Source organism: Stomoxys calcitrans, chromosome 5 (genome assembly GCF_963082655.1).
Source record: "Stomoxys calcitrans chromosome 5, idStoCalc2.1, whole genome shotgun sequence".
NCBI lineage: Eukaryota > Metazoa > Arthropoda > Insecta > Diptera > Muscidae > Stomoxys > Stomoxys calcitrans.
Window position 1 is genome coordinate 5,695,470 of NC_081556.1, and position 144,179 is coordinate 5,839,648.

General features: G+C 37.2%; 1 protein-coding gene across 1 annotated transcript; it reads right to left on the bottom strand.

Annotated features, from left to right (window-relative positions):
• Nucleotides 1-10,411: 10,411 nt before the first annotated feature.
• Nucleotides 10,412-89,248, bottom strand: LOC106094766 (neuropeptide CCHamide-2 receptor). The gene is made up of 7 exons (XM_013262007.2): nucleotides 89,229-89,248; nucleotides 29,911-30,851; nucleotides 22,086-22,305; nucleotides 21,833-22,011; nucleotides 16,573-16,766; nucleotides 15,946-16,066; nucleotides 10,412-11,677 (listed from the first exon to the last, which is right to left on the bottom strand). The coding sequence occupies exons 2-7, from the start codon at nucleotides 30,285-30,287 to the stop codon at nucleotides 11,251-11,253; spliced, it is 1,518 nt and encodes a 505-aa protein (XP_013117461.2). The 5' UTR covers nucleotides 30,288-30,851; nucleotides 89,229-89,248; the 3' UTR covers nucleotides 10,412-11,250.
• Between the last annotated feature and the right edge of the window lie 54,931 nt (nucleotides 89,249-144,179).

Below are 144,179 nucleotides of genomic sequence, written 5' to 3' on the forward strand. Positions count from 1 at the left end.
TCAGGTTATGAACCGATTTGAACCTTATTTGATACAGTTGTTGAAAGTAAGAATAAAATACGCCATGCTAAACTTCAGCCAAATCGCATAGGAATTGTGCCCTCTAGAAGCTCAAGAAGTCAAGTCCCCAGATCTGTTTATATGACAGCTATATCAGGTTATGAAGCGATTTGAACCATACTTGGCACAGTTGTTGGATATCATAACAAAATACTTCGTGCAAAAATTCATTCAAATCGGATAAGAATTGCGCCCTCTAGGGGCTCAAGAAGTCAAGACCCAAGATCGGTTTATATGGCAGCTATATCAGGTTATGTACCGATTTGAACCATACTTGGCACAGTTGTTGGATATCATAACAAATCACGTCGTGCAAAATTTCATTCCAATCGCATAAGAATTGCGCACTCTAGAGGCTCAAGAAGTCAAGACCCAAGATCGGTTTATACGGCAGCTATGTCAGGTTATGGATCGATTTGAACCATACTTGGCACAGTTGTTGGATATCATAACAAATCACGTCGTGCAAAATTTCATTCCAATCGGATAAGAATTGCGCACTCTAGAGGCTCAAGAAGTCAAGACCCAAGATCGGTTTATACGGCAGCTATATCAGGTTATGGATCGATTTGAACCATACTTGGCACAGTTGTTGGATATCATAACAAATCACGTCGTGCAAAATTTCATTCCAATCGGATAAGAATTGCACACTCTAGAGGCTCAAGAAGTCAAGACCCAAGATCGGTTTATATGGCAGCTATATCAAAACATGGACCGATATGGCCCATTTACAATAGCAACCGACCTACACTAATAAAAAGTATTTGTGCAAAATTTCATGCGGCTAGCTTTACTCCTTCGAAAGTAAGCGTGCTTTCGACAGACAGCCGGACGGACGGGCGGACGGACAGACGGACGGACATGGCTAGATCGACATAAAATGTCGCGACGATCAAGAATATATATACTTTATGGGGTCTCAGACGAACATTTCGAGTAGTTACAAACAGAATGACGAAATTAGTATACCCCTATCCTATGGTGGAGGGTATAAAAAGATAGATAAACATACCACACAGTCAGCAATAAGTATGGAAAAACGAAATTAAGCGAGCCCAAGAATAATTATAGGGTTAAGAGCCTGTGGGGAATCCAAGCTCGGAGGTATTCACCCATTATCCTTTGTCTTCTATCCGCAATTGCTGTGTAGTGCCAAACCATGTGCTCGACCGTCTCCAATGCTTTTTTGTCATCACACATCTTGCAGAAGTTTGCCTCTTCCTGCACCCAGCGCGACGTCAAAGACCTGATGTTGCAATGATTAGTCCGGACTCCTATTAGCAGTCCTAAGTCATGCTTTCTCAGCCCCTAGGATAAGAGACACCCTATAATCTACAGCACTAGTCTATACCTTGCTCACGCAGTCATCGTAGAAGGGGTCCACTCTACCAAGAAGCTTCCACAGTGGAGGTTTCACTGATTTGGTAGCAAGATCTGCAGCAATCAATGACTCATTATTGGCTTGCTCGTCAGCCGCTTCGTTTCCCGCTACACCTTGATGGCCTGGGGTCCAGCATAGCCTGATAGCCTTTCTCATGGTTTGAAGAAGCTCTTTGCATCTTCTAACCAGTTTCGAACTCATGCGGCACGACGCCAGAGCCTTCAGCTTGTCCACGTATATCGTGCGGTCTGATCGGGTCGCCTCTCCCGCAGCAACATCATCGCCAGTGCCTTCAGCATTGCGAAGACCTCCACCTAAAAGACGCTGTATCCATCCAGAAGTCTATAAAAATCCCTTATTTCAAAGAGTTTAATAAAGACTACTGCTCCAGTGCCCCCATCTAATTAAGACCCCATCCTTGTATACAGAGGGTCCCCAATCCAGAGATTCCTTTTTGCGCAAAACTACTTTCAAGCCATCATCAAGAAAGGACTCGCCTGGTATATCATCAGTCGCGCCGCATATAGTATGGCGCCACGCGGCAACACTATCCTCACACCGAACAGAAGATTGCTCTTAGTTAAACGATTGCCATATACCTGATTCCCTCAGCCTTCTCCGGCTTTAGGCCCCTACTGCTTCCTATCGAGTTGCGACAGGAGTATAGAGCGTTCAGTCCCCGTTGACCGTTTTTTCGACGTTTCTTCTCCAACTCAGTTTCTGGTCAAGAATAACGCCCAAGTACTTGGCCTCCGAAGAGAGCGATAGCTTCACCCCATTCAGGACAGGTCCCTTAAAAACACTCAGCTTCCTGCTCCTGTTGAAAAGGACCAGTTCAGTCTTTCTGGGATTTATGCCATTGTCCATTGACTCTCGCCCATCCGGACACCTACCTCAAGGCTTCCTGAACGAGGTCCGTAATAGTATAGGGGAACGACCACCCACCATGATGGAGCACTTCGCCTTGCCCCACAGATTGGCACTGCCGCGGTACCCTGTACCTTCTCGATCATCCTGCAAAGGACACAACTGGCCAGAGCTTTGAGCCACATCATACAACCATAGGTGAGAATTGGCCGAACGACTGCCATAAACATTCAGTGCACCGTCCACGGCTTCAGGGCCCAATTCCCTTCTATCGAGTTGCGACAGGAGTTGAGTGCATTCCGTCCTATTTTGACCCTTCTTCTCCAACTCAGTTTCTGGTGAAGTATAACGCCCAAGTACTTGGCCTCCGAGGAGAGCGATAGCTCCACCCCATCCAGGACAGTTCTCTTAAAAACACCCAGGTTCCTGCTACTGGTGAAAAGGACCAGTTAAGTCTTTCCAGAATTTATGCATAGCCCATCGGCCCTCGCCCATCCGAACACCTTCCTCAGAGCTCCCTGAACGAGGTCCTTAATAATGAAGGGGAAACAGCCACCCACCATGATGACGACGTCGGAATCCCATTGACTACCAAAAGCCACAATAGTGGAGATAAAACTCCTCCTTGTGGAGTTCCAGAGTTTAATACGAATACTGCATGTCTGCGATTGCCATCAGCCTCATCCAATCTACCAATCCTCCAAAGGGAGGTTGAAAGACTAGTTTTACATTTCCATAGCCTTCCCAGTATCCCCAGAGTCAGAATCTGAATGGCTGGATGGTATCCATGTGTGTGACATTGGTCGAGAAGGAAAATTTTTCTTCTTGACTTAATCTAGTGCTGCACCTAGTCAGATCTCACCAATCTATTTTAGGGCGTAACGATACATTTCAGTTGCACGTTGATCTCCGAAAGCTATTAGTCTGAATAGACTTCGACACCAGTCTGATTCGTCACAAAATTGAGGAGGCTCAGACAATTCCGCAAGGACATTGGAGTAGAGAGATGAGAGTCCATTAACCAACCCACTCCAATTTTTCCTAGGTATGCAGCCTTTCAAGCTTTTCTTAGCGCCATTACCCAAAGTTCTTGGACCCATATTACTATTGTTCGCCTTAGTTCTTTTAGGGATGGGATGCCCTCCAGGTGACCGCAGCCCTTGGCTGACTGCTGTGCCATTTCCGTATCTAGACGTGTATCCTTTAGGGTAGCTTCCTCCCACTCCTCTGGAAACAAACGCACATCTTTAACCGTCTAGTGCATAAAATTGTAGAAGCTTGAGTGACTTAAAATTGTTTCCTAAAATTAGTACCTGTTTTAAGTTTTAGAATATTCTTGTGGAGCTAAAGAACAAAACGTTATACGTCACTTCTTATGATGGTTCTTATGGTATATTTAAACCGGAAAATTTGCTGCACTTTCCTAGAGCCCATTCTAATACACCAGAAATAAATCTGAGTTGAAGACAATATCCCCAGGATACCAGACATTCATGATTTTATGTACATACTTATATTTGTCGTATGGCAATAAATACATCTATCTACTGACAAGCCTCTGCAATGTGTTGCGTATAGCCTTGATGTAGTTGCGTCTGTTGCACATGTGTACATATCAATCATGGTTTCCTTAAATTAACAATTATGTGTAATTAAAAGCCTGTTCAAGACAGACGGTTGACATTCGGAAGAGAAGTTGTGCATTTTTATGGCACCTTGCGGTTGTACCCGGCATCACAATAACTCAAGTTATGGAGATGAAGCGTGTCTTATGGGTTGATGTGTGTCTGTTGCTGTTGCTGCATTATTACATGACTAATTATGAATAATCTGTGAACAGGATGGCTTTTATACAATGGGAAGTAAGTGACGAAAATCAGCATTTATTGACTATGTGATGAATATGTTTGTGTATGAAGGATTGCTCAAATGAAATAAAGGTTTGTGGTATAGAGAGAAATATGTCCCAAAGCCCAAAAATTGTCAATGTATTAGTTTTTCGGGGTTCATTTTTGGGGTAGTATACACAAAAATGTTGAATTTTTAAATAAATTTTATTGCAATGTATTCATGATGGGTACTCACCTCAAAGTTGAAGTTTATCTGTTTTAACGTCTTAGAATACTGCAACTTTAGTTTACACCTGCTAGCCCGGTGCGCTTCGCTTTACCCTAAAACGCATTTTTGAACATCGATTTTTCTTTAAGCATTTTGAAGATGGTGATCAAGACATTTAGGGTTGTGTGTGTCACGAAAAATTCTATCCAGATTTAGATATAGCCCCCATATACATATCTTGGAGCGTCAGGAGGTACCTTTTCGCTTGAATCTGATTTTTAATAACATATTTGTAATTCACTTCCAAAATGCCCATTTGAGGGGATTTTGGGGTCGACCTAGTTAGGTTAGATTTGAGTGGCAGTGCCTTTACAGACACACCAAGACAATTTTAAGTTCATTGTAATACCACAGTAGCGGCAGACCAAGGCCTCTCACGGGAATCGAACCCACAATCCCCCCACTGGCAATCCGAGCACGCTACTAACTCGGTTACTGGGTCGTTCTCTAATCTCGTACTCTAATCTCGAATACCATTCATTTGAGTCCCATATTGTCCCTATCGAACCATTTTTATTTTTCAGCGGTTTTAGGCTTGGGGCGACGCCTTAGGTACTTGGATCTATTTTTTACATCATATTCGTATTCTACTCCTAAATACCTTTCAGTTGAGTCCCATATTGTCCCCATCGGTCCACTTTGATTTCTGGCGGTAGTTTTGGGCTTGGGACGGCTCTCTAGGTTTTTGAGTCATATTTGGATTATCATATTCACAATCTTCTCCCAAATACATTTTAGTCCCATAAAGTCTGGATCGATTCACTTTTGATTTTTGGCGGTGCTGTTAGAATAAGGGGGAGGGTCCGCTCCCCTTCCAAAATGAAAATATATTATATATCATAGTCTTCCTATTAGTGTGAGTCGGTTGGGCTTGTAAATGGGCTATACCGGTTTACGTTTTGATATAGCCGCCATATAAACCGATACTGGATCTTGACTTCTTGAGCCTATAGAGGGCGCAATTATTACCCGATTTGGCTGAAATTTCGCACAAAATTTTTTTTTGTGACTTCCAACAACTATGTCAAGTTTGGTCTACATCGGTTCATAACCCGATATAGCTGCCATATAAACCTATCTTGGATCTTGACTTCTATAGCCTCTAGAGGGCCCAATTACCGCCCGATTTGGCTGAAATTTTGCACAACTGTGTATGCTAGAAATCGGTCGATAACCTGATATATCTCCCGTATAAACCAATATCAGCGCAATCCTTTTCCGATTTGGCTGAAATTTTGCACAGTGAATTCCACTTTGGTCTCCAACAGCCAAACCAAGTATGGCCCCAATCGGTTTATAACTTGGTATAGCCCAAATAGCATGGCAATTCTTATCCGTTATCTTTTGTTTGCCTAAAATAGATATCGGCCAAAGAAATTGACGAATGCGATCTACGTTGGTGGGTTTATAAGATTCGGCCTGGTCGAACTTAGCACGCCTTTATATGTTATAAAGGGTGATTGATTAAGAGCTGTAGGAAAGTTTTATAACATTCGGCCCGGCACGTTTTCTCTTGTTATAAAGGGTGATTTATTAAGAGCTATGGGATAGTTTTTTAAAAACAAACACATAAAATTCAGAAAAATTCATGAAATCTCTATTTAAATTAAATTGAATTAAATTTGAAGATTATTTCATGCAAATCTTGACCGTGGCTGCGCCTTAAACGGTCCCAGCCCCGAATTTTACGCGTGCTGTGTGGCATGTGGCACCGTCTTGTTGAAACCTCATGTCAAGCAAGTCAAGGAGGCCACCGTAGCGCAGAGGTTAACATATCCACCTATGACGCTAACGCCTGGGTTTGAATCCTGGCTAGATCATCAGAAAAAAATTTGGAAGGTGGTTTTCTCCTCCTAATGCTGGCAACATTTGTGGTGGTGGTGTCTCACAGCGCCACGCCGTTCGAACTCGGCTATAAAACGGAGGCCTCTTATCATTGAGCTTAAAATTGAATCGGACTGCACTCATTGATATGTTCCTTAGTGGAATGTTCGTGGGCAAAAATGCAATTTTGCATGCAAGTCAAGCTATTGCGGTTCTTGGACAAAAAAAGATAGATATCGTCTCACCGTAGCGCTCATCATTCACAGTTACGATTATGATCATCTTTAAAGAAGTTCGTCCCAATGATGTCACTAGCCCATAAACCGCACCAAACTATGGCTTTTTCTGGATGCATTAGTAGCTCTCGCAATGCTTCTGGCTGGTCTTCGCTCCAAAATCGACAATTCTGCTTATTTGCGTACCCATTGAACTAAAAATGAGCTTCTTCGTTCAGTGGAAGAAGCGCGAGATTTCTTAACAGAGCATATATTTTGATAATAAAATTCAATAATTTGCAAGCGTTGTTCGTTTGTAAGACGATTCATGGTTGAATTATAGACCAAACTGAAAATGTTTGACAATGAAACAAAATACGAAACGTGCGTAAATTCGAAACCAGTGTTGCCAAAAAGATAATAGCTAAAAAATCACCCTTTATATAAGATAAAAAAAAAATATTGTTGAAATTTTTATAATATATATTTTTTTTTATTTCAGCATGAACGCTATGTTTTCATCAATGTAAGTATCCATGCTTAACAATTGTTTCTCATTTAGATTAGATTTTTATAAATTCTATAACCTCCCTCCTTTTTGTTTAATCAACTTGCCTGCTTAGTTCGTTACCCCCAAAGTAATTTCTTTCGTTTAAAAAAGCCTACGTAAACCGATTACCCTTATTTGGTGTCTTTTGGTTTTTTTTTTTTTGGTTTTATATCCTCCAAGGCCCCAATAAAGTTCCTTATGGTAGTCAATATGAATTAAGCGCCCCCCCCCCCCCCCAAATCAAATTATTCAAATTGAAAAGTTGTTGTCAAGGATTTAAGTACCACCACCATTGCAAGTTTTCTGCTTTGGTGTAATGCTTAACCTTTTGGTTTAATTGCCGCATTAACTATTTGATTGCCCCCCCATATTAAAAGCATGCGAATAAGGTGCTTTTATGATCTCCCGATATGCATGCATACCACCAAGCCAAGCATACACATGTGGCTAATCAATCAAGCGTAAAGAGGAAGCAATTAAATTTGTTATTTATAAGTGTTACGAATAGGGGCGAACGTGTCCGCAATAAAGCAGCTTGACGCCAAACACCCCATCTTCTTGCAGCCAAACACTGTTAGGTGTTACAATCATTTCAAATCACAACCGTTATGTGGAGAATTGCCCTCACCAACCGCCACCACCAGGAGAGAAATAAATTAAATCCCTCGTTTGGCCATATGCTACACAAAAAACGGCATGGTATGGCAATACTTGCCTGCTTCAATGTTCGATAGTGCTATGCTTATGGCAGTGTGTGTGTGGGGGATGTGTGTTTGTTGTTGGCAAATATGTGGAATTGCGTAAAAAATCTTTGAGCACTAGGGAGCATTACAGAGAGAAAGAGAGAGAGAGAGAGTGTTGAACCCCTCATTTGGTTGTCATCAATCATTCGGCTAGGCAGTATTGGTGTATTAGCAAATAAGCTTGCGAGTGTATGAGACAACAGAGAATCACAGATGTTTTCCATGTATGAATGGTTGTCATTAATAAATGCATGTGACTTTCACTTTTTAGGCAAATTAAATGTAAGGGCAAAGAAGCAGAAAAGCAAAAAAAAAATCAATTAAAATAAAAACAAATAAAATAGCATCAGGTTCGGCTGGGGCGAATAAACACCATAAAATATAAATTTCCAAACTTACATATGGCCGGGGAGATTCACAATATTGGAAGGGAAGGGAAGAGATTTCCGATCGGATACCTGAGGCAACACTTGAGATCGAATGCGAGGCACTGTTGCTATCGGCACAGTCATGGATGGACGGAACCCTAGTATTGCCATCCCGCAGGCACTGCGGCTATGAGGCTTAAGGCGATGGGAGAATGGATTGAGGATGGGAGCAGCTCATACCATCGCGGTATAATTGAGGCCACGATATGGAAACCTGGAAGGAAGGGTAGAGGTTTCCGATCGGATAACTGAGATGAACCTTGAAGTAGAGTGCGAGGCACTGCCATCTGCAAAGTCTTGGATTGACCCTTGTATTGCCATCTAGAAAATCATGTTATACAAATGGATCAAAACTAGAGGACAGAGTGGGCCTGAGGATCTACATTAAGAACCCAGGGACTGAGATCTGTTTTAGACAAAAAATTGCAAACTTCTCACATATAAATGAGTGCAGTCCGATTCAAGTTTAAGCTCAATGATAAGGGGCCTCCTTTTTATAGCCAAGTCCGAATGGCGTGCCACATTGCGACACCTCTTTGGAGAGAAGTTTTTACATGGCATAGTACCTCAGAAATGTTGCCAGCATTAGGAAGGGAAAACCACTGCTGAAAATTTTTTCTGATGGCCTCGCCAGGCTTCGAACCCAGGCGTTCAGCGTCATAGGCGATCATGCTAACCTCTGCGCTACGGTTTTAGACTGCCTGACCATAAAACAGTCCTGCGGGCGGATATCCGGGCGATCATGGAATGCGTGATGTAGTGCGGTGCTAACGCGAGTACGTCGAGTGTGAACATCTTTACCGACGTTAAAATGGCCATAAGGGCAATAACAACCAAGACGGTAAGGTCCCGAAAAGTCTTGCAGTGTAAGAAGAAGATTAACGCCTTCTCTGAGGATGGCAAAATCCGCATCGTTTGGGCGCCAGGCCATAACGGAGTAAGGGCGAATGAAAGGGCAGACGATTTGGCGGTGAAGGCCAGAGGACTGCTGTCAATAAACTTGGTTAAACCGAAGCCTTTCGGGTCGACGCAGTCCTAGTTAAGGGAGTGGGCAATAACAACCAGGTCCAGGTAGGGTCACGAACAGTCTTGCAGTGTAAGAAGGAGATTAACGGCTTCTCAGAGGATGGCAAAATCCGCATCGTTTGGATGCCGGGCCATAACGGAGTAAGGGCGAATGAAATGGGCAGACGATTTGGCGGTGAAGGCCAGAGGACTGCCTTCAATAAACTTGGTTAAACCGAAGCCTTTTGGGTCGACGCATTCCAAGTTAAGGGAGTGGGCGACGAATGTTCATGCAACATTGTGGAACAGCGAAACGGTCGGTAGGACAGCGAAAATCCTATGGGGGGATCCAGATTGTGAGAAGATGAGGCTATTACTAAAAGGAAGTAAGAAGGAGGTCAGTATAGTTATTGGTATCATAAAGGGACACATAGGACTACGAGCTCACTTATGTAAAATCGGTGCGGCAAGTGATAGCATGTGTAGGGCATGCGGGGAAGATAATGTATTTGGCCGGCTAACAGACACCGGTACTTAGGTGGAAACATAATACCAGACATGAACCAACTTAAGGCGTGGTATGGACAACAATTAGGGGTTTTGAAAGTAGCATGGAATTTCTGAACTAAATTTTCTTTTCGAGATTACTTTTTTAGTATTTAGAGCGCACAACAAACCGATTACTGGCTTAAGTGTATGTCCATATTGGCAAGGGGCGGATTAATATCTGCACCCTCTTTTCAACCTAACCTTTCCTAACCTACATATGTACATAATAAAAAATGTTCAACTTTATTTACATATGACCTGGGGTTGTCATTAAGGCACTCTTAAACCCTTAAGCTTGAAAATCTAGTAATGCTACTCCTTATACCATACAAATATTCCTATGTGAAACAAAGGCAATGACAACAGTAGTGAAATAAACCATCCATTTTACATTCTGGCGGTTGGGGTTACCACACTATACTTACGACTTATTGGCAGCATATATTCTGCCTGTAGTACTCAACATGTGTGTAGTGGAAGACACTGTCATACAATGGGATAATGTGATATTGATAATGAGAGTGACTGATAGAGGCAATATTTATGATACTCGTATACAGCAGGGGTTATTAATGACCGACCACCACATACGTAGAGTAAGATGTAAATGGAGAAGAATAAGAAATTCTCAATTTGTATGTTTCAATTTAGTTTATTTTATCATCTTGTTTGTTTTTTTTATTGCACACGGAATATGAGAATACAAGACAAAGTTTAAACTAAGAAATATCTTGAAAATGTTTTTTTTTTTGGTTTTTTTTCACTTTATACTTGTTTTCTTGCTCATTACATCTGGAATCTTTTTCTTTTTTGCTTAGGACTAAAGTACATACATATAAATGTGTGTGTTTTTTTTTACATTCTTTAAATTTTCTCTCTTTTTTTTTTGGCTATAACAAAACAACTTTTTACAACAAAGTGTTTGAGACATAGAAAGAACAGAACAGAGAAATAGACAAAAACCTATTTAGAAAAAAAAAGAAAACGACAAGACATGAAAAGGACATCATTGTCATTATTTACACCTGAAGCTGGTCAGCCTCCGCTCCGCTGTATGGTCAGTGTGACAGGGGAAAGTTGAGTTGGCTTCATTTATTGTACAATTGTTTGTTACATGGAATTACTAAAAATTGTTCCAACACAACAAAAGAAAAGTTACAAATACATTTACATTTAATACTGTCTGCTGTTAGGGGGGGATGTGGTGATCTCCTCCATGGACGTACAGCACCATTCACAATGGGTAATCTTTGTTGCGTTTCTTTAATTTTTATTTTCATGACTTTCATTTTCAGTTGTTTGTGTGCTATTTTTATTTTGTACAAAAGACATACACCGCAACACTTAGTGTTCGTGTGGTGCCCGCTGTTTATAAATAGCTTGGCCTTCATCTGGGCTTGTTATAGGACATTGTTGACAATTTGTGTGTGTTTTTGCGTGTGTGTGTGAGTGTGTTTGAAACATTTTAGAGCTCGGTATCGGTCTGTAAGACCACAGTCATGGTGCCTCACCTTTTGTCTTGACTCAATACAACTCCACTTTGCACCATGGCCGGCGAGGATGCGGTACGTCCTTCGTCTTTTTTCTGCAGCTGCTGTTGCTGCTGCTGCTGATGATGATGATGGCCATGCTGTAATTGCATCGATGACTGGCGACGATAACCACTCGGTAGGCGGCCAGCACTGCCATTTGTCCCATTGCCAGCCGTGCATGAGTTGGCATTATTCAAATGCACCGAAGCTCGATTATAGTTGTTGGTGGAGCGCATCGACATATTAACTATGCTGGTGTCCATCATGCCGGTGGCGGTGGAATGTTGTCGTATACGTGTCTGCCTCTTGACACACCAACAGCACAGGTATTGGTTGAAATGAGCGCGAAAGGCACCGGAGACACAGTACAAGGCCACCGGATTGACACAGGAATTGAGAAAGCTGCAAAGTAAAAATGGCCATACAATGCCAGCGCAATTAGAAAAGACCAACAACAGCAACCAATGAATGGCAGCAACACTTAAGAAGAAAAATAGGAGAAGTGGTATGTGGACTTGGCAACACTTGAGATTTGACAGTCATTGAAAACTTAATTGACAAAAAAAAAATAGTACTACCTTGGGGATGCTAAGGAAGTTAAATTGGCAGACTAACTGAATGCTAGACTAACAGAAGGAAGGATTAGCAAACTGGCGGACAGACTGAAGGAAGGACTAGCTAACTGGCAGATAGACTGTCTAACAAGTTGAAAGAATGACAGATTGCCAAACTGACTGAGCGATCGACAGACTGATAGATTGAAAGATTGTCTGAGTGACTTGAAGACAAACAGATTTATTGACATACAGACTGACTGTCTGACTGAGTGATAGACGAGTTGGCCAACTGTCTGAGGGATTAACAGACTGTCTGAGTGACTGATAGACTAACAGTTTGATAGGCTTATCGAGTGACACTAACAGAAGAATAGACTAACAGACTGGCTGCCAAATCATTGGCACACAGACCGATTGATTGGCTGACTCAATTAAATAAAGATTCACTGACAGTCTGAGTGACTGACAGACTTAAAGATTGACTGACTGAGAGATTAACACACACGCAGAATGAGTGACTGCTTGACTTACTGTAGACTGACTGATTGACGCACAGACAGACAAACATGCAGACAAATTGTCAGAAAAAATAGCACTAAGTTAAGGATTGAAAGAAGATTAAATTGACAGACTAACTGAATGACAGACTAACAGAAGGAAAGACTGGCAGACAGACTGAAGGCAAGACTAACGAACTGACAGACAGACTGATAGACAAATTGAAAGAAAGACAGATTAGCAAACTGACTGAGTGACAGACAGACTGTCTAAGTGACAGACTGTCTGAGTGACTGGACAAACAAACTGACTGACAAACAGAGAGACCGAGTGACAAACAAATTCACCCGCTGTTTGAGTGATTGACAGACTGAGTAACTGATAGACTAGCAGAAGGAAGGACTAACAAACTAGCAGACATACTGAAGGAAGACTTACGGACGGGCAGATAGACTGACTTATAAATTGAAAGAATGCCATATTGGCAAACTGACTGAGTGACAGGCAAACTGGTACATTGACAGACTGGAAGACTAACAAATTGACTGAAAAACCGAAAGACTGAGTGACAGACAATTTAACCTACTGTCTGTCAATCACTAAGATTGATAAACTGAGTGACTGATAGACTAACAGATTGACGGCCTAACTGAGTGAGACTAACAGAAGGAGAGACTAACAAGCTGGCTGCCAGTCATTAGCAGACGGACGGATTGAGTAGCTGACTCACTTGAATAGAGATTAACTGACTGTCTGAGTGACAGACAGACTTAGAGGTTCAGTGACTGACAAAATAACTGACACAGTGAATGAGTGACTGCAGACTGACTAATTGACATATTGACAGACAAACGGGCAGACAGGCAAACTAATTGAGTGACTGACTGCTTGACTGATAGATTGACATACTGACCATCAGTCAGACAGACCGACACACTGACTTACTGGTAGACTCAAAAACTGACAGACTCACAGATGACGGATTGATGTATTACCAAACTGGTTTACTGACTGGTAAGTTTGTCATGCCAACAGATTGACAGAACGTCAGACTGACAGGTTGTCAGAATGAAAGGTTGTCAGATAGGCAGATTGTCAGTGTGACAAATTGTCTGTGTGACAGATTATCAGGCTGACCGATTGACAGACTGGCAGTTTGTCAGTGTGATAGATTATCAGACTGACAGATTGTCAGACTGATAGATTGTCAGACTGATAGATTGTCAGACTGACAGATTGTCAGGCTGTCAGAGAGATTGTCAGACTGACAGATTATCAGGCTGTCAGAGAGATTGCCAGACTGACACATAGTCAAATTGACAGATTGTCATACTGACAGATTGTCAGAGTGACAGATTGTTAGAGTGACAGATTGTCAGAGTGACAGATTGTCAGAGTGACAGATTGTCAGAGTGACAGATTGTCAGAGCGACAGATTGTCAGACTGACAGATTGTCAGAGCGACAGATTGTCAGACTGACAGATTGTCAAACTGACACATAGTCAAATTGACAGATTATCAGACTGACAGATTGTCAGATTGACAGATTGTCAGATTGACAGATTGTTAGAGTGACAGATTGTCAGACTGACAGATTGTCAGACTGACAGATTGTCAGACTGACAGATTGTCAGACTGACAGATTGTCAGACTGACAGATTGTCAGACTGACAGATTGTCAGACTGACAGATTGTCAGACTGACAGATTGTCAGACTGACAGATTGTCAGACTGACAGATTGTCAGACTGACAGATTGTCAGACTGACAGATTGTCCGACTGACAGATTGTCAGACTGACAGATTGTCAGACTGACAGATTGTCAGACTGACAGATTGTCAGACTGACAGATTGTCAGACTGACAGATTGTCAGACTGACAGATTGTCAGACTGACAGATTGTCAGACTGACAGATTGTCAGACTGACAGATTGTCAGACTGACAGATTGTCAGACTGACAGATTGTCAGACTGACAGATTGTCAGACTGACAGATTGTCAGACTGACAGATTGTCAGACTGACAGATTGTCAGACTGACAGATTGTCAGACTGACAGATTGTCGGACTGACAGATTTTCAGACTGACAAATTGGTAGACTGACAGGTTGTCAGACTGACAAATTGTTAGACTGACAGGTTGTCAGACTGACAGATTGTCAGACTGACAGATTTTTAGACTGATAGATTTTTAGAATGAAAGATTGTAAGACTGGCAGATTGTTTGACTCACAGATTGGCATATTGTTAGACTTTTAGATTGTCACACTGACAGACTGTCACACAGATAGATTGTCAAATTGGGTGACTAACACATCGTCAGACTGACAGATTGTCAGACCTGCTGACTGTAGGACTGACAAATTTTCAGACAGAAATTGTTAGACTGACAGGTTGTCAGACTGACAGATTGTCAGACTGACAGATTGTCAGACTGACAGATTTTTAGACTGATAGATTTTTAGAATGAAAGATTGTCAGACTGGCAGTTTGTTTGACTCACAGATTGGCATATTGTTAGACTTTTAGATTGTCACACTGACAGACTGTCACACAGATAGATTGTCAGATTGGGTGACTAACACATCGCCAGACTGACAGATTGTCAGACCTGCCGACTGTAGGACTGACAAATTTTCAGACTGCCAGATTATCGGACTGACAAATTGTCAGACTGAATAGATCCCTCAGTCAGTTAATTAACTGAATGACCGCCTGACTTCCAGACAGACAGGCAGTTGACGGATGGCCGGTCAGATAGACATATGAAAAGACGTATAAACAGGCTTTAAGACTGACTGAGCGACAGATTAGCAGATTAAAAATTGAAAACGGGCTATATTGGCTCAAATTAGGATAATTAATTTAAATTGGGGTTTGTATCCCTTGAAACTTAAATTATTGACCGATTAGACTGAAATTTGGTGTATGAGCAGCACTATATCAATTCATTTAATTGATCCTCCTTTACTACACCTACGACAAATATGAACCAAATGGGTCCATAGGTAGATATAGCCATCATATCATTCAAACATCCGATTTGAGTCTGAACTTTTCTGTACTTCACGAAATAGGTACACAAGTTCATATATCGGACTTCTGGAGACCTGAAAACTTTGCTCATTCGATCACAGGTTTTACTCAAAATAGTCCAAATGTAGACTAAGCTAATCTGGGTAAATTATTCCCACAGTCTATGGTAATCCCAATCTCCTAGTTTCCCTCAATTATCATAGCCACTGCCATAAGCAAATCCTCAACTTCAAAGTAATCCCTAAATATACCCCCGAAAATAAGTTCCCTATAATTTTTCGCTAATGGTGAGGCTGGTTCATGGTTTGTGGCCAGGTAAACGATTGACTGTAATGTTCTCAATTATTAGGGAGTGTCTGTCGACGATAACATGCTAAGCTATTGTTGGGTCGTTAGGTTATTTTTCGTTTTTTTTTTTTTTATTGCTATTGTTGTTGATTTTGGAAATGCTCCAACACCCAAGCTGTCATCGTTGTCATCGCCAACGCCATCACCATGGCACTGGGTTTTGGTTGAATTGGTTTAGTAATAATGGTGGTGATACTTAATTAACGACCACTACTGTTGGACAATACTTACTATGTGCAAAAGCCAGTGATGCGTATGGCATGCCAGAAATCATCGAAGTCATCCTTGGACGTAGGATTCAAATGGAACCACAATTCGAACAAGTGATAGGGAAAGAAACAAACAAAGAACACTGCAAATAGAAACAAGAATTAGGGAGGGGAGGCGAGGTGAGGGAGAGGAATGGCAATTGTCATGGCCATAAGGAAAAAAAAAACAACAAAAAATTAAATTCTATTTATTTGCTCTAGATCCAGGACAGGATATCAATGGAAATTGTGCTAAGGTAGATAAACAGTATTGATGAGTTAGGATTGATGAGTTGGGAAAACAGAGTAAGGTAAGCATTTTTGTTGGGCTTACTGTTGTTGTTGTTGTTGTTGTAGTTAGTCTGCCATCATTCATCTGTGGTGTGCTAGGGTCAACAATATCTAATGGCAGTGTTTTTTTATGTTACCTTCCTGACAGACCCAGACAGACATTAAGGCTCATCAGCCGTACGAATGGTGACTGCTGATGAGACACTTTCACTCAACACCATCACCTACAACGCCATCACCATCATCATCATCGTCATCAACATCATCACTGTCATCAACTTTAACACCTTGGTACTGGGGTTTTTTTCGCAACACTTACCCACAACGAATGCCACCACCATGCGAGCCACATAGCGCCGTGCACGCACTTGCGAACGGCTCTGCATACTCAACGTCTCACCCGGCATATCACGGGCGCTGACATGCAAACGCTGCGCCATCATCAGATACAAAACTCCAATTATAAACAGCGGTAGGATGTAGTAGACAAAGGCCTTTGTCACCACCACATATCTGGAAAAAAATATATGAAAAAACAAACACACACACACACACACACACACAAAAGAGTCAAACCATAATCGCATTTGTTAGCAGTGAACCAAAAAATACGGAAGGAAATGTTATATTTGCAACATAAGATTGGGTCAGAGCTATAATAAAAGGTAGTCAGGAAAGGCAAAAGTCGGGCAGTGCCGTCTGCATAATACCCTGCAATAGAGATATTGAGCTGAAACTTTGCACAGATTCTTGTTTTTTTTTTTTTTGTTCATAAGCAGGTTAAGTTCGAAGATGGGCTATATCGGACTATATCTTGACATAGCCCTCGATTCGCCGATATAAGGTCTTGGGCCCATAAAAGACAGACATTTATTATCCGATTTTGTTGAAATTTGGGACAGTGAGTTGTGTTATGCCCTTCGATAGCCTTCTTCAATTTGGCCCAGATCGGTCCAGATTTGGATAAAGCTGCCATATAGACCGATCCGCCGATTTAAGGTCTTTGTCCCATAAATGGCGCATTTATTATCCGATTTTGCCAAAATTTGGGATAATGAGATATGTAAGGCCCATCGACATCTTTCTGCAATTTGGCCCAGATCGGTTCAGATTTGGATACAGTTGCCATATAGACCACCGATCTCTTGATTTAGGTTCATTGGCCCAAAAAAAGGCGCATTTATTATCCGAGTTCGCTGAAATTTGGGACAGTGAGATGTGTTAGGACCCTCGACATCTTTCTGCAATTTGGCCCAGATCGGTTCAGATTTGAATATAGGTGTGCCATATAGACCGATCTCTCGATGTAAGGTTTTGGAGCCTTAAAAAGAGCATTGATTGTCAAATTTCTCCGAAATTTGGGACAGTGAGTTGTGTAAGGCTTTTCGACATGGTTCTGTAATTTGGCCTGGATCAGCTCAGATTTAGATATAGCTGCTATATTGACCGATCTCTCGATTTAAGGTTTTGGAGCCTTAAAAGGAGCATTTATTGTCCAATTTCTCGGAAATTTGGGACAGTGAGTTATGTTAGGCTTTTCGACATGGTTCTGTAATTTGGCCTAGATCAGCTCAGATTTAGATATAGCTGCCATATTGAACGATCTCTGAATTTATGGTTTTGGGCCAATAAAAGAGCGCATTTATTGTCCGATGTCCGATGTCGTGAGTTGTGTTAGGCTTTTCGACATCCTTTTGCAGTGTGACCCAGATAGGTCCAGATTTGAATATAGCTGCCACATAGACCGATCTCTCGATTTTAGATTTTGTACCCATAAAAGGCGCATTTATAATTCGATTTCGCTGAAATTTGACACAGTGACTTATGTTAGGCTTTTCAACATTCGTGTCGTATATGGTTTAGATCGGTCTATATTTGGATAAAGCTACCAAAAACACCAATATTAGACCTCTCAATGTCCGCGCCGAATTTGGACAAAATCGGATCATATTTGGATAAAGCTGCTATAGGGGCAAACATTATGCATTTTTTCATTATATTGAAGGTGGTGGGTATCCAAAGTTCGGCCAGGCCGAACTTAACACTGTGTTACTTGTTTTATTTATGAAATCTTGAAAAGATGTAGGTCCCTAGGGGATTGCAAATGGGCCATATCGATTCAGATTTAGATATAGCTCCCATATAAACCGATCTCCCGATTTGACTTCTTGAGTCACTGGAAGCCCCAATTTTTATCTGATTTCGCTGAAATTTTGCATGTAGTGTTTTATTATGACTTCCAACAGCTGTACAAAGTACGGTTCAAATCGGTCTATAACATGACCTAGCTTCCATATAAACCGATCTCCCGATTTGACTTCTTGAGTCACTGGAAGCCGCAATTTTTGTTTGATACGGCTGAAATTTCGCAGATAGTGTTTTATTATGACTTCCAATAACTGTACCAAGTACGGCCCAAATCGGTCTATAACATGACCTAGCTTCCATATAAACCGATCTCCCGATTTGACTTCTTGAGCCCCTGGAAGCCCCAATTTTTGTCTGATTTGGCTGAAATTTTGCATGTAGTGTTCTGTTATGACTTCCAACAACTGTGTCAAGTACGGTCCAAATCGGTCTATAACCTGATATAGCTCCCATATAAACCGTGTCCCGATTTGACTTCTTGAGCCCCTGGAAGCCCCAATTTTTGTCTGATTTGGCTGGAATTTTGCACAAAGTGTTCTGTTATGACTTTCAACAACTATGCCAAGTACGGTCCAAATCAGTGTATAGCCTGACATAGCTCCCATATATACTGATCTCCCGATTTGACTTCTTGAGCCCCTGGCAGCCCCAATTTTTGTTTGATTTAGCTGAAATTTTGCACAAAGTGTTCTGTATTGACTTCCAACAACTGTGCCAAGTCCGGTCCGAATCGGTCTATAACCTGATATAGCTCCTTGTGAACCGGTTGTTTTTGTTCTTGTTGTTGTAGCAGTTTGTTGTTTTCTATCTTTCATCTGCTTTATTCTGTTGAGTGTCAAGACCCAGGAACTCTGCAACAAAGATGGGGTGCGTCCACAGGGATCTGAGTATGAGTCTTCTGGGTGAAACAGGTGACGTGTATTGTGCGGTCCCTGGTTACAATCGGGACATACATCTTGCACGTCGGCATCAATTCTTACTCTGTAGGAATTGAGGCGGCTGCACCTGCCGGAACGTAATTCAGCCAGAACTACTCTGGTTTGCCGGGGAAGGTCAATTTCTTCAAGTGCAATGGGAGGCGGTCGTTCGCCAAGGACTACATTCACCCGGTAGCCATTTACCTCATCTGCTACCGTGTCTGCATGAATGTTGTCTTGACCTGCTTTATATGCCGCTTGATATAAAGGTTCTCTCTTACAGCTCTAAACCTCACGCTCTAGATCATGTAGGTCTACCTTAAGGCTCCTGGGCGGTGGATATCTATTCACAAGATGATGATTTGGATGGTCTCTGCGATAACAGCCCAAAAGGTATTGCTTAGACAGCATGTGGTTATGTCTTTGCACTGCTACGATCTTTGTCTCTTGATGGAGGTGGCCCACATGAGAACTGAGGAGACAGCCCGTCGCAGTTCTGACAGATGTGAATATTTTTCCACTGCATGTCACTAAGCTGACAAGACCACACTGTCGCTGCATAACTTACCGCAGATCGGCCAACAGTTTTGTACGTGGTCAACAACAACCACCAAGTGGTACCAGCAAGTGGCTTGAGGACCTTGTTTCTACTTTTGACTTTATCGCAAATTGCTGTGGGATGTGGAAGATATTGTAAGAGCCATCAAATATGACGCCAAGTATTTTGAGACACTTGATGGGCGGAATCATTTCTCCATCGACCATCACAGTCAGCTCATTATTCACCCCACCCGTATTTGTAGTGAACAATGTGGCTGAAGATTTGGTGGCAGATATCTTCAGATTTCTTGCAGCGAAATATGAGGCAAGTTGGTTGAGGTAGACGTTCAACCAACCGCAAATGTCAACAATAGGTGGGGGCCCTGATGCCATGATCGTACAATCGTCCGCATATGATACGATCTCTATGCCGTCAGGAGGGGGTGGAATGGAGGATAGGTAGAGGTTGAACAATGCCGGAGATATCACCCGGCATTGGGGAACATTGGGAGGCCACCGTAGCGCAGAGGTTAGCATGTCCGCCAATCCTATCCTGGCGAGACCATCAGAAAAATTTTCAGCGGTGGTTTTCCCCTCTTAATGCTGGCAACATTTGTGAGGTACTATGCCATGTTAAACTTCTCTCCAAAGAGGTGTCGCACTGCGGCACGCCATTCGGACTCGGCTATAATAAGGAGGCCCCTTATCATTGAGCTTAAACTTGAATCGGACTGCACTCATTGATATCTGAGATGTTTGCCCCTGTTCCTTAATGGAATGTTCATGGGCAAAATTTGCATTGGGGAACTCTCGGTTCCACTCTATGGTGCTTCGACTTCTTAACCGTAAATTCCACAAATGACGGCCAACACACAGGTAATTCGCGACCCAGCGTTTCAGGCCTGGCTGGAGGGACATGTTGGCGATATCCTTAAATAGTTTGGCATGACTGACCGTGTCGAATGCCATCGATAGGTCCAGTGCCACGAGGACAGTCCTATCACATGGCTTGGGCTGATTGATGCCACGGCAAATGTGTGCGGTGATGGCATGGAAAGCAGTTGTTGTGCTATGCAGTCTTCGAAATCCTTGTTGATACTCGGCGAATGGAAATTCTTCGATGATCATATAAAATCATTTAATTTTGTATGATTTTATTTTTTTTTATTTTTTGCCTTTTATTTAATTTATTTTTAATATATTGGGTTGCCCAAAAAGTAATTGCGGATTTTTTAAAAGAAAGTAAATGCATTTTTAATAAAACTTAGAATAAACTTTAATCAAATATACTTTTTTTACACTTTTTTTCTAAAGCAAGCTAAAAATAACAGCTGATAACTGACAGAAGAAAGAATGCAATTATAGAGTCACAAGCTGTGAAAAAATTTGTCAACGCCGACTATATGAAAAATCCGCAATTACTTTTTGGGCAACACAATATTTTATTTTTTGACCCAATCTTATGTACAACTGCAGCTATATCTATGCCAGTGCATGTCCATATAATTGGTATGATGTTTCAGACTCAGAAAATGGATACTGATTAGGCTCATTTGTATAGGAAAAGTTTCGTTGTCATAAAAATGGCAATTTGCATAAAATATTTTTTTTTTTTTGATTAAGGCCTTCAAGGGTCTTTGTTATGACGAAAAACTATATTTGAAATGCAAATGAATAGCATTGATTTATGCAAGGAAACATTTATTTGAATGCTTGTATTTGTGCAAAAATTAAAAGGCAAAATTCTACAGGCAATAAGAGAAAAGTAATGAAAATGGAATATTTGAAATTAAATTTAAATCACCAATAAAATAAAATCCGCTTAAAATAGTTTATTGCCAAAATCCCTTAATTGCTTAAAAATGAAAATGCCAAACAAATGTTCTTAAGCCTGTTTAAAACTTTTTTTGTTGGTTTCATTAAGGCCGAATTTCCTTTAAAATAAAAGTTTTTTTTTTTTTTTTTAATACCCACCTTGAGTAAGTATCCAAATTGGGACGCACTTCACCAAATGGTGAGCATACGATAATTGTGAAATTTTGTTCGCTGTTAATTTCGATGTACTGCAAATTGGACATTATCAGCGAGGGAGTGGCCAATATGATGCTCAACAGCCATATCATGGAGGCTGTAATCACCGTCAGAGGCTTGGTCTGCATGGCAAGAAAAATCATAGGAGTGTTGGTTTCATTTCATTTCCCTGGTGGCTAACCCCCTTTTAACTTACCTGCAGTTTACGCAAGGGGTTGACTATGGCACAATACCGCTCCCCAGACAAAGCGGTCAGCGTAAACACAGACACTCCGATAGAGACATCTTTGAAGAATTCTGTTATTTGACACATGCTCTTGCCAAATGTCCAACTATCTTGGGTATAGACCAGCATGGCCAAGGGGACGCACACAATTATGACTAGGAGATCAGCAAGGGCCAAAGAGAGTATATAACTGTAAGAAACACACAAGAGAGCGAATGGGGGAAAAGCCCAATTTATGACAAGCAAATATTTTATGATAACGATGCATGCATGTATGTTAAAAATACATCCGTTTCCTTTCTCAGCCTGACATCATGTGGCATAAGTTTTACAGTTTTCTTTCCAGTCCTCCCCCCTCCCCTAAACAACTTTACAATCAAGTATATGTCAATCATATACCATTTATTATATTTCCCATTTCCACCTTCCTTCTCTGAAGTGAAAAATGCCATGAAATGAAATACGTCATTGACAATTTCTAAAAAAAAAAAACTGAAAGGTGACACTTCAATTGAATTTCCTTGGTAAAAATGTTTGTGCCAAAGGACTTTAGATTAATTTTCTGCAAGTTTTTCAACGGAATTTTTTTTTTATTGTATATAAATTTTTCGTTAGGGTGGTCAACAATTTTTCCCAAGAATATATTATTTGCTAAATTGCTTATTTCCGCTCAAGTGCTTTTCTGTTGGCTTAGAATAGGGTTTAAGTTTTGAAGTGGTTTCCTTTCGTCAATTGTGGAATTTGTTTGGGTTAAGTGTTATGAATGGGAAAATAGGGAAGCATTTCAATGAGTTTCTGAGAAAGTTTGAAATATTGGCAATATTTCCATTTGCTTAATGCTTTCTTAAAATTGTGTGGAACCTGTCAATTCATTAATAAAGGATTTGCCACAGCATTTATCATAAAATATTGGGTTGCCCAAAAAATAATTGCGGATTTTTTAAAAGAAAGTAAATGCATTTTTAATAAAACTTAGAATGAACTTTAATCAAATATACTTTTTTTACACTAACTAACAGCTGATAACTGACAGAAGAAAGAATGCAATTACAGAGTCACAAGCTGTGAAAAAATTTGTCAACTTGTCAACCGACTATATGAAAAATCCGCAATTACTTTTTGGGCAACCCAATACTTTGGCCTCTCAATGCAGAGTCATGAAAATCATATAACAGCCAGTGTGACGTATAATTTATTTTATTTTTGGCCTATAATCAAAGGATAAATTTAGCAAAAGATACATCTATGGCAAAATATTCCAAAGAAATTCAAAATTTTAAAAAAAATTGACAAGAAATTAAATGTTGATAATATTTGTGGCTACATTTTTCCTAGAAATAAAATGTGGGCGATAATTTCTTGTGAAATAAAATGTTGGCAATTTTTTCTAAAGAAATACAAGTTTGGCGAAAATTGCTATAGAAATAAAGTTTTGATAGAAATTATCTTAGAAATCGCAATGAAGTTCAGTCAAACATATCCAGCGTAGCGCAGATGACTGACGCTGAACGCCTGGGTTCGAATCCTGGCGAGACCATCAGAAAAAATTTTCAGCGATGGTTTTCCCCTCCTAATGCTGGCAACATTTGTGGGGTACTATGCCATGTAAAACTTCTCTCCAAAGAGGTGTCGCACTGCGGCACGCCGTTCGGACTCGGCTGTAAAAAGGAGGCCCCTTATTGAGCTTAAAAGCTTGAATCGGACTGTACTCATTGATATGTGAGAAGTTTGCCCCTGTTCCTTAGTGGAATGTTTGCAAACATATCTTTAAGATCAAAACTTGGGCTAAAAATTTTTTAAAAATAAATTTTAGGTAAAATTTTCCTTTTGTTTTTTGTTTGGGGGGTGCCGGGGACTCCTGAAAGTGGATATGAATTTCGTGTTCTACTCTCAAATATCTCTCATTTGAGCTCCATATTGTCATAATCGGTAAATATTGGGTTGCCCAAAAAGTATTTGCGGATTTTTTTAAAAGAAAGTAAATGCATTTTTAATAAAACTTAGAATGAACTTTAATCAAATATACTTTTTTTACACTTTTTTTCTAAAGCAAGCTAAAAATAACAGCTGATAACTGACAGAAGAAAGAATGCAATTACAGAGTCACAATCGTACTCTACTCTAAAATATCGTTTATTTGATCCGCATATTGCCATTGGCCTCAAAATTGTTTATCAAATTTGTTTTCTTATTGCAAAAGTCAGCAAATATATCCGGTTTGGGGTATGGCCCCTAAAACTATAAACATCGATAGTTTTTAGGGCCCATTTCGATATCGGCCCAAATTGTCATGGTATTTGCTTACGTTCTATTGGGAGGTTATTGTGGGGGATGGGGCGGCCACTCAGTTACTTGGCTCTGAAAACATATATCAGATTCGTATTCCTTTCTAAAATACCTCTTCCTCTCCATATTGCTATTCTCAACAAATACGTCCTATTTGGGTGGTGTTATGGGGGTGGGGTGGCGCAATAGACATTTTTCCCGAATATTGGTATCAGGTTCGTGCTTTGCTCCCAAAGACCTTTCAATTGGGCCTCATATTGCTATGGTAGTAAATTTGTGTTCTTTCGGGATGTTTTTGGGGAGGGGCGGCCCCCCACCAAAACACTTGGTCTCACATTTGGATATCACCTTCATTTTCTACACTCAAATGTCTTTCATTTAAATCCCATATTGCCATGGTCAGTAAATGAGTCCTGTTTGGGGGATATTTTTGGGAAGTGGTGGACCCTAGAAACTTGGTTCCACATTTGGATGTCAAATATCGATAGTTTTTAAGGGCCCATATCGATATCGGCCCAAATTTTCATGGTAAGCAAATACGTCCTATTTGGTGGTTATTATGGGGGGTTGGGCATCCACTCAGTTACTTGCCCCTGAAAATAAAGGGTGATTTTTTTGAGGTTAGGATTTTCATGCATTAGTATTTGACAGATCACGTGGGATTTCAGACATGGTGTCAAAGAGAAAGATGCTCAGTATGCTTTGACATTTCATCATGAATAGACTTACTAACGAGCAACGCTTGCAAATCATTTTCAGTGAATGGGCCCTAGAAAAGTTGGCAGAAAATCCGCTTTTTTATCGACAAATTTTGTTCAGCGATGAGGCTCATTTCTGGTTGAATGGCTACGTAAATAAGCAAAATTGCCGCATTTGGAGTGAAGAGCAACCAGAAGCCGTTCAAGAACTGCCCATGCATCCCGAAAAATGCACTGTTTAGTGTGGTTTGTACGCTGGTGGAATCATTGGACCGTATTTTTTCAAAGATGCTGTTGGACGCAACGTTACGGTGAATGAATACATTTCGAACCGAACACTGATTTTGGTAATAAAATTCAATGATTTGCAAGCGTTGCTCGTTAGTAAGTCTATTCATGATGAAATGTCAAAGCATACTGAGCATCTTTCTCTTTGACACCATGTCTGAAATCCCACGTGATCTGTCAAATACTAATGCATGAAAATCCTAACCTCAAAAAAATCACCCTTTATATATCAGATTCGTGTTCCACTATAAAATACCTTTTCCAACCCATATTACAATTGTCAGCAAATAAGGCCATTTTTGGGTGGCGCAATAGACATTTTTCCCGAATATTGATATCAAATTCGTGCTTTGCTCCCAAATACCTTTTATTTGTGTTCTTTGGGGATGTTTTTTGTGTTCTTTGGGGATGTTTTTGGGGAAGGGCGGCCCCCCCAAAAACACTTGGTCTCACATTTGGATATAGCCTTCATTTTCTACACTCAAATGTCTTTCATTTGAGCCCCATATTGCCATGGTCAGTAAATGAGTCCTGTTTGGAGGGTGTTTTGGCGAAGGGATAGACCCCCAGAAACTTGTTGCGAAATTAGGATATCAAATTCGTATTCTACTCGCAAATACCTTTCATTTGAGTCCCATATTGTCATGGTCGATAAATATGTTCGATTTAGGGGTGTTTTGGCGCTTGGAGTGGTCCCCCAAACACATGTTCCGAAAATTGGATATCACATATGTTTTCTAATCTTAAATACCTTTCATTTGAGTCCCATATAGTTGTGATTGGTCTATATATATATTTGGTAGGTTTTGCGGATGGGGAGTCCCCCCTAGGTACCCCATCCGGAATATGAATACCAACTTTTTGTTTTTAGTTTACTATAAGAGATAACACAAAATTTCGTCTAATCGCACCACCCTTCTCCGAGATCTGGCGTTTCTGAAATTTAGGGTAAGGGGGAGGGTCCGCCCCCCTTCAGAAAGCAAAAAATTTAGTACTCTATTTTCACCACAGGATCATTATGCCCCATCTGTGAAAATTTCAAGAAAATCGGTTGAGCTGTTTTTGTGAGTCTATACAGAACAAACAAACAAACAAACAAAACATACTTTGATTTTTACATATAAGATGTTGTCTGGCTCAAGATTGGACTCAATGATAAGGGAGCTCCTTTTTATAGCCTAATGCAATACCTCTTTTGGGAGAAGTTTTTTTTTGCATGACATAGTACCTCACAAAAGTCGCCAGCATTGGGAGAGGATAACCACCGCTGGAAATTTGTTCTGATATTCTTGTCAGCCTACGAACACATGCGTTCAGCGTCGCAGGCGGACATGCTTACGGCACAACGGTGGAATGAAATTACTTAAATTGCCTGCCTCAACATTACAATGTTTGCCAATGTGGCGTATGAGTGCTGCTATTGCATTCAAAATCACGTATACGCACACTGGGCTAAGCTAAATGACATTGATAATTAATATGTGTGTTTGAATGATTTTTAGGTCCTCTCATGCCTTCATCTTATATATAAAAATCAAAATGTGTTTGTTTGTCAGTTTGTTCTGTATAGATTCAAAAATGGCTGAAACGATTACATTGAAATTGGTCCCAGATTGTGTGGGTTGGTCTGGAGGGAAACATAGGCTACATAATTTATTGATATCTGAGGGGTGATGGACCCTCCCCATTACCCCAAAAGTACTACCCAACAATAAAAGTGTAACGATCGAGACATTATGAGACTCAAATGAAAGATATTCAAGAGTAGAGTACGAATTTCATATTAAAAATTGAATCCAAGTAACTGGGGGGCCGCCCCAACCCCAAAACCCACTAAAATAGGTTTATTGGACGATCGTAGCAATATGGGACTTACATGATAGGTATTCGTCAGTAGATTGCGCATTTGGGCAGGAGGGAGGAACAGGCTTTATAATTTTTTTTGATTTCGGAAGGAGGCAGACCCTCCCCCGTTACCCCAAGGACAAAACCCAAAATCATAGGTGGACCGATAAGGACAATATGGGTATCATATGAAAGGTATTGAAGAGTGGAATACCAATTTTTTTTTTAATTGGATCCAAGTACCCAGGAAGTCGTCCTAACCCCAAAACTTCTAAAAGTAGACAAATTGAACGTCCATATCAATATGGGGCTAAAATGAAAGGTATTCGGGAGTAGATTACGAATCTGACATACAAAATCAGATCGAAGTGTAGGGTGTCACCCCACCCCCTAAAACGCCCCAAATGGGCATATGGCCCATCATGACTATATGAGAATCTGTTTGACTATATGAGAATCTGTTTGTTTGTTCCATAGAATCAAAAACGGCTGAACCGATTTTTTTAAAATTTCCACATATTGTTTAGGTTTTTGTGGAAGGAAACTTTAGTTATATAATTTTTAGATATCGGATGGTGGCGAACCCTCCCCCATTACCACAAAAACACCACCCAAAATCAATAGTGGACCGATAAGGACAATATGGGTATCAAATGAAAGGTATTGGAGACTAGAAAACGAATATTGTTTTAACTTTTGAGTCCAAATACCCAAAAGCTCCTCTAAACAGATATATTCGACGTTCCTATCAATATGGGATTCAAATGAAAAGTATTCGGCTGTATATTACAAATATGGCATAAAAAATTAGGTCCAAGAAATAAGAGGTCGCCCCATCCCCAAATGGGCGTATAAGCCGACCATGGCTATATGGGATTCAAATGAAAGATATTTGGGAGTAGGTGGCGCTTGTCCTCCTAAAAATACGTCGAAGAGGTTAATTGACCCATTTTGACAATATGGGATTCAAATGATTTGAGGGTAGAAAACGAATTTGATATTCAATTTTGGATTTAGTTTGGGGATACGCCCGAAAGCACCCTAAAGCAAACTGAACTTTATTTCCGACCGTGGCAATATGGCGCTCATATCAACAGTATTTGGGAGTAAATAAAGAACTTGAAATCAATTTTCAAGGCAAAGTGCCGGTGGCCAATTTTGACCAAATTTCCTATAGAAATTGAATTTTGAAAAATTTCCTATAGAAATTAAATTTTGACAAAATTTCCTAAGGAATAAAATTTTGACCAAATTTCCTATAGAAATTAAATTTTGACAAGAATTCCTATTGAAATTAAATTTTTAACAAAATTTCCTATAGAAATTAAATTTTGACTAAATTTTGTTTTTGTTTATAATTTTTTATATGAGCTAAATGTTTACAATATTTTCTTTAAATGGATTTTTGTGGCTGTTTTGATTTTTCTCTTTAAAACATTGACAAATGAAAGGATTTTACACACTAACCTCCCATTCATATTTTTGTGTTTTTTGTTTTTTCATCACATTTTAAGACTCTCAACGTATTTCAGTCTACCACCTCACATATTCCTAGCTTGGGGCCATATTTACCCAATGGAAAAGTTTTTGTATACAAAAATAACTTTCCAGGGACAACGTATCCACGACGTGTCCATTAACTTGGTAATTATACGAATGCGTGTTTATGTCGCCTAAAGGGTAACTCAATTTGTCATCGATATCTCTTTTTCGATAAAGGGCCAATTTTATGGTAGAAACCCCTGAAAAAAAAGTAGCAAAGTTGGCACTTTGTTTATGGCAATGCTGAAGGCCATTGAATTGGATAGACATGGCAAATTGGTCTCATTAACCAAGGCATGCAAAAAAAAAAAAATGATTTCAAAGGATTGCAATTTTATTTATGTCAGGCATACGGCAGTAGTCCTTCAAGAATTTTCCAGTGTTGCAAAAAGAAAAAAGCTTGTGCTTATATACATATCACATAAATGAGGCAAAGGAAAAAGGATATTCTATTTGTCTTTCAAAACTTGTCATTTGTTGCTATGGCACATTAATGGCATTATGTGCTGTTTTTGCGTTAGAGTTTCTATGACGCCTTTAACGGAAATTTTATAGGAGCATTCATTTATTTAAATACCCTATAGTAGTATTAGCATGTGCGTCTATGACGCTGAACGCCTGGGTTCGAAACCTGGAAAGAATATCAGAAAAAAATGTTTAAGCGGTGGTTATCCCCTCCTAATGCTGGCGATATTTGTGAGGTACTATGCCATGTTAAAACTTCTCCCCAAAGAGATGTTGCATTGCGGCATGCCCTAAGGACTCGGCTATAAAAAGGGCGCCCCTTATCATTGAGCTTAAAACTTGAGTTGGACTGCACACATTGATATGTGAGAAGTTTGCCCCAGTTCCTTAGTGGAATGTTCATGGGCAAAATTTGCATATACTCTACAGTTTAAGTCAGATGTTGGTCATTGAGTTATATGTATTTCTATTTCTCCATCGCTAACTAATTTTTTTTTTTTCATTTTTGGAAGTGTCCCTTTGGGTGTAGGGTATCCACTTATTAACTTTTCTCCACTTAAGGCTCTATTAACTGGTTTAGTTTTTTTTGTCGACCTCAGTAGCTTGTTTTCTTTTCATTTCCTTATTCTATTGTTGTTTCCCCCTTTGCCCTTTTAATGCTAAGTACTTACGTATTAGGAATGTTGCGCATGGAACGATGACGAAAGAATATTATCACTAAGGTGCCATTGCCCAAGACACCTACAATGAAGATGAGCGTAAAAAGTATGGTCACAAAAATGGTCTCGGGACGTTGTATCGATGGCACATAGCCTATGCCTGTATCATTTGCCAGTCCATCATTGCCTTGCAAGGCAATGCGTGTCACATTGTCCATTTGAAAGGCTATGGTCCTGGGGGTAATAGTTGTGCTGGTTGTTGTTGTGGTGGTTGTGAGCGCAATGGCTGAGGCCCTGGCCAGATTGTTATCTATGATATCATGGTCTGTTGACAACATTGTATGGGTGGGCATGGCGCTGACCATATTCTCCAATGTCAGCGGAAACATAATGGCCGAGGTATGTAATCACTTTAAAGGTCTGCCTTCTTTCTACAACATTTAATTATTGACGTTTCCTTGCTGGGGAAGGGAGTGAGGGAGAGATGCTCTATTTGATTTCTATCACTGAATCGAAGATTAGATCCGAGGCAAATGCTTTATTACAGATTCTTTGGCTTATATTAGCGTTGCTTGGATGATTTTTTAAAGCACGTGCTGTTTGCTTTTTTTTCTAATTTTATAAGCAGATATCACTTCCTTTTTGGCTTTTTTGGCTTATGTCAAACTACATTGATAGTCTTCCTTTATGGTGTTTATATTGCCATGGCATTTTCTGTCATCACCGCCATTTCGTATGCTTCCTTGCTTAGCTATAGGTATGTTGTTTGCTGTATTGAATTCACTTTGATTTATTTCCATATCCTCTTTCAATTGCCAAATTTGTTTAGAGTGTTGCTGCTGTGCTGCTTTTGTTTATTCCATTTTTTTGTGCTTTGTATATTTTTTTGTGGTATGATTTGATCCCCAAAGCAATTGGCTTTTTGCCGAAGCCAATCAAATTGGTTTGCTTGACTAAAATAAGAGAGAAAAATAGAAAAAACACATCAATAAGCGTATAAAGTTTTTTTTTTAATAATTTTTGTATATTTTTTTTTTTATTAAAACCTATGAAGTAGATGTTAGTCATAATTTGCCTTCAGTTCAATCCTGTTTGCTATATTAAATTTTTTGGAAATTTTTGTTTGGCTCTATGTTAGATTTAAACGTTTGAGGTTTTCAAGAGATTACTTAGAAATACAAATTCATTTAAATTGAGTTCGGGAAAAATACAATTTTAGGTTAATGGGTAGAAAAAAAGATAATTAATTACAATAGTATTAATTATACGCACTCCTGAACCTTACATCTATTTATATTATCTGCACACTGCAGTGGCGTATAAGTGTTATTAATTGTAAGAATATTAATCATACGCACTCTATTTACCATTAACCATTACATGACTGTCTTGTTTAAGTGGTGTTAATTGCACCCACACACATACACACCTACTCCAAAAGCAGCAACAACCAATCCCATGGCAGCCGGTCGTATGTACCGCATTGGAGCTGCCGCCTCAGTGTACAACACACTACTAGAACAACAACGACATACTAAAAGCATTTAAAGATAGTACGCCGACAGGAATTGGAAATAAAATTAAGAAAAGTTCGTTTTAAGGTACTTAGTTTAGTTGGCTCGTACCTTGGCTTTCCCGTCACCTTGGCATACATAACAAATCCCCACAAATTATTACAAATAAGCGTGGATGCGTTGAAGTAGGTAAGGCGGAGTCTTCCAAGGGCTGAAGAAGACAAATTGAAGTAATCGGTTTATATGTAGGCTAGATATACTTATAAACACACCTGGTCGATGTTTTTTTTTTGAAACTTCTTCTTTAGTGATTTTTATACCCTACACCACTACTGTGGTACAGGGTATTATATCTTAGTGACTTAGTTTGTAACACCCAAAAAGAAGAGAGAGGAAGAGACCCATTGATAAGCATACCGATAGACTTTCTGGTTCGATTTAGCTATGTCCGTCTGTCTGTCTGTCCGTTTGTCCGTTTGTTTGTCCGTCTGTCTGTCCGTCTGTTCATGTTAATTTGTGTACAAGCTACAGGTCGCAATTTTCATCCGATCGTCTTCAAATTTGGTGCAGGCATGTTTTTCAACCCAGAGACGAAGCCTTTTGAAATTGGAAAAATTCGCTTCAGATTTGTATATAGCTCCCATATATATGTTCGTCCGATTTGCGGTAACACTACAATAAAATGGTCATTTGTTAACCGATTCTCTCGAAATTAGGCAGGAAGGATTTTCTTATGACTCCCGACATTATAAGTGAATTTCATGGAAATCGTTTCAGATTTGGATATAGCTGCCATAAATATGGTCATCCGATTTGCAGTAATAATGCAATAAAATAGTCAATTGTCAACCGATTCTCTTGAAATTTGTCAGAAAGTATTTTCTCTTGACTCTCGACGATACTGGTGAATTTCATGGAAATCGGTGCAGATGTAGATATAGTTCTCATATATATATATATATATATATATATATATATATATATATATATATATATATATATATATATATATATATATATATATATCGCCCGATTTTCACTCCTAGAGCCACTGCAAGCGCATTTATTGACCAATCCTCCCAAAATTTTGTACCACGCTTTCCTCGACGACTTCCACAATGTGAATGAAGTTTGCTTGAAATCGGTTCAGATTTAGACATAGGTCCCACGTATATGTTCGTCCGATTTGCAGTAATATTGCAATCAAATGATCATTTGTTAATCGATTCTCTCGAAATATGGCATGAAGGATTTTCTCTTGACTCTCGACATTGTAGATGAAGTTCAGATTTAGATAAAGCTGACATATAAATCTGTATATATATCGCCCGATTTTAACTTCTAGAGTCAAATCAAGCGCATTTTTTGACACATCTTGCCAGCAGTTTTCACAACACTTTCCTCGACGACTTTCACAATGTCTCTAAAGTTTGCTCGAAATCGGTTCAGATTTCGATACAGCTCCCATATATTTGTTCGTCCGATATTGAGAAATATTGCAATAAAGCGCTCATTTGTTAACCGATTCTCTCGAAATTTGGCAGGAAGAATCTGGACATCACTGTCCAGAAATCGTAGAAATCGGCCCAGATTAAGATATAGCTGTCTTATATGTATATCGCCCGATTTTCACTTCTAGAGCCACTACAATCGCATTTTTTTGACCAATCTTGCCAAAAATTTTAAATAACGCTTTTCTCGATGAGTACCACATTATCTGAGAAATTTGCTCGAAATCAGCTAAGAATTAGATATTGCTCCTATATATATGTTAGTCAAATTTTGGGTAATTTGCAATAATGTTGTCATTTGTGAACCGTAGTTTTTACAGTTTGAACATATTTGCTCGAAATGTGATGCGGATTGTTTAACAACCCATCTGAAAACATCCAGCGAGGTCCATTAAAATTGGTTCAAAATTATACATAGCTCCCACTTTGTACCTATAGGGTAGGTGTAGGTTATCCGGTGCGCCTTTTTGCATGGCCAGGAAATCAGTCCTGTTTGGGGTTGCTACTACGGCCTCTCATTTGAGCATTATATTGCTAGGGTAGCTAAATATGTTCGGTATGGGGCTATTTTTGGGGGTGAGGTGGACCCCCATGCATCATATTTGTGCTGTAGTCGTGCTCTAGTCTCAAATACCTTCCATGGTCTGATAACATATTGTCATTATTGGTTAATATTTCTATTTAGCGGAATTTAGGGGTGAGGCGGCCCCCCGAAGTATCCCACCATAAAATGGATATCGAATTTCTGTTTTTATACCCACCGCAGAACCAATCTCTGATGATGGTATAGAATGTTTGCCTCCTAGTCAGAATGAGGTCCATGTAGTAGTAACCCGACTAAAGAACAACAAGGCAGCAGGAGCCAACGGGTTACCCGCTGAACTATTTAAGACCGGATGCGACACGCTGATACGACGTATGCATCAGCTTATCTGCGCATTCTGGCTAGAAGAATGCATACCCGATGATTGGAACCTCAGCATACCATGTCCCGTACACAAGAAAGGAGACAAGACGGAATGTACCAACTATAGAGGAACAAGTCTCCCCCCCCCCCATCGCATACAAGATACTCTCGAGCAACGATGCAATTGGTCCTCATCGGTCAGATTGAGATATAGCTCCCATATAAACCGATCTCCCGATTCGACTTCTTGAGCCCTAACATGCCGCAATTTCCATCCGATGTGGCTGAAATTTTGCATATAGTGTTCTGTTATGATTTCCAACATCTGCACCAAGTATGGTTCAAATTGGCCTATAACCTGATATAGCTCCCATATAAATCGATCTTCTGATTTGATTTCTTCAGCCCTTACAAGCCGCAACTTTTGCCCGATTTGGCTGAAATTTTGCATGTGATGTTCTTTTATGACTTCCAACATCTGTGTCAAGTACGATCGGAATCGGTCTTTAACCTGATATAGCTCCCATACAAACCGATCTCCTGATTCGACTTCTTTAGGCCTTACAAGCCTCAATTTTTGTCCGATTCGGCTGGATTCGTTAAAAATATATCCTCGTTCGGTTCCTAGACCTTTAATTTTTCCTCAGACACCAAGAAATACATTTTTATTTCAGATTTGTGCTCTGAGAGCCCTGTTGAGGGTTTTTTTGGGGGACCCCCCCACCCAACATTTTAGGGGAAATTTGTATACCAAGTTCGTACTCTCTTAAATACCATTCATGTGATACCCATATTGTCCCTATCGGTAAACATGTTCGGGCCGGGGGATTTTGGGGGGTGGGGAGGCCCCTCAGACACCAACAAATAAATATTTATGTCAGATTTGTACTCTACTTTTAAATACCTTTTATTTGATACCCATATTGCCCAAAGCGGTGAAAAGGTCCTGTTGGGGTTTTTTTTTTGGGGGGGTGGGGGACCCCCTGACACATTGGCGACATGTTAATGCAAAGTTCGTACTCTACTCTTAAATACCTTTCATTTGATACCCATATTGTCCCAATCGGTAAACATAACCGTTCGGGTGGGTTTTGGGATGGGGCGTCCTCCCAGGTTATTTGACCTTACATTTTATACAAATTTCACATTTTTGGAGTACCATAAGGTGGCATACAAAATTACGCTTAAATAGGTGCACCCATCTTCGAGAACTGGCGTTTTTGAAAATGGGGGTAAGGGGGAAGGTCCGCCCCCCTTCGGAAATCAAAAAATGTAGTACACTTTTTGCACCGGGTGTTCAAACTCTACCATCTGTGAATACGTCATGAAAATCGGTGCAGCCGTTTTTGAGCCTATACGGAAGAGACAGACAAACTAACAAACAAAGCCCAACAATTTAATTTTTATATTAAAAACTTTCTTAGAAATTTGCCTCTAAAAAAGGCAAGTCATTCTAATTTTTCCTTTAGAAACCATTTTATGAAAATGTTGTGTCTTTAGAGAAAATTTCCTGGAAATTTTCCTCATTTCGTTTTAGTGGTTATAACAGTTGAAGCTTTAGGTTGAACAAGTCAATGCAGCATTTCTTTTGTATACCTTAATTTACAAAGCCCAGGGAGCGTATAATCAATGTTTTGTGAGGAATTAAAATTGCTCAAGCGCACCAATGCACAGCATCCAGTTTAATATATTTCAAGGCATATATGAAAGGGATTTTGCTTACCCTGTATAAAGAAATTAATTTGACTTATAAGTTGTCATTGCTTTCTAAATAGAATTTCATACACAATGGAGGCATGCAAAAACTAAGTCGCTGCACTGCATTAAGTAAAAGAAGGGTAATAGTTTAACACATAGCAGCTGGAATTTAACATTTAATCAGTATAATTTTTTTTAATTTTTATATTTCTTTGTTTTTTCTTCATTTCATTGTACTGTTACCATCTTCACTCTTCCATTAATGTTGACCCTATTTGTCTCTCACTGAACATTTTACCACAGGGAAAATATTTCTTGTATAACACCGAGTGGAAAACCAAAGACACAGGTTGCCAACAGCCACAACATTCTTGCTTGATCACCTTCAATATTTTAAACATTTTCTTGTACTAATTTTAACATACATTTTTGTTAACATTCATACAATTACATGAAAGCAAAAAAGAAGAAAAACGCATATAAAAACATAATTCGGTGGTAGTTGAGATAAAATGTTGGAGGTTATATTAGGTTCAGTAGGGCAATTATAAAAGCAAATTTTAACATTTTCATTTCGATATGAATCTAGATGAACCGGGCCCGCTCCACTGCGCCTTCTTTTACTTTATATGGAACAAAATTATCCTTTGAATATTTGTTTTCGATAATTAAAGGGCTTTTGGTCTCTGAATTCAGGTCATTTAAATTTCGATTTTAGATGTAGTCCATTCTTACCACTAAATTTCCAGGGGAACAGGGGATACTCCTCCTATATCAATGAGTACAGTCCGATTAATGTTAAGGATCAATGACAAAGGGCCTCTTTTTTATGCCGAATACGAACGGCATGCCGCATAGTGACACCACTTGGTATAGAAGTTTAAACATGGCAGGATACCTTGCAAATGTAGCCAGTATTAGTAAGGGAATAACCACCGCTGAAGAAATTTGTTTTTGATGTTAAAACTGGGATTTTAACCCCGGGCGTTCGACGTCATAGGCGGACTTGTGTGTCCTCCCATCCTTAAAAGACCTTAATTGAGCCTGATATTCTCTTGAGGATTCTGTTAGTGGGAAGGCCCCCAGGGTGATGGTTGGTGGGTCTAGGGGGTAGTGTGGACCCCCAGAACCGTGATCCCGAAAGAGGGTATGAATTTCGTGCTCTTCTCCCAAATACCTCTCATTTGAGTTCCCTTTTTGCCATGAACGGCCAATATGTATGTCCGATTTAGTGGTTTCTTAGGGGGTGAGGTGGTCCCACAGACACTTAGCCCTGAAGAAAATATCAGCTTCATGCTCTACTCTAATATACCATACCATTTATTTAAACCCCGTATTGCGACTGGTTTAGAGATAAGGCGTCCCCCAAACACTTGACTTTGATTTCAAAACAATTGCGGCTTGTAAGGGCTCAAGAAGTCAAATCGGGAGATCGGTTTATTTGAAAGCTATATCAGGTTGTAGACCGATTTGGACCATACATAACATAGTTGTTAGAAGTCGTGAAAAAATACCACTTGCTCAATTTCAGCCAAATCGGACCGAAATTGCAGATTCCAGGGGCTCAAGAAATCAAATCGGGAGATCGATTTATATGGGAGCTATATCAGGCTATAGGCTGATTTGGACCATATTTGGCACACTTGTTGTAACTTATAACAGAACACCACGTGCAAAATTTCAGGCAAATCGAACAAAAATTGCGGCTTGTAAGGACTCAAGAAGTCAAATCGGGAGATCGGTTTATTTGGGAGCTATATCTGGTTATAGACCGATTCAAACCGTATTGGGCACAGTTGTTGGAAGTGATAACAGAACACTATATGCAAAATTTCAGCCAAATTGGATGCAAATTGCAGCCCCCAGGGGCTCAAGAAGTCAAATCGGGAGATCGGTTTATATGGGAGCTATATCCAAATCTGAACCTATATGACCCAGTTGCCATCCCCAACGACCTACATCGATATTAAGAATCTGTGCAAAATTTCAAGTGGCTAGCTTTACGCGTTCGATCGCTTTCGTTATTTCGACAGACGGACGGACGGACATGGATCATGTCAAAACTTCGAGAGGATTGCGCAAATCGGTACATAACCTGATATTGCTGCCATATAAACCGATCTGGGATCTTCACTTCTTAAGTCTCTAGAGGGCGCAATACTGATCCGATTTGGAAGAAATTTTGTACAACGGCTTCTCTCATGACCTTCAACATACCTGTCTAATATGGTCTGAATCAAACAATAGCCGGATACAGCTCCCATATAAACCGATCTTCCGATTTTGCTTCTTGAGCCCCTACAAAGCGCAATTCTTATCCGAATGAACTGAAATGTGACACCAAGACTTCTACAATGTTTAGCATTCATTTATGGTCCGAATCGGACTATAACTTGATATAGCTCCAATAACATAACAGTTCGTATTAAATATTATCTCTTTGCCTAAAAAGAGATACCGCGCAAAGAACTCGACAAATGCGATCCATGGTGGAGGGTATATAAGATTCGACCCGGCCGAACTTAGCACGCTCTTACTTGTTATTTATAAAATTATGTAATTTTTTATTTAATTTTTAATTATTATTTTTTTTTAATTTTTTATTTTATTTCCGTTAAAAATGTGAGCTTCAGAATTTATACATATCCATGAAATTTCCTGCTTACCCCAATACACTTACACATGTTCAAATATAGACATTCATATATGCGCATATATTGGTGGTGCGTCTGTTCGGCATGAGTATTTTTTTAAGTACCTGCGAATTACCTGACTCCTCATAAAAACCTAAGAACCCCACAGGAGAAGCATATAAGCTTACCAGCTGGCTGGTTGCCTGGCGGGCAAACGAGCCATTGATTGCCTGCCTCAGGGGCCAAGGGGAAAATTTAATAAACGAAATTTCCTGTTGTATGGTTTGGCAAAAAACCGCCATAGAAACATCCACACATACACACGCACACAAAGCAATAACAGCAACAAAATATTAAGTGGTCTGTTTTACAATCATCTATCTCTTCATTATTGGCCTTGTGGTGCTGTCTGATGTTTTGTTTTATTATTGAAATGGGAATTTTTATCTGTTAATTTGTTAGTATACTTTCGCTTATTTTTTGTTTGTTTGCCTATTTCACTTTTATTCCACATTTCGCCACAATGTTTATAAATGCCATGATATGGGTATGCCTAAAGGGCACAGTGTTCTATAGAATGGAATGGGGTTTTTGTGTTGGTAAAAAAAAAATCAATTATCATTGAATTGAAACAAAGAAAAAAAACAAGGGACTTATGTTGGGCTGGGCTTAAATTTTGGTGAATCTTTCCTGAACCTTATGTTAATTTTAAAATATATAAAGGTTGCTTTTATGATGGCTGTATTGAAAGGCCGATGGATTTTTCAACAAAAGTGAAGGAAAAAATACCGCAACTGTTTCTAGAGGGGAAATAGGGATATAGGCTTATAGCCAAACTGTATGAAGATCTTAGTACTATATCGACCAACTTCGAGTTTAAGCTGCCTTTGTCTAGGTTCAGCTTAATTTTTTTATTAAAAAGTCGCACCCGAGGTCTTTTGCAAACAAAATATGATCATTTTCATAAAAAATTTTGTCTTAATATTTTTTTTTTAAATATGAAAACAAATAAAATCCACCATAATCCCACTGCCAGAGACATAAAACCACAATCCAAATAATCAAAACCTCAAAAAAAAAAATGAAATAAACAGTTGTTCATAATACTCTATTTAAGTGATTTTATTTGATTGTTTACACAACGATAAACTTGATCGCTTAGTGATGTGTTGTTTAAAATTTAAATAAATAAACTGAAAACAGGAATACGGAGACTCGCATAGATTTATATAGCACACACACACACACGGGCACATGTCTTTAAAAATTAAATAAACGAGCATTGTTAGTATCACAGCTATGCCCTGATGCCGCAGACAGACAGACAGACGGATGGCCAAATCAACAAAGAAGGTGAAAAAAACACTTTCGCGTGCATATAATAAACCCCCTCACCTCTTATTAAAAAAAGTTTATAATAATAATAATAACCTGACAGCTATTTTATATATCCTATCTTGCTCTTATGGGCAAAAAGTTGTAAATAGTCAGATGTCAAACTTTTCAATAGAAGCCTTTTAATGAATTTATTTCAACTTAAAGACAATGAAGAAGTAAAACTTGTGTGGAGTGTAAAATCTTAAAGGTTTGCAAGATTGATGTAAAATTTGGAGCAAACAGAAATCTCACCTCTTTAACGCTAACACATTTTTGGTGGTGAATGCCAACGGTATTTGATGACATATTTGTTATGCTCTCAATATTCACTCTTTTTCTCTCCCTCTCTTCCTCTCTCGAGTTGCAATGTTAAAATCTCTACCAAAAAGCAAAACACAACACTCACTAGTTTTCAACACTAATCACCTCACCTCACATACAACTCTCAACTTTTAGTCTCTCTCTCTCTTTTACTCTCTCCCTCTTAATCAAAACACTTAGTCTCATTCATATTTAAAAATCAATTTCTGTTTCTTGGTTTATTTGTTTGTTTGTCTGTTCCGTATGGACTCCCAAATGGCTGAACCGATTTTCCTGAAATTATAACAGATGACCATAATGATTTCGTGGTGAAAAGAGGTTACTACATATATTGATATCGGAAGGGGGAGCGGACCCTCCCCTTACCCTGAAATTCAGAAACTTCAAATCTCGGAGATGGGTGGTGCGACTTAAACGAATTTTTTTGTACCTCTTAGATTACTATACAATCTAAAAACAAAAATTGAGTATCTAAATAAATTACGGGTGGAGTGCCTAGGGGGGCCGCCCCACCCCCAAAACCCACCAAATATATATATATATATACACCAATCACGACAATATGGGACACATATGAAAGATATTTATGAGTAGAAAACGTATCAAATATCCAATTTTGGGACTAAGAGTAAGGGGATCAACCTAGACCCCAAAACACCCCTAAATCGGAGATATATATCGACCATGACAATACAGGGCTCAAATAAAATGAATTTGAAAGTAAAACACGAATCTGAAATTAGGGACCAAGAGTTTGGGGGGCCGTCCAAATGTACCGACCATAGCAATATGGGGCTCAAATGAAAGGTCTTTGGGAGTAGAGCAAAGAAAAAATGTCTATGGGCCTTCCCACCCCCATAACAACCCCCAAATAGAGGGGTATTTTAGAGTAGAACACGAATGTGATAAATATTTTCAGGGCCAAGTCATTCAGTGGCCGCTACCCCCCAAAGCAGGACATATTTGCTGACCATTGCAATAAGGTGCTAAAATGAAAGGTATTTGTGAATAGAAAACGAAATTGTAGCCAATTTTGGGATCAAGTATTTGGGGGACGCTTCATCCTATAAACTCCCCTTAAACCAATAACAATATGGGGTTTAAAAAAAGGGTATTTGAGGGTATTTGACAAAGTGTCTGGGGGGTATTTGACAAAGTGTCTGCAGGACCACCCCAGAATTATGTTCTTGAGATCAAAGTAAAGAGCATCTCAAAAAATAAAGTTTTTGTGAAAATAATTTTGAAAATCGTACCGCTGAGAGAAATAGTACGTTTAGTGGTACCACAATAGGTATTATTTGGTATTTTCTTAAATAAATTGAACTAGAGCTCTAAATTTTGGGACTTACGTACACTATGCCAACCTTAATTGGGTGACTAGAGGAGTTTTTGGAAATTTGCACATGAGGTACTAAAAAAAGTACCATGAATACACAAAATGGGTTAACTTTGTACAGGGCGGATCGATCGAGGCAGAATTTTGAAATTTGACTTAAAAGATATCTAGTGCAAAATGATGAGGGGGAAAATAAAAGATAGCAAAAAGTACGGATAACGGCAAAAAAACGTACGTTTAGTACCGCAATTGGTACCATTTGGTACTTTCTTTACAGATGGAGCTAGAGGTCTGAAATTTGGCAGGTGGGTAAAACTAAGAAATAAATGATGGACGACTAAATGATTTATTCAAAGTTCGTACATTTTGGTACGAAAATTGGTACCGATTGGTACTTCCTTGACAAATGGAGCTAGAGGTCTGAAATTTGGCACGCAGCTACAACTAGGATAAATATGATGACTGACTATGATCTTTTAACAATCCGCACATTTTGGTACCAATATTGGTACCATTTGGTTCTTTCTGTGCAGATGGTTCTAGAGGTCTGAAATTTAGCACTTAGAAATATTTGATGGGCGACTAAATGCAAATGCAAATACAAAATGCAAATTTTGCCCATGAACATTCTACTAAGGAACAGGAACAAACTTCTCACATATCAATGAGTGCAGTCCGATTCAAGTTTCAATGATAAGGACCTCCTTTTTATAGCCGAGTCTGAACGGCATGCCGCACTGCGACACCTCTTTGGAGAGAAGTTTTTACATGGCATAGTACCTCACACATGTTGCCAGCATTAGGAGGGGAAAACCACCGCTGAAAATGGCGGGGCCATCAGGCAAAACGTGTCATAGGCATACATGCTAACCTCTGCTCTACGGTGGCCTCCAAGATACGGTGGCGTCTACGTCTTATTGTTGATCTAGCCATGTCCGTCCGTCTGTCCGTCCGTCCGTCTGTCTGTCGAAAGCACGCTAACTTCCGAAGGAGTAAAACTAGCCGCTTAAAATTTTGCACAAATACTTCTTATTAGTGTAGGTCGGTTGGTATTGTAAATGGGCCATATCGGTCCATGTTTTGATATAGCTGCCATATAAACCGATCTTGGGTCTTGACTTCTTGAGCCTCTAGAGTGCGCAATTCTTATCCGATAGGGATGAAATTTTGCACGACGTGTTTTGCTATGATATCCAACAACTGTGCCAAGTAAGGTTCAAATCGGTCCATAACCTGATATAGCTGCCATATAAACCGATCTTGGGTCTTGACTTCTTGAGCCTCTAGAGTGCGCAATTCTTATCCGATTGGGATGAAATTTTGCACGACGTGTTTTGCTATGATATCCAACAACTGTGCCAAGTATGGTTCTAATCGGTCTATAACCTGATATAGCTGCCATATAAACCGATCTTGGGTCTTGACTTCTTGAGCCTCTAGAGTGCGCAATTCTTATCTGATTGGAATGGAATTTCGCACGACATATTTTGTTATGATACCCAACAAGTGTGCTAAGTATGGTTCGAATCCGCCCATAACCTGATATAGCTGCCATATAAACCGATCTTGGGTCTTGACTTCTTGAGCCTCTAGAGGGCACAATTCTTATCCGATTTGAATGAAATTTTGCATGACGTATTTTATTTTTACTTTCAACAACTGTGTCAAATAAGGTTCAAATCGGTTAATAACCTGATATAGCGGCCATATAAACCGATCTGGGATCCTGACTTCTTGACCCCTAGAGGTCGCAATTATTATCCGATATGCCTGAAATTTTGTACGACGGATCCTCTCATGACCATCAACAAACGTGTTTATTATGGTCTGAATCGGTCTATAGCCCGATACAGCTCATATATAAATCGATCTCTCTATTTTACTTCGTGAGCCCCAATGGGCGCAATTCTTATACGAATTGGCTGAAATTTTACACAGGTCTCCAACATATAATTTAATTGTGGTCCGAAACGGATCATATCTTGATATCGTTTTAATAGCAGAGCAACTCTTTTCTTATATCCTTTTTTTGCCTAAGAAGAGATGCCGGAAAAAGGACTCGACAAATGCGATCCATGGTGGAGGGTATATAAAATTCGGCCCGGCCGAACTTAGCACGCTTTTACTTGTTTTTTTTAATTTTTAATTATTTTTTATTGTTTTCTTTTTCGTTTATTTTCATTTTTTTTATTAATTTTTTTGCATTTATTTTGTTTTTTGTTTTTATTAATTTCTATTTATTCTGGAACATACATAGCCAAAAAGAACCAATTTTTTTAATTAATTTTTTTTTTAATTTGTTTTGATTTTCTTTAAAACCCCCCTTATGTCAATAGTTTTGAAAACTGAACAACTATTTCTCACTAAAATGTGAAATGAAAATAAATATCTAGTTCTATTTCTTTGTTTTCTCAATCTTTTTCTTTTTTTGTTCTATTATGCGGTTAACAGCAATGTTTTTCATCTGCCAACAATGAATTTGATTAATGTGGACTATAACACACTTGTCGGTCTTTAAGGAATTTCTACACATTTCATTCTAATTAGTTTGAATATTTAGACAATCGCAAGTTATTTGCGTTGAAATAATTTTCGTCCATTATATTTAGAATGGCAGACGTGCAAACTGAGAAGTAAAGAAAAAACTAAGAAGAAAAAAAAAAAACGTCAAACACTCTCACCCACATGTTATAATTATAGCATGCTGTTTGTTTTTGGTCATAGCAAGGGTGAGAAAGAGGAAGGGAGCGAGTCTTTAAATTGTTATTTTCCGCAAATGAGAAAAGCAATTCATGCGTTAATGTGAATGAACAGAGGAATGAACATGAACTTCAAATGTGTGTCAATGCTTGCCAAAAAGAAAAAAAATTAAAAAAATTGAAAAAAATTGAACATAAAAAGGAAAATAAAGAAAGAAAACTATATATAAAAAAGAAGAATAATAAATATAAATATAAATGAATGAAAAAAAGAAAAAAAATACAAGAACAATAAAATGGACAATAGAAATAAAAATAAAAAAAAAAATCCTTAAACATTTTATTTATTTAGAAATGGTTTTTAATTGCGAATAAAATATGGTTGTTCGAATATCAAATTCATATTTATTTAATAAAAAAACAAGTAAAAAGGCATTAAGTTCGTCCGGGCCGATAACTTTGGATACCTACCAACTCGGGTATATAAGTATATCCCATTTCCTCACAATCCGGTGAAAATTGGATAACTTAAGCAACCAAACTCGGCACAGACATTGAGTGGTCTAATATATATGTCTCTATTCAATTTTGTGGAACAAAATATTGGCCTTTTAGGCAGATATATCCAATTATAAACCGATCTGAACCATATTAAGGTCGGATATCGTAAGACACAGAAAAACTCACAGTTTCAAATTTCATCGAAATCGGGTAATAAATAAAGCTTTTATCGGCTTCAGTCGGTCTATATGGCAGATCGGTCTATATGGCAGCCATATCTAAATATAGTCCGACCAGAACCATATTTAGGTCGGATGTTGGGAAGTCTTAACCTACTCACTGTTTCAAATTTCAGCGAAATCGGGTAATAAATAAAGCATTTATAGGCTTCAGACCCAGATTGGTCCATATGGCAGCTATATCTAAATATAGTCCGATCTTAACCATACTTAGATCAGATGTCGGGAGTCTAAAAATAGCAAAATCGGGTAATAAATAAAGGTTTTATGGTCTTCAGTCTCTTTATCGGGAGATCGGTCTATATGGTAGCTATTTCTAAATATAGTCTGATCTGAACCCTTTTTTGAGTCAGTTGTCGGGAAGCCTTAAACTACTCTCAGTTTCAAATTTCAACAAAATCGGATGAAAAATAAAGTTTTTATGGGCATTAGACCCTTTATCGGAAAATCGGTCTATATAGCAGCTATATCCAAATATGGTCCGATTTGGCCCGTTCAAGAACTTAACCAGCGTGCATCAAAAAGACGTATCTTTGCCAAATTTCAGCTCAATTTCTCAATTTTTGGAGGCACAAGAGTGATTACAACAGACGGACGGATAATGGATAAAAATTGCTTTGCTATTGGAGCTATGTCAGGTTATAAAACTATTCGGGCCAAACTTGGCTTCGATGTTAAAGACAATAGTAGATTCCATTGTGCACAATTTCAGCTAAATCGGATTAGAATTACGCCCTCTAGAGGCTCAAGAAGTAAAATCGGGTGAACGGTTTATATGGGAGCTTTCCTTTAAGTCAAAATTTCAAAATTCTAGTTCTATCCGCCCCGTACAAAGTTCACCCATTTCGTACCTTTTTGGCACTTTTTTTAGGTACTAAATCATGTACTAATATCCGAAAATTCTTATAATCACCTAATTATTACCATAGTATTCCTTAGTTCCAAAATTCAGAGCTTTAGTTCAGTTTATATGTACAAAGTACCAAATAGTACCAATTGCGGTACTTTACGTACTATCTTCCAACTTCCGGTACAATTTCCAATTTTTTTTTTTCAAACCCTATTTTTCCCAATTTCACCCAATTAATGTTGCCAAAGTGAGGCCACCGTAGCGCAGAGGTTAGCATGTCCGCCTATGACGCTGAACACCAGGGTTCGAATCCGGACGAGACCATAAAAAAATGTTCAGTGGTGGTTTTCCCCTCCTAATGCTGGCAACATTTGTGAGGTACTATGCCATGTAAAAACTTCACTCCAAAGAGGTGTCGCACTGCGGCACGACGTTCGGACTCGGCTATAAAAAGGAGGCCGCTTATCATTGAGCATAAAACTTGAATCGGACTGCACTCATTGATATGTGAGAAGTTTGTCCCTGTTCCTTAGTGGAATATTCATGGGCAAAGTTTGCATTTCCATATATATCCTACTTGTACCTACATGTCAAATTTCAGACCTCTAGTTCCATCTGTAAAGAAAGTACCAAATCGTACCAATTTTTGTACCAAAATGTACAAATTTTTAATATAAAATGTAGTCACCCATCATATATTTCCTACTTGTACCTACATGCAAAATTTCAGACCTTTAGCTCCATCTGTAAAGAAAGTCCAAATGGTACCAATTTCGGTACTAAATGAAATTTTCTCCCGTTGTCAGTATTATTTTCCCATTTTTCCTTCATCAGATTGAACCAGATGTCTTTTAAGTAAAATTTCAAAATTCTAGCTCTATCTATCGTACCTTTTTGGCTCTGTTTTAAGGCACTAAATAATGTACTAATTTCCAAAAACTCTTATAAACAGCCAGTTAAGGTTGCCATAGTATACCTAAGCTCCAAAATTCAAAGTTTTAGTTCAATTTATATAGAAAGTCCCACTTCCGGCACAATTTTCCCATTTTTTCCCCAAACCCTATTTTTTCGAGACGCTCTTTAATTTGATCCCAAGATATTTGCCCAGAGCCCTATTAAGTTTTATTTAAAATGCATTTACTTTCTTTTAAAAAATCCGCAATTACTTTTTAGGCAACCCAATAGTTGGCGCTGGGTAAATATGTACCATTACGTATTTTTTAGTACATAAATGTACGATTATCACCAAATCCATCATGACCCGAGACCATAATTCGTGCAAAATTTCATGATTCTAGGTTTAGCCATTTGGTCTGGGTGATGATCAGTCAGCCATTTCGTACCTTTTTGGCACTTTTTTTAGATACTAAATAATGTACTAATTTCCAAAAACTAAGTTTCAAAATTTAAAGTTTTAGTTCAATTTACAAAGAAAGTACCAAATAGTACCAATTGCAGTACTAAGCGTACTATTCTCCCACTTCCGATACAATTTTCCAATTTTGTTCTTACCACACCCTATTTTTTCGTGTCGTCCTTTAATTTGAGCCCAAAAACATAATTCTAGCCCTTTCAGTTGGCGTTATGCAAATATTTACCATTTCGTACTTTTTGGTACTTTTGTAGTATCTAAACGTACGAATATCACCAAATTCAGCCTTATCCCTTGCCTATGACCCAAGACCAAAGTGCGTGCTCAATTTCATGATTCTAGCTTTAGCCGTTTGGTCTGCACGATGATCAGTCAGTCAGTCAGTCATATCAGGTTATAGACTAATTTTAGTTTAAACTTATATTTATTTGTTAAAAATATATATTTAGCAAAGAAAAAACTTTTATAAAAAGGTAATCTTTGCTCATATGATCCGTCAAAAATTGCTGTGTCCAAAAACTTTATGTGGGTTGCGTTCAGCATTATTACTAAGAGTTGTCTTCTTCTGCCGTGTCTAAGAAGTATAAACAAGAAATTTAAATTGGTTTCTAGAATTTTTGCTACAATAAAGTTTTATACTTACATATGAGTCGGCTTATATCACTAATTAACATCACTTGCATGTTTTTTTTTCGAAAAGATTTATGAAGCAGCAAAAATATTTTCAATAAAACAATTGAGAAAACGATTAAAGAATATAATAAATTACAGTTTGTCACCTGTCAATAAAAACAATGTAGACAAGATTGTAGACAATTTGGTGACAATGTCACATATATAGTTGACATAAGTGGTGACTTGGGGACACTTAACACTTAGATTTTCTGCAGGGTAGTTATCAATAGATCTGTATTACAATAAGAAAAAGAGCATGAATATCTTAATGAGAATAACTAAGAGCAACATCTTTACCTTTCACACTGCTATTTAGTTTAATTCATCTTCACTTCAAATTTTAAACCAATAATGCAAACCATTATAATTGCCCACTGCATGAAAGTTTGGCATTTAAGTTGTTTTAAGTTCTTAAAAGGCTTCTATTGTCAAATAAATCTTTGTTTGGCCTAATCTTTTCATATAATTTTTCCAAAAAAAAATTATTTATTTATTTCATTTATAATTTGACTTGAATTTAATCTTAATAAATGAATCCGTTAATTGTTGCATTAATTTGATATTTACTCGATTTAAGTGTTCCATAGAAAGTGTTGGAATCATTAATCATGCTTGAGAAACTTCTACACTGCTGTTCTTAAAGTTAAGTGCCCCCAAGGAATGTTCTCACAACAAATTGTGGAAAATTAAAGGGGAAAAGTTTGACTAGTGGCTGGCCATAACAATTCAAACGCAGATACAACAGAGATAAATTGAAATTTCATTGTATGGCCTTTTCAAATCAAGTTGTAATTGATTTTGCCAGTGGGTGCTATGGTTAATTCAAACCATTAAACTTTTTCTTTAAGGAGAGGGTAGTTTAAGTACCCTTTCCTTAGAAAAAGAGTAGTTGTAGTATCCTCTCATTAAAGAAAGGGTAGTTGGAGTTCCCTTTCCATAATGAAAGGGTAGTTTGAGTACCCTCTCCTTTAATAAAGGGTAGTTTTATTACCCTTACCAAGGGGAAGTTAAAGTAAGCTTTCTATAAAGAAAAGTTAGTTTAAGTAACCTTTCCTTAAAGAAAGCTAGTTCAAGTCACCTTTCCTTAATGAAAGGTTATTTTATGTACCCTTTCCTTAAAGGTTAGTTTAAGTACCCGTTTTAAAAGTAAAATACCCCTTCCTAAAATAAACGTACTTCAAATATCCCTTCCAAAAATAAAGTGTAGTTTAAACATCCCTTCCTATAATAAAGGGTAGTTTAAGTACCCTTTTTTTAAATAAAGTATCCTTATTAAATAAAGTATCCTTACTTTACTCTAATTGGCTATGACAGAGCATTTGTTCCACTAGCCGAATATATAATAACGTACCAAGCGCCTCGATCTTCTGCGCTCATTCTAAAATCTCTCTAAAATCACCAAATTCAAGGTGTCTCCCACCACTTGATCTTTCCATCGGGCTGTTGGTCATCCCGGTTTGCGTGTACCGCCATGTTTTGCCTTTTTACCTGGAGCTTCTTCATCCAATCTGACAACATGATCTAGCCAACGAAGCCGTTATATTTTGATACTTGTAACTAAGCTATCGTCGTCGTACAGCTCGTGGTTCATACGACGCCTATATTCTCGATTAACGCAAACTGGTTCATATATTTTAAGAAGAATCTTTCTTAAGAATAATCTTTCTCTCAAACACTCCAAGCACTACCTCGTCTGCTTTGACTAGTACCTATGTCTCAGCACCATATAACAACAGGGGTACTATCAGTGTCTTGTTTGGTGTGATTTTCGTCTATCGAGAGTTGGCCTTGTTTCTAAACTGCCTACTAAATCCAAAGTGGCATCTGTTTGCCGATTTGGACCGTATTTGACACAGTTATTGGAAGTTATAACGGAACACCACATGCAAAATTTCAGCCATATCGGAAAAAAATTGTGGCTTGTAAGTGCTCAAGAAATAAAATCGGGAGAACGGTTTGTATGGGAGCTATATCAGGTTATAGACCGATTTGGTTTGCACACGACAGCAACCAATACAATGATTACTGGCACGGTGAGAATAGAAACTACCCTGTAGGAAATGTCATTAGTAAATCTATACTGACTAACTATTGACTTTGTCACCAGAACTACCGACAAGTTGTACCCAAGGTCATGCTTTTTGCTATTGACATTTTATATGAGCTTGTCATTCAAAAGTCAATAGTGACATTGTCAACAGAGACATTGCGGGATATATGGGCCATTGTCAATAGTATGTCAGTAGTGACATTATATAGACATTTTTAATAATGCAGTCCTCAATTTTTGAACTTTTCACTATCAGTGTCTTGTATAGTGTGATTTTCGTCTATCGAGAGTTGGCCTTGTTTCTAAACTGCCTACTAAATCCAAAGTGGCATCTGTTTGCCAGTATTAATCTACGCTTTATTTCAAAACTGGTGTCATCCGTTTCGGTTACGGCGGTGCCGAGGTAGATAAAGTTGCTGACTACCTCAAGGTTGTGGTTCCCTACTTTCTTTCTTTTCTTTACCTGATCGGTTATTCAAGCGTTTGGGGAGTTGAAATCATCCATTTCTTTTTCAAAGGCTGCAGTCACTACTTTCGCTGACAGACATATGATATCGTTCTTGCCGGCATAGGCGAGTTTCATATGTCCTCTTGTGAGTTGTCTGCTACATCTGTTCACATCTGCATCTCATATAAATTTCTCCAGCAGGATATTGAAGAGATATTGAAGAGATCACACCATAAGCTGTCTCCTTGTGTGAAACCTAGTTCGGTGTTGAATGGTTCGGAGAGAATCTTTCCTATAAATTGCCATTTATTGTGTGGTCATTGGCATTGTTTGTGATGTAGTTCTACTATGCTCCCAAGTTCCTCCGGCGAACGGAACTACAATTTTCAAACGATTATAGCATCGACAGAACTGACACAATACTCGACAAGATAACTTGGCCAAAGTGAAATAAATGTGGCCAAATTGATGTCATGTCACATAAGACCAGAAACAGTTGCACCCTCTAAAAGCAGAAGAAGTGAAGACCCATGATCGGTTTATATGCCAGCTATATCAGGTTGTGTACCGATTTACGCCATACTAAGCACAGTTCTTAAAAGACATAACAAAACACCTCGCTTAAAATTTCAGCTAAATCGGATGAGATTTGCGCCCTCTAGCGGCTCAAGTCAAGATCCCAGATCGGTGTATATGGCAGCTATACCAGGCTATGAACCGATTTGAACCATACTTGGCATAGTTGTTGAAAGTCATAACAGAACACCTTGTGCAAAATCACAACCAAATCGGTTAAGAATTGCGCCCTCTAAAAGCTGAAGAAGTCAAGACCCATGATAGGTTTATATGGCAGCTATATCGGGTTATGCACTGATTTTGACAGTACGCGTGTCAGCAAATGTCATCCTATAGAGTCTTATAATTTTGCAGGGATGCCAAACTCAGACATGGCTTGAAATACCTTTAAACGTATAGGGCTATCGAACGCGACTTTGTAATCAATAACGATGTGGTAGGTTTTGATTTGTCCTTCTCGGGTCTTTTCCAGGATTTGACGCTGTATGAATATCTGTTCTAGGGTGGATGAAGTACCCCTTCCTTAAATAGAGGGTAGTTTAAATACCCTTCTTAAAATTTTAGGGTAGTTTTAGTATCCTTTCCTTTGGGAAAGGTAGTTTTAGTACCCTTTCCTCTGAAAAAGGGTAGTTTAGTACTTTTTCTTTTGGGAAGGGTTAGCTTTTGTACCCTTTGCTTTGGTACAGGGTAGTTTTAGTACCCCTTCTTTTGGGAAAGGGTAGTTTTAGTACCCTTTACTTTCGGAAAGTGTATTTTTAGTACCCTTCTAGTACCCTTTCCTTAGGGAAAGGATAGTTTATATACTTTTTCTTTTGGGAAAGGATAATTTTAGTACCCTTTTTTTCGGAAAGGGTAGTTTTAGTACCCTTTTCTTGGGAATGGGTCGTTTTAGTATCTTTCCTTTGGGAAAGGGTAGTTTTAATATATTTTCCTTCGGGAAAGGGTAGTTTTAGTACCCCTTCCTTTGGGAAAGGGTAGTTTTAGTACCCTTTCCTTTGAGAAAGGGTAGTTTTTGTACCCTTTCCTTTGGGAAAAGATAGTTTATTATGTTTTCCTTTTGGAAAGGAAAACTTTTGTACCCTTTCCTTTGGGAAAGGGTAGTTTTAGTACCCTTTCCTCTGGGAAAGCACAATTTTAGTACCCTTTACTTTCATAAGGGGTAGTTTAAATACACTTTCCTTAGGGAAAGGCTATTTTTAGTACCTTTTCCTTTAAGAAAGGGTTGTTTTTGTACCCTTTCCTTTGGGAAAGGGTAGTTTTAGTACTCTTTCCTTTGAGAAAATGTAGTTTTAGTACTATTTTCCTTCGGGAAAGTGTAGTTTAAGTACACTTTCCTTAGGGAAAGGCTAGTTTTTGTACCCTGCCTTTGAGAAAGGGTAGTTTTTGTACCCTTTCCTTTGGCAAGGGTAGTTTTAGAGCCTTTCCCTTTGGGAAAAGTTAGTTTTATTACCTTTTCCTTTTGGAAAGGAAAGCCTTTGTACCCTTTCCTTTGATAAGGGGTAGTTTTAGTACCCTTTCCTTTGTTTTTGTTCGCTTTCCTTTGGGAAAGGGTAGTTTCAGTATATTTTCTTTCGGGAAAGGGTAGTTTAAATACCCTTTCTTTTGGGAAAGGGTGGTTTTAGTACCCTTTTTTTTGGGAAAGTGTGGTTTAAGTACTCTTTCCTTTGGGAAATGGTAGGTTTAGTAACCTTTCCTCCGGGAAAGGGTAGTTTTAATACCCCTTCCTTTGATAAGGGTATTTTTAGTACCCTTTCCTTTGTTTTTGTTTGCTTTCCTTTGAGAAAGGGTATTTTAAGTACCCTTTTCTTTGGGAAAGCGTGGTTTAAGTACTCTTTCCTTTTCTTTGGGAAAGCGTGGTTTAAATACTCTGTCCTTTGGAAAAGGGTAGTTTAATATCCTTTCCTCTAGGAGAGGGTAGTTTTAGTATCCTTTCCTCTAGGAAAGGGTAGTTTTAATATGATTTCGTTTGGAAAAGGGTAGTTTTAGTACCCTTTCCTTTGGGAAAGCGTAGTTTTATTGATCTTTCCATTGAGAAAGGGTAGTTTAGGTATCCTTTTCTTTGGAAAAGGATAGTTTTTGTACCCTTTCCTGTGGAGAAGGGTTGTTTTAGTACCTTTTTCCTTTGGGAAAGGGTAGTTTTAGCACCCTTTCCTTTAGAGAAGGGTAGTTTTAGTAGCCTTTCCTTTAGGAAAGGGTAGTTCTATTACACTTTTCGTTTGAAAAGTATAATTTTAGTGCCCTTCCCTTTGGAATTGGGTCGTTTTAGCGCTCTTTCCCTTGGGAAAGGGTAGTGTTAATAGTATTTTAGTGCTCTTTCCTTTCGAAAAGGATAGTTTTAGTGACCTTTCCTTTAGGAAGGTTAGTTTTTGTACTCTCTTCTTAGGAAAAGATAAGCCTGCATAATTTTTGTACAAGTTTGGTTATAGTGTTATTTGTCCTAAGGACTTATTGTTGAAATGATTAAACGTAAAAATTGATTCTCCTTGTCATAGCCATGGCATAACGACAATGACGACTATTCTAAGCCTCCTAGCCCTAGGCTTACTTCGCAATATTAACTTTTGTGGAATGTGTTATTTTGTAATTTTATAAGAATGCCACGAAATGGCCAGTCCGTCTGTATGAATAGTTGTGGCAATATACAACATGCTGGCATGTAAGTATTAACCAAAGAAATGACTTCAATGTCATTTCAAGCTTCCTACTCATCGCTGACTCCATCATCATTGTCATCATCATCTTTCTTAACATGTACGCCACTTCGTGGGATTTTGTGTTATTTCCTTTTCTATTTCTATTTTTAGAGGGCTATATTGTGAATGAGAAACATTAAGCTCAACATTTATATTTCGAAAATATACATACATTAACAAGTGAAGGAATTCAACGACCGACAAACGCACACAAAAAAAAAAAACATGAAGAGATAGCGACCGACTCAAACCCACATACATCTCAACTCCTACAAGCAGAGAAACATTTTAGTGTGAGTTTATTTAAGGTCTGGTCTTGAAATTTCATTTTATGAGGACACACTTGTCAGATATTTGCCATTTCATGTTGACAAATGTTTATGAGAGAATTAAAGACATTTTGGCCCCCAAGCATTAGGGTGTGCTGAAAGGGTGTTGAACAAGAAAATGTTTTGCAGCCAAAGAAATGTTATATATGAGAGAGATTTAATGTGTATGAACAGTTCGGAAAAACGGAATTTGGCCAGAAATAATTACAAAAATATAACTTAAGAAAATATTTTTAGCCAAATATTTTCTTTATAATTCATCACATTATGTTATGAGTTGCCCTAACAACACCATAAAACAGTAAAAAGAGTTTATCTTCATTCCCTGTTCACAGTTTTGTAATACACCCCACTGTTACTTGTCTCCATCTGGTCATTTAATGTACTCTTAGCTTTACTTGCTAAATGCTCTCACCCCATAACTACTTAGGTTTGCTAAAGAAATGTACCAAATGTACTCATGGGAACTATCTCTTCTCACCCTCTTTACATTTGTTATCATATGGTCATGTAGTCTATCATTTGCTCATGTCAAATGTTTTTTTTTTTTTTGGCACAACGTTAAGATGAATGCAAACACTGTTACCATAGGAGACATGTTTAACACTTAACTTAGTACCACAAAAAAATTCCTTGAACAACACTTCAGCTCTGTGTTATTAATATATCATGAGAAACTACTGCCTAATTTGATGCCTGAACTAAATCTCTTTCTTCCTCCTACTCGCTACTCGTGTCAAACAATTAGCTAACATTCATGTAAAACACTAGCATGAAACCATGAGAACCTACCAACCACAATAATATCTTCACATACCCTCTTTCATACTCCCACTCACTTCTCATGTTTAACAATTAACTTACCTACATGTTAAAGATAAACATGAAACCATGATAACACACCACCCACTTTGATACCCAAACTTAATTTATTTCTCACATGCTTGCATACTCTCTCTCTCTCTCTCTCTCTCTCTTTCTCTCACTTAGATGTTGATGGCCTCCCTTTTGATATAACATGTCAACGAGGCAATGTTGATCACACATACTCGCACATTTCAGTATTTGTAATGAGATGTTATAACGAGAGTCCGGAATATTCATTTTTAACCATATAATGACTTGAGAACTTGGATTCCGCATGCATGTTTGCGGAATAGCCAAATAATAGACGACTAGATTTCAATTTTGCATACAAATCCGGCCTCTAGTTATGACTTGCACCAGAGCTCTCACGCTTTCTTTCTCTCTCTCTCTCTCTCTATCTCTCACTCTCTCTATATCTTACACTATAATTTTTCTCAATATAACTGCCGTTATTTAACTCCTATCTTAAGCAATAAGATCCCAGTAAAATGCGATGCTGTTTATTAGCAACCAAACTTCGTTTGTGGTTGGGAAAACATTGAATTGGCAATTATTACACTTGCAAAAAACAAACTTTTTATACCCACTACTGAACGATGGGGGTATATTCATTTTGTCAGAAGAATTTTCTTATTAATGTATAAAGGAGGTCCCTTATCACCACCGTAGTGCAAAGGTTAGCATGTCCGCCTGTGATGCTGAACGCCTGGTTTCAAATTCTGGCAGGAACATCAGAAAATTTTCAGTGGTGGGTATTCCCTCCTAATGCTGGCTACATTTGTAAGGTACTTTGGCATGTAAAAACTTCTTCCCAAAGAGCTGTCGCTCTGCGGCATGCCATTCGGACTCGGCTATGAAAAGGAGGTCCCTTATCATTGAGCTTAAAAGTTTGCCCCAGTTCCTTAATGGAATGTTCATGGGCAAGTTTGCAGTTTGCAGCTCCTTTTTTGTGCCGAGTCCGAGCGGCGTGCCGCTTCCTTGTTTGTTAGTTCCGTATAGACTCAAAAACGGCCAAACCGATCACCTTGAAGTTTCCACAGATTGTGTAGGTTGGTCTGGAAGGAAACATAGGCTATATAATTTTTTGATATCGGAAGGGGGGGCGGACCCTCCCCCTTACCCCAAAAGATCTACCCAAAACTTAAAGTGTACCGATCAGGACAACATGGGACTCAAATGAAAGGTATTCAGAAGTAGAATACGAATTTCATATTAAAATTGGGTCCAAGTAACTGGGGGCCGCCCCAACCCCAAAACACTCTAAAATAAGTTTATTGGGTGAGCCTGGCAATATGGAACTCGAATTAAAGGTATTCGGGAGTAGATTACGAATATAGTCAGGGAGAAGGAATAGGCTTTAAAATATGTTGATATCATAAGGGGGCGGAACCTCAAAAGTACCCAAAGCCCAAAACTTCCAAAAACAGATTAAATTTTGGGTCCAAGTACCTAGCGGGCCGCTCAACTCCAAAACACCTCTAAACAGATATATTCGACGTTCCTATCAATATGGGACTCAAATGAAAAGGATTCAGCTGCACATTACAAATATGGCACACAAAATTAGGCCCAAGTAATGGGAGATTGCCCCACCCTCAAATACCCCCAAATGGCCATTTCTGCCGACTATGGCTATATGGGATTCAAATGAAAGATATTTGGGAGTAGATAACGAATATGACATTAAAATATGCATTCAAGTCTAGGTGGCGCTTTTCCTCCTAAAAAAAATGTCGAATAGGTTGATTGACCCATTATGACAATATGGGGCTCAAATGGTAGGTATTTGAGAGTAGAAAACGAATTTGATATCCAATTTTGGAGCGAAGTATAACTGAACTTTAGTTTCGACAAAACAATATGGAGCCCAAGTCAACGGTATTTGGGGATAAAGAACGAATTTGATATCTATTTTCAGGGCAAAGTGCCTGTGGCCGCTCCAGCCCCAGCCCCAGCCCAAAAACACCCTCCAAACGGTGCATATTTATCAACCATGGCAATATGGGGCTCAAATTACAGGGATTTGTATTTATTACACCACTCAATATTCGTGCCGAATTTGATCCAAATCGGACCATTTACACATATAGCTGCTATGGGGGCATACATTATGCATTTTTTACCGGATTATGACGAATGATGGTTACATATATATGCCCGAGGTGGTGGGTATCCAGAGTTCGGCCCGGCCGAACTTAAGTTTGCTAGTTTCAGTGTTATCATTTTTTCGTTTTCTCTAGTTTTAGCTTCGTTTTAGAATACACCCCAATAACCATCAACGATGAAAAATCCAACTAAAGCAAATCCCCTATAATCTGTTATACATAATTTGTTTCACGTCTTTTTTCTAATATTTCATCCAGTTTCTTCTTTGCTTTCCATTACAACAAACCTTTTTGAAATTCCCCATTCAGGGACCATGTTGTGGCATTCAAAATTTAAATTGAGTTTAATTTCATTTCCTTATTTCCAAATTTTTGTCACTTTACACGTTTTTTTTTCCATTATGACAGCACTCCCTATTAACCCCTACAGAAAGGAAAGAGATTTGCCTTTAGAAGAGACAACAAAACATTTGTGGAGTGATTTTGTTTTTTTGTGTCTCTATGCTCTCAGGGGCATTTGAAAGTTTTATATTTTTTCAACAGAACCGAGTATCAAGGAATGCAAAACGTGGTACAACTTTAAGCGGATATTAATTTAAACGAACGTTTAATGGTTAAAGTTGTAAATCTTTTGGGACAAATAGAATGATGAAAGGAGATGAAAACTTAACAAATAAATGTGACATTAAGTGGCATGAATCAAAATCAAAAGCTTAATTTAAAAAAATGGTTATAATAAAAAAATAAAAATAGAAAAAACACTTAAAGCTTAGGAATTGAGATAGAAATAAATAAAAAATAAAAATGACAATAAATGAAACAAAGGCTGGTGAGAAAGGCAAAACAGACAGGAAATGAGGTATTAATAGGCTGGCATGGGGGACGAACGCGCATTAATACTGTGGAACAGCGAAACGGTCGGTAGGACGCCGAAAATCCTATGGGGAGATCCGGATCGTGAAAAGACGAGGCTATTACTGAAAGGAAGTAAGAAGGAAGTCAGTATAGCTTTCGGCATCATAACAGGACATATAGGACTACAAACTCACTTATGTTAAATCGGTGCAGCATGTGTAGGTCATGCGGGGTAGATGATGATGCGGAACCAATACCAGGCATAAATCAACTTAGGGGAGTGGGATGGATAACGTTTAGGGATTTTGTGGATGGAAACGCACGGAATTCCTGAGGTTACTTTTCATAACCTCCACCATAGGATGAGGGTTAACTAATTTCGTCATTCCGTTTATAACTCTTCGAAATATTCGTCTTAGACCCCATAAAGTACATCTATCCTTGGTCGTTATGGCATTTTAAGTCGATCTAGCCGTGTTCATCCGTCTATCCGTCCGTTCGTCCGTCTGTCAAAAACACGCTAACTTTCGAAGCAGTAAAGCTAGGCGCTTGAAATTTTGCACAAATACTTCTTATTAGCGAAGGTCAGTTGGGATTGTATTGGGTTGCCCAAAAAGTAATTGCGGATTTCTCATATAGTCAGCGTTGACAAATTTTTTCACAGCTTGTGACTCTGTAATTGCATTCTTTCTTCTTTCAGTTATCAGCTGTTACTTTTAGCTTGCTTTAGAAAAAAGTGTAAAAAAAGTATATTTGATTAAAGCTTATTCTAAGTTTTATTAAAAATGCATTTACTTTCTTTTAAAAAATCCGCAATTACTTTTTGGGCAACCTAAATGGGCCATATAGGTCGTTGTTTAGATATAGCTGCCATATAAACCGATCTTGGGTCTTGACTTCTTGAGCCACTTTTATCCGATTTGGCTGAAATTTTGCATGACGTGTTTTGCTATGATTTCCAATAGCTCTGCTTAGTATGGTTTAAGTCGGGACATAACCTGACATAGCTGCCATATAAACCGATCTGGGATCTTGACTTCTTAAGCCTCTAGAGGGCGCAATTCTCATCCTATTTGGCTGAAATTTTGCATAAAGAATTTTCGTTATGACTTCCAACAACTGTGCTAAGTATGGTTCAAATAGGTTTATAACCTGATATAACTGCCATATAAACCGATCTTGGATCTTGACTTTTTGAGCCACTAGATCTAGACTTCTTGAGCTTCTGGAGGGCGCAATTCTTATCCGATTTGGCTGAAATTTTCCACAAAGCGTTTCGTTATGACTTCCAACAACTGAACAATATATGGCTCAAATCAGTTTATAACCTTATATAGCTGCCATACAAACCGTTCTCCCGATTTGACTTCTTGAGCCTCTGGAAGCCGCAATTTTTGTACGATTTGGCTGTTCTGTTATGACTTTCAACAACTGTGCCAAGTACGGTCCAAATCTGTCTATAACCTGATATAGCTCCCATTTAAACTGATCTCCCGATGTCACTTCTTAAGTCCTTACAAGCCGCAAGTTTTGTCCGATTTTGATGAAATTTTGCTTGCGGTGTTCTGTATTTTCTCGACACCCGAATTTCATAGAAATCGGATCAGATTTTGAAATAGCTCTCATATATATATCGCTCGATTTTCACTTCTAGAGCTACTGCAAGTACATTTATTGACCAATTATGACAAAATTGTGCACAGAGCTTTCCTCTACGACTTCTACTATACAATATCTATTACGTTTGGTCGAAATCGGTTGAGATTTAGGTATAACTCCCATATATATGTTCGACCGATTTTGGGAAATATTGCAACAAAGTGCTCATTTGTTAACTGATTCTCTCGAAATTTGGCAGGAATGATTTTCTTATGACTCTTAATATTACTGGTGAATTTCATAGAAATCGGTTCAGATTTAGATATAGCTGCCATATATGTATATCGCCCGATTTTCACTTCTAGAGCCACTGCAAGCGCATTTATTGACCAATCTTGACAAAATTTTTTACAAAGCTTTGCTCGACTGACACAAAATCTAAAAAATTAGGTCGAAATCGGTTCAGATTTAGATATAGCTCCCATATATATGTTCGTCAGATAGTGAGTAATTTGCATTAAGGTTGTCATTTGATTTGTTTCAACATAATTGCTCGAAATGTGATACGGTTTGTCTAATAGCCCATCTGAAAACATCCGGTGAGGTCCATTAAATTTGGGTCAGAATAAGTATATAGCTCACACTTTGTACTTATAGGGTAGGTGTAAGGTATTATGCAGCCGGCATCGCCTGACTTTTGCCTTTCTTTGCTGTTTCTAGCCTTGCCATTGTATGTTTCATTAAATTTCCTTCTTTTCGACTTTTTTATTTAATTTCAAAAGGACATATGGTTTTGTTTTTAAACTTTTCAGTTTCCCTTAAATTTTCGGGTTTAAATTGTCTTCACGAGCTCTAGCAGTAAATCCTTGGTATGAGTATTTGTTTTAGTATCTTTTGCTATTATTGTTCTGTTTTAGTTTCTAGCCAATTTTCTGATTAAATTCCAATTTGCAAAACTTTGTTTTGTTTGCATGCAATTTGATGTTTGGTTTTGGCACAAGGGTTAACTTAAGGGTCATCATTTAATATAATTTACCAAAGACATTTGCTATTGGTATTTCTTGCAAGTTTTTATCTTGAAGTTGTAAAATCAAGCCTTGGCATTTATAACCTTCTTCGATTCTAAGCCAAAAGAAAAAACTTTCTACAAAACCCCCTTCCAAAAAAAAAAAACATACCAAAAGTTGAAGAAAAAGCTGAAATTTAATATCGAAAGTGTGGTGGTAGCATGAAAATGTCTTCTTCTTTTCAGTTTCTTTATTGGATTTGTTTGTGAGGAGACAATGACAAACGAATGTAGACAGAGACACACACTCAGTCTACAAATTACATGGCTGTGCTTGAGTTTATCAAAGGCCATAAACTCTCTCTCACTAGCCATGCCAAAAAAGAAATGAATTTAAAGGATTTTTTTTTGTGAAATATAAACATCTCTCAAAATTCATACAAAACATAGACACAAGAGGCGACATTATGACAATGAATGTCCATTTGACATGATGGCGCCACTCAATCAAAAACACCCACACACACACTCACACAGATCAAAAATCAACAGACAATGATTTCATAATTACAAGAACCATTTGAGTGGAAAAAAAAATATATTTATATGAAATTTTTCTTGTTGCTGTTGTTAATGCCGCCACAAAACCTATTTCTCTAAAGTGGAGTGGAAATGTGAGGGATAACAGAACAACAATAATAACAATGGAAAAATATGCATACATTATATTTACATCAGCATGTGCGAGTTGTTTTGTTTATGTGTGAGTGTATCCTTTTCCGCTTAATTGCTCTTCCGTTTATGGTCTTACAACCCATTTTGTTCTGAGAATAACTTTGCAAATTCAATTTTCCTCCGTTTCAATTCAGAAAAGCAAAATCTTAATTAAATTCAGCACACGAACCTTTTATACGTTTTCCATAAACGCCTGTGTGGGACTTATTTTAAATCGTTTATATATTGAGCATATCCACAGGACATTGATGTTGGTACCCATTTTTGCAAAATCCAAAAACTTTTTGAAGTTATTGGAACTGAAATATTTTGCTAAGCTAGTGGTAGGCAGGAGGTTGTGGGGGTGGAGTACCATACCATATCACTTGTTTTTCTATAGAATGCTTTGCCCGCTGGATATTTTAACCATCGAGTAATGGCCATGCATAAATGAATTTCCGCCACTTTTATTTCTGGGAATTTTAGAATTATTTCAATATGTAACACTTTGCAAACGAGAAGCTGTGACATAAGACAAAATCGAACTAGATGGACATGGAACTCTTCAATTTGGTTGAGTTGGCATTTAAGATAACACAGAGCCCTTAATTGTAAGGGTCAGTTATACTTTAGTTGGAGATTCGCCAAATCCCATCCAAACCCCACCCAAACAGACATATTTACCGATTGAAGCCATATGGATATCAAATTTAAGGTTTCTAAGATTAGAGAGGACTGAAAATCGCGTCTATGCCTCGTAGGTGAAGTGCCTAGTTCACAGCAATAAACAAATATATTTTTAAAAGCTGGTTGAGCAAACCTAAAACGCTGGTAATATTGGAAACATGCATGGTGTCTACGAGTCAGTGACACAAATGAGCGGCAACAATTTGAGGCCAATGGCAATAATAAAAGATGAGGATGGATCGGAATTAACAACACCCGAACAGCAATTAGAACGATGGCGCGGTTTCTTCAGCTCCGAAGAATCAGCAACCGAGGACGTAAGCTTGGACCTTCTTAATCCCCCTGTGCGCCGAAACCCACGCGGAGGTATATTTACTACCCCACCCACATGCGAAGAAATTGAGGCCGTTCTGGTCTCACTCAAAAATTCAAATCAGCCGGCCTTGATATGGGGCGGTATGCGGCACACCCCATAGCTAAAGAGATCACCCCAATAATCGGGGAGCCCTGGGATACAAACGCTGTCCCCACGCAATGGAAGGAGGGGATCATGGTCACAACCCCAAAGAAAAGTGACCCCAACCAGTGTAAATACTGGAGAGGGATTACATTGCTAAACGCAATAAATAAAGTGGTGACAAGTCTACTTCTGCAGCGTACTGGGATGCCAATTAAAACATCTCATGAAAAATTTTGTAGAGATCGGACTAAAATTGTGGCTACTAAAGCCTTAAAAGTCGAAACGCACAAAAGATATGTATGGGAACTTTACCTAAATCTGGTTCTGGATTTTGATGAAATTTTTTGCATGTAGTGCGACGTCAAATAAAACATCTCCTGCAAAATTTTGTAATGATGGGACCAAAATTGTGGCTACTGCAGCTTTTAAAGGGCATATCGGATGAAAGATATATATGGGAGCTATATATAGTTCTGATCCGAATCGGATGAAATTTTCCACACATACTAGGATGTCAAAAAAGCACTTCGTGCCAATTTGGTAAAGATCGGACCAAAATTGTGGTTTCTACAGCTTTAAAAGGGCACATCGGATGAAAGATATCAATGGGAGTTATATATAGGTTGCCCAAAAAGTAATTGCGGATTTTTCATATAGTTGGCGTTGACAAATTTTTTCGCAGCTTGTGCCTCTGTAATTGCATTCTTTCTTCTGTCAGATATCAGCTGTTACTTTTAGCTTGCTTTAGAAAAGAAGTGTAAAAAAATTTTATATGATTAAAGTTCATTCTAAGTTTTATTGAAAATGCATTTACTTTCTTTTAAAAAATCCGCAATTACTTTTTGGGCAACCCAATAAATCTGGACCGATTTCAATGAAATTTAGCACACGTTTTGGGACTTAAAAAAAAAACAATTTGTGCTAAATTTTGTAAGGATCGAACCAAAATTGTGGCTTCTACAGGCTTATATATCTAAATCTTGTCCTTGGACCAAAAATCAGACTTATGCAAAATGTTGTGAAAATCGGACAACAAATGCGACCTGTACCTTGATTACAAGAATATCGGTCGATCGATTTATATGGGAGCTATATCAGGTTATAGACCGATTTGGACCGTACGGGGCAGAGTTGTTGGAAATCACAACAGAAAACTTCATGCAAAATTTCAGCCCTACTGGATAAGAATTGCGCCCTTTAGAAGCTGAAAAAGTCAATACCCAAGATCGGTTTATATGACAGCTATATCAGGTTATACACCTATTTGAACCATACTTGGCACAGTTGTTGAAAGTCGTATCAAAACGATGTATGCAAAATTTCAATCAAATTGGATAAGAATTGCGTCCCCTAGAAGCTCAAGAAGTCAAGACCCAAGATCGGTTTATACGGCAGCTATATCAAAACATTAACCAATTTGGCCCATTTACAATCCCAACCGACCTACACTAATTGGATATATTTGAGCAAAATTTCAAGCATCTAGCTTTACTCCTTCGAAAGTTAGCGTGCTTCCGACAGACGGACGGATGGACGAAGAGACGGACGGACATGGCTAGATCGACCAAAAAAGGCATGACGACGACGGACGCATATTTCGAGGCATTTCAAACGGATTGATGAGAAGAAAAAAAAAATAACAGATCAACAAAAAACAAAAAAACGAAATGACAATTTGCCAAAATTAGCTTAGAAATAAAATTTGTAAAAAATTTTCCATTGAATTGAAATTTTGACAAAATTTTTATAAAACAAATTTGCAAGAATTTTCCTTAGAAATGAATTTTTAACAAAATTGCTTGTAGAAAAGATATTGTAACAAAATTCCTAGAATTTAAATTTGACCAAATTTCCTATAGAAATGAGATTTTGAGAAAATTTCCCATAAAAATGTAGTTTGACAAAATTTCTATGAAATAAAAATTTGGCAAAATTTTCTAAAGCAAGAACATTTTTATATGGATATTTAATTTGAACAGCTTTTTCAATAGAAATGAAGTTAAACAAAAATTGTGACAAAATTAATCCTATGCTGGGCGCCCCGGTAGCCAAGTTGGTAGCGTGCTTGAATTACCAGTGCAGGGGTCGTGGGTTCGATTCCCGCCAAAAGCCTTGGTCTGTTGCTACTGTGGCTTCACAATGGACTTAAAATTGTCTAAGTGAGTCTGTAAAGGACTGCCACTTTACCTAACCTAATCTTATGGTGGAGTGTTTAAGACATTGGTGTTTTTAGGAATCATCCAAATCAACCTCTTCTCAATCCAGCATACAAAACATGAAAGTAATATACATACAGTGGCAAACAAAAGTTTACATACCCCACTCAACAATGCGTTTTGGAGAACGAAATTTTTATATGAAAAGATTTTTTTCGCCAAATATGGAAAGTTGCTAAAATTGTTCACCATAGTTGAAAGCATATTATTGGGTTATATCCTATTTTTACTACGTAACTGTCAGTTTTCGAAACTGTCATTTACGGAAAGGTATGTAGACTTGTCTGTCCCACTGTATGTGAAAACCCCAATTCGAAAATCTTAAAATTGCTTGTATTTAGATTGCAAAATACATGCCTAGACATTCCTAGGAATTGATTTAATTAAGCATATCGTTGCGTAAATTCGTAAATGCAGGCAAGACGGATTAGGTTGCATTTATGCCTCTCTTTCCACACCACTCATGCTGGTGATTTTGTAAAAGAGCAAAAATTACATTTAACGTGGCTCCATTTGATGACTTACATGCGTCACAAAGTAATGCCATAATTGCCACTGCGAGGCACGTGTAAATCTAATTGGGAGAAGTATCGGCGAATACGAAGCCATACATTGGCAAAGTATTGTTGTTAGAGAAGTTTGTTTTCTATTTGTTACTTTGGTTGTCTCACAACAATCGAAGTGTTAGATTGCACAAGTTATTAATTTCTAGAGCAAAACATGAATTGTTAAGAGTACCTACACATGCTGCACATGCAAAGCAATCCATTGTTTATTTAGCATCAGAAAATATGACTGAGTTTCAATATAAACAAACTTTTACCATAATCCAGAGAAAACTTTCGAGGCAGCTATTCTCTGAGCAACACAAAATTGCCTTGTTTGCCATTTTAATAGCTGCTCATTGATAGGGTATACGTTTTTAATGATTTTTCCCTTTTATCTACCTGCTATCGTAAAAATTATTTATGACTGTCTGATTTGATTTTCGTTGGCAAATTGTCTATTTAACTGAAATTAGGCTATCCGGGTTCCCATATTGGGCGGTGGGGGGGGGGCATCATTTGACAATGACATTGTCATGCTCTTTGCCATATGGGAATTGAAATTATGACCAAATGATTGTGTATTTATGACCAACATAATTGAATATATCGATAAACCTTTATGACCGCATGCCCATAAACCAATACATGTACACACACACACACACACACATAAACTCGCACCCAACTCATGCACAAAAAGCTTAGAAACGGCATACAAATTTGGCACATGTATACCCATATATGTACAAATAGGTCAATGATGCCAAGTCAGGGTACACTCGAAAACATATCAGCACAAAACTGGCTAAAGAAATTCCAAAAAAAAAAAAGAAATTTGGAAAAATTTCCCATAAAATTAATTTTTTACAAAATTTCCTATAGAAATGAAATTACGAAAAAATGTCCTATAGAAGTGAAATTTTAACAAAATTTACCCCAAAAACACCACCCAAAATCAAAGTGGACATATAAGGACAATATGGATATCAAAAGAAAAGTATATAAGAGTTGAATACGAATATGGTATTAAAAATTAGGTCCAACTACCTAGGAAGTCGCCCTAACCCCAAAACTCCTCTAAGCAGACAAATTGAACGTCCATATCAATATGGGGCTCATATGAAAGGTATTAAGGAGTAAATTTCGAATCTGGCAATCAAAATTAGATCGTAGTGTAGGGGGTCATCCCACCCCCCAAAAACGCCCCAAATGGTCATATGACCCATCATGACTATATGAGACTCGGTTTGTTTGTTTGTTCCGTAGAATCAAAAACGGCTGAACCGATTTTCTTAAAATTTTCGCAGATTGTGTAGGTTTTTGTGTAAGGAATCATAGGCTATATAATTTTTAGATATCAGATGGTGGCGGACCCTCCCCCTTACCACAAAAACGCCGCCCGAAACCAAAAGTGGACCGATATGCACAATATGGGTATCAAATGAATGGTATTGGAGACTAGTCCAAGTACCCAGCGGGCCGCACCAACCTCAAAACTCCTCTAAATAGATATATTCGACGTTCCTATCAATATGGGGCTAAAATGAAAAGTATTCGACAGTAGATTACAAATATGGCATAAATAAGTAAAAAGGCGTTAAGTTGGGCCGGGTCGAACTTTGGATGCGCACCACCTCGGGTATATATGTAAACCACCTTTCCTCATAATCCGGGGAAAATGCATAATTTATGCCCCCATAGCATCTTTATCGAAATGTGATCCGATTTGGACTGAATTCGACACGAATATTGAGTGGTCTATTGACTACAAGTACAATTGTTCAATTTTTTAGAACAAAATATTGGTCTTTCTGGTAAAATTTGGAAATTTTGCCCAAACTTCTCACATATCAATGATAAGAGGCCTTCTTTTTTGTAGCCGAGGCAGAACGGCGTGCCGCAGTACGACACCTCTTTGGAGAGAAGTTTTACATGGCATAGTACCTCACAAATGTTGCCAGCAGTAGGAGGGAAAAACCACAGCTGAAAATTTCTGGATTTGAACTCAGGCGTTCAGCGTCATAGGCGGACATGCTTACCTCTGCGCTACGGTGGTCTTTTTAGTAGCTATATTCAAATATAGACCGATCTGAACCATATACGACACGGATGTCGAAAAGCCTAACATAAGACACTGTGTCAAATTTCAGCGAAATCGGATTATAAATGTGCCTTTTATAGGCCATGACTTTAAATCTAGAGATCGGTTTATATGGCAGCTATATTAAAATCTGAACCATTCTGGGTCAAATTGAAAAGGGCTGATGAAGGGCCAAACACAACTCTCTGTCCCAAATTTCAGCGAAATCGGATTATAAATACGCCTTTTATGGGCCCAAAACCTTCAATCGAGAGATCAGTCTATATGGCAGCTATATCCAAATCTGGACCGATTCGTGTGATTTTGCCGAAAGATGTCAAAAGACCTAACACAACTCACTGCCCCAAATTTCGGCGAAATCGGATATAAACGCGCCATTTATGGGCCCAAAATGTTAAATCGAAAGATCGGACTATATGGCAGCTATATCCAAATCTGGACCGATCTGAGCCAAATTGCAGGAAGTTGTCGGAGAACCTAACGCAACTCACTGTCCCAAATTTCGGCGAAATCGGATATAAACGCGCCATTTATGGGCCCAAAACCTTAAATCGAGGGACCGGTCTATATGGCAGCTATATCCAAATCTGGACTGATCTGAGCCAAATTTAAGAAGAATGATGAAGGGCCTAACTCAACTCACTGTCCCAACTTTCGGCGAAATCGGATAATAAATGCGCCTTTTATGGGCCCAAAACCTTAAATCGAAAGATCGGTCTATATGGCAGCTATATCCAAATTTGGACCGATCTGGGCCAAGTTGCAGGAAGTTTTCGGAGAACCTAACGCAACTCACTGTCCCAAATTTCGGCGAAATCGGACAATAAATGCGCCATTTATGCGCCCAAAACCTTAAATCGAGGGACCGGTCTATATGGCAGTTATATCCAAATTTGGACCGATCTGGGCCAATCTGATGAAGGATATCGACTGGCCTAACACAACTCACTGTTCCAAATTTGAGCAAAATCGGATATTAAATGTGGCTATTATGGGCCAAGGACCCTAAATCGGCGGATCGGTCTATGTGGGGGCTATATCAAGATATAGACTGATATAGCCCATCTGTCGAACTTAATCTGCTTATGGACAAAAAACGAATCTGTGCAAAGTTTCAGCTCAATATCTCTATTTTTAAAGACTGTGGCGTGATTTAAACAGGCAGACGGACGGACATGACTGGATCATCTTAGATTCTCACGCTGATCAAGAATATATATTCTTTATAAGATCGGTCTATAACCTGATATAGCTCCCATATAAACCGATCTCCCGATTTGACTATTTGAGCCCTTACAAGCCGCAATTGTTGTCCGATTTGGCTGAAATTTTGCACAAAGTGTTCTGTTGTGACTTCCAACAATTTTACCAAGTACGCTCCAAATCGGTCTATAACCTGATATAGCTCCCATATAAACCGATCTCCCGATTTGACTTCTTGAGCCCTTACAAGCCGCAATTTTTATCCGATTTGGCTGAAATTTTGCATGCGATGTTCTGTTATGAATTCCAACAACTGTGCAAATACCGGTCTCTCAATCATCCTTGTTCGGTTGCCAGCAGCTTTAATTTTTGGCGGTTTCACAGAAGTTTGATGTGTAGAATAAAAGGTTGCCCAAAAAGTAATTGCGGATTTTTTAAAAGAAAGTAAATGCATTTTTAAAAAAACTTAGAATGAACTTTAATCAAATATACTTTTTTTACACTTTTGTTCTAAAACAAGCTAAAAGTAAGAGCTGATAACTGACAGAAGAAAGAATGCAATTACAGAGTCACAAGCTGTGAAAAAATTTGTCAACGCCGACCATATGAAAAATCCGCAATTACTTTTTGGGCAACCCAATAGAAAAAAATCATGGTGGTGGGTTCACAAGATACGGCCCACTTAGCACGCTTTTACTTGTTTTGTATTATTTGCAAATTTAATACGATTTCCTTTAGCATAGTAGTTATCATAGTAAGGGTCTGCATGTAAATATTTGTAGCTTGTTATATATTTTAATCCTATAAGCAATTTGTTTTAATTCTAAAAGTCAATAATCATGACGAAATGGCTTGTATCCCTGGCAATTGATTCCTGCCAGTCTCATTGATTTAAATTACCTCCAATATATTTAAAACGATCCATTACTGTTGATATATGAGATACTTGTCTGTTTTCTAATCTTCTTAAAATAAATCTAAGCTAGTAGCCAAGTAATAAGCTAGCCAATAGCGCTTAGAGTTGCTTTTGTTTTGGTTTTCTTGGGTAAACTTGTTAGGGTGGTATTAAAATAATCTTAGTAGCCCAAATGTTTATTGCAGCCATTTGCATAAGGACCCTCTTGGCCTTTTTATGCCATGCAGCACCATGTCGTCGCCTTATGCCAAGGATGACCGTGAGAATATTTGGCCAGAATGTTAAGTAAATGATTGTAAATTCAACAACTTCACGTCCTTATGACGACCTTCAAAGAGATTTAAATTTCCTAACTTTCTGGCACGTTTTCTTCAATGATATTTGATGGGACTCCGTTTTGGGGCAATCATTATTACATGGAGAAATTCTCCAAATAAATGGGGATGCAAATGCTTTAAAAGGAATTTGGTTACTGCGAATGTCTAAAAGTTATAGACAAATATGTCTAGGAGTTTGCCAGTTTTTAAGCGGTTTTTTTTCACACATATTGTCGCCTTGGTTTCTACTTCTTAAACAAAATCTAACAAACTTGATAAGTTTTTCTTTAAAACCTGTTTATACACCAACGTTTGTTTTGTTTCCAGAAAAAAGTTAAGAACTCACCCTCCCTCCCTATACACATGAACATGAACCAATATTTCCAATACATTTGCGAAATACCCCACTCCATCGCACCCAAAGGATTCGTAATTTTTTGTTGCTTTCCTTTGCAAACCCATTCCTTTCGTTTTTGTCATAATCTCATTTTGTGTTATTTTTGTGCCCCCTTCCCCCCCTCCTCTCAATCCTTTCGTGGTGGAAATAAAAACAGAACAAAACTTATTTAATAAATATTCCCTTGGGATATATTTAGCGATTGTGAAAAACACAAACTTTATTTAATGCTTTGTTTTTGCTATTTTCTCTATTATGTGCCATGGACTGCGCCTTCAGGGCGAGAGTGATTTTGCTGACCCCAAATGGCAGCTCATAGATGTCATTAAGGCTATTGGTTGGGTAGTGGGCGGGGGTCATTGTAGCCATTGTAGGCCATCCGCAAAGATACCAAAATCAAATGTAAGCAGAATACAATGTTCCACCAGCATCACTGTGTACAATGGGAACATATGGAAAAAAAGAAATTTGAGCTCCAAATGGCCAACCAATGCCAAATAAAATCACCCCCTTATCAGTCGCTGGATGCGCTTAGGGACATAACTAAAATATTGAGGGCAGTGGTGTAAATTTAGGGATTTTTTCCCACTGGACAAAACAAATTTTTGTTAACTCAAAAGTTTGTTTTATCCCATTTCTATGCAAATGCAAATTTTGCCCATGAACATTCCAATTCCAATGAGTGCCGTCCGATTCAAGTTTTAAGCTCAATGATAAGGGGCCTCCTTTTTATAGCCGAGTCCGAACGGCATGCCGCAGTGCGACACCTCTTTGGAGAGAAGTTTTACATGGCATATTACCTCACAAACGATGCCAAGGAACTTCTTATATATCAATGAGTGCCGTCCGATTCAAGTTTCAAGCTCAATGATAAGGGGCCTCCTTTTTATAGCCCAGCCCGAACGGCGTGCCGCAGTGCGACACCTCTTTAGAGAGAAGTTTTACATGGCATAGTACCTCACAAACGTTGTCAGCATTAGGAGGGGAAAACCACCGCTGAAAATTTTTTCTGATGGTCTCGCCAGGATTCGAACCCAGGCGTTCAATGTCATAGGCGGACATGCTAACTTCTGCGCCACGGTGGCCTCCAACGTCTCGACGTTCTGAGTCGATTCAGCCATGTCCGTCCGTCTGTCGAAATCGTGATAGAGGTCGAACGCTTAAAGCTAACCGCTTGAAATTTTGCACAGATACTAACTATCGATGTAGATCGTTGGAGACTGGAAATGGGCCATATCTGTTCAGGTTTAGATATAGCTTCCATATACACCGGTCTTCCGATTTGACTTCTTGAGCCCTTACAAGACGCAATTTTTGTCCGATTTGGCTGAAATTTTGCATATAAAGTTCCGTTACGACTTTCAACAACTGTCTTAAATACGGTCCAAATTGGTCTATAATCTGATGTAGCTCCCGTAAAAACTGATATCTCGATTTGACTTCTTAAACCTCTGGAAGCTGCAATTTGTGCCAATTACAGTCCAAATCGGCCTATAACCTCATATATTGGGTTGCCCAAAAAGTAATTACGGATTTTTTAAAAGAAAGTAAATGCGTTTTTAATAAAACTTTGAATGAACTTTAATCAAATATACTTTTTTGACACTTTTTTTCTAAAGCAAGCTAAAAGTTACAGCTGATAACTGACAGAAGAAAGAATGCAATTACAGAGTCACAAGCTGTGAAAAAATTTGTCAACGCCGACTATATGAAAAATCCGCAATTACTTTTTGGGCAACCCATGGCTCCAATAGCTCCATATGAACTGATCGCCCTCCCCCTTACCATAATTTTCAGAAACGCCAGATTTCGGAGATGGGTGGTGCGATTTGTGTGCACTCTTATGGTAACCTAAAAACAAAAATTTGGTATCCAAATTTCGGATGGGGTACCTAGGGGGGACGCCCCACCCCCAAAACCTATAAAATATATATATAGACCAATCACGGCTATATGGGACTCAAATGAAAGGTATTTAAGAGTAGAAAACATATCAGATATCCAATTGTCGGACCAAGTATTTGGGGGACCACCCCAACCCCCAAAACTCCCTTAAATCGACCCTAAATCGGATATATTTACCGACCATGACAATATGAGACTCAAATGAGAGGTATTTGAGATATTCAAATATGGGACGTTGTTTCTGGGGAACCACTCCTTCCCAAAAACACCCCCCAAACAGGACTTTTTACTGGCCATAGCTATATGGGACTCAAATAAGAGGTATTTTTAGAGTAGAATACAAATCTGATAACCAAATGTGGGACCAAGTTTATGGGGGCCGCCCCTTCCCAAAAACACCCCCCAAAGAGGACAAATTTGCGACCATAGCAATGTGGGCTTAATTGAAAGGTCTTCGGGAGTAAAGCACGAATCTGATATCAATATTCGGCAAAAAATGTCTATGGGGCCACCCCACCCCCACAACATCACCCAAATAGGACGTATTTGCTGAAAATTGCAATATGTTGCTCAATAAAAGTTATTATGGAGTAGAATACGAATCTGATATCCAAGTGTGAGACCAAGTATTTGGGGACTCCCCCTCCCCCAAAACACCTCTCTAAGAGGACTAGTTTACCCCACCATGGCAATATGGGACTCAAATTAAAGATATTTGAGATTAGAAAACGAGTCAATTTTAGGAACAAGTGTTTGGGTGGCACCTCATCGCATCAACTTTGCTTAAACCAATGGCAGTATGTGGTTTAAATTAGGTTAAGTTTAAGTGGCAGTCTACCATCAGACTCACTTAGACGTTTTCGTCCATTGTGACGTCCAGGAACAGAAGAAGGAAGATGTCTTCTAGTTCCTACTGTTGAACCATCCATATTGCTTTAAAAAGCCCAATAGCTTGCGAATGTTTACATCCGCTAAATCAGACAAGCTCTCAAAGAAATGAGAACCTTATGTGGAACTCCTTCGGATTGCTAGTGTAGGGCACACACACAGAAGGTGTTCTAGAGTTTCTTCCTCTTCGATATCCTTACAGCTTCTAAAAATTTGTTACTGGGAACCTTCAGTCTGTCAGCATGTTTTCCGATTAGTCAGTAACCTACCATGACGGACACAATGACTGAGACGTCTGTTCTAACCAATGACAGCCAAGCAGCCCATACACAGCACCGTTTTTGAAACCATCTTTCATTCGTTGTCTTTCGGGCCTGATTCTGAAAACTTAGCTTACATGTCGCTAGAAGCATTCCCACAGATTCCAATATCCCTGAAATGTGTAGGGTAGTTCCTAGTTTCGCAAACTCGTCCGCCTAACAGTTCCCTGGAATATATCTGTGGCCCAGCAACCAGAAAAGGTAAATTTTGACCTGATCAGCCATCTCGTTGAGAGATCTGCGACCGTCAAGGTCGGTTTTTGTGTTCAGAAATACGTTCTCCAGGGATTTAATGGCTGCCTGGCTGTCTGAGAAGATATTTATGCCAATCGTCGTAATGACATTATATCATAGCCATTCCACCACTTCCTTAATTGCAAGGATCTCCGCTTGATGCACAATGTAGTGGTCGGGTAAACTTTTCGATATGACCAGTTCTAGATCTTTAGAGTATATCCCAAAGCCCACCTGGTCGTTTAGTTTGGAACCATCCGTATATAAGTTTATTTAACTTTTGTTACCAGGGATATCGTACTTCCAATCGGGTCTATCAGGAATAGTAGTATAGTACTTTTATCAAAAGGCGGCTCAGCTAGGGTGTAATCCACACTGCCTGGAACAAAGGAGGGGATAACCACCACTTAAAATGTTTGCAATGTTCTCACCAGGATTTTAACCCTCGCATTTACCATCATTGGCGGACTTGCTTTCCTCTGTGCTTTAATGACACGAGTTCGATATTCACATTCAGGACGAAATGTCCCCATCTTAAAAATCTACCAAAACAGGACTTATATATCGAATATTGCATTAAAGGGCTCAAATAAAATGTATAAGAGCGTTAAAGAAGGCGCTGCGGAGTGCGCCTGTTTCGGCTAGTTTCCTATACAAATTAAATCTTTACAGAATTTCCTCTTAAAATGAAATTTTGACAAAAGTTCCTATAAAATTTTAACTTCCTATAAAAATGAAATTTCGACAAAGTTTCTCCCTAAAAAAAAATTTCTTTTGACAAAGGTGTCTATACATCCAATTTTGCCGAAATTGCCTATTAAAATGCAATTAGGGCAAATATCCAATACAAATGAAATGGTTACAAAATTTCAAAAAAAAAGTGACATTGTGGCAAAATTTCCTATAAAAATTAACTTTGACAAAAGTTTTCTACGAAACTTAAATTTTTACCAAACTAAACAAGAACAACCGCGCTACGTTCGGCCGGGCCGAATCTTGGGAACCCACCACCTTGGATTCTGCTAAAATATGGGAGCTATATCTAGTTATAGCCCGATTTAGACCGTACTTAACACAGTTATTGGAAATCATGGCAGATCACTATGTGCGAAATTTCAGCCATATCGGATAAAAATTGCGGCCTCTAGGGGCTCAAGAAGTCAAATCGGGAGTTAGGTTTATATGGGAGCTTTAGCAGGTTATAGACCGATTCGGACCATACTTATTTGAAGTCATAACAGAGCACTGCATGCTAAATTTCAGCCAAATCGGACAAAAATTGCGGCTTCCAGGGGCTCAAGAAATCAAATCGCGAGATCCGTATATATGGGACCTCAGGTTATAGACCGATTTGGACCGTACTTGGTTCCATTGTTGAGAGTCATAACAGATTACTGTGAGCAAAATTTCAGCCAAATCGTATGAAAATTGAGGCTTCTAGGGGCTCAAGAAGTCAAATCGGGAGATCGGTTTATATGGGAGCTGTATCAGGTTCCTAACTTATTCGGACCGTACTTTGGAGAGTTGTTGGAAGTCGTATCAGAACACAATGTGGAAAATTTCAGCCAAATCGGACAAAAATGGTGGCTTCTAGGGACTCAAGAAGTCAAACCGGGAGATCGGTTTATATGGGGGCTATATCAGGTTATAGACCGATTCGGACCGTACTTTGAAGAGTTGTTGGAAGTCTTAACAGGACACCAAGTGCAAAATTTCAGCCAAAAATTGCGGCTTCCAGGAGCTCAAGAAGTCAAATAGAGCGATCGGTTTATATGGGAGCTATATCTAAATCTGAACCGATATGGCCCACTTGCAATCCCCGATGACCTACATTAATATAAAGTATCTGTGTAAAATTTCAATCGGCTAGCTTTACGCGTTCAACCGCTATCGCGATTTTGACAGACAGACGGACGGACGGACATGGCTAGTTCAAATCAGAATCAGAGGTGTTACAAACGGAATGATTGGATTAAGGTGGTGCGTATAAAAATTTGACTATATTTGTTATAGAAAGAAAGTTCCATAAAGATTAATTTTATACAAAATTTCCCCTAAAAATGAAAATTTGACTAAGTTTCCTTCATAAATAAAATTTTGAAAGGAATTTTTCCTATAAAAATTAAATTTTCACAAATTTTTTAATTTAAATGAGATTGTGGCAAAAGGTTTTATAAACTTACATTTTGACAAAATTTGCCATAGAAATGAAGTTTTGACAAAATTTCCTATAGAAATGGAATGTGCACAAAATGTCCTTAGAAAATTTCAGTTTTGACAAAATTCCTACAGAAATTAAAAATTCATAAAGTTTGGTATATAAGTGAAATTTGGACAATTTTTCCTTTAGAAATAATTTTTTTTAACAAATTCAACCTTTCCCCGCATTAGACCTCATGCTGAAAAAGTTTTGATTTTGATGGCCATATGTTTTCGACAGACATGGCATATAATATTGAATATCAACTATACGATTAAAGTATTCCAAAGTAAACAAAAGTAGAGTAGGAGAATTATGCACATTCTCACAATTCTCCAGTGTGAAGTGTGCCTCAAAGAAACATGGAACAAGTAAAATCCAATAAATATGATGATTTGCTTGCCTTTCATGACTTATTTGAAGGGTAGAAAGTTTATGTGCAGCCTTTTTTTTGCCAATAGTTTTTGGGCATGCCTGTGAAACGTGCACCTAAACTTTTCCCTTTTTTTTTTTGTTTGCCAACTTGGAAGTGTGGATTAATTTATAGAGTCCAACACTCAACGGGGGACTCAACAAGGCAGCCTGTTAGTCTAACAGAGATTATTGTCAGCTTACCAAGACCATTTCATTCCATAGTTCGACAACCAGCATCTTGCAATTGTGAAAGCCAAGAGTTCAATGTTTAACGCTTTTTCAGGGTTATTAAATTTACGAAGTGAATATGGGAGGGTGGGAGGTGTCAGTGTAGATGGTGGAAAAGACATTTGTGTGGCATGCAATTTTTATGATGTGCTTAAATTAAATGTTAAGCTGCTGCTAAAAGGATGTCAACATTGTTACTTGGCTACCTTTAAGGTGATTATGTGTGTCAACGAGTATGTGTGCCTAATTCCAGGTGGGAAAAGCCGCATGTGAAAGCATCCGTTGGTATAGAAATCTAAAGTTGATTCAAAATTTATACACACACAATGAAAAATTTTGAATTAAATGGAATAATTTTAGGAATTTCAATCATTTAAAGGTGGTGCATTTTTCTTATTTTTCTGGAAATGAAAAAAAAGTAAAAGTCACTGTTAACCCTGAACGAGTTCTTAAAAATAAAGACGTTGTAAAATCAGGGTTTCAATCGCTCCTCAAATGAGCACATTTCCATTTTATGTCAAATTGTCATTTTAATTTGTCCAAATTATTCCTTAGGTGCTGTTCAAGCCAATCCTTCATCCTGGTTTCTGATGTTCGTCTCTAGCCTATATTCCCCCCTGTGTTTCAATGTCAAATTGTGATGAAGGTTGTCATAGATTAATGTCAAACATTTCAAAGCTAATAGTAATAACAATAAAAAAAATAAGACGAACCAGGCCGTCGAAAAACTTGAAATGAAACGTAATATTCCTTGTGGGTAGAAAAGCTCCCAATCTTATTATCTTAAGTATAATCTGGCCGAATTGACAAAGTCATTAGCTTGAATTGGTAAACATAAGGACACTGATAGACATTTCTTTTTTGTGACTTCTATTCCACAGAAATTTCATTTCCCTTTCCGTTGTTAGCGGCTTAGGTTTAAATTGGGAAATTTAATGCCATAAACGTTTTAACTTTTTTTCTGAATTATTAAATGACTTATGATGGGTTTTCCGTGAAGTGTTCCACAAATATACGTTTGCGTAAGTTTTTAAATAAAATACAATAAAAATAAAAAGAAAATAAAATAAAAAAAAATAAAAAAAATATAAAATAAATTAAAATAAAATAAAATAAAATAAAATAAAATAAAATAAAATAAAATAAAATAAAATGAAATAAAATAAAATAAAATAAAATAAAATAAAATAAAATAAAATAAAATAAAATAAAATAAAATAAAATAAAATAAAATAAAATAAAATAAAATAAAATAAAATAAAATAAAATAAAATAAAATAAAATAAAATAAAATAAAATAAAATAAAATAAAATAAAATAAAATAAAATAAAATAAAATAAAATAAAATAAAATAAAATAAAATAAAATAAAATAAAATAAAATAAAATAAAATAAAATAAAATAAAATAAAATAAAATAAAATAAAATAAAATAAAATAAAATAAAATAAAAATAAAAATAAAAATAAATAAAATAAAATAAAATAAAATGAATAAAAATAAAATAAAATAAAATAAAATAAAAAACACTATAAAAACAAAATAAAAACAAGAAGCCAAGAGGCCAGATCGGTTTATGTGGCAGGTATATCAGGTTATATACTAATTTGAACCATATTTTGTACAGTTGTTGGAAACTATGACAGAACACGTTATGCAAAATTTCAGCCAAATCGGATAAGAATTGCGCGCAGTAGTAGCTCAAGAAGTCAAAATTCAAGCTGGGTTTATATGACAGCTATAACAGGTTATGGACCGATTTGAACCATACTCTGCAAAGATGTTGAAAATCATAACAAAACACGTCATGCAAAATTTCAGTCAAATCGGATAAGAATTGCGCCCTCAAGAGCCTCAAAAAGTCAAGATCCTAGATCGGTTTATATGGCAGCTATATCAGGTTATGGACCGATTTGAACCATACTTTGCGCAGTTGTTGGATATCATAATAAACCACGTCGTGCAAAATTTCATTCGAATCGGTTCAAAATTGCGCCTTCTAGAGGCTCAAGAAGTCAAGATCCCAGATCGGTTTATATGGCACCTATATCAGGTTATGGACCGATTTGGAAGTGGTACCATAACAACACATGCAAAATTATAGTCAAATCGGATAAGAATTGCGCCTTCTAAAAGCTCAAGAAGTCAAGACCCAAGATCGGTTTATATGGCAGTTATATCAGATTATGTACCGAATTGAACTATACTTAGTACAGTTGTTGGATTACCAGAGTAGAGGTCTTGGGTTCGATTCCCGCCAGAAGCCTTGGTCTGTCGCTACTGTGGTATCACAATGAACTTAAAATTATCTAAGTGAGTCTGTAAAGGACTGCCACTCTTACCTTACCTAACCTAGCACAATTCTCATCCGATTTGGGTGAAATTTTGAATGAGGTGTTTTGTTATGACTTCCAACATTTGTGCGAAGTATGATCCAAATCGGTACATAACCTGATATAGCTGCCATATAAACCGATCTGGGATCTTGACTTTTTGAGCCTCTAGAGTGCTCAATTTTCATCCGATTTGGCAGAAATTTTGTACAACGGCTTCTCTCATGACCTTCAACATACGTGTCCAATATGTTCTAAATCGATCCATAGCTTGATACAGCTCCCATATAAACGAATCTCCCGATTTTGTTTCTTGAGCCACTACAAGGCACAAATCTTATCTGAATGGACTGAAGTATTACACAATGACTTTTACAATGTTTAGCCTTCAATATAATTATGGTTCGAATCGGACTATAACTTGATATAGCTCCAATAGCATAACAGTCCTTATTCATTATTTTCCTTGATTGCCTAAAAAGAGAAACTGCGCAAAGAGCTCGACAAAAGGATCCATGGTGGAGGGTATATAAGATTCGACCCGGCCGAACTTAGCACGCACTTACTTGTTTGTATTTAGAGCGCACAACAAGCCGATTACTGGGTTAGGTGTATGTCCATAGTGGCGTGGTGCGTCGCAGCCTCTTTTCAACCTAGCATAACCTAATCTAAAGATGATCAAAAGTTGTACAAAGGTTAACATAGACAGACAGACGGACAGATGGACATAGCAAATTTTTATCAGAAAGTGATTATAATTCAATTAGTTGCTTATCATCAGATAAACTTCTTCTTTTTGGGTATTACACAAAGCCATGATACCCTGGTACAATCCCATGTCAGCTAGTTGTCCATACCGGATTGACCCGATGGATTTCTTCAACGGCAAAGGCTGCCGCCTCATATACAACACTGCTACAACAACAACAACAACAACCCTGGTACCAAGAAGTGAAGTACATATCTATGTTGATAAATATATTAAATTTTCACCAGTCCAGTCCTGATTTAATGCCATTTTTACTCGCTACTTGTTGCATTCATCATTTTTGATTTCTTCTTTATTTCATTAAACCACATCCCAAACATTTTTATTATCTTTCCTGACCAGCACTTTATTATTTCTGTGGCATACCTCAAATATAACCAAGCAATCCATGGGTAAATAATAATTATAATCAATCATACGCACCATAGACCGCAAAAAACTATTTTTTATGTTTTCTGTGGAAATATGTTCTTCTTTGTGTTAAAAATGTAAATATAAAAAATATCTTTAATTGAAAATGGGTTTCGTAGTAGTTAACAATCAATATTTCCAACATTTTGCTATTGCACAACTCTGGCCTTCTCCTCATAGCCATTTCGATTTAGTGCTTTCATAATAATCACTTGGAAATTTTTTTTTTTCAATTGCTTAATGGACATCAGCATTTTTGCTGCATCTGAAAAAAAGTCAATTTATTTTTTCACTCCATTTGGTATTTGAATTATTACTGAAGCTAAGGATGTTATAGGCCAATAGTCACAGTAATCTGTGAAAACTTTAAAAATTTCTTGCTGTTCAATGTGACACCCAAAAAGAGGGGGATCAATAGTTTCAACGAGAGTTTTTTAATGCAAAGTCCCATAGAAAAAAAGCATTCACTTTATGTTTGAAATATTATTCCTTATACATCTTTGGCCCTCTAAGAGAATGTGGCATTCTTTGGTGTGCGTACATGCATATTTGAAAATAATTAATGAGAATCATACGCACCCAAGGCCTTTGCACTCAAATGAGTGCCAACATTTATAGTGATTTACGGAATTCACCCATATAAACTCATAAATTATTATGGCAATCTGTTGGTTTATGTTTTTTTTTCTTCAACATTCTGCCATTCTTTCACAGATTTCTTTTTTGCTTGCCTCATTGTAAACTTTCACCTGCATGCGATGGCTTGTGTGCCTGTGTGTGTCAGCGTTTGTTTTATTTTTCTTCTTTTCTTTCATTTTGTTTACAATTCCAGTCAGCAAATTAATTAAAAACATAAATCACCAACATTTTGCAGGTACTTAAATACTTCAGCGCCACTAAATGACAAAAACCATTGAAGTAGTTGTAACCACAACTACTAATATTGAATGAAACACCCCACCTGCCTCAAAATGCCAATGTGGTCTGTGGATAGATTATCTGTCTGTCTGTCTGACTGCATATATGGATTTGGTTTTTTGTTGGGCTAATTTTCCAACAAAAGAGTTTTGACATCAATGTGACCACAGCTAATGATAGTTACAAGGAGAAAGTAATTTATGTGGGTAGTTGTAAGCAGTTTTTTATTCGTTTTTAGTTGGTAATTACATGAAGTCCATTTTAATGCGGTGAACTGTGTGGATTTTTTTCCTAATTTTACAGTATATTTATTTTTACAGCTGTAGGAGGGATAAAAGCAAAATAAAAAAATTACTGAGACAGCAACCTGGTGGTCTACTTCGCTACCCCTTGTTAGTCTGCGGTTTCGGAAAACCCAGGTAGTCACTCAGTTTATATGGATATGAAGTTTTGTAATAACTGCGCATAAAAGTTCAGAAATCTTCCCTATAGGATGTACCAAATAGAACCAAGACTAACAATACATCAGAAATATAATTAAGTCGCCTAATATATTTTGCCAAGGTATTGGGTTGCCCAAAAAGTAATTGCGGATTTTTTAAAAGAAAGTAAATGCATTTTTAATAAGACCTAGAATGAACTTTAATCAAATATACTTTTTTTAAACTTTTTTTCTAAAGCTAAAAATAACAACTGATAACTGACAGAAGAAAGAATGCAATTACAGAGTCACAAGCCGTTGAAAAAATTTGTTAACGCCGACTATAAGAAAAATCCGCAATTACTTTTTGGGCAACCCAATACCTCACAAATGTCGCTAGCATAAGGAGGGTATGACCACCGCTGACAATTTTTTTCCGAATTCTCCACAGGATTCGATTCAGGCGTTCAGCGTAATAGGCGGACAAGCTAACACTTCAGTGCTACGGTGGTCTCCAATATTGAAAATATTAAAAAATTTTAAAAAATGAAGAAACTACAAAAAATTTTAAAATGTTACCAAAAAATATTTTTTTTACCACAATATTTGGAGACGCTTATTAAAGCCAAATTTTATTTAATTTTGTGTTAATTTCTCTTTCCAGACGAGCTTAATGATCGAACAATTTTAAGGCTATAGAAAATGAAAGCCAGAGGATACCGCACACCAACTATGGTATGGCGCATTTGACATCTTGGTAAAGGAGGCCATCAGCAGATATCTTCTGGAGTGGAGGCTTGAAAGACCGTAAATGGGTAGGTTATACTATTTTCCAGCAAAATTATTTTAAATTTTACTTTCAAAGCTACATTCAATGTCATGATTTTAACATAGGGCTATGGCTCAAAAAATGATATTTCTTTTCTTTAGCCAATTCAGTCAATTTTATACTATTTTTATCAAAAATTTTCTAACATAATTGTTTAAAAATTATATCTAACTGTGGGAAAATTTGCCGGGTTTTGCAGTTTTCTTTTATCGTGGCTTGTTTTTTGTTCCAATTATTTTACAACCGTTACTCCTTTTGTTTATTAAACCCCCCAAAACAGACCTAATTCTCTATTCCTCTGAATAATGCATGTAATCAATCAATATTCAAGATAAGCAAGTATACAAATTTCATTTTAATCCATACACATGTCTTTCAAAGAACATAAAATGAAATACATGCCAAATCAGGTCTACGCAGACAGGCTGCCTCTTCTTACTTCCTCTACAGCTCATTGAAATCAAGATTTACTATTGCAACCCATTGTCTGGAAAAGCCCAAAGATAAATGTTACTACCCTTATCAAATGTATGAAGACATTTATCAAACTAACACATCACAATAACTCAGATTTTCACTTATCATTGTTTAATGGTTGGTATTCAGGATGTGATTCATGTTCATGTTCTATTCCCACAAAGTATTAAAAGATTTGAAATTTGCCTCATAACATTCTGTGAAAGTTGTTCCATTTGTTTTTTAATAAAGACTTTTTCAATTCCTTGCAAATCTTTTCAACAAATTTTGCGCAACTTTTTCTTTTAACCTTCAAAGCTAAGAACAAGCTCTTAGCTAGGTTGAGGGTAACACCTACTCAAGTGTATTGCAGTAGTAATGTGTTAGTGAAAAGGATATAAGCGTTTTTTTAAATGTAAAATGTATTTAATTTGTACCATGGGTCGTATACGTGCTCGAAAAATTATTAATAATGGTCATACGCACCCAAGAACATATGTACTAACTATGATAACGCAGATCTTACAATACCCCATGATTTTAAGGGAAAGTAACATTGAAATTTTATCTTCCAATATTATCTTTAGAACCATTACAAGGCAATTTGATAGAAAATTTGATGCAAATTTTGAAATTTTATCCCAAAGAAAATTTGGTTTTCACCTTTAAAAAAACGAAACAATTAAAAGCGTGCTAAATTCGCCCGGGTCGAATCTTGGGAACCCACCACCATGGATTCTGCTAAAAATTTATACAAAATAAATTGAGTTGAAAGGCATAATTTTATTCTACATACCAAACTTCTGTCAAACCAGCAAAAATTTAAGCTCTACGAACCGAACAAGGATGATCGAGAGACCACTTAACATGGGAGTTATATCAGGTTCTTGACCGATGTGGACCGTACTTGGTACAGTTGTTGGAAGTCATAACAGAACACTATGTGCAAAATTTCAGCCATATCGAGCAAAACTTGCCGCTTTCAGGGGCTTAAGAAGTCAAATCCGGCGATCGGTTTAAATGGGGGCTATATCAGGTTATAGACCGATTTGAACCGTACTCGGCACAGTTGTTGGAAGTCACAACAGAACACTTTGTGCAAAATTTCAGCCATATCGAACAAAAATTGTCGCTTTCAGGGACTTAAGAAGTCAAATCCGGAGATCGGTTTATATGGGGGCTATATCAGGTTATAGAACGATTTGAACCGTACTCGGCACAGTTATTGAAAGTCTTAACAGAACACTATTTGCAAAATTTCAGCCAAATCGGACAAAAATTGAGGCTTCCAGGGGCTCAAGAAGTCAAATCCGGAGATCGGTTTATATGGGAGCTATATAAGGTTATAGACCGATTTGGACCATACTTGACACAGTTGTTGAAAGTTATAATAGAACACTATGTGCAAAATTTCAGCCAAATCGGGAGAAAATTGCGGCTTCCGGGGGCTCAAGTAGTCAAATAGTGAGATCGGTTTATATGGGAGATATATCCAAATCTGAGCCGATATGGCCCATTTGCAATCCCCAACGTCCTACATCAATATTAACTTTCTGGGCAAAATTTCAGCAGTGTAGCTCTACGCGTTCGGCCGCTATCGTGATTTTGACAGAAGGTCGGAAATAGGCTAGAATTTCAGAATGTAGAGACGGTCAAGAATATATCTAATTTATTGGGTCCTAGATCAATATTTCGAGGTGTTACAAGTGGAATGACTTGACTAGTATAACCCCATCCTATGGTGATGGGTATAAAAACAATTGAATTCTATGTCGTGGAGAAAATTGTATTGGATGATTTTTAAAGAGCTATAGGAAAATTTTCAAAAAAAAAAAAACATAAAATTCAAAAAAAAAATATGAAATCTTTATTTGAATCCATAGAACGGTCCATATAATTTATTATTTGATGATGACTTCATGAAAATGTTGACCGTGACTGCGGTCCATCCGCTTAGTCCAATTATGGCATACTCTTTTCCAACATTTCGGCCAGAATTTCACGAATAAATACTTCAATGTTGTCTTCCAATGCGTCTATTGAAGCTGGCTTGTCTTTATAGACAAGAGATTTTACATAGCCCCACAAAAAAATCGCACTTAGGCCGCCAATTGACCGGTCCCGAACGTGAAATAAAATATTCACCGAACTCGCCTCTCAACAAGTCCATTGTTACGCGTGGTGTGTGACATGTGGTACCGTCTTCTTGAAACCACATGTCATGCAAGTCAAGCTCTTGCATTTGCGTCAAAAATGTTGGATATCTTCTCACGATAGCGCTCCCCATTCGGAGTTAGGTTACGATTCGTATCATCTTTGAAGAAGTATGGTCCACCAGCCCATAAACCGCACCAGACTATGACTTTTTCTGTATGCATTGCTTCTGCCTGATCTTATGATGACATAAACTGACCATAATATGGAAAAACCCACGATGAATTTTCTTAACGGAGCAAAAATTTTTAAAATCAATTTCAATAATTTGCATGGAAGTTAGCAAATGTTAGCTCCAAGAATGTTCGTGACCTTACTGTCCTGGTTGTTATTGCCCTGGTGGCCAGTTTACTGTCCGTTCACACCACACCACCTCACGGAGTCCGGATCTCCGCATGCAGGACCGTAGTATAGTCAGCCTGTCAAAAACATATCTCTTTTAAAGAATATTTTATATAAAGATTGCATTTAGAGAAATTTTCATTGTTATCTGGTCTTGAAACAGAAATTTTATTAAAATATTTTTTTTATACAAAAACTTTTTCTTGGGGGGATGAGTTCATTGAAGCTTTGTCTTTAGAGAAAACTTTTTCATGAAATTTTTTTAAAGAAATTTTCAATGATTTATTGTAAACATTCTGAGGTTAGTTATTTTTATATTTTATTTTTCTATCAATTCGTCAAACTTTGACATTTTGTTTTCTTATTTTGTTTTCCATTAACACTTGCCAGTGTTTTTTTTTTTATTCAGCCATGAAACCAGTCAAAGAACATCATATCAATCGTTTTTCCTCTGAAATGCTGCAGATGTTGATTATGACAAATGTTGGCAATTTTTCTTCGTTTTTTTTTTTTTTTTGTATATAATATTGCCTTTGGCATGAAAATTGGAAAACTCCATCAAAAGACTTAGCGAGACTTTTGTTGGCTTAATGCAGTTCTGTTTTGAATGAGTTGGATGTGTACAATGAGTTGTATACGTGATTTAGATATAATCGATAACAATCATACGCACCCAAGAAATGCCATTTGAAAATCTTTAGAAAAAGTTATCTAACATTATTCATTGATTTTTGGACACAAAGGCCAAGTTTTTTTTATTTTTATTGCATCAAGTACCCTCAGAAGTGGTTTTCCGATCCTAAAAAGTATTTATGCAGTCAGATGTAAAAGTTTATATAAATCAATTCAATCTGAAGTTAATCGGAGCAAGGTAAACTTTACCGAAAAATAATTATAAAAAAATTGATTAAATATAGGATATTATAAAAATTATTCAATATAAAGATTTTGGCTGCATTTTAACTCCAATAACAGTAATTTAAAAGCATCAACAACTCAAAATTGGCTCGAAATTGACCTCAATGAGGGCAGAGGTGCTGCTCTGTAGGATTTTTTTTTTACTAAAATATAGTTTGGACTGTAGACACCATATATCCTCAGGCCATAAGTAGTTTCAATTTTAGACACACCTGTTCAATTGTTTTGCAGTCTTTGTTTATTTGTGCTTATTATTTTAGTAATAATCCATAAAAGAACATGATTACTCATAAAAAATTTTTAATCGTATTCATATTTTTCTTGTTTTTTTGAAAAATATTTATTGCTGAAGACTTTGTTTATTCAGGTCTTTTTTGTAGACCTCAAACTTAAAATTTTTTGAAATAATATGACATGATGTTTACATTATATGGATACCAGCGAATAAGAAATGCAAATTCTTTCCTAAAAAAAATTTTTACTATTGGCAAACTTGCCAAAGCTAATAAAATAGCTTTTTAAGATAACAGAAAGAAATAAAAAAAAACAATGAATATAAAAATTATTTATTGAAGCCAAATGCAAATTTTGCCCATAAACATTCCATTAAGGAACAGGGGCAAACTTCTCCCACATCAAAGAGTGCAGTCCGATTCAAGTTTTAGTTTAATAATAAGGGGCCTCCTTTGATAGCCGAGTCCGAACGACGTGCCGCAGTGCGACCCCTCTTTGGAGGGAAGTTTTACATGGCATAGTACCTCACAAATGTTGCCAGCATTAGGAGGCGAAAACCAACGCTGAAAAATTTTTTTTAGATCTCGCCAGGATTCGAACCCTGGCGTTCAGCGTCATAGGAGGACATGCTAACCTCTGCGCTAAGGTGGCTTCCTCCTTGAATCCAAAACAATACAAATCTGCATAAATTGTGATGTTCAGTTAGCCATGTAGGCAAATGGATAAAGAGACGAAAGGTCTGGCGGTAATGATATATGTTTTTATGCCCTTCACCATAGGATGGCGGTATACTAGTTTCGACATTCTGTTTGTAACTCCTCGGATCGATTAATAATATTAATAAGATTCAAATACAACAAACCAACGAATGGCCCTTAAAGCCATCACACCTAATATGGTTGAAAAGTCTTCTAACCAAAGACGAATAGTGGTTGGTGTGTGTTTTGCTATCTTTGGCTTTCCTTTTCCATTTGCATCTCCGATCATTGAGCTCATTTCGAAAGAGAAACAAACAAAAAACTCCTCGAAATATTCGTGTAAGACCTGATCGTCATGACATTTTAAGTCGATCTAGCCATGTCCGTCCGTTTGTCCGTCCGTCTGTCTGTCCTTCGCTAACTTTCGAAGGAGTTAAGCTATCCGCTTGAAATTTTGCACAAATGCTTCTCATTAGTGTAGGTCGGTTGGGATTGTAAATGGGATATATCGATCAATGTCTTGATATAGCTGCCATATAAACCGATCTTGGATCTTGATTCTTGAGCCACTAGAGGGCGCAATTTGTATCCGAATTGGTCTAAAATTTAGCATGACGTGTTTTGTTATGGCTTCCAATAAATGTGCTCAGTGTGGTTGAAATAGGTCCATAATCTGATAAAGATGTCATATAAACCGATCTTGGATCTTGACTTCATGAGCCAATAGAAGGCGCAATTCTCATCCATTTTGACTGAAATTTTGCATGAGATTTTTTATTATGACTTCCAACAATTGTGCTTAGTATGGTGGAAATCGGTCTATAACCTAATATAGCTGCCATATAAGCCGATCTGGGGTCCTGCGTACTGCCTCCTGCCTCTAGAGGGCGCAATTCCTATTCGATTTGGCTAAAATTTAGCATGACATGTTTTGTTATGACTTCCAACAACTGTGCTGAATATGGTTCAAATCGGTCCATAACCTGACATAGCTCCCATGTAAACCGAACTCCTTATTTGACTTCTTGAGCCACTGGAGCTCATTCGATTTAGCTAAAATTTTGAACATATGATATGATCAATATTTTGATGGATCTTGATTTCTTGAGCTTCTGGACGGCGCAATTCTTATCCGATTTAGCTGCAATTTAGTATGTGGGGTTTTGTTATGACTTCCAACAACTGTGGTAAAGATATTCGAAATCGTTTCATAACCTGATATAGCTACCATATATAATGATTTCCCGATTATACTTCTTGAGCCTATAGAGGGCGCAATTTTATCCAGTCATATGGTTCAAAACGGTCAATAACCTGATATGGCTGCCATATAAACCGATCTTGAATCGTGACTTCTTGAGCCACTAGAGGGCGCAATTTTTATCCGATATGGCTGCCATATAAATCGATCTTGAATCGTGACTTCTTGAACCCCTAGAGGTCGCAATTCTCATCCATTTTGGCTGAAATTTCGTATGCGATATTTGATTATGATTTCCAACAACTGTGCCAAATATGGTTTAATTCGGTCCATAACCTGATATAGCTGACATATAAACCGATCTGGGATTTTGACTTTTTGAGCCTCTAGAGGGCGCAATTATTATCCGATTTGGCTAAAATTTAGTATGAGGGATTTTGTAATGACTTCCAACAACTATGCCAAACATGGTCCAAATTGTTTCATAACCTGATATAGCTATCATATAAAATTATTTCCCGATTATATTTCTTGAGCCTATAGAGGGCGCAATTCTTATCCGATTTGGCAACGACTTGTACAGCGACTTCTCCTATGACCTTCAACGTGCGTGCCATATATGGTCTGAATCGGTCTATAATATGATATATCTTTCATATAAACCGATCTCCCGATAGAGAAGTCTTTTGAAGGCAAACACGGTGGTACACGCAAACCGGGAAGACCAAAAGCCCGATGCAAAGATCAAGTTGGGGGAGATACCTCGAAACTGGGTGTCAGAGATTTTAGAATGAGCGCAGAAGATCGAGGCGATTGGAACGCTATTCTACGTTCGGCTAGTGGAACAAATATGGTGTCATGGCCAATTAAAGTAAAGTAAGATCTCCCGATATTACTTATCGAGCTTCTATAGGGAGCAATTCTTATCCGATTTGGCTGAAATTTTGCGCAAAGACTTCTACAATGGTCTTCAACGTCCAAACCAAGTCCAGCCCACCCACCACCATCGGATGGGGGGGTATACTAATCTAGTCATTCCGTTTACAACACCTCGAAATATTGATCTTCGACTAATACTTCTTCTTAAGCTCCTAGAGGCTTTAATTATTAACCGATTGGGCTGAAATTTTGCATATAGTTTTCCGTTATTACTTCCAAAAATCGTGCCTAGAATGGTCTGAATAGGTCTATAACCTGATAAAGCTCCCTTGCAATCCGATCTCCTGATTTGATATCTCGAGCCCTTAAAAGCCGCAGTTATTATTTAATTGAGCTGACATTTTGCACATAGAGTTCTGTTATGACTTTCAACAATCGTGATAAGTATGGTCCAAATCGGTGTATAAGCTAATATAGCTCCTATATAAACCGATCTCCTGATTTGATATCTGAAGCCCATGGAAGCCTTAATTTTTATCCGATAAGGCTGAAATTTTGCAAGTAGTTTTCTGTTGCGACTTACAACAATCGTGTCACGTACGGTCCAAATCCGTAAATTTTTAGCAGAACCCATGGTGGTGGGTTCCCTAGATTCGGCCTTGCCAAACTTTGCACGTTTTTACTTGTTTCAAATACTTTTTTATGTAAACGTTTTTTCATGTAGGGTCTTTTTATTTATTTTTTTTATTTAATGAAATTGTTTTTTTTTTTATTTTTAACTAACATTTATATACTAACCATTCAATAGGTTCAGCTTACATTCCCTTGCAAAACTTTTGCAATAAATTTGTATATAATTTTTTTTTTTTAATTTCACTTTTTTATTTAAGTAGCACGAATCACAAAAATTTCTTCAATTTAATAAGAATTTTTTTTTCAACAAACTATGAAATTTATTTCCAATTTTTGTTTGGTTTTCTCAAAAACCTTGGTTTTTACTACTTGAATAAAGTTTCTGAATTACATGCACTGCCACCAATGACATCAAAGCAAAACAATAACTACCACTCATAAAGAAGATTAATGATTCTTGACTTCTTTTTTTTTTCAACTATACTTGAAATGTAAATTTTGCAGGAAATTGCATTGTTTTCACAAAACACGCTTTTTGGCTCTTATTTCTTGGGAATGACTTTTGTTTCCGCTGTCACTGCACTTTTATTTTGATGGGGGGCACTATGAATTTTATGTCTTGCTGTTGCTTCTCTTGCTTGCTGCAAGTTGAAAAACTGTTGCTGGTACAGCCCTTTTTGGTTTTTTATTTTTTTACTACTTTGAATTTCAACCGCTTTTACGTTGTGATCTTTTGAAAAGCGCGCAAAGGACTAACCATGTTTAGCGTTGTCCATTTGTTGGTAATTCCATAAGCGAAAGTTTTTGTTAAGACTTCTTGGATGAAACAGCACAGCACTGCACAGCAGGCGGCATTGGCCTTAGACCATGGCGAAATACTCCAGTTTCGCAGCAGCAGCATCAATGAATTGTGGACTTTGTCTTGCACAGCTACAAACTGCGCATGCTATTTTCCTTTATCCATATCCCGGCTATGTGCAGAAAGGTTTGAAATCCAAATGTAAACATTTTTGTTTTCTTTTTTTTTATCCAAAAGCAGAGTATTTGCCTTTGATAGCCACCTGTTGATATTTGTAAACACAAACAAACATTTGGCGGTATAAGTTGCCGAGGGGGCCTTGAGGGAGGTCAGGGCAGGGCGAGTAGTTCAGACAAGAATGAATGTTTACCATGAAGCAACACGGAACACGTGCTTTGATTTTAATGCTCTGGCATTTGTTTACAGCGGTAAACACCGCATTTCTTCACACATATCTCAAATGTGTGTGTGTGTGTGCGATTGCGAGTTTGCTTTTGGAGGGGCGTGTGTTTGGTTGTTTAGTATTTTATTTTTATACTAAGCGTATAACGACACTTTAGCAAGGTGAAAGTGTTGAAGTCTTCATCATCATTATTATCGCCATAACTGTAACTGTAATTATTATGAGTATAAACATTAACCTCTATATGATGCTTGACAGCAATGTTCAGAGGCTTTTTCCGAGGACATATTTATGGCATAATATTCCTTATGACAGAATCAAGGTTTACTTTCATTTAAATGTCTTTTACACTTTAAGCTTATAGCATGAAACAAGTAAAAACGTGCCAAGTTTGGCCGAGCCGAATCTTGGGTGACCACCATCATGGATTCCACTAAAAAATTGAGACTTCAAGGAGCTCAGGAAGTTAGGTTTATATGGGGCTACATCAGTTTGTAGGCCGATTCGGATCATACTCGGCACTGATGTTCAAAGTCAAAACAGTCAGATTAGATGAAAATTGAAGCTTCTAGGGGCTCAAGAAGACAAATCCGGGCATCAGTTTATATGAGGTGTATACCAGTTTAATTACCAATGCAAATCACACTCAAAACTGACGTTGGAAGTCAGAAGGGAAGTATTTCTACTAAATTTCAGCCAAATTAGATGAAAATTGAGGCGGTTAGGGGCTCAAGAAGTCAAATCAGCGATCGGTTTATTTGAGGGCTATATCACTGTATAGGCCGATGCAAATAATACTTCGCATGTATGTTAAAAGTCATAACAAAAGTCTTTGTACCAAATTTCGGTCACATTAAATGAAAATTGAGGCTCCTAGGAGCTCAAGAAGTCTTATCCGAGAATGGGCTTATATGGAGGCTATATCATTTTATTGACCGATTCGAATCATACTTGGCACAAATGCTGGAAGTCACAACAGATGAAAACTAGGAGCTCAAGAAGTCAAATCCGGGGTTCGGTTGGTATGGGGGCTATATCAATATAAAGACCGATTCAGATCATGCTCTGCACAGATGTTGAAAGTCAGAACGGAAGTCTTTGTGCCAAACCTCAGCCAAATCGGATGAAAACTAAAGCTCCTAGGTGCTTAAAAAGTCAAATCCAGGAATCGGATTGTATTGGGGCTACATCAGTATATCAAACGATGCCAACCATACTTGTCATGAAAGCTGGAAGTCAGAAGGAAATTCTTGTGCAAAATTTCAGCCAAATCGGATGAAAACTGAAGCTCCTAGGTGGTTAAAAAGTCAAATCCAGGAATCGGATTGTATGGGGGCTACATCAGTTTATCAAACCATGCCAACCATACTTGTCATGAAAGCTGGATGTCAGAAAGGAAGTCCTTGTGCCAAATTTCAGCCAAATCAAATGAAAACTGAAGCTTTTAGAGGCTTAAGAAGTCAATTCCTGGAATCGGTTTGTATGGGGACTTTATCAGTATATAGGCCGATGCAAATCATACTCGGCATTGATGTTAAAAGTCAAAACGAATGTATTTTTGCCAAATTTCATCCAAATCGGATAAAAACGGTGGTTTCTAGAAGCTTAAGAAGTCAAATCTTGGAATCGGTTTATATGGGAGCTGGGAATCGATTTAGACCATACTTGGCACATCTATGTGCCATACTGCCATACAGTTGTTGATGGTCGAACCAAAATACTTGTGCAAAATTTTAGCTAAATCGGATAATAATTGCGCCCTCTATCGGCTCAAGAAGTCAAGATCCGAGATCGGTTTATATGGGAACTACATCAGGTTATAAACCGATTTAAACCATACTTGGCACAGTTTTTGATAGTCAAATCAACACACTTCATGCTAAATATTAACCGAATCGGATAATAATTGCGCCCTCTAGCGGCTCAAGACGTTAAGATCAGAAATCGGTTTGTATGGAAGCCATATCAGGTTATGAACCGATTTAGACCATACTTGGCACATCAATGTGTCATACTTAGCACAGTTGTTGAACGTCAAACCAAAATACTTCCTTCAAAATTTTAACCAAATCGGTTTATAATTGCTCTCTCTCTAGCGGCGCAAGTAGTCAAGATCCGAGAGCGGTTTATATGGGAACTATATCAGGTTATAATCCGATTTAGACCACACATGGCACATCTATGTGCCAAACTTGGCACAGTGGTTGATAGTCAAATCTACACACTTCATGCTAAATATTAACCAAATCGGATAATAATTGCGCCCTCTAGCGGCTCAAGAAGTCAAGACCCGTAATCGATTTATATGGGAACTATATCAGGTTATGCATCTATTCGGACCATACATGGCAGAATTGTTGGAAGACAAAATAAAACACATAGTGCAAAATTTCAGTTCAATCGGATAAGAGCTGCGCCCTCTAGAGGCTCAAAAATCAAAATCCGATACAGGTTGATATGGCAGCTATACAAAAATATGGACTGAAATTTTTTGGCTGAAATTTTGCGTGAAGTGTTTCGGTATAACCATCAAAAACTTCGCCAAGTATGGTCTAAATCGGTTCACAACCTGACAGATTTGCCAATTTTATTTTTAGAGCTACTAGAGGGCGCAATTCTTATCCGATTTGGCTGAAATTTGATGAATTCCAACAGCCAAACTGAATATGGCCCCAACAACCATACCAAGTATGGCCCCAATCTGTTCATATCTTGGAATAGGTGAAATAGTATAGCAATTCTTATCCTTTGCTTGTCTATAAAGAGATATCGGCCAAAAAACTTGTCAAATACGATCCATGGTGGAGGGTATATACATTCATAGAAAAATGTTTGCTCAAAATAGCAAAACACTGTCTGCTGAATGTTAGTAGCTAACTTTGCTGCTATTGTAGCAGTAGTTCTGCTTTTACAGCAGCAGCACTGCAATTTCAGAGTAGCATGCTTACTGCTGAAACGTCTGTTGTTTGCTGAAAATGCCGCTTAATTATGAAAGGGGATGTTAGAAGACAAAATAGAACACATATTTAAATGTGTTTCTCAGTGGATGTTTATAATCATCACTGAATGTATAATTTCCATAATATTTTTTGTTTAAATGTAGATACAAAAGGCCATACCAGAAAGAAAGACATTTTTGGTAATACAGCAGCCTTATGTTTGCTGAAACAGCAATAATGTCTGCTTTCCCATTTTCAGCAGACAAAAATTGCTGTTTTAGCAAACATTTATGCTGTTTTTAATAACAAATTTGGTTAAGTGTAAGATTCGGCCCGGCCGAACTTAGCACGCTTTTACTGTTTTTTTTTTTTTATTATTTAAAGTAGCTGATTGTAATCAGCTGATTGCTCATATAAATGTAATCCGATCACAACATCTCCTAGCAGTGCTGTTCCGATTTTGCTTTGATGTAGTTATATATCAACTCTAGATGGCGCTGAGAGGCTTGTTCTAATAGTTGAAGTGTCATCATTTTCAAGGTCGAACTCGCTGTAACTCCTTCATTCTTTCGAATTTTCAAATCAAAAAGCATTTCTCGATTTGAAATTCATGAAGCTATCATAAAATAAACAGCATCTCTTAAAATGTTACTTTTTTTGCATTTTTTGATGCAAAAAAACTTTTTGAGTTGAGTGTACAGTAATGAATTTAATGGTAAAATGTGCTATTGGCTGCTATACCTGAGATTTTTCTTCATAAAACAAGATCAAATCGCATAATTTAAACCCAAAAATTCTATGAGTTTTTTTATAGTGAGTACCCCTATTTTTTTGCATAAATACGAAAATCACTTAAATACCAGGAGCCCTGAATTGAGGAGTAACAAGCTAACTCTACTATTATGGCCCCCCAAAAGTATGCTTCAAAAATTTCACAAAAACACAGGGTGACTCATGGTATAGATATTAGGCTCCAGAATAAAAATAAAAAATTAAAACAATTTATAATTCAGTGAATACGCCTAATTTTTTTCTTAAGTGAAGCAAATGCAAGTTTCGCTCATGAACATTCCACTAAGGAACAGGGGCAAACTTCTCACATACCAATGAGTGCAATCCGATTCAAGTTTAAGCTCAATGATAAGGGGCCTCCCCTTCATAGCCGAGTACGAACTGCGTGCCGCAGTGCGACCCCTCTTTGGAGAGAAGTTATACATGGCATAGTACCTCACAAATGTTGCCAGCAGTAGGAGGGTTCGAACCCAGGCGTTCAGCGTCATAGGCGGACATGCTTTCCTCTGAGCTACGATGGGCTCATAAAGTAAAGTACCCACTTAAAACGAAATTTTCGGTTGCAGCCAAAACATTTCTGTCTCCACTGAAAAATAGTTGTGTCGATTTATTATTCTGCCCGACTTTTGAATCATTTTTGGCCAATAAAGTACTTATGTACTGAAAATTAACGTTAGCTTATCTAGTCATTCCGTTTGTAACACTTCGAAATATAGATCTAGGACCACATAAAGTACATATATTTTTTGTCGTCTCGACAATCTGAGTCAAACTAGCCATGCCCGACCATCTGTCCGTCCGTCCGTCTGTCGAAATCACGATAGCTGTCGAACGCGTAAAGCTAGCCGCTTAAAATTTTGTAAAAATATTTAGTATTAATGTAGATCGTTGGGGATTGCAAATGGGCCATATCGGTTCAAATTGGATATAGCTCCCTTTAAAACCGATCTCCCGATTTGACTTCTTAAGCCCCTGGAAGCCTCAATTTTTGTCCGATTTGGCTGAAATTTTGCACATAGTGTTATGACTTCCACCAACAGTGCCAAGTACGATCTGAATCCGTCTATAACCTGATATAGCTCCCATATTTTATCAGAATCCATGGTGGGTTCCCAAGGGTCTAAAGATAAAGTCTATTGAAATTGGAAAAAATCCGTTCAGATTTGGATATAGCTCCCATATATATGTTCGTCCGATTTCGACTAAAATTGCAAGTATATCGTCATTTGTAAACCGATTCTCACGAAAGAGTGATTCTCTTATAAGTCTCGACATTATTGGTAAATTTCATAGAAATCGGCTCAGATTTAGATAAAGCTCCCATATATATGCATCTCCCTTTTACATTTTAACTGTACTTACATATATCCTTATTTGCCAACATAAAACAACATTTGTTTTTGAATTAATTTGAATTTTTTTTATTTATTGTGTAGATAAATACAATAATTTTTATAAATGTTATTCTAATATATATTTTAAAATCCTGTCTTTGCAGATTCCGCTCGTTCAAAACTTTTTCATATAGACATCTCAATTAGTTTTCAACAAGAAAATTTAAACTTGTGAAAGTTTTGTGTTGACACCCACAAAAAATTTAGGACTTAAGCTTTATTGATTGTTGAGTTATAGCTGGAAGCTGAATTTTATTTATATATAGTTCAAATTAATTAAAACAAAAAAAAATTTAAATGCTTTGGATAAGAAAACAGTAAAAATTATTTTATTTATATTTTTAAATAAAATTTCATTGATAAAATGTATTTATTGTGTTTTTACTTCATTGGAAAGGCTCTGGTTTGAAACGCTTTTACACATTAGGGACATTTAATATTTAAAGAAATCTTGACTCTGATTTATTTCCACTTAATTTTGTTTTAATTTTTAGTTACAATTACTGTTCTGGGCAATACTTTTTTAATTTAGTGAGTACTCTCAATGTCCAATGCGAAAAAAAACTTAAAATAACTCAAAATGTCAGAGTGACTTGCTTTTCTGCTCGGATTTAGGTATAAAATAAATTTTTCATTATATTCTATTTTTCAATGAGTACCCCTAATTTTTTTGGCAAAAATTCGAAAATCTCAAAGTCACAAAAATAACAGGCGCCCAGAATTGTGAAACAAGCAACCTTAAGCAAATTCGCCCCCTAAAGTATGCTTCGAAAATTTCACTATATAACACAGGGTGATTCGTACTATCAAAAAGCTAAATAAATGCTTAAGTTCGTAAAAGAAAATTTAAACTTGCGAAAGTTTTGTGTTGACACTCACAAAAAATTTAGGACTTGAGCTTTATTGATTGTTGAGTTATAGCTGGAAGCTGAATTTTATTTATATATAGTTCAAATTAATTAAAACAAAAAAAAAATTTTTAATTGCTTTGGATAAGAAAATAGTGAAAATTATTTTATTTATATTTTTAAATAAAATTTCATTGATAAAATGTATTTATTGTGTTTTTACTTCATTGGAAAGGCTCTGGTTTGAAACGCTTTTACACATTAGGGACATTTAATGTTTAAAGAAATCTTAACTCTGATTTATTTCCACTTAATTTTGTTTTAATTTACTAATTTTTTAATTTAGTGAGTACTCTCAATGTCCAATGCGAAAAAACTTAAAATTACTCAAAATGTCAGAGTGACTTGCTTTTCTGCTCGGATTTAGGTATAAAATAAATTTTTCATTATATTCTATTTTTCAATGAGTACCCCTAATTTTTTGGCAAAAATTCGAAAATCTCAAAAGTCACAAAAATAACAGGCGCCCAGAATTGTGAATCAAGCAACCTTAAGCAAATTCGCCCCCTAAAGTATGCTTCGAAAATTTCACTATATAACACAGGGTGATTCGTACTATCAAAAAGCTAAATAAATGCTTAAGTTCGTAAAAGAAAATTTAAACTTGCGAAAGTTTTGTGTTGACACTCACAAAAAATTTAGGACTTACGCTTTATTGATTGTTGAGTTATAGCTGGAAGCTGAATTTTATTTATATATAGTTCAAATTAATTAAAACAAAAAAAAAATTTTTAATTGCTTTGGATAAGAAAATAGTGAAAATTATTTTATTTATATTTTTAAATAAAATTTCATTGATAAAATGTATTTATTGTGTTTTTACTTCATTGGAAAGGCTCTGGTTTGAAACGCTTTTACACATTAGGGACATTTAATGTTTAAAGAAATCTTAACTCTGATTTATTTCCACTTAATTTTGTTTTAATTTACTAATTTTTTAATTTAGTGAGTACTCTCAATGTCCAATGCGAAAAAACTTAAAATTACTCAAAATGTCAGAGTGACTTGCTTTTCTGCTCGGATTTAGGTATAAAATAAATTTTTCATTATATTCTATTTTTCAATTTCAAAAGTCACAAAAATAACAGGCGCCCAGACTTGTGAAACAAGCAACCTTAAGCAAATTCGCCCCCAAAAGTATGCTTCGAAAATTTCACTATATAACACAGGGTGACTCGTAGTACCAAAAAGCAAAAAAAATGCCTAAGTTCGTAAACGTAACTCCTTCATTTTTGCGCATTTAGAAAATTTTCTTGCATTCCGCAGTTCGAAATTCGAAGACGAATCGCAACATAGACAAAAATCCGTAAAATTTAACATTTTATTTTTTGCATTTTTTTTTTTAGCAAAGGGGGTAACCTTTCCAAATTTTGAAATTTTTGATGCAAAAAAATTTTTTGAGTTGAGTATGCAGAAGTGGAGTTTGTCGCAAGAAAATGTGGTTTAGTCCAATTCCAGATTGTTTTCTTTAAAAACAAGCTAAAAATCGCATAATTAAAATCCAAAAAAATCAAAAAATTCGATGTTTTTGGGCTAAACATTTTCAAGGTCATTTTTAAGATCGAAGACGCTGTAACTCCTTCATTTTTACGAATTTAGAAATTTTTTTTGCATTCCGCAGTTTAAAATTCGAAGACGAATAGCAAAATTAACAAAATTCCTTAAAATTCAACATTTTATTTTTTGCATTTTTTTAGCAAAGGGGGTAACCTTTCCAAAATTACTAAAAATGTCAGAGTGACTTGCTTTTCTGCTCGGATTCAGGTATAAAATAAATTTTTCATTATATTCTATTTTTCAATGAGTACCCCTAATTTTTTGGCAAAAATTCGAAAATCTCAAAAGTCACAACAATAACAGGCGCCCAGAATTGTGAAACAAGCAACCTTAAGCAAATTCGCCCCCTAAAGTATGCTTCGAAAATTTAACTATATAACACAGGGTGATTCGTTGTATCAAAAAGCAAAATAAATGCTTAAGTTCGTAAACGTAACTCCTTCATTTTTGCGCATTTAGAAAATTTTCTTGGAATTCGCAGTTCGAAATTCGAAGACGAATCGCAAAATAAACAAAAATCCTTAAAATGTAACATTTAAATTTTTTGCATTTTTTTTAGCAAAGGTGTAAGGTATCAAAAGGTCAGCTTTGCCCGACTTTAGCCCGCCTGTACTTGTTTCTTGTTGAAATAATTCGTTAACTCTATGTTATGGCTACAACTTGAAGTAATTTTACATTTTTACAGTACTTACTTACATATATCCTTATTTGCCAACATAAAACAACATTTGTTTTTTAATTAATTTGCATTTTTTTATTTATTGTGTAGATAAATACAATAATTTTTATAAATGTTATACTAATTTATATTTTAAAATCCTCTCTTTGCAGATTCCGCTCGTCCAAAACGTTTTCATATAGACATCTTAATTAGTTTTCAACAAGAAAATTTAAATTTGCGAAAGTTTTGTGTTGACACCCACAAAAAATTTAGGACCTAAGCTTTATTGATTGTTGAGTTATAGCTGGAAGCTGAATTTTATTTATATATAGTTCAAATTAATTAAAATAAAAAAAAATTTAAATGCTCTGGATAAGAAAACAGTAAAAATTATTTTATTTATATTTTTAAATAAAATTTCATTGATAAAATGTATTTATTGTGTTTTTACTTCATTGGAAAGGCTCTGGTTTGAAACGCTTTTACACATTAGGGACATTTAATATTTAAAGAAAACTTAACTCTGATATATTTCCACTTAATTTTGTTTTAATTTTTAGTTACAATTACTGTTCTGGGCGATAGTTTTTGTTAATTTAGTGAGTACTCTAAATGTCCAATGCTAAAAAACTTAAAATCACTCAAAATGTCAGAGTGACTTGCTTTTCTGCTCAGATTCAGGTATAAATTAAATTTTTCATTATATTCTATTTTTCAATGAGTACCCCTAATTTTTTTGGCAACAATTCGAAAATCTCAAAGTCACAAAAATAACAGGCGCCCAGACTTGTGAAACAAGCAACCTTAAGCAAATTCGCCCCCAAAAGTATGCTTCGAAAATTTCACTATATAACACAGGGTGACTCGTAGTACCAAAAAGCAAAATAAATGATTAAGTTCGAAAACGTAACTCCTTCATTTTTGTGCATTTAGAAAATTTTCTTGCATTCCGCAGTTCGAAATTCGAAGGCGAATCGCAACATAGACAAAAATCCTTAAAATTTTACATTTTATTTTTTGCATTTTTTTTTGCAAAGGGGGTAACCTTTCCAAATTTTGCAATTTTTGATGCGAAAAAATTTTTTGAGTAGAGTATGCAGAAGTGAAGTTTGTCGCAAGAAAATGTGGTTTAGCCCAATTCCCGATTGTTTTCTTCAAAAAACAAGCTCAAAATCGCATAATTAAAACCCAAAAAGTGCAAAAAATTCGATGTTTTTGGGCCAAACTTTTTCAAAGCCATTTTTAAGATCGAAGACGCTGTAACTCCTTAATTTTTACGAATTTAGAAAATTTTTTTGCATTCCGCAGTTCAAAATTCGATGACAAATCGCAAAATTAACAAAATTCCTTAAAATTTATCATATTATTTTTTTGCATTTTTTTTAGCAAAGGGGGTAACCTTTCCAAATTTTGAAATTTTTGATGCAAAAAAATTTTTTGAGGAGGTAACCTTTCCAAATTTTGAAATTTTTGATGCGAAAAAATTTTTTGAGTAGAGTATGCAGAAGTGAAGTTTGTCGCAAGAAAATGTGGTTTAGCCCAATTCCCGATTGTTTTCTTCAAAAAACAAGCTCAAAATCGCATAATTAAAACCCAAAAAATGCAAAAAATTCGATGTTTTTGGGCCAAACTTTTTCAAAGCCATTTTTAAGATCGAAGACGCTGTAACTCCTTAATTTTTACGAATTTAGAAAATTTTTTTGCATTCCGCAGTTCAAAATTCGAAGACAAATCGCAAAATTAACAAAATTCCTTAAAATTTATCATATTATTTTTTTGCATTTTTTTTAGCAAAGGGGGTAACCTTTCCAAATTTTGAAATTTTTGATGCAAAAAAATTTTTTGAGTTGAGTATGCAGAAGTGAAGTTTTCGCAAGAAAATGTGGTTAAGTCCTATTCTCGATTGTTTTCTTCAAAAAACAAGCTCAAAATCGCACATTCCGCAGTTCAAAATTCGAAGACGAATCGCAAAATTAACAAAATTCCTTAAAATTTAACATTTAATTTTTTTGCATTTTTTTTTAGCAAAGGGACCTTTCCAAATTTTGAAATTTTCGATGCGAAAACATTTTTTGGGTTGAGTATACAGAAGTGAATTTTGTCGCAAGAAAATGTGGTTAAAATTATTCTCATTCTTAAAATTATTCTCAATACATGCAAGAAGGCATATAGCATCATCAATACGCTGTATATCTTAAAATCACATTAAATCACATTTTGCTTATATAGATGCGAGTGTTAATCGCAAGAAGCCAAACTCATCCATTATCGGCTTAACACCAAAATATAGCAATTTACAGGGAAATACTGCATGTGTTTACTGACAGGCCGCAAAAAGAATCTACTATTTTGGGCAATGATTATTAATTGGTAATTATTAAAAACAGATCTAATATTTTTTTTCAATTTAACTTAATTCCTTTCCTTCATGCTGCATAGTAAACACGAAATAATTACCAAACTTAAAGTAATTTATTTTTTTATATATAGAGGAATGTTGGCTACATAAACTGCCATAACTTAACATAATAACAATCAACAGAAAACAGACATGAACAGTCTTTAAATTAAATTGAATTAATTTAAATTTGATTAATTCTATCATTTAATAACGCCATGCGTAAGCAACTTTGGTTTAAGAAATTAGTTTCCTCAAACCCTATAGAAACTCTATGCAAATCGTCCGAGAATAGTTATCACATTGAGAAGTAATTTTTTGGAAAATTAAAAAACTCATAGAGGCTAGCAAAGGTTATTCTAATAGCAAACCAACCCTCGTTCTAACAAAATGACATTTAATCTCATCCCTAATGGCACGTTTGTTGCACGCTTCAGTTAAATCCTTTTTTTTTCTTTGTAGAACGGAATAATTCCACTTTTTCAGAGGTGGTGAACATTTTTGCATAATGAGTACAGAGGCTCTTTGAAATTTGATTTTGCCCAAAAATACTGTCAAGGGGATGGTTTTTATATTTGAAGTTGTTAAGTTTTGTGTGTTTGTTTTACATGAACACCCCATTAGGAAACTCCTAAACAGTGGTGTTAATAAAATATCTCACCCTACAAATAAAACAATAAAGAAGGTCGGTTTATATGGGAGCTGTATCAGGCTATAGATCGATTAAAACCTTATTGAACACGTATGTTGTACAAAATTTCAACCAAATCTGATAAGAATTGCACCCTCTAGAGGCCTTAGAAGTCAAGATCCCAGATCGTTTTATGTGGCAGCTATATCAGGTTATGTATCTATATGAACCATATTTATCGCAGTTGTTGGAAGTCATAAGAAAATACTTCATGCTAAATTTCAGCCAAATCGGCTAAGAAGTCAAGATCGAAAATCGTTTTATATGGCAGCTATATCAAGTTATAGACTGATTTGATCCATATTTGGCACAGTTGTTGAAAGTCATAACAAACATATTCATACTAAATTTCTGCCAAATCGGATAAGAACTTCACCCTCCAGTGGTTCAAGAAGTCAAGACCCAAGGTCGGTTTTCATAGCAGCTATATCGGGCTGAAGACCGATTTCCAGCATATTCGGCACAGTTGTTGGAAGTCATAACAAAATACTACATGCTGCCGAATCGGATGAGAATTGCGACCTCTAGATTCTCAATAAGTCAAGACCCAAGATCGGTTTATATGGCAGCTATATCAAAACACGGACCAATATGGCCCATTTACAATTCCAACCAATCTACCCTAATAAGAAGTATTTGTGCAAAATTTCAAGCGGCTAGCTTTACTCCTTGGAAAGTTAGCGTGCTTTCGACATACGGACAAACGGATGGACATGGGCAGATCGACTTAAAATGTCATGACGATCAAGAATCTATAAGCTTTGTGGGGTCTTAGATGCATATTTCGAGGTATTGTTTTGTTTTGTTTTGTTTTGTTTTGTTTTGTTTTGTTTTGTTTTGTTTTGTTTTGTTTTGTTTTGTTTTGTTTTGTTTTGTTTTGTTTTGTTTTGTTTTGTTTTGTTTTGTTTTGTTTTGTTTTGTTTTGTTTTGTTTTGTTTTGTTTTGTTTTGTTTTGTTTTGTTTTGTTTTGTTTTGTTTTGTTTTGTTTTGTTTTGTTTTGTTTTGTTTTGTTTTGTTTTGTTTTGTTTTGTTTTGTTTTGTTTTGTTTTGTTTTGTTTTGTTTTGTTTTGTTTTGTTTTGTTTTGTTTTGTTTTGTTTTGTTTTGTTTTGTTTTGTTTTGTTTTGTTTTGTTTTGTTTTGTTTTGTTTTGTTTTGTTTTGTTTTGTTTTGTTTTGTTTTGTTTTGTTTTGTTTTGTTTTGTTTTGTTTTGTTTTGTTTTGTTTTGTTTTGTTTTGTTTTGTTTTGTTTTGTTTTGTTTTGTTTTGTTTTGTTTTGTTTTGTTTTGTTTTGTTTTGTTTTGTTTTGTTTTGTTTTGTTTTGTTTTGTTTTGTTTTGTTTTGTTTTGTTTTGTTTTTTGAACCTAATTTTAATACCATATTCGTAGTCTATGCAAACTTGGGAAGGTTTTGGGTTTTGGGGTGGCCCCTTGGTAATTACACCCAATTTTTAATGTTCTATATACCTTTCCTTGGAGCCCTAATCGGTCCACTTTTGATTTTGGGTGGTTCTTTTGGTGCGGTTTTAGGCTTGGGGTGGCGCCCTAGGTACTTGGATTAAATTTTTGACATCATATTTGTATTCTACTCCCAAATACCTTTTATTTGAGCCCCAATTGTTCCAATCGGTCGTTTTCGATTATGTGCAGTACTTTTTGGGCGGTTTGGGGCTCGGGACGGCTCCCCAGATACTTGGATCCATTTTTAAATATAACAGTCATACTCTACTCCCGAATAGCTTTTATTGGAGCCCTATGTTCTTCCGATCGGTCCACTTTCTATTTTGGGCTGTACTCTTGGTGCGATGTCATCGGTACATGAATCCAATTTTTGACACCATATTCGTATTCTACTCTCGAAAACCTTTCATTCGGTCCGCTTTGATATATGACAGTACTTTTGGGGTAGTTTTGGAATTGGGACGGCTCCATAGGTACTTGAACTCAATTTAAAATAACATATTCATACTCAACTCTCAAATACTTTTAATTTGAGTCCCATATTCTACCGATCGGCCCGATTTTGGGCATACATTTTGGGGCAATTTGGGCTTGGGGCGGCTCCCTAGATACTTGGATCCAATTTTTAATATCACAGTCATACTCTACTCCGAATACCTTTCATTGGAGTTTTATATTGTCCCGATTGGTCCACTTTTTATTTTGGACTGCACTATTGGGGCGACGCCCTCGGTACATGAATCCAATTTTTGACACCATATTGGTATTCTACTCCCGAAAACCTTTCACTTGAGTCCAATATTGTACCGATCTGTCCACTTTGATTTTTGGTAGTATTTTTGGGGGTGTTTTGAGCTTACGACTTTTTCCTAGGTTCTTGGACCCATCATATGAATACTCTATACCCAAATACCTTTTGTTTGAGTCCTTTATTATCCTGATAGGTCCACTTTTGATTTTGGCCGCTACTTTTTGGGTCTTTAGGGGGTTTTAGATCTGGGGTGGCCTCCTAAATATTTGGACACAATTTTTAATACTATATTTGTATTTAACTCCCAAATACCTTCCATTCGAGTCCCATATTATCCCAATCGGAAAAAATGTCCTGCTGGGGGGTTTTGGGGTGGGGAGGCACCTCAGTCGCCAAAGAATATATTTTTATGTCAGATTTGTACTCTACTTTCAAATACGCTTCATTTAATACCCATAATGCCCAATGCGGTAAAAGTGTCCTGTTGGGTGGTGTTTTATTTTTTTTAATTTTTTTATAATAAAAGATTTTATTTTGTTTTTTTTTTCATTTTATTTCTTATTTATTTTTTTTTTTTCTAAGCTATTTGTAGTCAAGCCATTTCCTGTGAGAGAAATCACAACCGTAGATTTGAGAGTGTAAATGTTAATTGGATCCAGTGTTGCCACTTTAATGGTTGAGGCGGTTGGTGGTCATTGAAGGATATCCCTTCCAATGAAATAATAATTACCAAAGTTCCTGTTTCCACGCTCACAGCACATCAAACAGAAACGGAAGGAAGTCTGTGCAACCAAGAATGCTTAATTTCTTTAAGAAAACTGTGGGTGGGTCATTGGGTGCGTGAAGTAGGCGCCAATTTCGTGTTATTCTTTTTTTCATTTTGGCTTCAAGCAGTGTTTAATTAATTCATGACACGTTTTTATTAATTGTTAGAAATACATTTTTAGTTTTTCGCTTCCTGTGTTGTGCCATGCTATAATTTTTTCTAAGACCTAGCATTAATTTACACACTTATTGTTAATGGATGAATGAATTTGGTTTTAATTGGGAAAATGTTATGCCTGCAGCAAGATTGAAGTTACACTAGGTGAAGTGTTTTTGATATTTTTCCTTTTGTTTTTAATTTGTAACCAAAGAACACATATTTGTTTATTTTTTTTATTAATTATTCAGTAATAATTCAAATGAAGTGATTAACGAGCTTGGCTGTTTACCTCAAATGTTTATTTGCCTGAATTTTTCTTTAGCCATTGCAGCTGGAAAATCTCAAAAAAAGAGAGTACATTAAACCTTGTTTTCAAGTTCCCCGCAAAACGAGATGAAAGCAAAAATCTTGATTGAATATCGAAATTGAAAAAGTTTGCCGCTTTTCTTTAAAACAAATTTCGATTGCTTGCCATGATATGTAGAAATAAATGTTAGTGAACTCCGATGTAAGGAAGCCGACAGTTAAGGTGAAGATGATGGTGATGATAATGATGATACCATTTTATTGCCCACATTCTCCTCTTTGTCTGTAAAATTAAATATTTCACTTTTTTTGGCAGACTCAATAGCTGTGGTGGAATCTTTACAAGTCAAAACCCTAAAACATTTTGTTACTCATAATTTTTCTTGACATTTTTTTTTTCGAAATTTTATTAATAATAATGAATCTCTCCCACATGAATTTTAATCAATACTTTAAAATTGTTCCTAGTTTTCTTGTTTTCATTGGTTAAATTGCCTCACGCATACCCATACAGACATGTGACAGCTTTTCTTTGCCATAAACTTTTAGTCTCGCCTAGCGAACCATCAAACGCCCACGATTTTTCTCATAAAGTATGCAAATATTTATTTTTCAAGCCATTTTTATACTTGCGCCAACCGGAAGTAAACAATTCTCTCTATCAGTCTGATGTGGGCAGACGTGTGTAGATGAGTATTTCTCAATATATATATTTTTTTAATTTTTCAACGAAGGTGCAAAAGCTGGAAAAGAAATGAGAGAAAATTACTTTTGGAATGCATCAATGACAATAACATTGGGGGTTTTCCATAAGAAATGTTGAATGATTATGAAAAAAGGACTATGGGGCGTATTAATGATGTTACCATACCGGGGAATAATCATACGCCAGGGGGTACCAATGTTAAATATCCAAATATTTCCAGTATGGCTGACACTAATTCATTTAAACAGAAACAAGTAAAAGCGTGCTAAGTTCGGCTAGGCCGAATCTTGGGAACCCACCACCATGGACTCTACTAAAAATTTATATAAAAAAAATTTTGTTGAAGGCCATAATTTGGGTTGCCCAAAAAGTAATTGCGGATTTTTTAAAAGAAAGTAAATAAAAAATTTATCAACGCCGACTATATGAAAAATCCGCAATTACGTTTTGGGCAACCCTAGGAACCGAGCAAGGATGATCGAGAGACCGGTCTACATGGGAGCTATATCAGGTTATAGCCCAATTTTGGCCGTATTTGGCACTGTTGTTGGAAGTCGAAACAGAACATCGGACAAAAATTGCGGCTTGTAAGGACTCAAAAAGTCAAATCGGAAGATCGGTTTACATGGAGGCAATATCAGGTTATATAATGATTTGGACCGCACTTGTCACAAATGTTCGAAGTAATAATTTCAGCCAAATCGGACAAAATTTGGGCTTCCAGGGGCTCAAGAAGTCACATCGGGAGATCAGTTTATATGGGAGCTACATCAGGTTAAACACCGATTTGGACCGTACTTAGCACGGTTATTGGAAGTCATAACAGAACACTATCTGCAAATTCTGAGACAAATCGCACAAAAATTGCTCAAATCAAATCGTCAGATCGGTTTATATGGGAGCTATATTTAAATCTAAATGGATTGGCCCACTTGCAACCCCCAACGTTTTTTCTCTCAAGCATCTTTCGTTTGAGCTCTATAGTGTAGTGATTAGTCTATATATCCATTTGGCGGGTTTTGGGTGGCCTCCGACTCCAACAATAGAAACCATGTTTTGTTTATGGTGACTGTGAAAGTGCAAAGAAATTTCGAACGAATGGCATTGCCAACCTCCGAGATCTGGTGTTTATGAAAGTTAGGGTAATGAGAGGTGCTCTTTCGGGGAGGGATGGCACCTCAGACATTTCGACTCAAATATGGATATCAAATTCTTGCTAAACTCCGAAATCCCTTTAATTTGAGCCCCACATTGCCATGGTAGGTAAACGTAAACCGTTTGTAGGGTGTTTTGGGGATAGGGCGCCCACCGGCACTTTGCCCTGAAAATAGATATCAAATTAGTTTTTTACTCCCAAATGCCGTTGATTTGAGCTCCATATTGCCATAGTCGGTAATGAAGTTCAGTTTAGAGGGTGATTTGGGGCATATCCCCAAACCCTTGGCTTCAAAATTGGATATCTGATTCTCAAATACCTACCATTTGAGTATCATATTATCAAAATGGGTCAATGAATCTATTTGACGTATTTTTAGGAAAAAAAAGCGACACCTAGACTTGAACGCAAATTTTATTGTCATATTCGTTACCTACACTCAAGTACCATTCATTTGAGTCCGATATAGCCGGCTATCGGCTATTGTGCCGACCATGGCTATATATCAATCTGGTTTTGTATGCCAGATTCGTAATCTACTCTAGAATATCTTTAATTTGAGCCCCATATAGATGTGAACGTTTAATTTGTCTGCTTTTAGAAGTTTTGAGGTTAAGGCGACTTCCTGGGTACTTGGACCCATTTTTTAATACCATATTCGTATTCTACTTTCATTTGATATCCATATTGTCCCTATAGGTCCACAGATGATTTTGGGTGGTGTTTTTGGGTTAACGTCCAATAAACCTATTTTAGAGTGTTTTGGAGTTGGGGCGGTCCCTTAGGTAGTTGCACCCAATTTTTAATATGAAAATCAGACTCTACTCCTGAATACCTTTCATTTGAGTCCCATATTGTCCTGATCAGTACACTTTTATTTTTTGGGTAGTACTTTTGGGGTATAGGGGAAGGAAGGTCCGCCCCCTTCCGATATCAACAAATTATAAAGCTTATTCCTTCTTTCTGACTATGTTCGTAATCTACTCCCGAATACATTTCACTCGAGTCCCACATTGTCATTATCGTCCAATATGCCCATTTGAAGGGGTTTTAGGGTCGGGGCGGCCCCCCAGTTACTTGGACCCAATTCTCAATTTGAAATTCGTACTCAACTCCTGAATACCTTTCGTTTGTGTCCCATATTGTCCTGATCGGTACACTTTTATTCTTGGATGGTACTTCGGGGGAAAGGGTTCACCCCCCTTCCGCTGATATCAAAAACTTATATAGCTTATGTTTCCTTCCTGACCAACCTACACAATCTGTGAAAATTTCAAAGTAATCGGTTCAGGCGTTTTTGAGTTTATACGGAAGAAACTAACAAACACCAGTTTTTTTATACCCTCCACCATAAGATGGGGGTATACTAATCTAGCCATTCTGTTTTTAACTCCTTGAAATATTCCTTTGAGACCCCATAAAGTCGATCTAGCCATGTCCGTCCGTCTGTCCGTCCTTCCATCTATCTGTCGAAAGCACGCTAACTTTCGAAGGAGTAAAGCTATCCGCTTGAAATTTTGCACAAATATTTCCTATTAGTGTAGGTCGGTTGGGATTGTAAATGGACCATATCGGTCAATGTTTTGATATAGCTGCCATATAAATCGATCTTGAAACTTGACTTCTTGAGTCACTAGAGGGCGCAATTCTTATCCGATTTGGCTAAAATATTGCATGAGGTGCTTTGTTAAGATTTCCTACAACACTGTTAAGTGTGGTTCAAATCGGTCTGTAACATGATATAGCTGCCATATAGACCAATCTGGGGTCTTGACTTCTTCAGCCTCTAGAGGGCGCAATTCCTAGCCGATTTGGCTGAAATTTTGCATGAGGTGCTTTGTTATGATTTCCAACAACTGTGCTAAGTATGGTTCAAATCGGCATATAACCTGATATGGCTGTCATATAAACCGATCTGGGGTCTTGACTTCTTCAGCCTCTAGAGGACGCAATTCCTACCCGATTTGGCTGAAATTTGGCATGAGATGCTTTGTTATGATTTCCAATAACTGTCTTGAGTGTGGTTCAAATCGGTACATTACCTGATATAGCTGCCTTATGAACCGATTTGGGGTCTTGACTTCATCAATCTCTAGAAGGCGCAATTTCTATCCGATTTGGCTGAAATTTTGCATGAGGTGTTTTGTTATGACTCTCAACAAATATACTAAGTATGGTTCATATCGGTTCATAACCTGATATAGCTGCCATGTAAGCCGATCTGGGGTCTTGACTTCTTTGACCTCTAGAGGTCGCAATTCCTATCCCATTTGGCTGAAATTCTGCATGAGGTGTTTTGCTATGATTTCCAACAACTGTGTTAAGTGTGATTAAAATCAGCCTATAACCTGATATAGCTGCCTTATGAACCGATCTGGGGTCTTGACTTCTTTAGCCTATAGAGGGCGCAATTTCCATCTGATTTGGCTGAAATTTGGCATGAGATGTTTTGTTATGACTCTCAACAAATATGCTAAGTATGGTTCATATCGGTTAATAAAAAGAAATTAAAAGAAATTTTGTATGAGGTTCTTTGTTATGATTTCCAACAACTGTGCTAAATATGGTGTTAGTTGGTCCATAAACTGATATAGCTGCCATATAAACCGTTCTGGGATTTTTAATTCTTGAGCCTCTAGAGGTCGTAATTATTATCCGACTTGGCTGAAATGTTGTACAACGACTTCTCTCATGACTTTCAACATACGTGTCAATTATGGTCTGAATCGGTCTATAGCCTGATACAACTCCCTTATAAACGATCTACCTATTGTACTTCTGGAGGCCCTAAAGGGCGAAATTTTTATTCGAATTGGCTGAAATTTTACACAACGACTTCTATTATGGTCTCCAACGTTCAGTTCGATTATGGTCCGAATCGGACGATAGCGTGATATTATAACTCCAATATCATAGCAATTCTTTCCCTTCATCATATGTTTGCCTAAACAGAGATACCGGGAAAAGAACTCGACAAATGCGATCCATGGGTATATGGGAGGGTATATAAGATTCGGGTATATAAGATACGCTTTCTTTGTTATATATAAGAAGAAGATTTTGTCAAAATTTCACATCTATTGGAATTTTTATTTAATTTTTATAGGAAATTTTGTCAAAAATTAATTTCTGTATTATTTTCTACTCCTTTTCTAGCCTCACTGTGAAACCAAAAACATTATTTTGCCGTTTCTTTAGCATTTTTTTTTTTTTTTGGTCATTACCCCTTCCTCTTGGCATAGACCACCCACCTTAGATTTATCTATAAAACACTTTAATTGCAATTCTTTCCCCGGCTTATACAAAATCCCCTGCTTATATTTCTCTTCTTCTTCCTTCCACCCGTTGAATGTACCCCGATAGCAGTTAACAGTTTTGTCAGGTCGTTTCCCTTTGCAATAACTTCAATAAAAATGATTTAAAATTTTCTGTTAATATATTTAAATATTCCAAGGATCGCATCCATTGCTCCATTCCACTCTGCATTGAGCATGGAAACCACTATTCTCCATGCGGCAGACATGGAAGACGCAATTTCCCCAATAACCTCAAGAACTATGGGGAAAATAACAATTCCTTATACATTGCAAGCAACACATTTTGCGGTTGAGAGTCATTTCGTCACATGTAGCCAGCCTTGTGAAGCTGATGCGAAGGGTGCGATGAAGGCTTCTTTGCCTTTATCGTAGGGAATATGTAAACAAATTATTTTCACTTAATTAAACTTGTCAAAAATGGCTTTGTTGTGGTTAAAGTCTTTAAGATGTTGCTTACACAAGGAGGACAGTTGGAAACCCTGTCTACCTGTCTCAGACATGCTTCAAACACCAAGGCCTCGTATCAAAGGGGAAGTCAATACAAATGGTAATTAAAAGTGACGACACCACCACGGCCTCTATCAAAATGTCAACAACAGTCTATGACAAAATATTTCAAGGTCCATGCAACAAACCGAAAACTATCGTAGAAAAATTGCAACTCGTTTTCAATGTTGCCAGCATCTTTAGTTTCCATTTTAAACAAAACTAATTTCAACACTCTACTTTTGGCTATACAATAGGGAAAAAGGACAATTGCGAAAATTACCCCTTCTAACAATGCAGCGTTATTGTTATTGCACAACGCCTCGAAATAATAGCCTTAAAGGAAAAACAACTAACTTTTCCTCTTCTCTCTAAGAAGGAAAGTTTTCCTTTGTTTGCCCCACAAGCAGCAAGACAATTAAGCTTGTGCTACCAATTTAGATGGGTGACATTATCAACAACGTAGTCATTGCCATCATTGCCTCCCCCCCCTGGCCATTGCCATTCTGGGTGCTCAATGCATCTCAATTATGCTGTAATTAAGAAGAACTTAAGTTATTTCAGCCAACACTAAGGGCCTCCACAGACAATATGGCCAAGTAGCCAAGCAAGCACCACAAAAGCCACTCAGACAAAGACAGGCAGGCAGTACGTAGCAAAATACACAGAAAATAATTGCATTTCTACATGTCTAACAAGGACTGTCAAGTTTGGGGAGAAGGTAGCACAAGGACTGTTATTGAGCACCTGTCTTCAATGCAATGGCTTGCTGCTATCGGCATTCCAAAATGAGACAATACATTGTTGTTGTTGTCATAGGAATATCTGGAGCACCTGGAAAACGTATTTGGGATGTTGGGTACTAAAAAACAATCAAAACTAGGCATTCTTGGAATAGCAACAAGCTATGTTACAATCGTAAGCAATTGCTAGGGGGTTATGCAAAGGGAACTAGACAATAATCTAGATATATCAAATTTTTTTCGATAACATAACACAAATTCTAAAAAACCAAAATTAATAAAAAATCTTTTTATATAAAAATTAATTTGTGTTTGTTTGTCGGGTGGGTTGTTTGCTCCGTAGAGACACAAAAACGGCTGAACCGAATACCTTGAAATTTTCACAGATTGTATGGGTTGGTCTGGACAGAAACATAGGCTATATAATTTTTTTGATATCGGGACAGTATGGGACTCAAATGAAAGGTATTTAGGAGTAGAGTACAAATTTCATATTAAAAATTGGGTCCAAGTACAGGGGCGGGGGGGGGGGGGGGGGGGGTTGGCGGCAACCCGAAAACCCCACAAAAAAAAGTTTATTGAACGATAATGACAATATGGGACTTGAATGAATGATATTCGGGAGTAGATTGTGAATATGGTCAGCAAGGAGGTATAGGCTTTATAATTTGTTAATATCGAATGGGGGCGGACCCTCCCCCTTACCTTAAAAGTACTACAAAAAAATTAAAGTGTAGCGATCGGGACAGTATGGGACTCAAATGAAAGGTATTTAGGAGTAGAGTACAAATTTCATATTCAAAATTGGGTCCAAGTAACTGGGGGCCGCCCCAATCCCAAAACGCACTAAAATAAATTTATTGGACGATAATGACAATATGGGACTCGAATAAAAAGTATTCCGGAGAAGATTTGGGAGTAGATTACGAATATGATCAGGAGGGAGGTATATGCTTTATAGTTTGTTAATATGGGAAGGGGAGCGGACCTCCCCCTTACCCCAAAAGTACGACCCAAAAATAATCGTTACAATATGGGACTGATATGAAAAGTATTCAGGAGTAGAGTACAAAATTCTTTTTCAAAATTAGGTCTAGTAATTGGGGGGCCGCCCCAACCCACTAAAATAGGTTTATTGGACGATCATGACAATATGGAACTCGAATGAAAGGTATTCGGGAGTAGATTGCGAATATGGTCAGCAAGGAGGTATAGGCTTTATAATTTGTTAATATCGGAAGGGGAGCGGACTCTCCCCCTTACCCCAAAAGTACTAACCAAAAATAAAAGTGTAGCAATCGGATACTGTTCCGATTGCTACACTTAAACTTAAATGAAAGGAAAACAGGAGTAGAGTACAAATTTCGTTTTCAAAATTGGGTCAAGTAATTGGGGGGCCGCCCCAACCCCAAAACCCACTAAAATAGGTTTATTGGACGATCATGACAATATGGAACTCAAATGAAAGGTATTCGAGAGAAGATTTGGGAGTAGGTTGCGAATATGGTCAGCAAGGAGGTATAGGCTTTATAATTTGTTAATATCGGAAGGGGAGCGGACTCTCCCCCTTACCTTAAAAGTACTACCCAAAAATAAAAGTGTAGGGATCGGTATAATATGGGACTCAAACGAAAGGCATTCAGGGGTAGAGTACGAATTTCATATTCAATATTGGGTCCAAGTACCTGGGGGGCCGCCCCAACTCCAAAACCCACTATAATAGGTTTATTGGACGGTCGTGACAATATGGGACTCCAATGAAATGTATTGGGCAGTAGATTGCGGATATGGACAGGAGAAGAATACGAACATGGTATTAAAAATTGGGTCCAAGTACCCACGAAGTCACCCACCCCAAATCTCCCCCAAGCAGACAAATTGAACGTTCATATCAATATGGGGCTCAAATTAAAGGTATTCTGAAGTAGATTAAGAATCTCGCATACCAAATCAGGTCAAAGTATAGGGAGTCATCCCTTTCCCAAAACCCCCACATGGGCATATTAACCAATCACCACCATATGGGAGTCGGTTTTGTTTGGTTGTTCCGTATGGACTCAAAAACGGCAGGGGGGCGCACCCTACCCCTAACTTTATAAACACCACCCAACATCAAAAGTTGACCGATCGGAACAATACGTGTATGAGATGAAAGGGATTGGAGAGAAGAATACGAACATGGTATTAAAAAATGGGTCTAAGCACCCAGCGGCCCGCCCCAACCCCATAACTCTCCCAAACAGACATATTGGACGATCATGTCAGTATGGGACTCAAATGAAAGGTATTCGAGAGTAGATTACGAATATGTCCAAAATACTTAAATCCATGTAATGGGAGGTGCCACCACCCCCAAAAACCCCCCAAGTGGGCATATTAACCGATCATGGCTTTATTGGACTCGAATAAAAAGTTTTTGGGAGTAAAGAACAATTGGATATCTAATTTAAGGGCAAAGTGGCGGAGTACCAGAACCAGCCCCAGCCCCAAAACGCCCTCCAATCCGTACATTTTTATCAATCACGGCAATTTTGGCTTAAACGAAAGGTATTTGGGAGTAGAGCACGAATTTGACATCCATATTTGGGCGGAATGTCTGAGGTACCATCCCACCTCCAAGAAGCACTCCCCGTCCAATAGATATGTAGTCCAATCACTACAATATAGGGCAGAAATGAAACAGGACTCTTTTACCGACTATGGTAATATGGAGCTCATATGAAAATTATTTGAGAGTTAAGCATGAAGCTTATATTACTTTAAGGGCCAAGTGTCAGGGTATTCACCTCACTCCCAAAATACACCAAAAATCAGACATATTTTTTACCCACTATATAGGAGTCCAATGAAAGGTATAAGAGAATAGAGCAAAAATGTTCCTATAAACATTTCATTAAAGAACAGAGGCCAACTTCTCCTTTTTACATGACTTCTATGCATTACATAGAACCTCACAAATGTCGCCAACATATGGAGGGGATAACCACCACTTCCTGATGAGTCTAGCCAGGAGAAATCTCGATCTACGGAGCCAACCAGATTTCTATTTGTAAGAGAAACAGCGTGAAAATTTTTCCCCGTTGGTTATCCTCCTACAAATACTGGTGACATTTGTTAAGATATATAGCTATGGGTTGCCCAAAAAGTAATTGCTGATTTTTCATATAGTCGGCGTTGACAAATTTTTTCAACGGCTTGTGACTCTGTAATTGCATTCTTTCTTCTGTCAGTTATCAGCTGTTACTTTTAGCTTGCTTTAGAAAAAAAGTGTTAAAAAAGTATATTTGATTAAAGTTCATTCTAAATTTTATTAAAAATGCATTTACTTTCTTTTAAAAAATCCGCAATTACTTTTTGGGCAACCCAATATGTTAAGATTTCTCTATTAAGACACAACTTATCAGAAAATTTTTTAGCTACACGCTGTTCGGACTCAGAATAAAAAAGGAGACCCCTTATCATTTAGCTAAAACTTGAAAAGGACTGCACTCATTGACATGTGAGAAGTTTGCCCCTGCTGCTTAATGGAAGGTTCATGGGCAAAATTTTCTGAAAAAAAAAATCAAAAGACCAATCTAAAGAAGCGCAAAGAAATGAATGAGGGCACGATGAGCACGTCAAGAAATATGATGCTACTATGCTCATATTGACGTTTGTCTGGATATCAAGTCTTTGGCTTTATGTGTGTTGTTGATGTTAGATGTCTTTTTAAAGAGATGTTGGCTGTTAGAATTTAACTTTTCTCTTACTGCGCTGTAAGAAGAAGTTAAGTAACAAGACCCAACATTTCATTCAATGGGCATGCTTCTACCATGACACTGCTAACTAAGAAGTTAGTAGGTGGATGCATGTAATCTTCTGGTGGCATAGCAGTCTGACGAGGCCTCTAGCAAAGGCCGAAATCGCGATCATTGCAGCCCGCCCCTTGATACATTCAACACACCACAATTGCTGAGACTCTTTAAAATGTTTTTGTTGTTTTGTTTTAAAATAAGAGCAAGAAATAAAAACACATTGGTCTAAGCTGGTTAAACCAAAAACAAAATAAAAATGGATGATGACAAAATTTCTTGCTTTTTAAAACTTTATAATAATCACCAATATTTGTTTACCCTTTTGTTACGACCTTACTGCTATTTATGAAAACTATAGGGCAAACTATTGTCTATTGAACTTTGAGAACATCCAACTTAAAACGCACAACGGCAAACAAAATAAATTTGCATATCAATCACATCTACACACCCATTGCAAAGCAAACAAAGAAAGCGTTTCTATTTCATCCTCTTAGAAGTTCTTCCTTCGTTTTAATGATAAACAAATACTTAGACAGGAAATAAAAATGCTGGCTATATGCTTCCATCATTTCTCAAGTGGCAATGCCACTTCAAATTGAAATGACTCAAATATTCGAAATTTTCTTTTACTTAATTGCGCATGGTAGGGAAATGCTTCTAGTGTGATGAAACGTGTGTAAGATAGACAAATAGTTTGAAGACTTACCTTCAATCACAACTATTGATAGTTTATTTATTTAAGAGGGTGCTACGCAATTAGGAGTTACGTAAATGTTTTAATATGCCTCGAAGCAAATGCGCAATATTTTAAGAGGTTTTGAGAGCACAACCAATAAACCATTAGCACTAATGATTGTGGAAATTAAAATCAAATTCAAAATTTTGTGATGCAAATCAGACAAAATTTTTTAAAAAATGCAAATTTTGAATTTTTAAAAATTTTCTATGAATAATTTTTATACCCTTCACCACCACTTTCGCACAGGGTATTATAAGTTTGTGCATTTGTTTGCACCGCTAGGAAGGAGAAGAGCTAGACCCATTGATAAGTATACCGATCGACTCAGAATCACTTTCTGAATCGATTTAGCAATGCCCATCTGTCGTCCGTCTGTCTGTGAGTCCATGTATTCTTGTAATACAAGTGCAAGTCGTATTTGTTGTCCAATCATCAAGAAATGTTGCACATGCCACTTTTTTTGGTTCAAGGACAAATGTTATTGTTTTTGATAAAAATCGGTTCAGATTCAGATATAGCTCCCATATATATGTTTGGCCCGACTTGCGCTTGACAGGCCGTAGTAGCTTAAATTTTCAACCGATCTGCACAAAATTTGGCACGAGTTGTTTCTTTACCGATCTTAACATATTTACAAGATTTCATTAAAATCGGTTTAGATTTTGATTTAGCTCCCATATATATGTTTCGCCCGATTTGCACTTAAATGACCGTAGTAGCTACAATTTTCAACCGATCGGCACAATATTTGGCACGGACTGTTTTGCCACTGATCTTATCGTATTTGCAAGATTTTATTCAAATTGGTTCAGGTTTGGATATAGCTCCCATATATATTTATCGCCCGATTTACACTTAAATGGCAGTAGTAGCTACAATTTTCGGTCGATCTGCACAAAATTTGGCACAGATTTTGATATAGCACCAGTGCAGATATACATATAGCTCCCATACACATATTGGGTTGCCCAAAAAGTAATTGCGGATTTTTCATATAGTCGGGGTTGACAAATTTTTTCACAGCTTGTAACTCTGTAATTGCATTCTTTCTTCTGTCAGTTATCAGCTGTTACTTTTAGCTGGCTTTAGAAAAAAGTGTAAAAAAAGTATATTTGATTAAAATTCATTGTAAGTTTTATTAAAAATGCATTTACTTTCTTTTAAAAAATTCGCAATTACTTTTTGGGCAACCCAATACATATATTTTTCCCGAATTTATAATTGTAGGGTGGCCATTTCTTATTGGTTTTATTTTGTGTTCATTAATTTTAGATTAACCTCACTCAAAGAATCTAAAGAAAAAATACAATTTCCTTTATTTCGTTTTTGTATAATCAAAAAACACAAAAATTAAACGAAATGGTTTCACATTTACAGCCAATCCCTGCCATTTCCATAAAGACCCCCTTCTGCTTAAAATCGAAAATTTAATTTTCAGCTACAAAGATTTTACAATGTATGAGTATCCCAGTTATTGGCATTGTAAAAATATGATTCATTGTCTCTTTATGAATCACACTTGTAATGGATATGAGCAGGCTATTGATGATCGTATCATAAAGTCAAAAGAAAAACCACTTACAATTTTGGCAATCATAGTCAACAACAGATATTTGATGTTAACAAAATCGTAACAAAATAAAGTTGTATCTCTGCTGCCATGGATAAGAGATAAACAAGAAATGTATAAAATTTGGCCATAGTAGTAGCAATGTAGGGGCATAAAATGTATATCAATGTAGACCAATATTGGTTATGAGAGTGCATTTTTATCGCAAAAGTTGGCAGTCTTCTAATATATATCTTCCATATGAACCATGCCAAATTAAGGAATTATCCGTTTTGAAAAGTTATGCCCATGTTTAGTTTCTTCATAAACAGAAAATCTTTTGTAAAGGAACAAATAGAAAAGTACACACAATTTGTTACAAAATTTTCTTAAAAATATTTACAACACAGCTTTAAGCTATATCATGGTTATGGGCCAGCGCCATGGGCGAACACAAACACACTATTGTGTGCCCATGTGCCTGGAAATAAATGTTTAATCATGTAAGTGTCTGCTCTAGATTAACTAACATTTAATGCCAAAATATCCTTCTCACTTACAAAATTGTATGACAACCAAAATCAGTTATCTGTTATTTTCGTACCCAAACCTTGGGTGCGATTTTAAATCTTTCCTTCATAATATCGAGGCTTAACTGTCAAAAAGATGTAAGTGACAAAGTCGTGGAATAGCTGCTTTTTATTGAAATTGTCATGTTTAAACTATATCCAATTTCTCTACAAATTTAATAGCAAATGTGAGATAATTCTACCTGCAAGTTTTTCTTAAACATTGTCTTTAATTTGAGGAGAATTCATTTAAAAATAGTTTTTCTTGTAAAGTTAGATTTTTGTTAGTTACATCTTTTTGGGCGTACGCTACCATATATCATGTTGCTTGTTAATGTTATAGACAAACAACAACCAAAAAATCCCTTAACGATACTAACAACCATTTGACCCCACTCAACACTAACAAAACCTTTTACTGGTTCAATGAAATCAAATCACCTGATAGAGATACACTTAAACTAAACTACAGCTTCATTGTTTCTAATCTCTCTCTCTCCCTCTCTCTCTTTTACTCTTACATACTTGTTCTCTCTCTATATCTCTCTCTCTCTCATTCTTTCTCGTCACACTACTTCATAGTCTCATGGGGGTCTCTCAAACAAATGGAGAACATTAAAAAAAATCCTAACATTCTACTACAAGTAGTTGATTAAGACTTACGAGTAACTTAATTCATTGCTACATGCTAAAGTGAGTGTGTGTGTGTGTGTATGTGAGTATATGCTTGCTTAGAGAGTTAGATTATATCAATGGTATACTCTTGGTAATGTAGTATGTGGGCTTGTGTTGGCAGGCATTGCATGTACTTTGGTATTGATGTTATCGCAGAACACAGCATGATGTTCTACAATAAAAATTTAAAATTTATAACGAATTTTTTAATGTTACCATAACATTAGGCTTGCATGTTATATACATCCATACATATGGTAATGCTTAAATGATATGAGTCATTCAGAAACTATTTATACACTCTTATGGCAATTGAAGCATAGAAAACATAGTTTGGAGAATTTTGTAAAGTTTTATAAAATTACTAGCAGAACCGGGCCCGCTCCGCTGCGCCTTCTTTTACTTTATGTGGAACAAAACTATTCTTTGAATATTTATTTTTAATAATTCAAGAGCTTTAAGGGAAATACCATGCTACGAAAATAGTATATGTATATCGCTTGACTCACAGTATAACAATAAAAATGTCATTATCTGTATCCCATATAATCTTTATAGGACTATGAATTATCTCTGAGGGTTTAGGGTCATAAACGTTTGGGTGTTTGATATGCTCTATTCTTAGAAGACTTTATTTGGGCCTGATATTCTCATGGGGATTTTGGGAGTGGGAATACCCAAGGGTGGTGGTTGGTGGGTTTAGGGTTTGGTGTGGACCCCAGAAACCTGGCACCGAAATTGTGTATGAATTTCGTACTCTACTCCAAAATAGCTTTTATTCGAGCCCCATATTGCCATGACCGGTAAATATGTATATTCGATTTAGGACATAAACTTTGCACCGTGCTCTACATTCAAATACCATTTATTTAAGTTCCGTATTGCCATTAGTTTAAGGGGAGTTTATGGGATAAAGCGTCCCCAAATTTGGCCCCAAAATTGGTTATCAAGCTCGTTTTCTGATCTACAATACCTTTCGTTTGCACCACTTATTGTCATGGTCGGTAAATTTATACTCTTTGGCGGGGGTTTTGTTAAGGTAGGGGTGCTCCAAATACATGGTGCCACAATTTGGTATCAGACTCGTATTCTACTCCCAAATATCTTAATTTTAACCCCATATTACGATGGTTAGTAATTAATAGCTGTTTGTGGGGTGTTTTGGGAAGGGGTAGAACCCCAGAAAATTGGATAGAATTTCATGCTCTCCTCCCCAATATCTTTCATTTGAGCCCAACATTGACATGGTCGTTAATATGTCCAATATGTTTGGGGAGTGGGGGGCCCCAAAAATATATCAACATTGCGCTCTACTCTCAACAATCATTTATTTTAACCCACTATGGCCTCTAAATTGGATATCAAATTAGTTTTCTAATCGCTAATGCCTTTTATTTAAACCCCTTTTTGCAAAGCTAGAATTATGTCCGGTTTGGGATATGGGCCCTAAAAACCATCAATATCGATCTCCACCCTCTATAAAACCCAAATTGTCATAGTGAGCAAATACGTTCAATTTGGGCGTTGTCATGGGGAACGTCCCCTAGACAGTTGGTCCCGATTGTTGATATCAGATTCTTGGTCTACTCCCAAATAACTTTCATTTGAGCACAATATTTCCATAGTCGGCAAATATGTCCGGTTTGGGAAGTGTTTTGGGGAATGGATCTTCTCTCTAGGTACCCTATCCGAAATTCGTATACCAAATTTTTGTTTTTAGGTTACTATAAGAGAGCACACAAAATTTCGCTTAAATCGCACCACCCAACTCCGAGATCGGGCGTTTCTGAAAATTAGGGCAGGGGGGAGGGTCCGCCCCAATTCAGATATCAAAAAATTTAGTACCATATTTTCACCATGGGATCATTATGCACCATCTGTGAAAATTCAAAGAAAATCGGTTCAGCCAGCCACTTGAAATTTTGCACTGATACTTATATTGATGTAGGTCGTTGGGGATTGCAAATGGGCCATATTGGTTCAGATTTGGATATAGCTGCCATATAAACAAATCTCCCGATTTGACTTCTCGAGCCCCTGGAAGCCTCAATTTTTGTACGATTTGGCTGGAATTTTTCACAAAGAATTCTGTTATGACTTCCAACAACGGAGCCAATTATCGTTAAAATCGGTGTATAACCTGATATAGCTCCCATATAAACCGATATCTCGATGTGACTTCTCGAGCCCCTGAAAGCCGTAATCTTTGTCCGATTTGGCTGAAATTTTGCATGCAGTGTTCTGTAATGACTTCCAACAACTGTGCCAGGAACGGTCCAAGTCGGTCAAGAACCTGATATAGCTCTCATATAAACCGATCTCCTGATTTGACTTATTTTATCTCTCTTATTTTTTTTTTTTTTTTTTTTTTTTTGACTTTATTAAACTTTTTTAAGTTATCACATTCTGTTCATACCACCCTTATATTATCAAACTTTTCCCTTTTTTTTAGCTAAGGAAGTTAGGCATGTTGCTGGTATGTGGTTGTTAAAACTTGTGTTCATGTTGGTGTTCATTTGTAAGGCTTATATGGGGTGAAATGATGTCAAAGTCACATCTATATATTCGCAAGGTGATTGTAAAATTTTATGAAATTGCTGTTAATAATCATAAAGAAATTTCCTCCACCCTCTGCACTTGGCTTTGCATTTCGAAACGTTATGACTGCTGGTGCTGGTGCTGCTGGGCTGCTGTGGCAAATTGATTCACTCAACTCCCATGAGGGGTTAACCCTTTTTTGTTGGCATTTGAACAATGCGGGCATCATACTGAAGGCCATCAACGCAGCTGTATATATTTTGGAGTACAAGAACAAAGTGACAAACAATGAAATTTGTGTGTGTGTGTGTGTGTGTGTATGTTTTTTTAATCTCCTCTCGCCTTTAGTTTCATATTTTTTTTACTTAAATTGTATTTCAATTTATTTTATGCCAGAATTTTTGGCATCAACATAAACCGCAGAGTTATTGTTGTGCGTCTGCTAATGAAAAGCTTGACATTGACTTTTCCAGGGGTTTGTCAGTTATGGTCCAAGGCATGTTGACTGCTATGGGGATTTGCGATTAGATTCAAAGCAGGAAGTGGTCTTAAATAATTTCTATTTATTTCAAGCCTACTCACATGGCCTTGGGGGAAATTTTATAGGTTTTATTAAAAACATTTTTCTAGTCGATATGCTGCCTGCGGTTTGCAGCATATTAGAAAACCAGCAGCCTGCTCTGTGGTTATAGGAGGGAAGCATTTGGGCCAAGAAACCTGTTGGCAATGCAACCAAAAAATTCAAAGACTGTAAAGATCCTAAGGCCATATGAAGGTAGTTAATTATGAGGGAGAGCAGTCTGAATGTGTATGTGTGTGCTCGAAAGATAATTCAGTGTTGCCCCAGCAAACATTTCTTTTTTTTTCGAAAAAAAGTTTTTAGCGATTTAGCTGAAATTTTGCTTTTAGGGTTCGGCCTATAACCAGACATAGCTCCCATATTTAAGCAGAATCCATGGTGGTGGTGGGATTCGACCCGGCTGAACTTAGCACGCTTTTAATTGTTTTTACTATCATTTTATTGATCATGGGGCCACCGTTGCGTAGAGGTTAGCATGTCCGCCGACGACGCTGATCACCTGGGTTCGAATATTGGCGAGAACATCACAAAAAATTTCAGTGGTTGCGCCTTTTGTGAGGTACTGTGAGAAGTTTTCCCCTGTTCCTCAATGCAATAGCCATGGGCAAATTTGCATTTGCATCATTACAATTTATTTCGTATGAAGTTAAAATTTGTTATTTTTATTAAAATTTATTTTTTTTATTTTATTTCAATATATTTTATTTTTTTTATTTAGTTTTATTTTATTTAATTTTATTTTATTTTCTTTTTTTTATTTTATTTTATTTTATTTTATTTTACTTCAATTTATTTTATTTTGTTTTATTTCATTTCAATTTATTTTATTTTATTTTATTTTATTTTATTTTATTTTATTTTATTTTATTTTATTTTATTTTATTTTATTTTATTTTATTTTATTTTATTTTATTTTATTTTATTTTATTTTATTTTATTTTAGTTTAATTTAATTTTTTTATTTTATTTTATTTTATTTCAATTTATTTCAATTTATTTTATTTTATTTTATTTTATTTTATTTCAATTTATTTTATTTTATTTTATTTTATTTTATTTTATTTTATTTTATTTTATTTTATTTTATTTTATTTTATTTTATTTTATTTTATTTTATTTTATTTTATTTTATTTTATTTTATTTTATTTTATTTTATTTTATTTTATTTTATTTTATTTTATTTTATTTTATTTTATTTTATTTTATTTTATTTTATTTTATTTTATTTTATTTTATTTTATTTTATTTTATTTTATTTTATATTATTTTATTTTATTTTATTTTATTTTATTTTTTTATTTTATTTTATTTTATTTTCCTTTTTTATTTTATTTTATTTTATTTTACTTCATTTTATTTTATTTTATTTTATTTTATTTTTTTATTTTATTTTATTTTATTTTATTTTATTTTATTTTATTTTATTTTATTTTATTTTATTTTATTTTATTTTATTTTATTTTATTTTATTTTATTTTATTTTATTTTATTTTATTTTATTTTATTTTATTTTATTTTATTTTATTTTATTTTATTTTATTTTATTTTATTTTATTTTATTTTATTTTACTTTACTTTATTTTATTTTATTTTATTTTATTTTATTATTATTATCCGCTCAAATTGCAAAATCGTTAAGTGTATATTCATGCCAAAAACGAAGCGGCAACACAGTTGTTTCCCATATCCCTGCTATATTTTCACATTGTCGCACCTCCACATCGTCTTCTCTGCTTGCCACAAAATTCAATATCCTTTTAATGAAAACACTCCACAAGAACAAAATACTTCCAAAACAGCTTTTGCTCTACCGCTTTTATAGAAAATAACAAGAAAACCTTATAAATTGCCAAATCTCATTCAAAATTCAAGACAACCACATTGCTACTGTTTCTTTTCATGTTCTTTCTAAAGCCATTGTTTCTCATTTTCCTGTTCCAAGCACAACAGGATGAGGAAGTAAAGCGACTCATTGGCTGGGACAGACTGAGTGACTTTTTAGCTTTCATACTAAAACAAAGGCCCAACAAAAGAGGATCATGGCAACAAACAGCAAACAGCTAATCCTGAACAAATTTCGTAATAATTTCTGACACACTTTTGTTTCACAGTCACAGCAAACAACCAACAAAACCAGCCGCCTTTTGTATTCATTTTTCTTGTTGTTTTGCCTGATTGTGCCAAATATTTCTTAGGAATTTTATAAATAAATTGCACATTATTATGGCAAAACAAAAAAGAAAATAGAAATACAAATACAAATACAAATACAACAATAATTACGTATCAGCAAAATGTTGATGATGGCCAAGTGATAAGTTGGCTAATTACTATGGCAAATGGAATAAAAGAAATGGAGAGAGATAATATTCAAGGCGTATGAGCAGCAATTTTAGTTGGAATTTATGAGGTTGCTAAAGCAATTTGATTGAATTCCTCAAGTGGAATTATATCTATAAAGTATATAAAAAAGAATTCAAAATTTTCTTAGAATTTAAACAAAACAAGTTATTACTAGAAAAAAAGAGAAAACCTTTTATTCGATCATACTCCAGAACGTTTCAAAGGAATCAGTAGCAAAATAAGTTTAAGAACTATCTAAGTTTAATGAAGACAAATTTAGAGGAAATTTTTGTACAATTGTTCTGAAGTAAAGCTCAAAAATAAATATTTTTCTATAAAAAAATTTGAATTAAAGTTTAGGTATTAAATTTTAATATGATATTTGCCTTACCATGTTTTATTTCTAGCTAAATAATAAATTAACCATATAACTTTGTATCAAGATTAAATTGTTCCTGTCATGTTTTTCCTTTTTTGAACAAAAATTGACATGATTGAATTTTTTCTTTTTTTTTGTTATCTTTAAGCAATTGATTTATCCCAAAATGATGTTCATTCTCTCTCAAAATGCGTGACTTAAGTGATTAATAGTCTTCGATTAATTTTATTTAAGATTTACGATAGTAGCTTACCAAAATATGCAGATAGCTAGAGGCTGAAAAGAACATCAGCATTTTTACTTGTCTTTCCCCCACGAACCTCGGTGCGTATGAGCGACATTGAGGGTAAGTGTTGGCACTCATACGCCTAGGTGGTTAAGGCAAATTTGATAAGTAGACATCGGAAACATATGCAAATGCATATATTTTTGTAAGCTAATAAATTTTTGCATATTTTATGCAAACTGTATATCTTGTGAAAACTGCATATTTTATGTAAACTGCATAATTTGTATATGTTTCCATATTTAGTATATTTTGCATATCTTTTGCAAAATCTCCAACCAAATTGTCTCTTGCGGCTACTATAACGCCACAGACCTCTGCCCGAAAGGCCGTATACTCGTCCGGCAGTCTCAGAGACATACCAATATTGAGTGCGTCAGAATAGACCCCCAATCCAGTCCCTGACCTCATCTTGGAGCCATCGATGTAGATCAAGGTCTCATCCTCCTCAAGTACAGCATTTGCTCTTCATTCATCCCTCCCAGGAAAACGAATGGCTAATGTCCTCTTCACAGTCGGCACTGGTGCCAGGTAGTCGAAGATCCTACTCGGTCTACCCTCCGCATCTAAACACCCAGAATTGAACTGTGGCCGCAACCGTCCTCCTTCAGCCTGCCGAGGTTCCTCAATCTGAGCACGACCTTAGAGGCGCAATTCTGAAGATAGGCCTCAATGGGCTACATATCCAGCATCGCTTCCGGGCATGCCTGCGTTGCTGATCCCAGTGCCCCTGTGATCCCCACGCTGGCCAGTCTCTGGACCTTCTTAAACTCCCTCGTACGTGTCCTCTTCCCCACGATCCTCCACCATACCAGTGCTCCATAGCTCAGTACTGGTCTCACGATGGCCGTATACATCCAATAAATCATCTTGGGGGGTTACCCCTAATCATCCTCCTGAAGGAGTAAAAAGCGAACAGTACCTTACAGCTTCTTTCCTCGGTATTCCTCTTCCAGGACAGCTTCGAATCGAGGACTATGTCAAGGTACTTCACCTCCCTCGACAGCCGCAGGGTGATCCCGTTCAAGGACGGGATTCTGAACCCCGATATCTTATATCTACGAGTGAAGAGCACCAGCTTCGTCTTCCTTGGATTGGTCCTCAACCAAATTCGGATAGCCCATCGCTACAATCTCTTCACTGTCACTTTCATGATCACGCTGATCGTCGACAGAAACATGCCTCGGACTAACAGCACGACGTCGTCCGCATAAACGATTATCCTCGTGCCATCCCCACTGAGATCCAACTGGAATTCATAAATCACGAGGATCCAACCGGCAAGAACATCCCTTCTTGGGGCATTCCTAGAAGACCCCTCCCTGGGGCATTCCTAGAAGACCCCTCCCTGGGGCATTCCATAAAAACGGCTAGAGAACCCCTCCTTGGGACATTCCATAGAATCGACTAGAACACCCCTCTTTGGGACATTCCTTTGATCACCCGCCTTCTGAACCCACTTTCTACCAGGTTCGCATTAATAATCTTGCCATAAAACATATTATTGGTTCACTGGGAGATGATGGTGTGAATCCGCATCCGGTCCAGTGCGGCAACTATCGATCCTATCTCCACATTATTGAAGGCCTTCTCAATATCCAAGAAAGCCGCCAAAGTGTACTTCTTCTGCCGGAGAGACGTCTCGACCTCCTGTACCACCTCGTGAAGGGCCGTGTCCACCAACCTGCCTTTGAGGTATGGGTGTTGTGTCCCACTGAAATTTCCCAGCGTCAGTCCCCCTCCTACCTTCAGGTCAAACAGTCTATTCAGACATTTCCAACGTTGTAGGTGCTCAGAATGCAATTATAGCAAAATCGTACATATTGCATATTTTTTGCATAAAAAAAAAGTCATATTTCAGATATGCACTTAAAATTCGCTTTCTTACACCAAATTATGCCGTAATACAAATTTTGGTCAAAATCGGCCCACAAACAAAAAGTGCATTTATTTCCGCTCTCTACTGATAAGGAATATTCAAAAAAAAAAAGGTTCAAAACAAGATAAACAAATTTATCACAAAAGCTTAAGCAAAAAATAAGTTGACTTGTTTTTGGGATGCTAACAAATGAAGGAAAGCAAAAATTTTAAATTAAGATTTCGTATTCATTTGTATACCGTCCACCATAAGGGAGAGTAGTATACAAACTTTGTCCACCAGTTTGTAAAAACTTAAAATATTAGTATTAGACCTTGTACAGCAATAGGGATCTCAAGATTCTCCGAAAAATACAGGAATGGCGTCACATGCGATCAGTGAAAGTGATAGAAGGTCCAAGATTAGCAAGAATAATGCCCAAGGACTCACCATATACTGGTCAGAAAGTGGGCCGGATCACGTTGGCTGGTCTATTGTTGGAGATCCACATTCAAGGCTATGCACTTGCGCGACTTAAGGAAAGTGACCATGTGGCTGAAATAAGCATGGAGACAGGCGCCACAGCATAGTAATTGATGACTCATGAGAACGTCTACTGATTTGGGCCATACTTGGCATAGTTATTAGAAGTCAATACAAAAGACTTCATGCTAAATTTCATCGGTTTATATGGTAGCTATATCAAAACATGTACCGATATAGACCATACTAAACACAGTTGCTGGAAGTTATGGAAGTGAAACACTTCATACAAAATTTTAGCGAAATCGGATAAGAATTGTGTGCTCTAGAGACTTAACAAGACAAGACCCAAGATCGGTTTATATGGCAGCTATATCTCAGTATATGGACTAATTTAGATTTGACACAGTTGTTGAAAGTCATACCAAAAAGATTTGTGCAAAGTTGCAGCCAAATCGGATACGAATTTCGCCCTCTAGAAGCTCAAGAAGTCAAGACCCAAGATCGGTTTTTATGGCAGCTATAGCAAAAAGTGAGTGAGTACTTAGTTTCACTTTATCATACCGAAAGCAATACTGACCTACTCTTACTTCTTCTCATTCAAAGCCTTGTCCTTGCACGATCAGGATCTCCTCATATGATTTTTTGTATTCTTACCGACGGTTTCACTGTTCCATAGTGCGATTGTCGCCCACCCCCTTAAATCGGACTACGTCGACCGGAAAGGCTTCGGGTTAACCAAGTTTATTGACGGCAGTTGTCAGCCCTTCACTGCCAAAATGTCAGTCATTACATTCCCCCTAACTCCGTTATGGCCCGGTACCCAAACGATGCAGATTGTGCCATCCTCAGAAAAGGCGTTAATCTTTTTCTTACACTGCAAGACTGTTCGTGACTTTACCCTACTGGTTGTTATTGCCCTTATGGCAATTTTACTGTCTGTAAAGATGTTCACACTCGACGTCCTCGCATTAGTACTACACTACCTCACCCATTCCATGATCGCCCGGATCTTCGCCTGCAGGACCGTTTTATGCTCAGGCAGTCTAAGCCAGACCTCAGTCTTTGGGTTTTCAATTTAGACCCCCATAGGGGGTCTTTTATCCATCCGTGTAACATGATTTTCCAGATGACAATACCAGGGTTCCGTCAGTCCAAGAATGTGCCGCTGGAAGTAAATGCCTCATTCTCGACCTCAAGTATCGTCTCAGGTATCCCATCAGAAGCGTCTCCCATTCCTCACAGGTTTTCTATCTTCGCCTAGATAATACCGCGACGGTTTGACCCACTCCAATCCTCTATCCATTCTCCCATCGCCTAAAGTCGCAGCGACTGCCTCACACTTAATCTGTATGTCAATGGGTCGGATGTCTAGAATAGTCTCCAGTGCCCTAGTGAGCTTGGTGCTCATCTTTCCACCCATGCCAAGAAAACAAGATTTTTGAATCATAGCCGTAGCGGCTGCCTCACACTTAATCTGTATATCAATGGGTCGGATATCTAGAATAGTCTCCAGTGCCCCAGTGATCTTGGTGCTCAATTTTCCACCCATGCCAAAAAAACAAGTTCTTTGAACCTGTTGTATTATCCTAACCTTGCACAGTGGGATGGGTAAAAAATAAGTGGAAATATGACTGCCATTTTGAAACGGAAAGAGATCTCTTCATGAAATTTTCCATGGCAATAGCTAAGGTGTTATCCAAAATTTATATGCAAAATTTTAGGGCCCTAGAAGTCCCAGAGGCCTATTGGTGGGCCTTCAAGTGGGTCACCTCGGCCCTAAAAATTTTGTTCAGGCTGTCAAAAGCGCATTTATGGTCCAATTTTCAATTTTTTGCTGAAAATACACCAAAAAACACTGCATATAAACTGGATAACACCTCAACTACAACCAGGTGAAATGTCATGAAGATATCTCTATCCGTTCTAAAATGGCAGACTTACAAATACAAATTTTGCCATGAACATTCCACTAAGAAACAGGGGCAAACTTCTCACATATCAAAGAGTACTGTCCGATTCAAGTTTAAGCTCAATGATAAGGAGCCTCTTTTTTATAGCCAAATCCGTACGGCGTGACGCAGTGCGACACCTCATGGGAGAGAAGTTTTACATGGCATAGTACCTCACAGATGTTGCCAGCATTAGGAGGGGAAAACCACCGCTGAAAACTTTTTCTGATAGTTTCGCCAGGATTCGAACCCAGACGTTCAGCGTCATAGGAGGACATGTTAACCTCTGCGTTACGGTGGCCTTCAAAAAAAATGGCAGACTAATTTCCACTTATTTTTTCCCCCATTCCACTGTACATTACACTTTTTCTCCATCGCAGGCAACCAAACTACTGTGGCGTAAATTAATATTGGCTTAATCACGCTTCTGTTGAGCCAGTGGACTATCCTCGGATTAAGGCCCCATTTTGAGTCTAAGGCCCCTTCACATAGTGCCCAACATCTGTGAGCCTTCTCAATACACTACTGAATATCATACCTCAAATTCAGATTCTTGTCCATTATCACTCCTAAGTATTTGACCTTGTCAAGTATCGAAATCGTCTTATTGAGGAAACGTCAAATTTGACCACCTTTGTCTTCCTTGTGAACAGGCAAAATTCAGTCTTCTCTGGGTTATCATGGAGACCAATAGGTCTAGCCCTGTCGTATGTCATATGCAAGACTCATTCGGCCTTTCTGCATAGCTGGTACGGATGCCTACCTCATAGAAGTATTCGTATCGTCTTCGCAGCAGTAGACTTCACATCCCACCTCGGTCAGTATCCATAATAGGTCATTTATGGTGGTCACCCATATGAGGGGCGATAAAATGCCCCCCTGTGGCATGCCCTGTGCCACTTTCTCCCTTATATTTATGCCATGGGACACACAATTTATCCACATGTTCCTTAGCATATGGTTTATCCAGTCTCTAAGGACCGGGTCCACGTGGTTGTGGTCTAAGGATTGTTAAGGCCCCCTCGATATCAATGCATACCGCCAGGGTGTACGTTTTGGCATCGAAGGATTCTTCTATTTTATGCACAACCTCGTACAGGGCAGTTTCCACCGACTTTCCCTTGACATAGGTATGCTGTTTGTATTTGAGCAGTTCGCTGGTTGTCCTACTCTTTATCATGGTGTCCACAATACGTTCCATGGTTTCAAGTGGAAAGGACGTAAGGCTTATGGCTCTGTTGGCCTTTGGTGTCGCATAACTTGCCTTGCCGGGCTTGGGTTTAAATACCACCCTTGCCTCCTGCCAGGCTTTCGGAGTATATGCAAGTCCTAGGTACGCTGTGAAAATTTTGGCCAGACGAGGCGCCAGATAGTCTGTCGGGAATATTCTATCAGTTCCAGGTGACTTAAATGGTTTGAAGCTCCTCAAGGATTCCTTCACCATAAACCTTCGATCAACGTCATTATTCCAAGATTCCGGTGTCTCCGTGAGTCCCGTTGTATCCTGTGGAAAATGGGTTTTCATCAAAAAACCTCAAAATGTCCTCCGTTGTCTCTGCTTTCACTCCCATGTCGTCTACTAAAGTTACAGTTTGGACATGGGTTTTTGAGAGAATCTTTTCCATCATGGTGGCATCATTAACACTATCGACCTGTTTGCAGAAAAGCTTCCAGGAGGCACGTTTCGCCGCTTTGGTAATCATATTGTATTCCTTGAGCCGTGTGTAATGCACATCCCAATAAACTTCCGCCACCCATAGGAGAGGCAATAAAATGAGTGTGGTGTGCCCTTAACCACTTTCTTCCTGATCTTTATGACATGGAATTCGTATGGAATTCCACTTGTTTCTTAGGATATGGTTATACAATCTCCTGGGACCAGGTCCACACTGTAAAGTCAATGCATACCGCCACTTTGTACGTCTTGGCATCGAAGGATTCTTGGAAGGATTTTATGCCTCGGAAAACATCTGTTATTGACTGTTAATGGTGGTCCCCCATAGAAGTGGCGATAAAATGAGTGTGGCGTGCCCTTAACCACTTTCTCCCCGATCTTAATGTCATTGAATTCGCACAAATTTTCCACCTGTTTCTTATGGTTTATCCAATCTCTTGGCACCAGGTCCACGCTGTAAAGCCAATGCATACCGCCACTTTTTACATCTTGGCTTCGAAGAATTCTTGCGAGCAATTCGCTGGATGTCCCACTCTTTATCATGGCATTCACAATACGTTCCATGCTTTTGAGAAGTAGGCTTGTAGGTCTGTTGACATTTGATGTCTCATAGCTTGTATAGCCCAGCTTGGATATAAATACCACTCATCGGAGTATATGGGAGTCCCACTGTGAAAATAGCGGCTTTGGATCAATTACTGATAAAAATTATCAATAAAGATGAAAACTTCGCAGAAAATTTAATTCAAATTTTGTTTGTTTGTTAATCACCATCTTCTGAGGTATTTAGAGTCTAATGGCCTTATTAGCGACCAACAGCATGAATTTCGCAGAAATCGCTCTACGGGCGACCTCATGGCACTTCTGTCGGAACGTTGGAATCGTTCAATCCACCAATAAATTTTGTTTTTAGAGAAATATTTATATGTCTTTGTGAAGAGCAGTGTATTGAAATTTATATGTATTTCCTAATCCGTCCATAACCTGGTATAGCTCCCATTCAAATGTGAGGGAGGGGGTAAAACTACCTTCCTCCCCATTTTTCCATTCAAAACTTTTTGTAAGTAACACATTTGTGTATTCTTCAAAACGTCAGTGACCTCAAAAAATGCCATTCATCATATTTCCCAATGACTTTGGGATAAAATTTCTCTTACCACCTCCAAATGATTTTATCTGTTGTGGTATTTGCTCAAACGATGCCAACAAAGTGAAAATAAATCCCAAAAATATAAGCCTTATATTTTACCCTTTTTTTCGTAAGCAATTTTCTTTTCTTTGTAGCAAAGAGAATAAAACTCGGGCACTTCCTCTTTCCAACCGACACAGTGTAAACAACCAAAACAAAAAAAAAACGAAACCAAATTATGGCAGACAAACAGACGACGTCTTTGGCGGTTGTCGTTGCAAAATATTGAAATAGCATTTCTGGGCTTTCTCTTTCATTGTTGGGTAGGTTTCACTCTTCAAGAGATTTGACATCGTTGTCGTCTGTTTGCAGACGAGTAGCACTAGCGTGTAGGGAAAGTGTCTGCTCTGTTAATGGTACTTGGCAGCCAAATACAAATCCCAGGTAAGCTATACAAAGACATGATGCCTGGGCCGATTGCAAATCCAAGGGTGTGATGTTGCTGACGCTGATATATGAAAGACAATTTGTAGAGGCATTCAACAAATGACTACACCAGTGAGTCCTCCCTGTTGTCATTTCCTTGGTTGCACAAAAATACATATCTTTTATATACCTAAGCAAAAGTTTCAAGTAATACAAAGCCAAAAATAAGGTATTTTGAATGTTTAATGGTATGCAAATATTTACAATATATGCCCTTTAAGACCACTTTTGTGTAGTGCAAACATTCGTTTATATTACAAATGGAGTATACACACATACATGTGTATTATGTAGGTTTGTATTGCTGTTTATGTGTGGGTGATCAGCATTAAGGGTTAATTTAAAAATTTAGGTCGCCACTCATTTTGTTTTTACCCAAATGGTGTGACATTGGTACCAAAAGTTGTCGCCAAACATTTGCGGATATGTTATCCTCTTATAAAGGTGTGGAAGGTAATACCCCCAAAGTGAGGGATTATTTTCCTAATTGCAATAGAGAAAACATGAGCTTTAGAGGGGCAGTGGACTTAAATTGGTGAACTATACCAAAGCATGGACAGCTATTAAAGGCAAATTCTTCGTCCATTCTAACTTTTGTTAAGGATGATCAATCGTTCACTGGCCTGGTTGATAAGGCTAACCTGTTGGCTGATATATTTACAGGGAACTCTTCCCTGCCGGATAGCAATCAACCACTACGCTCAATCGAAAATGGATCTGGCGTCATGCCCCAGACATTTTTTCGAGCTCGTAGAGTTAAAAGGGTTCTTGAGAATCTAGACGTAAATAAATCCCGGGACCCGCATGGCATATCAACACTTGTCTTGCGCAGGTGTTATTTGACGCTTTCTCGTCCATTACGCAAGCTTTTCAACCTTACCTACTGTCTTCCCGGCGCGTTGGAAGGTTGCGAACTTTCAGCCAATACCCAAGAAGGGTAAGGCAATCACCTGGTCGAATTATCGGCCAATTGCAATATGCTCCGCTCTCTCCAAGGTTATGGGGTGTATGGTTAATCACTTCGCCCTGAATACGGATATCGAATTCGTGCCATTGTAGCCTATGACGCTGAACGCGTTCGAATCCTTGCGAGAACATCGGACAAAGCGGTGTTTATACCCTCTTAATGTTGGCGACATTTGCGACATACATTGCCATGCATGGTCATTTAAAAAATGTTCTCCAAAGAGGTGTCGCACTGCGGGACGCCGTTCGGACTCGGCTATAAAAAAGGTCCCTTATCATTGAGTTTAAACTTGAATCGGAAACCACTCATTGATGTGTGAGAATTTGCCCCTTCTCGATTCCTGGTGGTAATGTTCTACCTTAGGGTAATGTTCTCATTAGGCGAGGGATGGCACCTCAGACATTTCGACTCAAATATGGATATCAAATTCGTGCTGCACTTCCAAATCTCTTTAATTTGAGCCCTGTATTGCCGTATTTTGGGGCTAGGGCGGCCACCGGCATTTTGCACTGAAAATAGATATCAAATTCGTTCTTTATTCCCAACGGAAATGAAGTTCAGTTTATCAAATTCGTTTTCTATTCTCCAATACCTATCATTTGAGACCCATATTGTCATAATGGGTCAAATAACCCAATTGTACGTGTCTTTAGGAGGAAAAGCGCCACCTAGACTTGAACGCAAATTTTAATGTCGTATTCGTAATCTACTCACAAATACCTAACATTTCAGTCCCATATAGCCATGGTCGGCTAATATGCCCAGTTGGGGGTATTTGGGTCATATTTGTAATCTATTGCCTAATACTTTTTATTTGAGTCTCATATTTATATGAACTTCGAATATATCTGTTTAGAGGAGTTTTGGGGTTGGGGGGGGGTGGGGATGCTGGGTACTAAGGCTCAAATTTTAATACCATATTCGTATTCTATTCTCCAATACCTTTCATTTGATATCTATATTGTCCCGATCAGTACTCTTTTGATTTTGTCCCCCTTCTAGACCAACCTACACAATATAAGAAAATCGGTTCTGCCGTTTTTTAGTCTATACGGAACAAACAAACCGAGTCCCATATATCCGTTGTTGTTGTAGCAGTGTCTTATACACTGAGACGGCGGCCCTTGTCGATGAAGAACTCCATTTATTATATAATTCGTACTGTACTGTTGAATACCTTTCATTTGAATCCCATATTGTCCCGATCGGTCCACTTTTATTTTTGGGTAGTACTTTTGGGGAAAGGGGGAGGGTCCGCCCTCCTCCCGATATCAAAAAATTATATAGCCCATGTTTCCTTCCAGACCAACCTACACAATCTGTGAAAATTTCAAGGTAATCGGTTCAGCCGTTTCTGAGTCTATAAGGAACACACACACAAACAAACATAAATTGATTTTTATATAAAAGATTTGTCTTTTTAAAAAAATTTCTTATTGGAAATTTTTTCTTTAAAGAATTTTTCATTGAAACCTAATTAAATAAATTTGAAAATTTGTTATTGAATTACATTGAAGCTCTTCGAAATCCCCCATGTAACTGTTAATGTAAACAATTCCCTGTTATTTTATTCTCTTGTTTAGCTTCCTTCTCAAAATGGGGAAACCTATTGTTTAAAAGCAAAATTTACACAACAAATGAAATTGGTTGTCTATGCGTTGGTGTTTAAGTAGTCATCTCCTACTATGCGCATTCCAAATCACCCATTCACCAATACATCAGCACATTTCATTCTTTTGTCATAACCACGTACCTCCATCTTCGGGATATCAGCGTATTGATATTCTATTCTAGGTATTGTCAATCGATTTCTTTTGCTTTTTGTGCTAGAGCGCCCTCTCTACCAGAAATACGTGCTATCTAGCTAATGGGGAGAAGTCATCATATAATTCAGTTAATACAGAATGTGCTTCCTCCGCCATAGCCATTGGGATTTGGCATCTCTCTATTTGCAATCATTGCCAGGTTGATATGCTGCTATAGCATAGCCCATCATTGCTTCCCCAATGATGGCAAGACAACATACGCGTTTTGTTGCTCCAGTTACAGCCGCCAACACAATGAAGAAATAAGGAGAACAACAACTACGACACACACACATGCAAATGTATGTTGCGAAAAGGTAAATTGAAAGACGAATGGGCGGACAAACATGTGCTCACATTATTGTTATTCGATAGAATCTGAAATGTTATAGATTGAAATCAGAGAAGTATTAAGGAGAGGGGGGCCCTATGGGGAAAAAATGAATCCTTTAAAGGCACTGGAGCGATTGTTTTGTATTCTGAAAATCAAATTGAAAGCATTTCAAGAATTACCCAAAAAAGAGCACTCAGGTTTCAGCTTAGGCTTTCTAAGAACATCTTTTCTTGTTACGCCTCTGTTTACAATAACTTGACAATTGTTACTCTTTCCTTTGCAGCACCTTCAGCTAGCACTAGGATATCAATAACTGCAGGTGTCACAAGATATGATTTTTTAAAAACACATAGACATGTGACTATGCAATATCCGCTTCTTGTGCATTCAACATCTTGAAACATATCGGAAATAAAACGTTTTTACAACAGGCATGCAATATTTATGGATTTGAAGGACCTATTTCTTGCCAAGAACATACACACAAAAAGTGTATTTTTCAAAAGCTTAACATATATGGAGAGAAAATGTATTTAAACTGATGCATAAAATTAAAATGTGGTGAAGTATGTTTAAAAGTCCTTAGAAATTTAAGGGAAATCAATAGGTAACAAGATATTTCAAAATAAACCGAATAAAAGCAGTAATCATGCAAAGTCCATTAAACCAATCAGCATTTAAGCAAACAACTAGGAAAAGTCTTATCAACGAACATTTTAAAAAAAGGGGGTCCGCCTAATAATGTTTGGATGTTAGATCTACTTCATTCTCATGGTTTTGGTGGTGAATTGAAGTAGCCAAACCCTTTGCCCCGAAAGTGGATATCAGACTCATAGTCTGCTCCCAAAAGCCACATTTAAGCTTCATACTGCTATAGTCGGTATATGTGTGTGGATTAGGGGAAATTTGTGTGGTGAGGCGTCCCTGAACCACTTGACCATAAACCAGACCATAAATCAGACTTAAACCCCTTTTTGCCATAATCCACAAATATGTCCAGTTTGAGGGGTAAGTAGGGTGGGGTGGCCACCCACACACATAGTCCTGAAAAAATATCAGCATTGTGCTTCACTCTCAAATTTTTTTGTTTGATCCCCTCTTACCATTGGTTTAGGGGGAGTTTATGGGGTGAGACGACCTCCAACCACTTGGCCTCAAAATTGGATACCTAATTTATTTTTCACTATCAAATACCTATTATTTATTGCCATGGTAGGCAAACATGGCCGGTTGAAAGGAGTGTAGGCGGCGGACCCTGAAATAATATCAGCAGCGTGCTAGAAGACGATTTTGTTTGAGCCCCATAATGTCAAGCATTCAAGAAATTCAGAGCTAATTATTTTTTCAAGTTTTTTTGCCTATTAGGGCGAGATCATAAAATTTTTACAATTTTTTGTTTGTTTCTCTTTCGAGACGAGCTGAATGATGGAAGATGCAAATGGAAAAGGAAAGCCAAAGAGAAACAAACTAATTAATTTTTTTCTATTGGTTATCTACATTTAAAATCATATTTCAAAGCTATCACTTGGGGTACCGAATTATTAAAGATCCGCGGTTCCTCCCAATTTTAAGGTAAAAAGTGTATTCTACTACCAAAGACCTTTTATTGCTATTCAATTCTATCCTGATCGGCCTTCATGTATTGTAGTTCTTTCTTTTTTTGGTAGGATAAGGGAAGGGAAGGAATGCCCTCTGACACATCCTTTCATTTCAATATTTTCGGTCGTCCTACATGACAGTTTGGTGTGGTTTGTATAGGCAAAAGATGGTCGGACTCATTGACGCTAAGAGCCAAAAGACAATTTATTTGAGTCCTCTATTGTCGCGATCTACATGCCCTGCTGAACTGCAGGACGTGACCGAGATACTTGAATCCTCATATCAATATTAGATCCGAACTCTACTGACATAGACCTTTCATTATGGTCTAATATGTCCACTTGGGATGGTTTTGGTTTTGGTAGTGGACTCCCAGAGACTTGGTCCTAAAAGTAAAATCAATTTCGTGCTCTACTCCCAATTATCTTGCATTTTAGAACCATCCTCGTTAAAAAAGTCCGATTTGAGGGTTTTTTTGGGGGTGGGGTTACCCACGAAACACTTAGTCCCACAATTTGGATATCAGATTCGTTTTCTACTCTCAAATGCCTTTAATTTGATACTCACATTGTCGTGATTGGTCTAGAAATCCGTTGGGCGGCCTTCCTAGGCAGATTTTGATACCAAATTTTTGGTTTTAGGTTACTGTAAGCGTGCAAAAAAAAATTTAGCTTAAATACAATTATGGTAAGGGGGAGGTTGGAAAAGTTAAAAAATAGTAATGCAAACAACCGCAATGAAATTCCTATATTTTATTTTTCTTTATTCAAAGGATACCAAAAGATTTAGATACCAAATTTTTGGTTTTAGGTTACTGTAAGCGTGAAAAAAAAATTTAGCTTAAATCGCCCTATCCATTACCGAGATCTGGTGTTTTTGAAAATTATGGTAAGGGGAAGGTTGGAAAAGTAAAAAAATAGTAATGCAAACAACCGCAATGAAATTCCTATATTTTATTTTTCTTTATTCAAAGGATACCAAAGGATTTTGATACCAAATTTTTGGTTTTAGGTTACTGTAAGCGTGCAAAAAAAAATTTTGCTTAAATCGCCCTATCCATTACCGAGAACTGGTGTTTTTGAAAATTATTGTAAGGGGACCGAACGGACCGAAAATTTGTCATAACACAGACCATTCTGCCCTCTTTTTATTCATGCCGGCTTCTCTAAATTAGCTCCATCTACTGGCTGTTGGATCAACTAAATACGATTGAAAACAGCCAGTAGATGGCGCTAACTTAAATGTTAGTGCTACTCGCTTGGCGTGGTTTAACGCCTATAACATTGATCTTCAAGTGGTAATTGTCTATAAATGACTATATGACTACCTATTAGTCATCAAATTGTCATGTTGAACGATTTTTTGTGGTAAAGAACTTACTTGCCTGTCTAAATATTTGGTGCGGTGGCGAAAGTTCCTACTATTAAATCATGTAAAACTTTTGAACAAAAAAGTGTTTCCCAGCAGCTCGTCGTTCGGTTTTGTCTGACGATGAACTAAAAAATGGTTGCAATCTTAACTTTAAGTTTTGTAACTCCTCTTATCATGCTGAACGTCATAATTTTTGGGGTATGGCGGCCTACATTTATATGTGTCCCCACAAATTAAATAAATCACACAGTTTCCTTTTAGGTCATTATGATTGATCGACCGTTTTGGGTTAAGTGGTCCGCTAGATATATTAGCAGAATAAAGATATCAGATTCGCAGTCCACAACTTTATACCTTTAATGTAACTCTATATTGTCATGATTGGTGTATACAGCCGTTTGGTGGAGGGCGTCTATATGAGGATTGTGCGCCACACTCCATCTGCCACTTTGGGCTTATATTTGAATGGCGCACTCTACTGAATATCTATCATTTGACCCCCCATTGTTTTAATTGGTCAAATAATCTATTGGAGGCGATTTTTGAAGAAAAAGCGCCACCTAGATTTTTGGACACAAAGTTTAATGTTTATATTCGTAATCAACTGCCAAATACCTTCCATTTGAGTCTTATATAGCTCTGATCGAGTAAAATTCCCATTTGGGGGGTCTTTTGGAATGGGGTGACCCTCAAATACTTAGACATCATTTTTTATGTCATATTTGTAATCAACTCTCGAATATCTTTCATTTGAGTCCCATATTGATATGTAAGTCCAATATGTTTGTTTGGGGAACCTTTGGGATTGGAGTGGTCCCTGGGTTTCTTGGACCCAACCTTTAATACAATGTTCGTATTCAACTCTCCAATATCTTTCATTTGATATCGGATAGGTTTGTCCCGATCGGTCTACCTTGATTTTGGATAGTGTTTTTGAGGTAACGGGGGAGGGTCCGCTCCCTAGCAGTATCAACAAGTTAAATAGCCTATTCCTCCTTCCTGATCATATTCGTAATCTATTCCCGAATATCTTTTATTCGAGTCCCACATTGTCATTATCGTCCAATATACCTATTTGAAGGGATTTTAGGGTAGGTATAGGTGTATTCTATTCTACTCCCTATAGGTGTATTCTACTCCCGATTACCTTTCATTTGAGTCTCATATTGCCCCGATCGGTCCACTTTTATTTTTGGGTGACACTTTTGGGGTAAGGGGGAGGGTCCGCCTCCTTAAGATATCAAAAAATTATATAGCCTATTGCTTCTTCCGGACCACTCCCCATAATCTGTGAAAATTTTAAAGAAATCGGTTTAGCAGTTTTTGAGCCTATAGATAGATTTCGCAATCAATTTTTTTGGAAAAATGTTGGCACTTATTTTTTATGGAAAAATTTGAGTACCAATTGTTTATAGAAGAAAATGCGTCAACAACTTTGTACAGAAAATATTGTGCTACGAATTTTTTTATATTTTTTATAGAAAAAGTATTGCTGCCAATCTTGTATAGAAACACGTTTAGTGCTAATTTTTTTAAAAACTATTTTTTTAAATTTTTGCAGAAAAAATTGGGTTTCAAACTAATATTTTGATTGAATCTACAGTGGATGACCACTTCAATGCTCCAAACTTAAACTAAATCTTGTGAACTGCTGCACAAGATTTTAAATTCAAAATAAGTTTGGTGTTAATGAAAATCTTTTTTTTTTTTTGTTGTTGTTGTTTTTTGCTTTTGTCAACCCTTCTCCACCTGGGGTCATATAAAAATTAACATAAAATTCATATAAGTTTCCCTTTTTGGCTTATAGAGTGAAGCAATTTTTGTTTACTCTTATGAAAATTTTGCCAAGAATTTTCGGTTACAAAGGAGCAACACCAAACTCATATGAAAACTCACACACCCACCTGCACAAGGGCAAATGAAAATATTTTCTGCAGGATTTTCACACTGGGTATCTGCAATGCGTTGAGGTTGAAATTTGCCTTGAATTCCAGAGAAATTTACACTCACTTCGACACTGATTACCATGTAGATGATATTTAATGAAGAATTCCTTTTTTAATCCTTTTTCACAAGGAAATGCCTTATGCACTGAAGCAGAAATGCTAGTTACGAAATGCGAAATGCCCATACCTGTATACCACCTCTTGGCTCTGGCTTTAATTATGAATAAAATGTAAGTTTAATTAAATTAAATGCTATTTTATGAGATTACATTGCTGCGGTTTGCCACAGAGTCAAATAACAAAAAATCATTTAAATGTAAATGAGGATGATGAGAAGAGGCAGGGCTATGCCAACTATAACTGCTATATCGATTTTAGGATGGTCAATGTTTGTTGTTATTGCGGTTGTAATCACATTTGCTAAGCTATTATTACATCATTATCTGATTATGATGTTTATGATAAATTATGCCTAATTGTCTATAATATTATGCAAAATATTGTTATGTTTGTTTTTCAATGAACCTTGTACAAAATATTTTCACTGAAGGTATATTTTAGCTGCCATGCATGTCAGCAATCCACCCTGCTTTTATGCAGCTGCACAATTGGCTGCGTTGAGTACTTGTGCATGTAATGGTCTCTTATGTGTGATGAGTGAATAATGCAGCTTAAAAGAATTCATTTCGATTAAGCCATTCTAATGGTAATGTGGTACACCTTGACGTATGAGTTATGTCAAATGTTGAGATATTACACATACGCACTATAGGACAAGCAGCAAATGTAATGCCAGAAGATTTTGTTGTTTGTTGTTAAAATACACAAAAAAAAATTAATCATTTTAATTGTTTGAGAAAATTGTTTAGAAAAGGATGAATTTTTCATTGTTCATTAGCGCCGAAGGAAAATGCCCAAAAATGAGTAGAATTGAGTCTTAAAAAAGTAATAGAATTCCTTTAAATAATTTAAAATTATTACATAAAAAATCGCAAAAAAAAGATCTGGCTTTCCTTTTCCGTTTGCAAGCAAATCGCCAATCATTAAGCTCGTCTCGAAAGAAAATACAAAAAAAAATTATGATCTTCACCCTAACAAGCGAAAAAAAATATTTTAGCCCATTATACAACAAATAAAAAAAAATTTAATATTTTAGGAAATTAACGGCAAATAGGAAAACAATACCAAAAAAAAAATTATTTCACTTTCTGAGTCATTTGAGGACTCAATTTCAATGAAAGTATGTACATCTTATACATAAAAATGAATTTGTGTTTGTTTATTTGTCGGTTTGTTTGTTTGTCTGTCGGTTTGTTTGTTTGTCTGTCGGTTTGTTTGTATGTTCCGTATAGACTCAAAAACGGCTGAACCGATTACCAGAAAATTTTCCCAGATTGTGAAGGTTGATCTGGAAGGAAACATAAGCTCAATAATTTTTTGATAACGGAAGTTAGGCGGACCCTCCCCCTTACCCCAAAAGTACTAACCAAAAAAAAAGGTGTACCGATCTGAACAATATGGGACTCAAATGCAAGGTATTCAGGAGTAGAAACGAATTGCATACTAAAAACTGGGTCCATGTAACTGGGGGGCCGCCCCAAACCCAAAACACCCTAAAAAAGGTTTATTGGAAAAGCATGATAATATGGGACTCAAACGAAAGGTATACGGGAAAAGATTACGAATATAGTCAGGAAGGAGGAATAGGCTTTATAGTTTCTTGATATCGGAAGGGGGCGGACCCTTCCCCCGTGACTCCAAAAACAACACCCAAAATCAAAAGTGAACCTATAAGGACAATATTGATATCAAATGAAAGATAGTGAAGAGTAGAATACGAATATGACATTAAAAATTGGGTCCAAGTACACAGGAAGTCGCCCTTACCCCAAAACTTCTAAAAGCCTACAAATTTAACTTCCATATCAATATGGGGCTCAAAATCAAATCAAAGTGTAGAGGGTCGCACCACCCCCCGAAAACGCCCCAAATGGGCATATGACCAATCATGACTATATGAGAGTCGGATTGTTTGTTTGTTCCGTTGAATCAAAAACGGCTGAACCGATTTTCTATCATGACTATTTGACAGTCGGATTGTTTGTTTGTTCCGTAGAATCAAAAACGGCTCAACCGATTTTCTATCATGACTATATGACAGTCGGATTGTTTGTTTGTTCTGTTGAATCAAAAACGACTGAACCGATTTTTAACCGATTTTCTTAAAATTTTCATAGATTACATAAGTTTTTGTGGAATTTAACATAGGTTATATAATTTTTAGACAACGAATAGTAGCGGGACCTCCCCCTTACCCCAAAAACCTCACCCAAAACCAAAAGTTGGCTGATAGGCAAAATATTAGTATCAAATGAAATATCAAATGACTAGAAAACGAATATCCTATTGAATTTTAGGTCCAAGTACCCAGCCGGCCGCCCCAACCCCAAAACTCTTCTTAACAGATATGTGCGACGTTCCTATTAATATGGGACTCAAATCACAAGTATCCGGCAGTAGATTACAAATATGGCATAACAAATTAGGTTCAAGTAATGGGAGGTCGCCCCACCCCCAAATACCCCCAAATGGGCATATCAGCCGACCATGGCTATATGGGATTCAAATGGAAGATGTTTGGTAGTAGATTACGAATATGGCATCTAAGTGGCACTTTTCCTCCTAAAAATACGTCAAATAGGTTAATTGACCCATTATGGGACTCAAATGAAAGATATTTAAGAGCAGAAAACGAATTTGATATCCAATTTTGGAGCCAAGTGTTTGGGGATACGTCCTACAGCACCCTTAAGCAAACTGAACTGAATTTCCAACTATGGCAATATGGAGCTCAAATGAACAGAATTTGTGAGTAAAGAACGAATTTGAGATCTATTTTCAAGACAAAGTGCCGGTAGGGCCCCAGCCCCAAAGCACCCTCCAAACGGTTCATACTTACCGACCATGGTAATATAAGGCTCAAATTAAAAAAATTTGGGAGTGGAGCACGAATTTGATATCCATATTTGAGTCGAAATGTCTGAGATGCTACCCTCCCCTAAAAAGCAGTTCTCATTACCCTAATTTTCATAAACACTAGATCTCGCTGATTGGAAATGTAATTTGTTCGAATTTTTTTTCGTACTCTTACAGTCACCAAAACAAAACATGGTTTCTTTTGTTGGGTTCGGGTGGCTCGAGTGCCACCCAAAACCCATCAAATGGATATATAAACCAATCACGGCAATATAGAGCTCATACGAATTGTGCTTGAGAAAAAAAAAACGAATTTGATATCCAATTGAAGAGACATGTGTTTGGGGACCGCCCACCCCAAATAAACCTCCCAATTATATGAAAGCTATTTGGGGTGGAAATTGATTGATTTTCGGAAAATTGATATTCATTTTCGGGACAATGACCCTGGGGTCCACTCCACCCTCAAACCCAACTTATTTACCGATCATGCCATTGTGGGGCTCATATGAAATGTTTTTGAAAGTAGAGCACGAATCTTATATTTACTTTAATGGCCAAGTGACCACCCCCTAAATACCACCTAAACCGGAAATATTTACCAATACGGTAATATGGGACTCAAAAGAAAGGCTGAGGTAGATTAAAAATTTGCTGAAAACCGTGCAGGGGCAAACTTCCCACACATCAA

Coding starts and splice junctions, on each gene's coding strand:
- LOC106094766 (XM_013262007.2), bottom strand. CDS start 30,287: ATGTTTCCGCTGACATTGGAGAATATGGTCAGCGCCATGCCCACCCAT. Junction 16,067..16,572: donor GGTGGTGGCATTCGTTGTGG/GTAAGTGTTGCG, acceptor TTCTATTTGCAG/TGTTCTTTGTTTGTTTCTTT. Junction 11,678..15,945: donor ATCACTGGCTTTTGCACATA/GTAAGTATTGTC, acceptor TTTACTTTGCAG/CTTTCTCAATTCCTGTGTCA.